At 46.2% G+C, this 144179-nt stretch overlaps 1 protein-coding gene across 3 annotated transcripts; it reads left to right on the top strand.

Moving 5' to 3' along the window:
* Positions 1 to 52826: 52826 nt before the first annotated feature.
* On the top strand, positions 52827 to 119980 carry NTF3 (neurotrophin 3). Of its 3 annotated transcripts, none has more exons than XM_035028421.1 (2): positions 52827 to 53031; positions 118882 to 119980. In XM_035028421.1, exons 1-2 carry the CDS (start codon positions 53014 to 53016, stop codon positions 119674 to 119676), a joined length of 813 nt encoding a protein of 270 aa, XP_034884312.1. In that variant the 5' UTR covers positions 52827 to 53013; the 3' UTR covers positions 119677 to 119980. The 3 variants fall into 3 exon arrangements, with proteins under 3 accessions (XP_034884312.1, XP_034884313.1, XP_034884311.1); XM_035028422.1 differs by lacking the exon at positions 52827 to 53031 and adding an exon at positions 54040 to 54087; XM_035028420.1 differs by lacking the exon at positions 52827 to 53031 and adding an exon at positions 71134 to 71630.
* Positions 119981 to 144179: the final 24199 nt, after the last annotated feature.

Here is a 144179-nt window from a genome sequence, read left to right as displayed (position 1 = left end):
ATAGAATCATGAAACATTGACGCATTTGTTCCATCGGTATGCATATTGCACCTACTGAGTGCCAGGCAGCCCTCTATGTCTTGGAGATATGGTCCCTGTCGTAGGAGCTAGAGGTCAACCTTTCCAAAACCCTAACTTACAGAGGAGGAAACCAAAGCCCAGAGCAGAGAAGGAACATAACTAAGGTCATAAAACTGACAGGGGCAGACTTAGAACAAGAATGACTATCCCTTGAGTGTCTACACTCTGGAGCTGTGAAAAGAATATGAACTTAGGGTTCCATAGACCTAGGTTCCAATCCTGGCTCTGTCACCAACTAGCTGCAAGAAGCCCACCCACCTCCACCTTCTCCAGATCACATGTTTTATGGTTGCCTCAAGGAATGAATCGGGTGAGCCGTGCTGCCTCTGTAGAAATCTGCTTTGTGAGCCCAGGAATATTTCATGGAGATGTTTCTCCAGACAGGTTTATGTCTGGTCTTGGCTCAGTGCCTTGAAAACACTCATCATGTGATGAAACAAGAATGTCATCCAGCCGACTATCAATAAACCAACATCGGCATTCCCACCCCCACCTCAACACCACCCCCCACACAATCTCCCTCCCCTCCAGCCTACTCTCTCTCTCCCCACAACCCAAACATATCCAAATCATCTCATTAGAAAGTGACATCCAACAGAAATCATTGCTCCTGATCGGAAGAGTGGCCAGAGCTTGTCCTTATAGACACTTACATGTTTTGTGTTAAAAGCTGGAGTTTGGAAATGAGCAAGAGCCATGTCTAAAGGAAAAACAGGGAGCATGTTTGAGTTCAGGCCAGAACACCCAGGAAGTAGCCATCAGAGGATTATAACCAGTACCTAGAACAACAAGATCTCCAAAGTTCTTGCCTGAAAAAGCAGAGAAAAAAACTTGAAACAGCCTGCCGTCTGGATTCCAGCCCAGGTGACTCATGCTGGGCTTTTCCTACCTGGAGGAAGTGCGGGTTTCCCTAAAGACATTGCGTGTAGGTCTGAATTTCTAGGATGTAGGGTAAAGTGGATGCCACTGTGCTTACCTCTAACCATTGTCCTGAGGGACACTGGGGAGGTACAAAGTGCTTGCTGAGGCTTCATAGTACTTTCCCATCTCCTCTGTAAAAATCACACCAACCCTTTCCCACCATCTTGCCCATCCCCTGTCCAGGACACAGGCCTTCAGGGATGGAGAAAAATATAATTCCCAAAGAAGCAGGGAAAGATATAAAGAGGATAAAGCAGGAAATGGGTGAAGGGAGTCAAAGGCATAAACTTCCAGTTACAAAATAAATAAGTGCTAGGATGTCATGAACAGCATGGTGACTATAGTTAACAACACTGTACTGTGTATTTGAAAGTTGCTAAGAGAGTAGCTTTTCAAAGTCCTCACCACAAGAAAAGAAAATCGTAACTACGTGTGGTTATGGATGTTAACTATACTTATCGTGGTGATCATTTAATGATATATATAAATATCAAATCATTATGTTATACACCTGAAACTAACATAATGTTATGCATCAATTATACCTCAATTAAAAATAAAATAGGAGCTCCTGGGTGGCTCAGTCGGTCAAGTATCCAACTCTTGATTTCGGCTCGGGTTGTGATCTCAGGGTCGTGAGATCGAGCCCTGCGTCAGGCTCTGCACTGGGTGTGGAGCTTGCTTGGGATTCTCTCTCTTCCTCTCCCTCTGCCCCTCCCTCCTGCTTTAAAAAAATAAATAAAATAAAATAAAATAAAATAAAAATAAGTAAGCATGGAGAGCTCTTAGAAAATCATCACATACAAATATTGCTATTAAACTCCATGTTGTTAAACATGATAATCACTGGTGATTTCTATCTTCTTACTGGGTAATAATAAAGAATATTACAGTACATCTATATCTATCTGTCTATATCTTTTCTATATCTATATTTATTAAATAGAATAATCAAATGTATTCTTACCTTGTCTTTTCTATTAGTAGAGACACTGAAAACATAAAAGCAACAAAACTACATTTCTTCAAAAAAAGCATTCATGCCCACGAGGGAAAAAATGCATTTCTTAGGAGACCCAGTGAAATGTTAAGTAGGCAACAGAGGCAGAGGGAATGATGAAGCAGGAGATGCTGAGATCATTAAGTTACCAATACTGTTATGAACCAAGACTCCTAAACCACACTATCTCCTAACCAAGCAAACGGGTATCGCGTCCTTCACAGCCCATCCTCCCCAAAAAGCTCACATAAGGGCAGAGTGGTGTGAAATAGATTCTGAATTGGGAACTGAGGGAGGAAGCCTGGACTCCAGCTGATCTGTAACTTTGGGATGATAATACAACTTGCATGGTTACTGTTTGAACCAAATAACATGACAGATTTGAGAGAAGGCTTTCTTCATTGAGAAACACTGTCCAAGTTTTGGCCATTTTTATTTTGCATCTACTTGCCATCTGCTTGCATCCTGTCGATTGTGTCTATCCTCCATTCGGATTGTGTGCTCTTGGAGGGAAGGGCTTGTCTTTGTGTAACTGGTGTTCAGTGAAAGTTGAGGGATCAAGGGGAAAAGGAATGATGGGCAGTCATAGCTCCTGGTCTCTGTCTGCCATTCCCAGGACCTGGGAGCCCTGTTGCGTGTATATGTCCATGTCAGCACAGACCTGGACAGTCTGGCTCAGCCCTAGGCTAATCCGTTGGACAGGGCCATGCCGGGCTAGAGTTGAGCAGAATGTCTTTGTTCTGACTGCCCATCTGTTCCGCCACGGAAGCCAGCACTAAACTTAGCTGTAGTGACTCATGAACACAGGGCTGTCCCAGGCCTCACGAGTCATCCCAACAAGCTGCAGTCAATATGTCCCTCCTCCTCTCCCTATATTCCCAACATCTCTGGAGAAATGTGGCCTCATCAGCTCTCACCAAGCTTGCCGGGCCTGTCCCTGGGATGCAAGGCTGGGATACAGAGCTGACAAGAGTAGTAATCCCATGTGGACATTCTCCTTTCCCAATTCGTGGTACCAAAAGCAGAGGTTCTCTCAGAAGTCATTAAGCAAATGCTCAGTGGTTCCCTGGGGAATCATTTCTTATGGGAATGGCCATGTTGATTCTGTCATAAGGAGACGAGTGGGAGGGCCAGCATCTGGAGCATGATGTCAATAGTGAGAGCTGTTCATTTGTTTGTTCTGCATTCGGTACCTCTTTTCAGTGCTCCTCAGCATCCGCAGGGTTTCAAGGCAAAATCTCAATAGGGACCGTGACTGCTTACATCGGCAGCAGAGACGTATGGTCACGGACTCTGCTTTGGCTCACTGTGTGGTGAACTGGCATTTTCACCACTTTGTGCATTCATGTGAGGCATACCAAAAAGGAGTGGTCCGTCCTGGGTGCAAGCACCAAGGGCACACATTGTGAGTGGAGGATTTAAAACAATATTAAAATAGATTAAAAGTCAATCTGCTTTTTATTATCACCAAGAGCTAAAAAACCTAAATATGTCAATGATACAATAATCCTTCCTGCTGGGCTGACCAGCTTCCTCCACTTGCCTCCTCACCTGGAAATGCCACTGAGGAACACTTCCATCAATTCACCCTTTCATTGGTACATTCAACCAGTCAGGTATTAACACAAGGAACCATTCTGGAGCATCTACCATGAGAAAGATGTTGTGCTTGATGCTGGGGAAATAGAAAGGCTAGGACACAGCCCAGGCTCACATTGGGCTCACACGCTGGGGAGAAGAGCAAGGGCACCAACCATGACCTCAGGAAACACGAATGTCCCTGAGCCTGCCAACCCTGGGAGGGGGAGTCCCCTTTCGATTACATATTTAACTCCCATATTCCATCAATTCTGAGAACACATTTATTCACATTTAACATGTCTGAAATTAGGATCCATCTCACCATTGCTGGGGCCTCACCAATATAACTGGCAGCCTTTTTTCTTTCCTAGTGGTGAGCAAACCTAGGATGTGTCTCCAGTCAGTTGGTGTTATAGATCCACTGTCACAGGGGAACCCAGCCAAGCCCGCGATGTGTGTGTCTGCTGGAATCCGGACTTTGTCAGGTCTTCTTCCTGAGGGTTTCTGGGACGCCTTGGGAATCGCAAGGCCAGCACGTCCGCCCTGCTTTTCACCTCCATCCTGGTGTCTCCGGCCATCCATCAGCCACTCGGGCTCAGTTGCCCAGGCTGCTACCCCTTCCTCTCACTGTGTTGTCCTTAATTCCCCAGGAATTGGCGATGGGCTGCATCCACTGCGTGTGAAGGGTGGAGGAGAGCACAGAAGAACTATAGCGCAGGAAAGGAAAACCCAACGTCTGTGGTCATGACCGAAACTGGTTTCAGCATGGCAGCCACGCCCCTTCCGGGCTGTGACTCCCCACGTGGGACGCCCCCCAACTCCGGCGCCCACCTTCCCCTCCACGACACCCCGGGACGTGGACCCAAACACCCAGGGGAGGCGAGAAGCCTTCACAATATGGTAATTTCTGCTTCACTGGATAGCCCCTGCTGACCAATTCAGCTCCTCCTTGTCACCACCTTCTATTCTGGAATAGGATCTGAGCTTTATCTTTTTTATAGCCAAAGATGTATTAGAGTTTTTTTCAATGGACTCACTGTCTCTCCAGGACTTTCTCAGATCCCTGCTCTAGGAGATCTGCCATGACCCAGAGAATAGGGGTTCCTAAAACTTATCTGTGCCATGAACCCCTTTAGCAGTCTGATGACCCTAGGACTCAGAAAAAAAAATTAAGTGTAAAAAATAAAATACATGAGATTAAAAAAGATACCAGCTTTATTGAGATACAGTTGTCAAAAATAATACAAATCTGTGATATAATGATGTGCTTTTTTACAAACACATTAAATAATATCATCTATAAGCAAGTCTAATAATCACTGCAATTTTGAAGTGGTGAACAATGTAAAGCCTATTTCTAGATACCTATCAAATTTGTACTGTACATAAAAAATATCGTATTGATGACAATATCACAGTTACCGCTGATTCTACAGTGGCTTTTTACCTATTTCATAACTGAAGGAAACGCTAAGTTTCAGTCAGAGTTGAGTGAGAACAAACATGACATTTTAACCAACCCAAGTTCATGGATCCCCTGACTGATGTCAGAGAAGGTTATGACCTTCTACCCCAGAGCAGCAGGCACTGAACTTTGGCAGCTTTTAGGATGCCCGTTTTAGGGGAACCGGCTACTAGTGTAAGCACAGGGATGCAGACCCACATGGGGTGCCAGGTGAGGTGAGGGCCCTCTATTTGCCCCTCTAGAGCCACATTCTGCTCTTCTCTGCCACATCCCCCAGACTCTCTTGCCACCCAGCTTCCTATGGGGTTCTGGTAATGGGGGTCCTTTGCTGGAGACTAGAGCACAAGTAGAGAAATATTGGAGTATTCCTTCCCCAGTAGCTGAGTCTCTCCAGGGTTGGGTGGACTCCCTGGACCCTTGTAAGACCATCTACCAGAATCAACCAATGGATTTGGAAGACTCAGGGGGAGTTCTAGCTCCAATGTAGTAGCTCTATAAACTGGGTAGGTCACCCCAACACTGAGTCTCAGGTTCCTTGTAAATAAAATGGATAAAACAACCTCTCTCCCACCTCCTTGGAGGGCAGGATTTCCACACAAACGCAGATGTGATTTTAAGTAAGTCTGGCAAGTGCCGGTGGCAAAGGCCAAGGGGAATGCTAGCCCTTGTGCTGTAGAGGAGCCAAGAAGCCCTGAGAGGGGGGACAGCCCTCTCGGCTCCCCTCCTTGTCTCTCGTAGAGCTGCATGTGCACTTGAGAAACTGATTTCCATGACAAACTACCGTCCATCCTCCACATTGATGTCGGCAGCCTGCTTCTGCAGAATGCACTTAACTGGCTCTTTGAGAACCAACAGGGAAGATAGCAGATCCACCACCTCTGAGACCCACCCTGCACCTATCCAGGAGGAGAGGTTATGCTGAACTCTTTGGGGGACTGATGGACCAGCAAGTCACACTTAGCAAGGCCTTGAACTTCTGAGCAGTGCAAAGAGGACACAACAGAAGTGGTGGCAGAGATACAATGTCTGTTGCTTCTAGTGCAGGGGTCAGGGGCCCAGGTGCCAAACAGGAAGCAGCCTGGCATAGTGGAATAACTTCTTGGGCAAATTCCCTGCATCCAATACTTCCTCCATGCCATCCATTCTACAGTCCTGATTAATCTTCCCCAACAAACCTTCCAACACGCCACTGAACTGGTCTAAGTGCCTCCTCTTTATCACCTGTCACAAGAGGCTTCTAACCCAACCCAATTCGTTTTACAGAAGAAGAAACGGAGGTCCCCAGGAGGGACCTGATTAAGGTCGGGTGGCTGGTTAGGACGCATGAAGTCCAGACTCTTTAGCCTATGGTACAAAATCCTTCCACTCTCTCTGTCTTACCCACACAGGGTTCACTCTCTATTCCAGGCAGGCTATCCTCTTTACTGTCCCAGGAGCAAACATAATTTTGTCACCCTGCAGGCCTTATTTTTCATCCCCTTATAAGATAGTGAGTTGGATCACAGTACAGCTCCCAGGGTAGACATTTGTACAGTAGGAATAGAAGAAGCAGCGGAGATTGCCACTCCTGAGAGTGGTCTGCCCAGCCCCTCAGTGTCATGGGAATGTCTCACTATGTTTTGTGGATGAACAGTGTCTGGGAGAAATTCATGTCTTAGGGAAGAAAATGTCAAAATAAGGGGGAATAAATGCATCTGACCAAAGACCATAGGCAATCACTTGGTAACAGCCAACACGTATAGGAACAAATATTTTCTTTCTGGAGTCAAAGACAACTTTTATAGGGTACCTGGGTTCAATAACAATAATGTGTTACAGCATGATGGGGTTGGGTTTTTTCTTTCTTAATGTTCTCCAGATGTGGTGTGTGCACACACCCACACACACACATACACACATGCATGGGCACATGCATGCACACACACATACACACACACCTACCCAAAACTATGGTTACAGTTGAGGGTTGACCCCTGGATACTACTGTGGGTCTGCACACTAGAGTAAGCATGCAACAGCAGAAGGCTCTGAATACTCAAGACTTTGCTACCTGTGAGGTCATAGGCTGCAGCAGCCAAGAACTATCATCATTTGAGGTTTACTGGGCCCATTGATTGGCAGTAAGAGAGAGGAAAGGTTTCTGTAATATAGAAACAAATTTGCCCCTACCCTTGTGAAACTTCAATTTAGAACAGAAGCCAACTGAAAGAGTGAAATCCTGGATCCTTTCTCTCCCAGGAAGAATTGACCTTGTGCCCCTTGCAGGCTTGCACCCATGTCTACCACTGTAACTGTCAATGGCATGTGTCTCTCCCACCCATCTCCCCTCTTTAGAGAGTGTACATGCACTCCTCGAGAGCAGACACTGATCTGACTTGTCTTTGTATCCCATGCTCAGTACCCAACCTGATGTGCAAAGCATTTTAAAAATGTTGCTTAAATGAATGGATGAATGAGTGAATGGGAATAGACATCAATAACTTTCTGGCTGATCATCTGGTAAGAAGACTATCTGGAATGATGATCTTTCCTACCTTAATTTTTAACAGTCTTTGGGATCATTTGACTATTTATTTGTCTCTTTGTAGGGGAAATATGAACTAAGAAAAACGGAAATCAGTCTATTTCTATCTGTTCACAGCTCTTTTTAGAAGTTACAAGGGGGAAGTAAATGCCCATGATTATATCACCTGACAGTTATAAGATCATTTAATGTGCCTCATCTCTTCCTCAATGAGTAGCAGATAGTTGTGTGTTTTCTATTGGGACAGTGCCTCACTCTGTACACGTGACCAGATATTCAAAGAAGTTGGGGAGTCATTTACGTCAAAACTCTATCTAAAAATTCAGATAGGGGCACCTGGGTGTCTCAGTTGGATAAGCGTCTGCCTTTGGCTAAGGTCATGATCCCAGGATCCTGGGATCGAGCCCCACATCAGGCTCCCTGCTCAGCGGAGAGCCTGCTTTTCCCTCTCCTTCTGTGTCTCCCCCTGCTTGTCCCCTCTCTCTCTTCTCTCTCTCACTCTGTCAAATAAATTAATAAAAATCTAAAAATTGAAATAAATAGAATGGTTATATAATCAGATTTTTGCTTAATCCTGTAAAATAAAAAGCAATATTCAAAAGAATTTCAATGGGTTATAGGAAGACCTTTTAAAATCATCAAAGAAACATTTAATCATTTTAGTGTAATTTTTATTATTATTATTTGTTCATATGGTCCCTTAACTAAACCATCGGTTAAATGATATAATATAAATGGAGGGACCTAATACTCTGCCTGACACATGATAATCGAAGCAAACAGTTTGAGATAAATGGCAGCATTAAACCTATTAATTGGTGGCTCTCAAATTTTAGGGAGCATCAGAATCACCAGGAGGGCTTGTTAAAACATGGATTGCTGGGTCCCACCCCCAAAATTTCTGGTTCAGTAGGTCAAAGGTAGGGCCCAAGGTCCTGCATTTCTAACAAGTTCTCAAGTGATGTTGAAGCAGCTGGTTTGGTGACCACACTTTTAAAACCAGTGCTATTGGCTCTTCTTTCCTACATGAAACATTCTCCTCCTTTGGCTTCTACGGTAGAGATTCCTTCTAATTGCTTATCCAATACCTATTTCCCTTTTTTCTTAGGAATAGACCCTCCTTTTATTCTGAGCAGCTGTGCAAATAGCACATTTCCCAGCCTCACTGCTGTTAAATGCAGCCAATAATAGGGATGCAGAAGTTGCCTGGTAGGATTTATAGGAGAGGATCTAAAACGTAGTGCAAAAAAGGTGGTACAAGCATTTTTGTCTTTTCCCTCTTCTTCCAATTATTACAGTGTGGATGTCATAGCTATAGTTCCAGCAGCCATTTGGACCATGAGGAACACTTTAGGAAGGAAAACATGTATAAAAGGTCATGGAGCAGAAGCATAGAATGCCAGCGTTCTTGAAGACATCATGGAGCAGTCATGCCACCTATCAATTACTTCAGATTTATTCTATGTGGAAAAAACACCCCAAATCTCTAAAATTTTAAACCACTGTTATTTTGGTTATTGTTATTTTGGTTTTCCAGCAAACCTAATGTTGTCTGATTCTGCTTCCAATGCACTGTAGTGCTCTTTTTGTCCACCAGCTTCGCAGATTACTCCTCTTGATCACGCTTCCTCTTCCTCCTCCTCCTCCTCCTGTTATCTCTCCAATGTCTTTTTTTAAACCTTTTTTCTTTTTCGTGCCTTTTAAACCACAGCTTATCCAAAGATTTGACCTTACCTCTACTCTTCTCTCTTCTCTAGCCCATTCTTCTCCTCAACTAGATGTGTTTATGACAATGTCAGCTAGCCTCTTTGCTCTAATTTTAGCCTTTCTTCTGAAAACTCCCAACTTTGAAACTGCAACCTTGCATTTGCAGAAAAAAAGCTGATACACATCTCCACCTATGTATCCCCGTGGAGTGACTCATTCAGTGTTTCCAAAACTGAATTTCTCACCTTCCCTCATGAATCAGCTACTTTTCTTTTATTGCCCAATCTTTTTAATAGATTGCCCTGATTTGGACTTCATAATCTGGAAATCTTCAAGCCATCTTGAACTTTGCCTCCTCCTTCGGCTTGATAAATGATCAGTTATAAATCCCATCAATTCAACCTCTGTGATTGAACAGCCTCTCCATCCCAGCCCATCATTATAGTTCAGAGCTTCATTGCCCTTCTCCTGAGCCACTGCAATAGCCTCATAACTGCTCTTCCTGCCTCAGCTTCATGCACCTGTCTGCGAGTGTGGGAGTGTGGGTGAAGTACCACTCTCATTATATTCCACTCCCATGCAGTCAGCGTAATCCACCAGATATAGTCCACCATCTGATACCAACATATCTTTCCAAACATAGTTTCCACTACTTTTCATCATACACTTTATCTAAACTTCACCCAACCTGTATGACTTACCATCTTCAGCGTTTAGCCCATAATTCTGTGTTGCCATCTTGTTCTTTAGGCAGTAGGAACTCTCTACTACTTGCTTCTACTTCCCACCTGTTCATGCCTCAATCCTATGTATTCTCTGGGTCCAACAAAAATGTCACCTTGGGATTCCACTGAGCCTCCCTGATCTTTCAAGCTGAATGTTTTCTCTCAAACCCTATATTATTTTACATGCATACGTATATCTGAAGGCAATGATTTTTCATACTGCAGTAATCAGCATACATATTTTATCTTGTCAACTAGACCCGCTCATTCATTTTGCTTATTCTTCGTAGTACCAACATGATAGGTGCTCAGTAAACATATTTTGGGTGAATAAAAAATATTTTTGTTTGTTGAGTGCACTCCTAACTACCGTGTTAAATGTTTGACTATTACTTATAGTCTATCCTCTCATTACCATGGTCACCACCTCCTCCACACCCACCTTTCAGCCTGCACTACTTTAAACAAAATTGGCAAGAAGTGAGGGAAAGAAGGAAAGAGAAAAAAAGGGCTATGCCAATATGTTCACTTCTTTAAAAATAAATAAAACAGAAAGAAAGAGGTTAAGTTTTCATTGGCTTTGATGGATAAGGAGAGGATTGTGATTTTTGTGGCATGAAGGATATTTTTGCTCCTTTAAAAATATGAAGGATCTCTCTGGAAGGAGCCCAGCGCACTTGTTCTACCACGCATCAGACAATAGGGACTTTCTATTTGCAGCACATTTTATACACTTTTACTGCTCCATTGCAGCCAAACAGTCCTTCAAGGAGGTCATGAGCCCTCTGAAATGATCAATGCCTTTCAGAGACTCTCCTGAGGTTCTTTTGAGAGCAAAGCCCTCTCACTCCGTTCCACTGCCGCATGGAAGGGAGAAGTTAAGTGCTATGAATCACACACTGGGATTCACTAACCTCATGTGGTGCACAGATTGGGACATCATGCCCTCCCCTTTGGCTGTGTGGACAGCTGTGTCCCCTGCTTGACACCACTGGCCCCCAGAGGCCATACAGGTGGTCCCTTCTGGCCTCCCAGGGGTATAGAGACAGTTAGACATGAGGAAGAGTACTGTGCTTGGTGTCCTGGGCCTGCAACATGCTATTTTACCCTGATGCTAATAGACCCCTTGGGTTCTCAGTTTTCTTATCTGAATACAACCTGCATAGAGGTCGCTTGTTTACTGTCCCACGGAGATGGATGCTAATGAAGGGGAATTTTATTTATCCTTTTCCAGCTGGGTTACACTCTGAGGGAAAATACTTCCTGCTACCCAGTAATCCATCAAGCAGATGTAGTTTATACCTATTAGATGACTATGAGGGATAGGATGGGCATGAGGATTTTCCTTCTTTCTCTCCCATGCCTTCTTCCACTTGAGCCCATGTAGGGGGCAGCCAATGAAGCAGCTCCTACTGAAAGGATCTGGTCACATTCAGCCTGAGGGAAAGGGGTGGGAAATTGGAATCAGGCATCAGCCCCTAGCCTTACTAACCAGTTCTCTCATTCCTGAGGAAGATGGCCCCCCACATGCATGTCTATGTCTTCTTTTGCTCTTCTCTCAGAACTATAGCGCTCTCTTTCTTTAAGACCTCGGCCTGTGGTGTCTCTTCCCCTCCCCTGGCCCAGGCTGATAGAGCAATAGGACCCCCATCTCTTCAGTCTTCTTATGCCTGAAACCTTCACTTAATCCCAATAAAACAAAGGCGCATGCTCTGATTTCCAAGCAGCAAGAAGGGGTGGAGTTGGGAGGGAGCTCTGGACTACACTTGGAACAGAGAAAAAGAAATGAAGGCAACAGGGGCTTTACTCCAGACTGTCCCTGTTTCTCTCCATTAAGGATCTGGAACTGGCACATTATACTGTCATGAGGATTAATGTCATTCTGAAGACTCTTGTATGGTCTTCATGAGAAATTTGTATTCCTTTTACTTTAATTTTATTTCTTGCAAGATAATAATCCGCATGTTAGTATGCTAAAGGAGTATTTGCCCCTTCCCTGCCTTGTGCTTTATTACAGTTTCAGGGCATTCGCTGACAAGGAGTAGTGCTTTGCCCAAATCAATTCTCTTGAACACCCAAGCTCTTTCTATGATGGTGGTGGGGGAAGGGGAGCCTCGCTTCAACTATGCACATATAAACATGGCTCTGGGCTTCAGGGAGGTGATGGATTTTAAACCTATAACGTAGCTCCCTGCATTCTTAACGAGCTCCACAGATGATGCAGAGGTGGCCCCCCAGATTGTGCCTTGAGAGTAGTGCCGGAATGGGCTTCTCCACCATCTGATCAGGAGCAGCCCCTGAGTCTCGGACAATGAAGCAGAGTGTGGAGGCTCTGCCCCCATTCCACGTTTCAAACAGGATGTACTTTCCCACAGTCACCATTTTAGACTACTAATTGCAGACTCAGGACGGTTCACAGAAAGCTATTAAACTGATCATCATTCAGACATTTTCAAGCATCTATTAAGGACCCACCATATGCGAGACATGTTAAAGTGCTTTCGTGAGCAGTGCAGGCAATGAGAGGCGCTTACAGTGTGGCAGGACAGGGTGGCCAGAGTGTTTAGGGAAGTCTTCCTGACATAGTGGGAATCAGAGTTCTGTTTAGTGGAGGAGTAAACGCGTTCCCTGATATCATCAAGAGCCTCAGCCCCGAAGGCCCAGGTGTGTTTATCTTTCATCTGCTCTTGGTCCTGAGACAGCTTGTTGGATGCTTTCCTGGCATTAGACTATGGAGGAGACACAGCTGGGCCAGGATGGTGACAGCTCTGGACTGAAGTCTGCCCCCAAGTTGTGACCCTGCCTCAGCCACTAGTAGCCATGGTCTGTGGCCCCGATCTCTTTACCTCTCCGAACCTCTCCTCTAACCACGGTGCTTATACTCCCTCCAACATATATCAAGAGTCAAACGCAAGGGCCAATTGATTCCACTCCCAAATTTTTTTTTAATTTTATTATGTTATGTTAATCACCATACATTACATCATTAGTTTTTGATGTAGTGTTCCATGATTCACTGTTTGCGTATAACACCCAGTGCTCCATGTAGAACGTACCCTCTTTAATACCCATCACCAGGCTAGCCCATCCCCCCACCACCCTCCCCTCTAGAACCCTCAGTTTGTTTCTTAGAGTCCAGTCTCTCATGATTCATCTCCCCCACCGATTTCCCCCCTTCATTTCTCCCTTCCTACTATCCTCTTTTTTGTTAACATATAATGTATTATTTGTTTCAGAGGTACAGGTCCGTGATTCAACAGTCTTACACAATTCACAGTGCTCACCATAGCACATACCCTCCCCAATGTCTCTCACCCAGCCACCCCAGCTCTCCCACCCCCCACCACTCCAGCAACCCTTAGTTTGTTTCCTGAGATTAAGAATTCCTCATATCAGTGAGGTCATATGATACATGTCTTTCGCTGATTGACTTATTTCACTCAACATAATATCCTCCAGTTCCATCCACATTGTTGCAAATGGCAAGATTTCATTCCTTTTGTTGGCTGCATAATATTCCATTGTATATATATATACCACATCTTCTTTATTCATTCATCAGTCAATGGACATCTTGGCTCTTTCCATAGTTTGGCTATTGTGGACATCGCTGCTATAAACATTGGAGTGCACGTACCCTTTCAGATCCCTACATTTGTATCTTTGGGGTAAATACCCAGTAATGCAATTGCTGGATCATATATGGTAGCTCTATTTTCAACTTTTTAAGGAACTTCCATACTGTTTTCCAGAGCAGCTGCACCAGCTTGCATTCCCACCAACAGTGTAGGAGGGTTCCCCTTTCTCCACATCCCCGCCAACATCTGTCATTTCCTGACTTGTTAATTTTAGCCATTCTGACTGGTGTGAGGTGGTATCTCATTGAGGTTTTGATTTGGATTTCCCTGATGCTGAGCGATATTGAGCACTTTTTCATGTGTCTGTTGGCCATTTGGATGTCTTCTTTGCAAAAATGTCTGTTCATGTCTTCTGCCCATTTCTTGATTGGATCATTTGTTCTTTGGGTGTTGAGTTTAAGAAGTTCTTTATAGATTTTGGATACTAGCCCTTTATCTGATATGTCATTTGCAAATATCTTCTCCCATTCTGTCGGTTGTCTTTTGGTTTTGTTGACCGTTTCTTTTGCTGGGCAAAAGCTTTTTATCTTGATGAGGTCCCAATAGTTCATTTTTGCCCTTGCTTCCCTTGCCTTTGGCGATGTTTCTAGGAAGAAGTTGCTGTGGCTGAGGTCGAAGAGGTTGCTGCCTGTATTCTCCTTTAGGATTTTGATGGACTCCTGTCTCACATTGAAGTCTTTCATCCATTTTGAGTCTATTTTTGTGTGTGGTATAAGGAAATGGTCCAGTTTCATTCTTCTGCATGTGGCTGTCCAATTTCCCAACACCATTTGTTGAAAAGACTGTCTTTTTTCCATTGGACATTCTTTCCTGCTTTGTCGAAAATTAGTTGACCATAGAGTTGAGGGTCCATTTCTGGGCTCTCTATTCTGTTCCATTGATTGATGTGTCTGTTTTTGTGCCAGGACCATACTGTCTTGTTGAATACAGCTTTGTAATAGAGCTTGAAGTCCGGAATTGTGATGCCACCAGCTTTGCTTTGCTTTTTCAACATTCCTCTGGCTATTCGGGGTCTTTTCTGGTTCCATACAAATTTTAGGATTATTTGTTCCATTTCTTTGAAAAAAGTGGATGGCATTTTGATGGGGATTGCTTTGAATGTGTAGATTGCTCTAGGTAGCATTGACATCTTCACAATATTTGCTCTTCCAATCCATGAGCATGGAACATTTTTCCATTTCTTTGTGTCTTCCTCAATTTCTTTCATGAGTATTTTAAAGTTTCTGAGTACAGATCCTTTGCCTCTTTGGTTAGATAATACTCTAGGTATCTTACAGTTTGGGGTGCAATTGTAAATGGGATTGACTCCTTAATTTCTCTTTCTTCTGTCTTGTTGTTGGTGTATAGGAATGCCACTGATATCTGTACATGGATTTTATATCCTGCCACTTTACTGAATTCCTGTATGAATTCTAGCATTTTGGGGTGGAGTCTTTTGGGTTTTCCACATAAAGTATCATATCATCTGCAAAGAGTGAGAGTTTGACTTCTTCTTTGCTGATTCAGATGCCTTTTATTTCTTTTTGTTGTCTGATTGCTGTGGCTAGGACTTCTAATACTCTGTTGAATTCCACTCCCAAGACTTTAACTTAAGGTATGTTTTCCCAATCTCATCACTGTTGACATTTTAGACTGGGTAGTATTTGTTGTGAAATTCTATCTTGTGCATTGTAGGATGCTTACCAGCATCCCTGGCCTCTGCCCACTGGATGCCAGCAGCAACTCTCACCAACAACTTGTGCCAAACAAAGTCTCCGGACATGGCTGAATGTCTCTAGGGAGACTTCACCCCAGCTGAGAAGCACTGTCACAGGATATCAAGAGAAAGATGGCTGTATGAGAACTCAGTTCTGCAGCAGCATTATGTATAATAGTAAAAACCACGAAAACGATTTGCATCAACAGAGAGGGGTCAGGTAATTATGACACACTCATTTGTTGGCATATAGCCATTACAGATAAAAATATGAAATTATATACAAACAAAATTCATATAAAATTATATTGAATATAAAAGCAGAACATTAAATTATAAGGACACAATGCAGTTGAGTAAAAATGCTCTGAATCATAAAATCTGAGGATTAGATAAAAATCCCCTGGCCAACAACCTGATTTTCTGATCCTCAGATGCCTTGGGAGACATCTTTACTCAGGGAACATACATCCCCTTTGCCCCTATGTATTGGTTTCCTGTGGCTGCCACAAGAAATCACCACAAAATGGATAGCTTAAACCAACAGGGGTTTATTGTTTCATGGCTCTAGAAGCCAGGAGTCTGAAATCGAAGAATCTGCAGGCAAGTCCATTCTCCCTCTAAAGACTCAAAGAGAATTCTTCCTTGACTCTCCCAGCTTATAGTGGCTTCCAGTCTTCCCTGGCTTATGGCAACACCACTGAAGTCTCTGCTTTGATCTGCATGTGGGTCTCAAATCTTCCTCTCCTTCCTCTTCTTTGGACACCACTCACTGGATCTAAGACCTTCTCTAAATCCAGGTTGACCTCATCTCAAGATCCTTAACTTCATTTCATCTAAAGACCCTATTTCCAAATAAGGCACATTCACAAGTCCTGGGGGTTAGGAGGTGGACATATGTTTAACTGGGTGGATAGGGGCACAGTTGGGATCACAATATCCTCTACTGAAGAGCTACTCACTTCTTCCTGATCCAGGGCCTTTCATTCTTGGACAACTTCAAAGTAGAACGTTCTTCCTCGTGTTACATAAGCATCCTTACATATGTATAATTATCAGCACCCTGGAGAAAAACGTAAGGAGCTGGAAGAGTTGGATTTGTCTTCTTTTAACTGTACGTTTTCCCAATGAAAAATAAAAACCTGTTTTCTTTCTTTCCTCATAGGATCCAGTCACACAGTATATGTGAAAAAGCTTTGTACATTTTGAACTACCAAACAAATATAAAAGACTCTCCCAATGATGTCACTTCATTTTTTAGATGCTTGTCTGTTTGGTGTGCTCTACCTGATAAGCATAGCCTTAAGCCTATGCTTGGGACATTAGCAAAGGAAGGTCATCAAAAAAAAAAAATACTTTTTGGAATAAGATAATATTTGCTATTTTAAAATATCAGGACAACAGATTTGTGATTTTTAAAAAGTTATCGTGAAAAAAATCAGAATTTAGATGAACTTTCTTCTTCTCTTTCTCCTTCTTCTTGGAATGACATGGCTGGAAGCATCCAATATTTTCAAGTGCTCAAGGCTTCAAAGAGCATCCTGGCAGTGGCATGTGAGGATCAAAGGCTATCCATTCTTTTGAACAAATCAGTCAATACCTCAGTTTCCCTTTACACAACAGCCAGTAAGTTTTGTCTCCTTAAAATCTCCTTTCTCTTCCTTTTATTTATCTTTCTCTTTTTCCAGTCCTTACTCCTCTACCAATCTCTCTTCCATTCTCTCCCTTCCCCTCTTCTCCCTCTTCTCCCTCTTTCTCTCCCACCACCCCTTCCCAGGAAACACATGTCAGACATCTGGGTCCCAGCACAGGGAAGCAGTTCATACAAGCTGAGAGGAGCACGGTTGGGTCGACACCTGACTTGGATACTGAAGGGCTTCTGAAATACTCCTGGAATCCCTCTCCTGATGCATAAAACACATTCATGTTAAAACATATGCCTTGTTTGATCCCCCAGGCCCATTCAGTGACCACTGCCCAGGGCTTTGACAACACCTCTTCCCCTGCAGCCATGTGGAGGGCAGCACCAGAACCCAGGGCTCAGGTCCTACATAGGTCATTCATAAATGTAACCATGGCCACCTTTAGGGATTGGTGGTGAGCCCCAAAGGTGGCCAGCAATAAGCAGCTCCAGACATCCATTAACCATTGCACCCGCTAACCAAGGAACACCTGAAATGGGGGAAAGGTGTCCTTAGCTCTCTGAAAGCCAATGACCAGTTTTCTTATTGGCCCAAGTCATTAAAACTTTACTTTGAGTCATTGCTAAGGGTCTTTTTAGCTAAGAGTCTCTACTTAGCACAGGGCACAGGCCCAAATTGTGGTGACAAGAAATGGTCTGGACCAGCAGGAGATGAGATGTCACTACTATTTCAGATGGTCTGGAACCAGGAGCTGTTTCTGTTGGTAAAGAAATCGCCCCCCTCCCTTGCCCCACTGCCAGCTGGGAGTCTACTTCCAGCCTGACTATGGACCTACAGAGCAGCTTTTCAGAGTTTGAATCTCATTTCCCCATCTACGTAGAGGACAAGTGCCATCTCTTCTTTCTCCTTTCTTTGCATCAGTGATGGTAAAACTAGAGGAAGCCATACCCACACCACTATTAATTCTGGGGCTGAAAGGGAAAAAGCATATCCCAGAGCCCTGGTGTCCATAGTCCTCATCACACTCATGCAGTGGATTGAGTAGTGGCCCCCAGAAGACACATCCACCCAGAACCTATGAGTGAGTGACCTTCTTTGGAAAAAGGATCTTCACAGATGTAATCAGGTGGACGATCTGAGAATAAGATCATCCTGGATTAAGATGGACCCTCATTCCAATGACAAGTGTCCTCATAAGAGACGAGAAGGAGCAGAGATACATAGGTGTGGCTGTGTGAAGACAGAAGCAGAGACAGGAGAGGAGTAGCCCCACACCAAGAAAGGCCTGGAGCCACCAGAAGCTGAAGGAGGCAAGGAATGATTCTCCTCTGCAGCCTTCACAGGAAAGCTTGATTTCACACTTCTGGCCTCCAGAACTGAAAGAGAATAAATTTCTGTTGTCATAAGCCTCTGAGTCTGTGGTCATTCATTTTGGCAGCCCTAGAACTAATACACTCACTAAGAAAACATGACAAATTGGCAGAAAATTTCATTCCACTTGTCATGGAAAGGCACAGACCTGGGAGTCAGACAGACCTGGATTTGAATCTCAGCTCTGCTGCTTTTCGGGGCAAGGTTCTTAGGCAAGTTGTATAGCCTGTTGGGTCCCAAGGACCTCATCCACAGAAAGCAGAGGTGTTATGAAGAGAAGGTCAGGGTGCTGGTTTTGTTCCCTCACAACTTCCTCTTTCCTTCTCCATGCTCAGAGACCTCTGGGGGGTTCTTACTGGTGATCTATAAAATCAAGTCCAAGCTCCATCGTGTATGTTTAAGATCTTTCACATTTTGCCTGCCACCTACCCACAGTCCTTCCAAAAACTCTTTTCCATCAGCTTCTCCTTAAGAGCCTCTGCTTTGGGCACTTACTTATACCTGAAACAGGTTTCTATCTATGCCCTCCCAATATTTACACATGCTCCCTGCTGTCCTCCTTACCCTGAGCCAGCTCCACCTGTTCTCCACCTCCCTGTCACCCCTCCTGTGTCACTTCCTCAGTGTTTCTGCAGCAGGGCCCTGAGTCATCCAGATTCAGCCGTGGAGCACTAGGATTCAGGTGATAGGTATGTCTGCATCCTGGGTCCCATCCACTGCTCGTCACGCCTCCTCTCCTATCCCTCACTTGTTTTCTCCCCACACCAGGTGTTAACTTGCTCCTAAAACTGCCTCCCCCCACCCAGGCTCATTCACACTGTGGTGTAAAATAATGACAACAGCTTAAAATATTGCCTCCCACAGGGAACTCAAAACCCTAAAGCTAAATAATGAATTCCATGCATCATCAAACATGGAGATACGAGGTGCAAAAGGGAGACAAGAAGGCCTCTCTCAAATCACACCCAGCCTCGTTCCCCCTCTGGTGGGCCTGCTGTTGGATATGAGGCAGCCACTGGCTCCACCCTCCCTCCCCATCCCCACCTTGGTTGCCTGGTTTATCTGCCTTATTCTGAGATTTAGATACCACAGGGCCTTGTCTCTCTGTGACTTTTTCTCATTCCCCACCCAGCATTTTCCTTCTGTTTTCTTCCTGCTACTTCTTTTCTAATTGCTCCCTCCGGGGTAGGGGGGTTGGGGTCACCCATCTTGTGCACTAGGTATTTAATTATAGCAGACCTCCTCCACCCATCTCCTCCCTTCTCACTCCCTCCCTTCCTCCCGCCCTGCCTGCCCCCAGATGTCACCCTTCCGCCCCCAGATGTCACCTTTCAGGAAGAAATATATAACATTTTCCATCCGTAGCAGTCTATTGGCCACCTGCCATTCCCAACCTGAGTCCCCATTAGCTACGCCAAACTAAGTGAATAAATAAATCTCTAAGGGGAGAAAGAAAGAGGAGGAAGTGCAGGTTCAGAGCTAACGAAGGTCACATCCCAGGCAGGCCTCCCAGTCCCACTTCTGTGAAATGAGCCCAGGACTGGGGAGGTACTTCTGTTTGTCTGTGGTGTGTGCTCTGGGTCAGTTCCAGAAGTACAGCATATTATCATAGTTCTGCTGTTACTGCTCAGCTTAATTGGGTCTTCACATACCAGACAGCTAAGAAGCAGAAAGGCACAGCACCTCTTGTCAGGACGGACAATGCCTACTCCAATGATCAGTAAAATGACATGCCAGGTGTATGTGGCACTTTGGAGCCTGTTGACCATGGAAGGCTGGGTAGATGGACAATATTATCATCATTTCAGGGATGGGAAAACCATCTCGCCCAAGACTGAAGATGATCCTGGAGTCAGATCTACTAATTTCTCTTCTAGTTTTCATTCATTGACAATCATATTCCTCAAAAAGGGGGCACATACTCTTTGAGAATGCCGGACTTGATGCAAGGAGGTATAGGAAATCATGGTGTAAATGAGATGCTTCTTCCTGGATGGTCAGTGTCACTTGCTTATAAGTAATCTGAGATATAATTTAATACTAATATCATCACACCGTATGTACATAGATACTTACAAGATATATATGTATCAATATATTAAAAATATTCTAAGATAATATCTGTACACATTATGCATATATATTATATATACAAGCATATATATTATGGAATAGAAAATTTTTTTCACGCAAGCTTTTATGATAAAGCAGAAGACAAAGTAATTCGAAGCTGTTTTCTCTATAGCGTTGGATCCCTGGGTTACAGTATCATTCCCCCCATGATTTCGGAATTGCCCTTGAAGGCACAGTTTAAGAAGCTCTGCCCACAGCACCCCAGACTGATCTGGTGAACTGACTCCAACCCCCACAGAGCCCCTCATTTATGAATTATCAACATGCATGTATGACATACATGTAGATCATTCACCCAGAACAGGCTGAACCTAATTTTGTAGTCCCTTAGCCACTACACTTGTTCCAAAATCTGTACTTAGCCCACCTTGCTTATCACCAGTTCATCACCTTAAACTGGCCCCTCTCTCCTTCTTTGCCATCTACCAAGTCCCTCAACCAGAAACCCGGGGGAGACCATCTTTCTTAACTTCACTTAGGGCCACACCCCTCCACTATATTCAATCCAATCCATCACTCAACCCAAAACAGACCCCCAGCACACATGATCCTCTCCACCTCTGCTATCCAATCCCTGGCCTAAGCCCCCATCATAGCTTACCTGAACTGTTGTAATAGCTTCTGAATCTTTCTCCCTTTCCCACTGCTGCTTCTCCCCCTTCCATCCTCCATACATGAACAAGAAGGATCTTAGTACAATATAAATCAATGCTTTCACCCCTGAGAACATCTCATTGGTGCGAGATAAAAATACAACTCCTTAGCACAGCCCTGAGTGGCCTGCCCTGAGCCTTCTGGAACATCCTCATCTCCTACTGGCTCTTCCCCACTCACTAAGCTCCAGCTAAGCTGGTCTCCTGCCCAGGCCTTAAACAGACCAAGTTCCCTCCTGCCTGAAGGTCTTTGCATGGCTGGCCCCTCTCCCTGGAGACATCCCGCTTACTCCTGTCCTGCCTCCAGTCCATATTTCATAACACAGCTGAGATGTTACTTCTTTTAAGCCTTCCAGGTCACTCAGTCTAGAGTAAGCACTTCCTCCCACTGTTTTCTCTCATGGCATTTTCTTCATAGCACCTCCCACAACTTGTAGTTGTGGAATTTTTAGTTGCTGTTCTTACATAGTTAATGTCCATCCCCTTCTTTAGTTTATAAACTCCTTGCAGACAGACATCATATCTGCTTTACTCAGCATCAGATAAGCAATGATAAGCCTAGAACCTGCTACCTAGAAAGTGCTCAATACTTTATGAATGAATGAATAAACTGCCTGCAAATGCCGCCTTGGATTGCTTTTACAGTAAACATAATTAACAGTTGAAGAACAGTGGTGAGTGCGTATTTTCCTAGTAGGTGCAGGGTTATTCTGGACATTAAATAAGACAACATACATAAACTACTTAGCCTAGTCTTTGGCCTTCAGTATGTACTCTATAAAGATGTGCTATTCTTATTTTTCTTATTATCAGTAAGTCTCAGAAAGGTACCTGATTTTTCAGCCACTATCCTAGAGACTAGTAACTGTCCCTGGTATCTACTTTTCCTTCTGTCTTCTAGTAATAGAACCACACCCCAACACACACACACACACACACACACAAAACTAGCTGGACACATACCCACTCATTTACAAATTATATTTCTCAGGATTTTACAGATGGAAGTAGCCTCATGACATAAGTTCTTACCAATAAGAAAAATGGCATGAGCAAATTCCATGTCACTTGCTTAAAGGCAAATGCTTGTCCACACTTCTTTTCATTCCCTTTCCCATAGCCTGAAAGAGAGACTTGGTTAAGACCCGGTTTCTATCATGCAAAGGAGGACAACATCCTAGGCAATCACACAGTCATATTACAAGGAAACCCAAATCCTTGTACAACCTCAAGGAGCAAAGCTTCCCTGCCAGTCTGAGCCACTCACCTCATACTATTATAAAATAGAGGAAAATTTCTTATTTAATGAGACTGTATTTTCCAGTTGCCTTGTTATAGCAAATGGCCTAGTTCACACAGTTTTCATTGGACATCTTAGGGAGAAAACTGAGAACTTCTGTACTGAGACTCACAATTCTCTCAATCTAATTCTCTTTCTTGAACTGTGGTGCCACCAAATGTGATGTGGAAGGTTATGGTTGTTCTCCCTGAGGTCAGCCTTGGAGACTAAGGAATATCCACTCACTTCAATATCTCATCCTGAATCTGTCACCAGGTACCAAAGTCCTCACCCGGTTGTAGTAATTACAAGACCTTGGGCAAATCACTCTAGTTTCTGAGTCTCCATGTCCAAGTCTATAAGGATGGGTATTATATTACTCCTACCAACCTCAAAGATCTGTAAGCATCATATGAGAGAAGAATAAACTAGAGTGTGCCATGGTGAGGAATGTTGAAGATGCTTATCAACCCCTTCCTTGGCCTCAGCCCTCAGAGAGACTAGGGGAGCACCACATTCACAAATCGGTCTCAGCTGAGCTGGACTAGTCCTTCCAGTTAGAGGGAAAGTAAATGTTTATCTTTCAGTACAGGGGATTAGCTATGCTTTGCACACTTGCCATTATTCCAACAATGTGGGCTCTTTCTTAATGAGAATACTGCCCTGGAACAGATCATACCATGAGCTTTTAAGGTGGCTCTTGGAACACATTTTCCAGGTTAAGAGCCAAGGTATGGGATGTTCTGGGAGAGGACATGAGAAGGAATAGAGTGATAAGAAAAATTTAGCTCCTAGACCAGGAGTCACAAAAGCTGGAATCCAGTCTCAGTCCTGACACACAGTCACTTTGTGAGCCTTGCCCAAGAACTTACTCTCTCCAAACTCCATTCTGAAAAATGAGTGGGTTGGATCTGGTAATTTAGACTTACCATTCCAGTTCTAAAAATCTGCCATTCTAGGCACTGCAGAAAAAAGAATGAGGACTCCAGGGAGTAAGGTAGAAAGAGTGGAACTCCAACAGATGGAATCCAATTCATTCACTTACTCATTGATCCATTCTTTCTTTTTTGGCAAGATGTCACTGAGCCCCTACTATACAGAAGGCACTGTGAGGATGAGAAAGAAGGGACTGCCTGCTTTCCTAGGTTCTGGGAGAAGGAACACTATCTGCCTGGCACCAGATGAAGCCAATAACTCTCCACTGTATAGTTCATTTAGTGTAAGTAGCCAGACAGCAGGCTGAGAGCAGCATTCACTAACTGTTCACTCGTCCTGATTTTTCAATGTGTCCTTCCTTCAAGCAGTAGTAGCTGAAATAAGAGTAATAAGGAGAATCCCCAGTGTTTAAAAATAAACGATGAATACAAACCTCTGCATATTGGATTCCAAAGACCACAGAATTGTTATGCCAGAATGAAACAGATAAGGCAGCAACATGACCCAGAAACCCAGGTTGTTGCTTGAGATCTGTCACCAACTGCAGTATCTATGTCACTTGAGCAAGGCACTGTCCCACTCTGAGCCTTGTTTTCCTGTTCTTTAAAGTCTGGGGTTGAACTGGATTGTCTCCAATGACTCTTCTAGGTCTGATGTTACATGAGCTTCTCCCTGATATTATTCCATAAGGTAGTATTCCCTTCTAATAATACAGCATAATGAAAATTCCCCAGAGCCAAATGTAACCCCTCTGTTTCCTTTGCATGGCTTATTAAATTAGTGAAAACCAAGAACGCCCTCACTGGAGAGCCTGGGAAATTGCTGGATATTGGGGGGAGATTTCTGAGTTTAGTACACAGTTACCCTTGGCTGGATTATGCAGTCCTCTCTCCAGAGTTTTCTCTGAGTTGTGATTAAGCATGAAGCAGAGAAGTTCAGCAACGTAAAGAACAGGACTGGGCCTCTTCTTCATAGAGAATGCTTCTCAGCTAAGGGCTCTGGTACCATTTGATGCAAGGAAGTGCACTGATTCTTTGTTTCATTTTTTATATCTCCACAACCATATTTTTTTGGAGAGAGAGAGTGACAGAGGGTTGGGGGGGCAGCGAAGGGGCCGAGGGAGAGAAAAAGAGAGAATCTTAAGCAGACTCAACACTCAGTGCAGAGCCTGACGTGGGGCTCAATCTCATAACCCCAAGGTCATGACCTGAGCCAAAATCAAGAGTTGGATGCTCAACCAACTGAGCCACCCAGGTGCCCCTCCACAGCCATATTTTAATTACATAAGGCTATGGAAGTGAATCTGAAACAAACCTTGAGGTTCAGCTGACCCTGATCAGTTATTCAGAGCATACTAGAGACTGCATAGGAGCATTTGAAAAGGCCTTTGTGAACCCATCCCAGGGTAAGTGTGTGTGTGTGTGTGTGTGTGTGTGTGGAGAGAGAGAGAGAGAAGGAATTGAGACAGGTATCTCTTCTATGGATTCTATGGAGCCCTCTGAGGTGCCAAGGGTGCCAAGTGGGGCACAGGATGGGCACTGGGGAATCCCATAATTCTGACTAAACCACCCTTCAGGTCCATGAGGAAGAAAGAAGCTTCAGAGCTGAAAAGGCAGGCTTGATGCAAAGAAGTGAATGTAGCTTCATTCAATTCTCAGGATTGAAACTTGGAAGACACAGGGGTTAATAGTTATTGAAAACTGCTATGTTCCACATACTGTGATGAGCACTTCATAGGCATCTTCTCTTTTTAACCCAAAACTCATATATGCACACACAACTCTTTGAGGTAGGTATAATTATCCCGACTTCACTGATGAAGAAAGCAGGGCTTAGAGAGGTGAGCTAGCTAATTTGCTCAAACTAGAAAATTGAAACACAGGTCTTTCTTACTAATTCTGAAACATGAGCTTTTTTACAAAATCAATGGTTCCCACATTGCTGGAGTGGGAAGAGCTTCCTTAGCATATCAAATCCTTCCTCCTTGCACTTCTTCATGATGCTAGATTTTTAAAAATCCATTCTATACAAATGCTTGGGATAAATATGAATTTGGAGGTATTGGAGGAATCACTGCATTTGCCATGCTAACAGGCGGGCTAGGGAGTAACAGGGCTTCCTGGGCCCACATAAGAAAGCAATGAGAAGGAGAAGTGGACTATTAATACCTATGTTTTATCACATATGGCATGCTCTGGCTTGGGGACTTCAAACTGGGAGCCTAACTTTTTATTCTTTCTTCTTTAGCCTTTTATTTCTGAAAATAACAGATTTTGACTTTTCTGTACCTCCAAGGAGATGTCAGAGTCTCCTTGAGAAAATCAAAACAAAGCTGTTTTGTGAGTAAATATATGCTGAATGAAGGAATTACCATAAGCCATTTATTCTAGGTGCATTAATTAACACTGCCTCATTCATCAGCTGTACTGTCCAATTTACTTTAGAGGACCAGCTGTCTCCAGCCCTGGAGGGCTTCTGTGGGGTTGAGATCATTAGTCTCCACACCCTGAAGGAGAAGTGGAGACACAGTGTTGCTCCCTTACAGAGTTGCACACTGAGACACTGGAGATCAGAATAGAAATGAGTTACTGACTGAATGTGAAATGATCAGATTGACCCATATTTAAACATTAGAATTGCATAGAGTTATAATAGAACATGTTTTCCAAAGTAGTTGAGATGTTCCCTTTACCATATTAAAGACTGAAGTCTAATCAGGCTACTCTCCAAACGCTTATCAAGGTAGAAATTCTGCAGCAAGCTGTCTATAGCCCCAAGGCATCAAGTAGAGCCAGCTTAAAATTCAGGGAACACTTGTGGTATAATCTAAGGAGGCCCCTTTCCCTTAAAATAATCTCTTCCCCATTGGCCTTCTGGCAATACTTGACATGCCACCATTAATTACGTTGGGCTAATAAATGTTTTTCTGGAATAGGTGCAATTGACATGATAAGAGCTGAGACTAGGCAATTCTAATAGGACTGTTGAAGAATTAGCTGTCCAGGGCAGTAGACCCTGTTTAAAGGCAAATGTGGGGCAAGACACCCTGTTAGGCAAGTGAAAGTCTGACAGCTCATTGAGGCTGGTGGGCTACCAAGGAAAGGGTGTAGAATGGAGAACTACTTGTGTACATGCATGCATATATGTGTGTGTGTGTGCCTATGTGTGTGCAGACAGGGAAGGGGGATGTCTATGAGGATCCCCCGCAAGGCTGCCCAACAAAACCAGTTATTGTTGCTATCTTCCTTCTAATCCACTCCACCTCTCTATTTTCTCTCTCCCCAACTGCATGTAGAATTTCTTGAAAGTATATTAGATAGATTTCAGAATCTGTGAGCAAGCATGAAATAGTCTTCCAAACCAGGCAGCCACAAAGGATGTCTGGGCCCAGGACAGAACTAAAAGTCAAGAGGCCTTTCCATTCTGGCTCTGCCAGGATCATGTGAATGTCCTCAGTTTCTCTTTGTCTCCACCATTCAGTGTCTATTCTCTAAGTTCTCTGGGAGCATCTCAATTCACTGTTTTCCCCTATGTCTTGGAGTTACACATTCGGTCAGGTCAGCTCTCTTCAGCAGCAGGCAATAGCCAATCAATCAACACAATGTGTGTGTGTGTGTGTGTGTATGCATTAGGGTGGAGGTAGGGAGACAAGCTTAATCTCATCTGTTGTTTCAGATAGTAAACAAACATTTACAGAGCAAATGGACCACAGACATAAACCCAGCAGTCACACCTTGAAACAAAAGCTTTATGAACTTGATTTAAAAAAAATGCATACTAACAAGTATAAATTAGAGAAGCTCACAAGACTATGCTAGTGAATGGGGTATGCACACAAAGGAAAAGGAACATTGCAACAGGTAGGGCGACACAGGAAAGTTAATCCCAGAAGATAGTCTGGAGATGTAGTTTGAGGAGGAAGAGATGGAAAAGGTCACTCTGGGTATAACTTGGCTCCAATATCAATTTTCCCTCCAGCAGAAGTTGGCTCAGTAAAAAGAGAGTCCTCACTATTCCCCTACAAATGGGCTGAGATCTGTCCCCAAAGCACTATTATGCATTTGGACATTCTCTTGCTATATTTGTATGGGAAAGAAAGAAAGCAATTCACAACCTCCCTAGTTCTTTTTCTTGCTCTCCATTTGTCTATGTTGCTGGCATGTTATTTCACTAAAGAGGAATGTCCTATTTTTAAGAGGTGGAAGGCAGTATGTGGGGTGGAGGTTATACTAATAAATTTTGACATGGAAAAAAAAGGAGACCTTCTCTTATTTCCTTATAATAAATGAAAACTAAGTCAAGAATCTTGAAATTCACTGTCATCCCAAAGTGATGTGAAGGCCTTTAGGAGGGAAGAGATATCTTCAGAGTGTGGCTGAGCACGTGCCTGACTGGTGATGTGGGAATGAACGTTAGTGCCTAAATCTCCTAACATTTTTATTAATGCCCTAAACTCCTGCAAATTCCCCAGATCGCTCTGGGACAGGGTGCATCCTTTCCCTCAGAACGTGGTGCCTATATCCAGTTCCTCTTGGATGATGCCAATCCTAGATTTTTCCTGTCATTTGATATACATTTATTATCTTCTATTTTCCAAGAAGCTCTAAGTATTAAGAATTTAAAAAATTCAAAGATGAATAAGAAAATTTGTCTTGTTACAAGCATGAGTCTGCTAGGGCTGCCATAAGAAAATATCACAGAGTCGATGGCTTAAACAACAAAAATGTATTTTCTCATAGTTCTGGAAGCTACATGTCTAAGCTGCAGGTGTCGGCAGGTTTGATTTTTCCTGAGGCCTCACTTCTTGGCTTGCAGATGGCTACCTTCTCACTGTGTCCTCACATGACCTTTCTCCTATCTGCATGCACCCCTGGTGTCTCTGTGTACATCCAAATTTCCTCTTCTTAGAGGGACACCAGTCAGACTGGACTAGAGCCCACCCTAAGAGCCTCATTGTAACTTAATCACCTCTTAAGGGCCGTATCTCCAAGGACAGTCACATTCTGAGGTACCAGGAGTTGGGGCTTCAAATTATGAAATTAAGGGACATGCAATTCAGCCCACTAATAGCAAGACAACTCCCTATACTCATAATAAATCAGCTATCTTAAGGCTACTTAAAAGAAAAAAAAAAGCTTCCATTTTTGTAAAGGACCAACAGATTGAATGGGTCTTCTGGCCAGAGTAGGTCCTTCATATTAGTTTGCTGGATTGAGTTCCCCTAAGGTGTGGGGAACTCCCCACAACTCCAGACTCTCTTTCTTACTCCAGTAGAGATTGAATATGCAAAGGTAATTCCAGGCAAAGGGAGCAGATGATAAAAAGCCCAATCACTGCAAGTTCCTATTGAAAGAGTTGAATGTATCAGATGGTGTCTCATGGGGAGAGGTTAGGCAATAAGACAGAAAAGATGTAAGACAGAAAAGGCCCAGAAGGTAAAGGTTCAGACATGTATGTATGGATCCCGATTTTATCCTATAGGCTCAACAATAGGGTTGTAACTTGGACAAGGCAGAATATTTTGACATGAATCTCTGCTTTTTTGGAGATATTACTGATGTGGCAGGAGGGAGAATGACCAGAGTGGGGAGAAATGCAGATACGGAGCCCATTTAGGAAGAGACTACAATGCTTTGGGTCATTTTCCATTGTTTCTTCTGTGAGGAAGTCACAGAAGTGGGGGTTGCAAAGGAATGTAATGTCTCCCCAAAAGATTCTGGAAAATGTTCCTTTAATCTCTCAGAAGAGGCAAATGCCAGTGAGGTCAGATTTGGGGGAAGGTCACTGGCCAGAGAAGGTAAGAACATTCTTTGTAAAGACTCCAGGCACAGCGCCATTGGTTTACGTTGTACTTGAACCAAAGCCATGCTGAAGGAAGAAAGGAATTAGATCAGAGTCTCCCAAAAGCTATGTGGGGAGTCTCCATGGTCATGTTAACTGTTGGATAATTAAATTACTTCTTAGAAAAGTAAGATATATTTCCTCTTTCCCAGTATAGTATTTTTGGAAGAGAAATGTGTGCCTTCTGCTGGCTGCCTGGTGTGTCCAATTCTAAATGTCAAGGCCAAGTCCTGAAAATAGTGCTGGAGACATTTTGTCTGAGAGGTGAGTCAAGGTGGGTCTCTCCCCCTGGATCAGATGAGGATTTACCACCACGGGGAATGAAAACCTGCCTTCTGCAGGTACGAGAGTAGCACAATTTCCTGTTTCAAGAGGGCCATATGATTTGGCTTTTTTCTTTTAGCTTTTTGTTCCTGCACTCAACATTTGTCAAGCACCTTCTATATGTCAAACTAATGATAGACACTGGTGGTACAAAGGTGACTATGACCCACTCCAGAGAAGTTTCTTGCTGTCTGATAGGGACCAGGCAGATACAAGTAGATGAATTAAAAAGCCATATAACATACACTTTATTGAAACTATGGACTAAGGGGACCACAGAGGAAGAGCTGTCCTCAGGTAAAGCATGTCCTCAGATAAAGCACGCCATGACGTACATGGTGTGATGATTCACCAAGATGCTGGGTCCAAATATGTAGTTCACTGGCGTATATGGGCACCTGGAATTCCTGCACTAATTATTCCTTGGGTTAAGGCCTATTTAAATATGAGAATGTTTTATTCTAATCATATCCTAATATCTCAGCTCAATCACTTAAAATAACCATTCACCCAAACAATATGAAAAGACATAGAACTGGCAGGTGATCCATTAATCACCCAAACATTTATTAATTATCTCTTATCTACAGTATACTGGACTTGGACACTATGGGGAGGCAAAATGTCACATAAGGAGGAGAAAGGGAAATAAGGAAGGCAGTTAGCAACTGCTTAGTGTCAGCCATGATGTTGGGAATGTGACATATATTATATTACTTATTTTTGAAAGGAAGGCAATAGTAAAATCTCAATTGTATAGGTCAAGAAGCAGGTGATATGAATTGCAGACAGCAAGGGGCAGGTCACTGCCATGCCAAAATCCATGACCAATTAATCACTCCCTGGTAGTCTGGCAAGAGTGCTGGGGGGACATTTTGTAAGGAAAGGGAGAGGAGAGGGAAAATCCCTGATGCGAAATGAAGCAGTGGCATGAGTATCCAAGGGGGAGGGGTCACCCAGGGCAGAGCCCACCGTGGCCTGAATTTTCCAGAGCTGCAGCAGTAGATACACCCCCAGCTGCATCTAAGCACACATGGAAGTATGTCCACACATTGCTGCATTTGCAGTCTTCCCGGGTCAGTAGTATGTGCTGCTGTAAGACACATGTATTTTGTACATACATGTGCTACCAGTTTTCAGGTGGATGTACATGCTATGATTACCAAAATAAACATCAATTTAAAAGAACTGTTGAATTTGTATCCCTCTGTCATTGTGAATATTCTCAGTTAGTGGATACCAGAAGGGCACTCACTATTCTGTATAGGGCATGATGACATTTTTGTTCCTTGACAACAGACCAGGGTCCTCATTTTGGAATAGGTTATGTGTCAAAGGACTAGAGAAATTGTACTCCCTCTGGTTAATATCTGTTAAGGTTATCACCCCCACCAGGGGACAGACACTATGAAAAGAACATTGTACATAGTCTTACTTGAGTTTCATGGCTGTGAGTAATAGTCATGGTAAGTGGGTAATATTATCATCCTCACTTAAAAGCTGAGAAACATCAAGCAACTTGCCCAAGGTCACATAGCCATTTCCAAGCTCTTTAACATAGTAGCTCATTGAATACTCATTGCACCCCTATTAAGTATGTACTATTATCATCATCCTCCCCATTTTTCAGACAAGAAAAGAGAAGCATGGAAAAGCTAAGCAACTTACCCAAAGTCAACAGTGGTAAGTCCTTGAGCTGGTATTTGGCCCTGTACCTGGATTTGACCTGCACAGCTCAGCTCCTAACCATCAGCTTCTCTCACTTATTTGATAAACTGTGATTCTGCCTTCTTGATGCGATCAGACTCCAGCCCAAAACTTCCAGCAGAAACACAGCTTCATCTTGTGGGCATGAAAAAGACCCTTGCACATACTCTCTGAGTGATCAAGCACCTTGCCTCCAAAAGCTCTTTTTGAGCTGCTGCTAGAATGTTTTTAAAAGGAACTATTCAATAAATTGGGGAGATTTCAGTAGAGTTTGTCAACCTAATGGGCTGGTGCTCTAGACATAATCATGCACAAGATAAACTATCCAGTGGAGAGAAAAGGAAATTCCTTGCACTCAGAGCTAGAAGACACCAAGATGAAACTGCACTGGGACTCAGAAGGACAATCAACTAAGTCGGTTATAAGGGACTTTGGGTCCCAAGGGCCTGTGACAGTCCAACTTCCTACACCTCCAAATGTCTGACCAGCATCCCTGTGATTAGGTCCTTTGAGGAATCTAAAGTCATTAGGTGCATCTTGATTCTGTCCATATAGAACACAGTCTACTATGTGTCCTATGGGACACAGTCTACTATTTCCAATAGACTGAACCTCCTGCTCTCTTCCACGTGAACTACTCAGTGTCAAGCCAGATCACACAACTCCTGACCTGGCAGAACTGCCTTTGCATCTAAATGCAGGTCTTGAATTTTTTGTCCTTTTCTTTCATTTTTAATTTCATATTGCTAGTTTTTACCCAGTATTTTAAGTTTCAAAATTCTTTTGAATGTTATTTCTGCCATTCATCTAACAAATATTCCCAAGATTGAAGTAACCCATATATTTGGAAAGTTGGAAATCTTTTTGTGTGTGTGTGTGGTTTCAGGAGTAGAATTTAGTGATTCATCTCTTACATATAACACCACTGTTCTTCATAACAAGTGTCCTCCTTAATACCCATCACTCATCTAGCCCATCCCTCACCCATCTCCCTCCATCAACCCTCAGTTTGTTCCCTATGATGAAGAGTCTCGGATGGTTTGCCTCCCCCTCTCTCCTTCTCTTTTTTTCCCCTTCCCACACATTCATCTGTTTGTTTCCTAAATTCACATATGAGTGAAATCATATGGCATTTGTCTTTCTCTGGCTGACTTATTTCACTTAGCATAATACACTCTAGCTCCATCCACAGCCTTACAAATGGCAAGATTTCATTCTTTTTGATGGCTGAGTGATATTTCAATATATATATATATAACATCTTCTTTATTCATTCATCAGTCAATGGCATTGGGCTCTTTCCATAGTTTGGCTATTATAGATAATACTGCTATAAACATTGGGGTGCATGTACCCCTTCAAATCTGTGTTTTTGTATCCTTTGTGTAAATACCTACTCGTATTATTGCTGGATCATAGAGTAGTTCTATTTTTATGCAAAGTTTGAACTCTTATCTTCTTCCAAGTCATTGATGAAAAGTATGGAACATGGACACAGCTCTCTGTTCATCCCTCACCATCTCACACCAGTCAGAATGGCTAAAATTAACAAGATAGGATTCAGGAAATGTTTGTGAGGATGCAGAGAAAGGGGAACCCTCTTACACTGTTGGTGGGAATGCAAGCTGGTACAGCCCTCTGGAAAACAGTATGGATGTTCCTCAAAAAGTTGAAAATAGAGCTACCCTATGACCCAACAATTGCACTACTAGGTATTTACCCCAAAGATATAAATATAGTGATACAAAGGGGCACCTGCACCCCAATGTTTATAGCAGCAATGTCCACAATAGCCAAATTGTGGAAAGAGCCAAGATGTCCATTGACAGATGAATGGATAAAGAAGATGTGGTTCATATATACAATGGAATATTACTCAGCCATCAGAAAGGATGAATACTTACATTAACATCAACATGGATGGAACTGGAGAGTATTACGCTGAGCGAAATAAGTCAATCAGAAAGACAATTATCTTATGATTTCACTCATACACGGAATATAAGAGACAAAAGGATCACAGGGGAAGGGAGGGAAAACTGAATGGGAAGTCATCAGAGAGGGAGAAAAACCATGAGAGACTCTTAACTATAGCAAACAAACTGAGGGTTGCTGGAGGGGAGGTGGGTGGGGGATGGGGTAATTGGGTGATGGGCATTAAGGAAGGCACATGATGTAATGAGCACTGGATGTTATATGCAAGTGATGAATTACTGAACTCTACATCTGAAACTAATGATGTACTACTATATGTTGGCTAATTGAATTTAAATTTAAAAAAAGACATAGGGTGTCAGAATGTATAAAAAAACAAGAACCATCTACATGCTGCCTACACAAGACTCATTTCAGAATGTTCAATTTTTAATCTATAGTCTCCCGAAGTCATCTTTGTCTCCTGTTTTGAAAACAATAATATCTGCCTGTTTTCAGTATCTGATCCATTTTCATGATATCTCAAATATTATAAACAATTGTTAAATATTATAAATGCTAATTCATTTCATATGTTAATGTGTAGTTTAGGGAAGCCAGAACTATGAATTTAAGAATTTACTGGGTAATCACTTTTTGTCTCTTTGCCTTTTTCTCCCATAGAGGCAGCAAATAGATTTGAAATCTGTTTATTACCCCATATCCAGGCACTCAGAAACTTTCCCCATTATCTACGAAGGAGAATAGAAAACTCTAGTTATTCACCCAAGATCACAGGATGAGGAATGGGAAAGACATCTCATAAAGTCACCTGGCAATATCACCTGGTCACAGCATGTCCCAAACACTTCCATCAGCTCAGAGCCTGCAACAGATTGAAAAGGACTATAAAATGTTATATCTGGGAGCAAACTTAGAAATTGTCTAGTGCAGCCCCTCATCTTGCAGATAAAAGTGAATCTCTCAGGGGGAAAGTGGCTTAAGTAGTATTATGTGGTATATCCATGATGTAGGCATGTTTAAAACATTCCTAATCCAGTTTGCTTTCTATTATGCTGGATCATTTTCTAAAACCTAACTGGCATATCAGAATGAGGAAACAGTTATTAATGGTGCAACTCATTTTGGCAAAACAGTAACAAGACTTTACGTAATTTTATGAAGAGCCACTGTAAGTAAGGAGCCTGAAATAGAAGCAAATGACTCATAAAAAGAAGAAGAAGAAGGTAGCAGGAGGGGAAGAATGAAGCGGGGGAAATCGGAGGGGTAGACGAACCACGAGAGACGATGGACTCTGAAAAACAAACTGAGGGTTTAGAGGGGAGGGGGGTGGGAGGATGGGTTAGCCTGGTGGTGGGTATTGAGGAGAGCACGTTCTGCATGGAGCACTGGGTGTTATGCACAAGCAATGAATCATGGAACACTACATCTAAAACTAATGATGTAATGTATGGGGATTAACATAAGAATAAAAAAAAAGAAAATGAGAAGCTAATGACTCATAGACATTCCTTTGAATGGTCCTCATACTCTGCTCCCCGTCATTCCTTCCACTCAGCCATCATCTCCATTTTAGAGTTGTGAAAACTGAGGCACAGAAAAATTTGGTAATTTTTCTAAATTTAGAGGTACTAAGGGATTTGAATCTAAACAGAGTGGCTCCAGAATTTGTGTTTTTGGCCATAAACAAAACTCTCTCTCCCACTCACTTATGGCTTCTAGGGGTACATCAACCAGGCTGCCCCCACTAATAGGGCTAATTGCTTCTTTCCAACAGAATGTACCTTCTTTACCTGATCAAGCTGATCTGATAAACTGATATGTGCTAACGAGCACAAATGAGCTGTGCTTCTCAATTTACCCTTTTTGACAGAGGCCTTCTGGAGACCATGAGTTTGCATGAGTTTAGATCAACCAAATTCTTCAAGTACAAGCCCCATGAGGGATCTATTACAGATATTCTCAGGAGAGTTAACCTTGCCCTTCCTCTCACATGTTAAAGTAGTCTGCCTGATGTGTGATAAATAACACCCTGTGTCTGACATGCACAATACCTTGAAATCACTTCCTCCCTTTTGATCTCTCTCCCAAAGCAGTTGAATGCTGAGGCAATGCAGACCCCATAACTTTGTGGGGTCTCTATTTTAGGTGTAGTACCAAGGGCCTCCCATATGTTATCCTATTTAATTGTCACAACAATTCATTTTACAGATGAGGAAACATTGGCTCAGAGAAGCAACCTCATGTTAATGATCTTGCTCAAGTTCTCCAGCCAGAAAGTGACTAAAATGTTGGGACTCAAAACAAGTTTGGTTCTACAGCCCTTGATTTCCTGTTCATCTTCTTTTTCTTCCTTTCTTTTTTTCTTTTCTTTTCCCTTTTTAATCATCCTATGCTCTCTCACATATATTAGCCCATTTTTAAGATGAAGGTCATCCAAGGGGGACTGGTGAAGGGATTTCACAGAAGTAGGATGGAGGTATACGCTAAATTCACCAAGCTTTATTGGAATTTAAGTGGAATGAAGGCTACACGTGGAGACTGAGACATGCTACATCATTTGAAACTTCCCCTGTTGCTTGGTATCTTTGTAAAGTTCAAGAGATCAAACAAGATGCTCTCTAAAGTGTGATACTGCCCTACAGACAGCAGAAGGGTGAAGGATAGGAAATACCTAGAGTCAAGACAGACTGCCTCTTTGTCCCCAGCCTAAGTAGAAACAAAAAGATACTCCAAGAATGAGAAATGGAGAGCATAAGTTGCTGCAAGTTCGATATTTCCCAAACTTCTATCTTTTGCTAAACACATAATGTTTTTCCCATATAGGCATATCAATAAAACAGTTATAAACTTAATATTTTTCTTTAAATTGTTTAATTTGTTTTACTTAGAGGGATTTTTTTTACAAAAAATATTGAAGTATAAATTCATGTAGAGAAGTTCCCCAATCATAATACAATACTTGATAAATTTTTGAAAAGTAAATACTCTGTATAACCATCATCCAAATCAAGAAATGATCACCGGTACTCTGGAAGCCCTCGTACTGCCTCTTTCTTAAGCACTACACTTTTATCCTCAAAGGTAATCACTATCCTAACTTCAAAAACCACAACTTAGTTTTGCTTCTTTTAGTAACTTATTAAAAATGAAATTAGGATATTATGTAAGGCTTTTTTGTCTGTCTTTTTTCTTCAATATATTGGAAGTCAGATTTCTCTATATTTGTTGCATGCAGGAATAATTCATAATTTTCATTTCCTGTAGAGTATTCCATTGTATGAATACACTGCAATTTATTTATTCATTCCACAGGTGAGGGGCATTTCTATTGTCTCTAAAATATTGCAACTACAAACATTTTGCACATGTTTTTTGGTGCAGAAGCATGACATATTTCTATTGAGTATATATTTTGTAGTGGAATTCCTGGGCCAAAAATAAGTGTATGTAAATAGTGATAAAACAGTTTTCTAAAATAATTGTACCAATTTATATTCACACCAGCAGTATATGACAGTTCTGGTTGCTCTACATCTTTACCAACATTTGCTATTGTCAGAGGTTTTTTTAAATTATTTTTAGCCATTCTGGTGTGGATGCAGTGGTATTGCATTGTGGTTTTAATTTGTGTTCCCATTTTGACTAATGAGGTTGTACACCTTTGCATTTAGATATTCTATTTAATGAAGCATTTTCAAGTTCAAGCTTTCACCCATTTTTCTATCATATTGTCTTACTTTTTCTAATTTATTTGTAGTAGTTATTTATATGCTCTGCACACAAGTCCTTTGTTCCTAATATATATTGTAAATTTCTTCTCTAACTCTGACTTGCCCTTTTACTTTTAATGGTATCTTTAGAGAAACATTCTTAAGTTTAATATAGTCCAATTTTTCCATCTCTTCCTTTATGATTAGTGCTTTCTTTATGTCTTAAGAAATATTTTCCTATCGTAGGGCTATGAAAAATTTTTCATGGTATATCCTATATACTTTATTATTTTACCTTCCACATTTAGGTTTATAATCTAACTGTAGTTGATTTTTGTATCTAGTATGAAATAGAGGCAAGATTCTTATTTTTCCATGTGAATATCTCATTGATCTAACACAATTTATTTGTTTTTTAATTATGTCTTTCAGTGCCATAAGTGCCCATTTACTTTGGGTCTGCTTCTGCATTCCTTATACTGATCCATTAACATATTAGTATATCCTTATGCAAATGCCACATAGTTTTGATTGATGTAGCTTCGTAATGACTCAGGTTATTAGGTAGTATAAATCACTAACTTGGCTTCAAGACTGACTTGACTCAACTTGGTGGTTTTCAGAAAAACAAAATATAAATTTGAGAATCAGCTCATCAATTTACACACATACACACACACACACTTTTCTGTTACTTTATTTGGGATTATATCAAATGAATAAACCAGTTTGAGAAGAACTGACATCTTTATAATATTGAGTCTTCCAATCTATGAACATGGTATATCATTTCATGTAAACCTTCTTTAATTTCTCTCAATAGTATTTATACTTTTGTATGTAAAGATGTTATACATCTTTTTCTAGACTTACTCTCAGTACATATGTTTTTATTCTATTGAAATCGTATTTTTTTAGATTTCATCTTATAATCATTTGTTGCTAATAAATTAAAAGATTTTTTTGCAAATAACATGTATTTAGGTTCAATTCTCTACTACTTTACTATTAGTTCTGTCTCACCTGTAGCATGTTCTTTCTCTGTTTTCTGGCCTTCTTTGGAACTTGTATTTTCCCCCACCCCCACATTAACATCTTAAATAAACCTTCCTTTATTACTCATTTTGTGACTATCATAGAGACTACAATATGTAACCTTGAATTATTAAAGTTTAATATACATTAGTACTATCACTTCCCAAAGAATGCAAGGATCTTGGAATATTTTTCTCATTTACAACTTACTGCTCTTTATGCTTTGGTTGTCATGAATTTAATTCTGTAAGATATTTTATGGTTTCAAACAGTTAGTATCCATTCACACTTGCCATATATTTAACCATTTCATTGTTTTCTGTTATTTTCTTTCCTATATTTCCTTACTTTTATATGAAATCATTTTCCTTATGTAGGAATAACTCCCTTTAAAATTTCCCTTCCATACAGATCTTTCAGTAACAAATTATCTCAGTTTAATTATCTGAAAATAACTTTACTTCATATATCTTAAAGGATATTTTATTGGATGAAGAATTCAAGATTAACAGTTATTTTCTTCTATACTTTGATATTTTCTTGTCTTCTTACTCCCATGGTTTCTGTTGAATAGTCCTTGGTAAGTCTTACTGCAGTTGAAGGTAATGTATCTTTTTTTCTCTGGTACACACTTTCACGTTTTTATTTTTGTCTTTGTTTTCAGCAGATTTATTGTGATGTGCAGTGAAGTTTTCTATCTTGTTTCAGGTATGCCAAACTTCTTGAATATGTGGCTTGGTGTCTTTAATCAACTTTTGAAAAGTCTTGACCATTATGTTTTCTGATATCACTCCTATGCCATTCTCTTTTCCACTCCTTACTCAGGCACCAATTACATGTATATTTTATCTCTCCTCTGTGTATCATATGTTCTTACATTCTTTTATGTATTTCTTAATATTTTTGTCTCTCCACTCTTCTAACTGGATATTTTCTACTCATCTCTTTTTTGGTACACTAATCTCCTCTTCAGTTGTATTTAACCTGCATTCTTAATTTTCTATTGTAGTCTTTCAGTTCTAGAGTTTACATTTGATTTTTTATATAGATTCATGATATTTCCCATCTTGCTATTAATTTTTTAACATAATAATCACAACTGTTTTAAAGTTTATGTCTATTAACTTCAATATATTGATATCCTTGGGTTTTCTTCCTATTGTCTGATTTTTATCTCTTGTTTCTTAATAATTTGGACAGCTTACCTGGTCTGCGTAAGGACAGTTATGCAAATAACTGAAGCATGGTGTACTCCAGTAAGGATTTTCTTTTGTTTCTGTTAGGCACTTAGGCTAAGGAAAGATTATCTTAATCCTATTTTGAGCTGACTGAAACTTGGGTTTCTGTCATTGCAAAAGTGGTTCTATTTTTGGTTCCTCCTTATCCTAAGAAGTAGCCTTTCAACAATCAAAATTGAAAGCAATTCTCAGTGATTCTTGAATTCCAATTGTTATCTCTGAAGTCTGGAGAGATTACTGAAAGTTCACCTCAGTTTTTCATTCTCTCAGCTGCCACTTACAAATCAGCAACTGCTTCAAGAGAAAAATGCAGCTAAAGATCAGTGTCACTTCTCTATGCTTCCCTTTTCTCTGAGATCTTGTCCCCTCGTGTTCATGCTGCTGTGGTACCTTTCCAATTACTTCAAACATATTTTTTTCCTATTTTTTCTCCAATATTTTAGTTTGGGAATTTTCAGACATAAAGAAAACATTAAAGTATTTTACAGTGAACAGCCATGTACCCATAGACCAGAGTCTATAATTTACATTTTTCACGATTGGCTTATTTTATATCTCTCCATCTATCTTTCCTTCTGTCCATCCATCAATTCATCTTTTCTTAAAAGCATTTTAAAATATATTAAAACCATCAGGACACTTCCCTTGAAATATGTCAGGACACGTTTCATTAACTAGAGTTCAATATTGTTTTACAGGCAATTTTCTTTAGACACGAAATTTACATTAAGTGAATTTTGTAAATTTTAAGTAAACACAGACTGGGTTTTGAGAAATGTATGTACTGTATAACCCAAACCTCTATCACTCATGCCTCTTTCTAGTTATTTCCCACTCCCACCACCCCATAGGCAACAGTTACTATAATTTTTTTGCACAACAGATTATTTTGGCCTGCTGTAAAACTTCATAAATATGGAATCACATACAATATATGATTTTGTGTAAGGCTTAATTCAATATAATATTTTTGTAATTCATCCATATTGTTGCATGTATTCATAATTTGTCCTTATTTTATTGCTGAAGAGTATTCCATTATATGAATATACAACAATTTGCTTATCCATTCTCCTATTGAAAGATACCTAAGATATTTGTATCCTTTGCCTTGCTCTTGATCTTAGGGAAAATGTGTTCAAAAGTTCACCATTAAGTATTATGTCAGTTTTTGGTATTTTGTAGATTTCTTTTATCAGGTTAAGCTCCCTTTTGTTGTTAGTTTGCTCTGTGTGTTCATGTGTGTGTTTATCACAGATAAGTACTGAGTTTAATATTGTCATATGCTTTTCCTGAATCTACTGAAAATACACAATGATTTTTCTTCTTTATTATATTAATAGAGTGAATTATATTGATTGGTTTTCTGACCTTGCATTACTAGAATAAGTCCTACTTTGTGAAAATATATATTGCTGGAATATATGTGTTTTGTTAAGAATTTTTGCATTTATGTTCATAAGACACATTGGTCTATAATTTTTTCTTTATTTCTTTCACTTTTTTCCTTTCTCCTCTTTCTTTCTTTCTCCTCTTTCTTTCTTCTCCCTTTCTCTCTTTCTTTCCTCTCTTAATAATGTCCTTGTCAAACTTTGATATTAGCATGATACTGGCCACATATAACAACTTACGAAGTATTTTAAGTATGATACTATTCTTCCCTAAATCTTGATAGAATTTATCACTGAAACCATCTTTTTCTGTTGTTTTATTGGTGGGAAGATTTACGATAACAAATTCAATTATTCTAATAGATAAAAAGTTATCCAGCTATCCTATTTGACCATGTGTTAGCTCAAATATTTTGTCCATTTCATCTAAGTTGTCAAATTTATTGCATGAAATTTTTCATGATAGTCTCCTATTTTCCTTTTAACACTGGTGAGATCTGAGGGACAGTCCCTCTTCATTCCCAATATTGGTAATTTTTTTCTCTTTCATTTCCAATCTAACTAGGAAGTAACCAATTTTGTTGATCTTTTCAAATTTTGGGTCTGTTAATTTCTATTTCATTGCTTTTTTCTTATCTTTATGATTTCCTTCTTCCTATTTGTTTTGGCTTACTTTGCTCTTCTCTTTCTAGATATCTAAGGTGAAACACTTGGTCATTGATTTTCAGAACTTTCTTCTTTTTACTATAAACCCTTAAAGCTGTAACCTTCCCTCTAAGCACTGTTTTATCCACATCCCACAGATTTTGATATGTTGTATTTTCATTATCGTAGAGGTCAGAATATCTTCTAATTTCCCATGTGATTTCCTCTTTAACCTATAGAAGAGCTAAAAAATTTCTAATTATTTAGAGGTTTCTACACATTTTATTTTTATTGATTTTTAGTTTTACTCCATTGTAGTTAGAGAATATGCTCTACATGATTTTTATTCTTTAAATCTAATGAGGCTTGTTTTATTACCCAGCATACAGACTATCTTTGTAAACATACCATGTGTACTTGATAAGAATGTGTATTCTGCATTTATTGGGTGTAGTGTTCTGTAAATAGTAATTAAGTAAAGGTGATTGATTGTATCATCTTTGCCTTTACTGGTATTTAGATTATTATAAGTTCTACTAATTGCATAGACAGGGGTATTAAAATCTCAAGCTATCACTGGGAATTGTCTGTTTCTCCCTGTAAGCTTTTGCTGCTTCATGTGATACCAACTGAGGACTGCCCTCAAGCTAAAAATTATAAAAGACAGAAAACTCACCCTATCTTGTTCTCTTCTTGAAATGTCAACTCCCCTTGAAAATCTGCCTACTTTTCCATTCTCTTGTCCCCAGAGCATATATATCTATTATCTGTAGAAGGATTTACACAACCATATCATAAGTAGAATCTTCAGATGGCTTTTAAATATATTTTCTCCAGCTTTTTTAGCTTTTTTTGGTGGAAAGATTGCTATATTACAATTTAGTCTGCTATAATCAGAAGTGAAAGTCCCAAATAAATGTATTTTTAAAGGAATGTTTGAATTGATACATTAAAACAAAGTAAATATAACTATTATAATTTAAAATATTTATCATGTACCATCAAAAAAACCTGTTAATATATCAAATATAATCTTAATATATACAGCATGTTTTGGGAAACTACATACTTGCTAAAATGACCAGATCACTGAGATGTGATAGTTCAATCACCCATCCAAATCTGAAACCCCTCCACAACATTGTTTGAAGGTGGTCCTATGCCTGAGCTTGTCCAGTGACAGGAAAACAACTCATTAGCTATGAAGCAATTGCTTCTATTTTTGGAAATTCTCTATGTCAGAACCATCACCCTGTCTTGACTTGAAATTTGCACCCCTGTAAATTCCACTCATCAATCCTAGTTCTACCCCTTGACCTCTTGCAGAACAGTCACATTTTCATTTACATAATAACCCTGTAGATATCTGACTCTTTTCAAGTCCTATTTATTTGGATGCTCCTAGGCTCCTGACATCCATAATGCCAAGGACAGAGATTAGTGTCAGTTCCTTTACAAGGAAGGAATGAGGAGGCAAATAGGAGAGTAAATAATTTGACTCTAGGTTTTATTGATTGCTTTATTGCAAGAAAAAAAATTAATCTACCAAAGAAACATTTCCCTAGCAAAACTGATCCTTTGCCATCTTTAACACAAAGGAAAGAAGATTAAAAAAAGCAAGAACAATCTGGGAAAAAAGATTCACGTCAGTGCATGTCTTGAAAGGTTATCTATAACATTATTGGAAAAATACAGTTCATCTAATTAATCCTCTCTCTTCAGAAAGGACCAACCTATAGGAAAGTACCCACTTCACTTTTAAGGTTGTCCTTTGACCTCTCCTGTGATTAAAACTCTTTTCCAGTTCCTACTGAAACCTTGCCTTCTGCACGTGAAGTTAATTTTCTCTTGTTTTGCCAGTGGTGTACAGTGGAACAAAATAAAGGAAATGAAATAAACTAAGTTGAAACAAGTAATGAAATAAAGGGAAGAAAAGGTAGGGAAAGAATCAGAGGAAACTAGAAAACATTTCCACAAAGTAAGCATGAGATATGTCTATTTCCTGGGGGTTACATGAAAGGAGGAGAGGAAGCAGTACTCAGGAAATCAGGAGTTTGAGTTACATGCTTTCACTGAAGAGCCTCTTAATAACTTCCTCTGTAAAATGAGGAATTTGACTAGGGGAATCTCAGGCGCCTTCCCATCTGAAAGAACGTAAGTCATTCATTCATTGATTCCATATTGCAGCCAGTCTCTGTTTTCCAATTTGAGATATGGAGTGTGGACCAGTGATTCATACTTTGAATCTCCTGCCAATTATGAGTCTGTCCTTATCTTAACCATGGATTCCCTGTTAACCCTGGGGGGGAAAAAGACATAGTTTTTGGTTTTTATTAATTTCTATCTACAGAAGGCTATTTCCAACTATGCTGTGTACCTTTCATTCACTTCATTTTTAAGATGTCCATAGAGTCAGTTGGAGGAGATCAATACAAGTAGAAAGATAATCACTATCATCATTTGCAATGTTATTCTTTCTATCCATGCCAGAGGAGCTGATTTCTAACTTCTGGGCTCATTGTTGAAAACCTTTGGCATTCTTTTAAGCCATGGGAGAAGAACCAGTGGAACTCTCTTATCCTCATGTGGACATGGTGAAGTGGTGAAATACAAATCTGATGCCTCATGCTTACTATCTTGGCAGCCGCTCCAGATTTGAATTTCATTCATAGGCAGGTTCTGAACACTGGTTTCCCTGCTCAGACTGAGCTCCAGGTGGCATTTAAGTCTACATCTATGCTAGAGGGAGAGACATTTGCATGACTATACATTTGTGACTGTACAGGAATCAAATGAAACATTTGTAGCAAAACATCAAGAGCCATAATGTTCTACTCCAGGGCTCTATAGTTTCTGAGTGTGCATTTACAGACTTATTAGTTGTGAGGGACTTAAGACTCAACTTCTTTCTTGTGTAGCTCGATGTTGCAAACACTAGCTGTTTTTTGCTTGTGTTTTTTTTAAGATTTTATTTATGTATTTGACAGAGAGAGACACAGCGAGAGAGGGAACACGAGCAGGGGGGAGTGGGAGAGGGAGAAGCAGGCTTCCCCACTGAGCAGGGAGCCCGATGCAGGGCTCGATCCCAGGACCCTGGGACCACAACCCGAGTTAAAGGCAGATGCTTAATGACTGAGCCACCCAGGCGCCCCAACATTAACAGTTTTGATTAGCTTTTTAATCATTGGAGCCAAGGCAATGGCCTGCCCACTTTGAAGAATTTCTTAGTAACCTGGCACCGTGTGGCTTTGTCCTGCCACTTGTGGAAGCTCTCTGACCCAAGGCTGTCGTGTGATTATACAGGTGTTTCCTGACAAAGGAACCTTCTGAAGAGATGAGTAAGTGCTGAAACCAGTCCTCCTTTTTCCATGTACCAAGTCACTGTTCCAGTGTGAGTTACTGTCACCTAGAAAGGCACACAAAGGGCCCACAGATGAACCTGATCCTACTCGAATTCATCGTCCATTTCCTTGCTTCCCTCCCCACCCGGGGACAACCTTGAGCCCAGAGGAATTGCCTCTATGCATACCGCAGCCCTGCTGCTGCTGCCGGTCTCGGCCGTGGACTACAGACAGGAGAGCGGATTGCATGGGAGCTCCTCCGAGTATGCTTAGGCAAGTTGCTCGTCCCTCCTACACCTCAGTTTCCTCATCTGTTAAAACACCACCCTCTCAAGGTCGGATGGTGTAGAGGTAATAAGCAGTTGCAGTTCAAACCTCTGTTTGGACCCTCATTTACTACTTATGTATACTTGGGCAAGTTATATAAACTCTTTACGGCTCAACTTTTTAAATCTATAAAGTGAAGATAATAATAGTACCTACCAGGGTGTCTGGATGGTTCAGTCAGTTAAGCGTCCAACTCTTGATTTCAGCTCAGTTCATGATCGCAGGATCATGAGATGGAGCCCTGTGATGGGCTCCCCACTCAGCGGGCAGTCCGCTTGGGATTCTCTCTCTCTCCTCTCCCTCTGCTCCCCACCTTGCCCCCCCGCTCACGCGCACACTTTCTCTCTCTTTCTCAAATAAATAAAATCTTAAAAAAAAATAGTACCTACTTATATACCATTTAATCCTTAGAAAAACCCTACAAAGTAGGCACTATTATTATCTCTACCTTACAGATTTAAAAAAATGAGATCTAGAAGGGGACAGATAGCTTGCCTAAGATCACACAGGAGCTCAGCCATGAACACTGTCTCTAGTGCAGTACTAAGACCCATATACACACGCACGTGCACACGCACACACACACACATGCACACACGTGTATTCATATATACAGCACCTGAAACAGTGCCTGCCATATTATGCTAATATTAACAACAGTACCTAGCATTCAGTAAACACTCGATAAATGCTCCCTGTTGTGATCATGATGATGATGGTGATCTGGAAAGAAGTTCCCACCTGTTAACATTCCTTCCTGCGCTGGGCATTTATGTTTCTACAAGACCCCAGCTTGGGTGCTCTTTGCCGCTTGAGCATCATTTGCATTCTGAACAGAGGCCTGAGGACAGCCTGCTCCAAGGGTGAGAACAGAAGCAGAACTGTCAGTGAACTGACTGGTAAATATAGAAAACCATCAGATGGATTGGCTACATGGGTATATCAGTCTGTCTATGTGTGTGTGTTGGGGAAAGTAGGGGTGTGTAAGCTTATTTTACCTTGAACTCAGCTTTCTTTGGCCCCCAAGAACTGTTAACACCTCTTTTTGGTGTTTCGTGGGAACTCTGGGCGTAAGATCTTTAAAGTAAAAGACTGTGATTAATTCTCCTTCCTAAGTTTTCCTAGACCAACTGGAGTGGAGAGAATGTTTTCGAGGATACATGAATAATAGACTGAAACTTCCTTGCCCCCCTACCCCATACAAATTGTACCTATCTTGTCAGTGGTAAGTGAGGACTGGTCTTGGGGTCAGGAGGATGGGTGAAGTGACTTTGCCAGCTACCCCCAGCCTTGAATTCTGGGGAGAGATGTATAGGAAAAGAGTATTCACAGGACACGTTATTATATGTTGTCATACACATGGCTAGACTGGACAGGGGTAAGGAGTCCTAGGTCCCCATCCTATTTAGCTTTTAGTCCTTGGGAAAGTTGCACCTTTGGATTGCTAGATGTTTGCTCCCCAGACTTTCCCCACCCCTTAGTACCCACTAAAGGTAGTAAATGGAGGGTGTGGCCAGAGATTTTTCTAATCTTCAATCCCACCCCAAGTGCCCAACCGGAGTAAATCCCAAAAATGACTTCAATCCCCAATGGAAGTCATTGTGTGATGCAAACAGTGCTGGTTTTCCCATCAACTTTCCAGCCATGAACCTGCATCTTGTGTCCTTTCTCCAGCAGGACATGGAACATGCAAAAGACAGGCTGCACTCAACACTGACTGTCCCGGGAGTAATGGACAGGAACACTTCCGCTATGGGAATCACCAGGGAAACTCACCATACCTGGCACAGAGAAATCACCTGGCTGTGGTTTGTAACCAGATAGAGTTTCCACCCACAGACATCACTCTGGGGTTACTGTAGGTAGAAAACAGATAATACAAAACTCCCAACTGTATTCAAATTAGTGTGTCTCTTTGTCTTCTTATTTGTATTCCTAGTTATACAAGAAAATGAGGTCAAGTCCCTTTTCCACATGGTAAAACCGAGACACTGAAAAGTTCAGTGATTTCCCCTAGCTCACAGAGCAGTGCCAAAGCTAGCTCACATTCTCATTCTTCCAGTCTCCAGCTCATAGATCTTCTCTGAATTGCATGGTCGTTCAGAATTGCTCAAAATTCTTACAGCATAAATTAAAGCCTATGCTCCACCTATAATCTTCCATTTCCTCCTAAGCATTCAAGGGTTCTTTAGCATCCAGACCCTTCCCCAGAAGAAGGAAGCCTCGGTGACAAGACCACAGGCGGGAGTAGGGTGGTTGGAAACAGGACCTGGAACCTGTCAGTTCAACCCTGGGGTGCCAGCCTTCTCCTGAGGCTAACAGACTTGCTCCAAGGTTTTCAGAGTCTATAAGATCAAAAGTATCTGCATATTTTGAAACATCCAGATCAATCCTGTTTTTCACGTTCATCTCAACATTTGGTTATGTCTAAATACAACCATGGAGGGCTCGAGAAACAGCGGGCTGGTGAGTGGACACAGCTTAGCAGATGACTGTAAGGGACTGATTACTCCCACCATTTGTTAATCTGAACCTCAAATAGGAGATACTGGCATCCCTAATGAGAGGGTTAGCCTATTGAGTATTTTACTGTCCGAGGATGGAATTAATGGAAGTGCCCATATCTGTGTCCAACCCAGGCAATAAAACTTTATGAGTTCTTCCCCATGAAATATTTTGTTTACGCCACATGCGTCTAAGCTAATGTTTTTTGTTTGTTTGTTTTTTGTTTTTGCCTTTTCTTCACTTCCCCACCCTCATCCTTTCCCTGCCCTCTTTGTCTCCTGTGGCCTATTCCCTTTGGAAGTGCATTAGTTACCTAGGAAACCTTAATGTCATTTTTTTTTTAATGAGTGGAGTTAGGTACAGCATAAAGTTAATTTATAGGGTGGTGAGGAATTCATGTCATGACTGGTGAAATAGGAGACTTTATTATGATTTCTATATCCACCTGTGTGGTAGGAATACATACCTTACCTCTATCATTATGGGTAATTTCTTGAAACATAATTATGAATATGTATGCTATTTCACAAAATGAGTTGATCCATTGTTATTCAATGTAATTCATCATATTGTTCAATGTAAGCCCTAGAACATAATTAGCAATAACAACAAACCAATAATATACCAGGCAATCTATTACAAATTGAAGGACATGGTGGAATTTCCTCTTACACGATGAGGTGGTTCTGCCTTAGAGACAAAGAATGACTAAGATGAGATTCTGAAATCTTTCAACTATGCCTTTCATGCTCTCTGAGGGCCGAGTTCTGAAACTATATAAATTCTAAATATGTCCACCACTTCAGTCTGCTAATTTCTTCCTTTGTCCAAGGGAAAAATATATAACCCTGAAGCTACATTGAAGAAATATTTCAAGATGGCTTTCAAGTAACAAAGAGGACATTCCAGAGTGAAGCTGAGATCCCCTACCAGCGTGGTTGGCCGTGTTTTGATAGAAGGACTATCAGACTGGGAGTTGGTGCTTCCATTGTGCCTGGCACTGTGCTGGGTGTTTTAAATCAATTAGTTCATGTGGTCTCCATAATACTCCTATGAGGTTGGCATTGTTTCTGCCAATTACAGACAGCTTCTGAGAAGTTCAGGAACCTGTCAAAAACACACAGCGACCAATGAAGGAGGGAGCATGGAACCCAGGTTTGTACAATTCCAAGATCCACTCCTTCAATGAGTTCTACTTCCTGATCTGTTACTATGGTTTTTTGTTGTTGTTGTTGTTGTTGTTGTTTCCCTGGGGAAATTCATGGAAAAGCCAGAGCCTCGGTTTTCTTAACTACTAAATGTGGGGCAGGGACACGGAAGCTGATAGAATTTGATCCATCTCGTTGCTCTGTTTAGAGATCAATGTTGATAGCAGCAAAGCTGGGCTTTCTCAAGATGATGAACATTTTAGGGAAGACCTGGGCTCACTGAATAAACAAAAAGTCACTCAGTTTCTGCAGACATCTGTACCCACTTTGAAAAAAAAAGAAGAAGAATGGCTCCCATGTCTCTTCAGGGCATTTGGGTGGAGTGGCTAATTGGCAGGATAGCTCATGTGGCTATTGGTTAATAATGCTGTAGTTACAGTGTGTGTAGTAATGGGTGGGCAGCCAGGAATCTTTTGAGTGCCAGGAGCCAAGGTAACACACAGTCTTCCTGGGCCCTTAAATTCCCAGTCCCTATGCAAACACCTTTTGCAGGCACTTTGTTTCAGAAACATAGACTTTCGGGCTCCAGGAGCTCAAGCAGCTGTCTAAGTGAGTGGGGGTGCGGGTGGATGGAGTAGAGCAAAAGGAAGTAGGTGTAAGCTTTCTGCAAACCTCTCCACAGTGCCCTCCAGCAGCCGAAGGGGCAACTTGCAAACACTTTAGGATCAGCTAAGGTGTGGAATATAGTTTAGCAATCTAAGGCAGGAAAAAAAAAAAAAACAAACCCCAGTGGTAGAGGACAAACATTCAAGGCTAGCTCTGTGGTGCTGGGGAAAAGAACCGAGCTTGTCTTTGCCACGTGTGGTCACGGAAGAAAGGGTCCTTGGAGGCCATTAGGCCCAACTCTCTCATTTCCTGGGTCACCATGTCATAATGAATTAACCACATGCAGCCTACTGCACAAGACCCCCCTCCCCGCAGCAACAGACAGTCCATTTAACTGAAACATCCAGTAGATCAATAGTGTTTTTCACAAGGTAAAGGCATAATTCATTCCAACATTACCATTTTGTTTCTGTTCAGTGTTTCAACCACAGAGTGGTGCTATTGCAAAAGATAAGGGTGGGCAGAAGGCAGGCTCTAGAAATCTGCTTTAGGAGAGATTTTGAAAGGGGGCTTTCAATCACTGGATCTAATTCCTGCCCTCACAAACAACTTTCAGGAGTCAGGGCCTTACACTCAGATGCAGCAGGGAGAAAAAGTTTAGCAACCTAAAAATACAGTCAGCAGATGGACAGCCAAGGCCATGACCGAGGAGCCAACTTGGAGAGAGGCAATTACCTGGCGAATCAGAAAAGACCTAGTCCTGGATGGACTTCCACACGCAGCACTGTCTGTGGGGCATGAACTCATCAGCTTACTTCCTATACCATTAAGATCTTCCTCTATTTAGAAAAACGGATTTGCCAATAAGTCCCAATGTTCTGCAGTTCCAAAATGAATTACATTATATACAATAACCTTTTACTCTTTTAAAAATATATATACGTTTTCTACTCCTTTTTCTGGCCACCTTCTTCTTTGATCACCTTGCTATTCTCTTGGAAGTCAAGAGAGAGACCTGGGCATCTGTCCCTAGTCTTCTTTAGAGAGAAGAGAATCTTTTGTTCTGAAGTAGAAAGGAAAACAGTGAAGGAAAAGGCAGCTTGCTTGCTGGGGGGAGATTGTCTGAAAAAGGTCTTTCACAAAGGAAAGGACCAGTACCTCTCGGTTTGGAAAAAGTGAGGAAAATGCATCTTTTACCCTCTGTTTCTGTCTGGTTCTCTCTCTCTTCCTCTCCCCTTCCCCCCCCCCCCCCCCCCCCCCCCCCCCCCCCCCAAAGGCACCACACATATTTGGCAAGATTAAGGTGTCACCTCTCATATTACAAGGCCTGTTGATTGCACGCAAAGACAGACCCACCAGCGCAGGACAACCCTCCCCCCGCCCCCCACCCCAGTTGGAAAACAATACAAACTCTTCCTGTGATTGCCTAGGTCCTGGCAAACTGGCGGCCAGTCCGTGCACGGCATCTGCAGAACAAATCGGTCTTAAACAAATTGGGTCTTAAACTCACTGCAGGCTTTTCTTCTTCTTTTTTTTTCTTCTGATTTTTCAAATTTAAGTTTGCCCCCTCCTTCCCCTCCTCCCTCCAGACTGCCAGTGACCCAGGAGCGGCCGGCTGATCGGCCCGCACATGTTTTTAACCCCTTCCTCACTGCAGCAGGAGCCAACCACCTTTTTCCCTGCAACCCTCGGGTTACCGGTGGACCTGGAGCTCCAGAAAAGAGCCCTTAGACCTTGGCCAGTGGAGCTGTCACTGGGCCTGAATCCCTCCTTTGACAGTGGAGGCGGGGGGTGAAGTGCGGGAAGTCGGGGAGGGCAGGGAGGCGGGCCAGAGCAGAGGGAGAAAACCAGAACCCAGCAGATCACGCCCAATCCAAACCTTCATGGTGCTGTGTGCCAAGTGGAGGGAACAACCCGGCAGCTTAATCTGATCCGGAGGAGGACCTCGACATTTTGGCACGAGGGAGGCACTGAAGGAGGACCCCACTCTTCCCAGGGACTGCGGGAGCGCCGTCCCTGGGCCTCAGTGGGCGCTTCTGGCCATTTCGATGTGGCAGCCTCCATCTGCCAGGATAATGATGAGGCAGGTACAATCTTTCTAGTAGTACTCAGCCCCCAGACTCCCTATCCCTTCCTACCTCCGCTCGGACCCCGCAGCCTCTCTCTGCATCCCCTTGGCCTGATCTGGTAGGCACAGCGCTGATGCTTCTCCGTGTTTGACCAAATTCTCAAACAAGTCAAAGAAATTTGGATTTTTTGAACCTGGACCCCGGCTGAAACATAAAGTAGGTTGCTTCTTAGACACCTGGAGTGGCAGGGCAGGGAGGAGACTCGACACTTACTTGCTCCCCTCCCCCAATAGCGCGTGAGTCAAAAGGTCCTGGTGAGAGATGGGGCGAAGGGTGACAGAGGCTACAGGGAGGAAGTGGTGGGGGGCGCGGAGATGGACTCCGCCACGCCACTGCCGGGAGAGCTGCCCCGGAGGGGGTCAGGAGCGCAAAACTCCGCTCAGAGGCTCTACATTTCTCCTTGACCCCTAAGCGACACCCCCCACCCCTCCGCCCCGCGCCACTTCTCTCGATAGCAAATGGACGAAAGAAAGATGACTTAACTCGGTAAATTTAGAGAGAACGATCTCAGAACAAGTGGGGTCTAATGGGCAGCTAAAATTATCACGAAATAAGAGATTTTGCCCCCTCCCTCCCATCCTTTCCTTGAATAATCTACGGGTGGGGGAGTGAGCGTCACTACTTTCGGAGCGCTACTAAGAGGTTTGTTTGTGGCTTGCCTTTTCTGCTTCCCCGCTCGGTCCCCGCGTGCAGGCTGGTGGGGGCTGGATGGGTGCTCAGCTGCAGGGCCCCATCCTAGTTTGGAAGGAAGGGGCTTAGAAGTCGGTGTCTGGGTCAAATGGGAGTCTCCGATCCTTCCCTCTCTCCCTTCCACGTTCGCGTTCACTCTCACGCAAACACACACACACACACACACACACACGGCCGCCCCTTCCTAGGTCCCCTTGACCCCCGCCCCCCTACCTCTCTGACTTGCTGTCCTTGACCGCCTGCACAGCGTCCTGGGTACTGGTCCCTGAGAGCAGCGAGTTCGCTGGGGAACGATTGTCCTTGGGCGTGTTCGTGTTGTGGGGTGGGGGAAGGAGTGACGGGTGGGCTTGATAGGAGGTGGGGAGAGATCTAGAGCTGGAAGGGTCTAAGGTTTGGAGGAGGAGTTTGCACATTAGACCCAAGCCGCCGGGGGGAAGGGGCAAGAAAGGCCCTTCTGCCTAGAGAGGAAAATCTTAAATAAAAAGAAAAGAATAAGAAGATCAAAAAGAAATTTTTCAAGAAAAAGAACAAATAAGACAGGCTAAAGACATGAACATGTAAAATGTAGTGAAAAGTTGAATATTTCGTTTTTTTCCTGGATCTCTAAAAGGGGGATACTGAAGTATATTATTAATTTGGAAGTTTTTGATGTTTTTCTTTAAGACAGGCTAGGAGAAATGACCCCGTAGCCCCACTGGTCCCCCAGCCCCAAGCCGCAGGGGCGCAGGGGCGCGGGCGGGCGAGACGCGCGGCGGCCGGGAGCGGGGGCGGACGGCGCGGCGCTGAAGGGGTTAAGGCGTTGAGCGCGGAGCCATCTGGCCGGGTTGGCTGGTTATAACCGCGCAGATTATGTTCACGGGACTCAGAGTTGAAGGCTCCTCTCCCTACCGAGCAGCTCCGCGCGCGGCCCCGCGAGAGAGCCCGGCGCAACTACTTTCTTCCCTTTCCTTTCTTTCTTTCTTCTTCTCTTTTTTTTTCCCCTGCTGGGTAGTGGCGGCGGCGGGGTGGGGGAGACTTTGAATGACCGAGCTCGCGTCCACCTTTCTCTTCATGTCGACGTCCCTGGAAACAGTCACACGGATGCCATGGTTACTTCTGCCACGGTAAGAGGAGGCGGGCACGTTGGGTGGGCAGGTTCCATGGTGGGGGGCTGAGTGGGGAGATTTTCCTGTGGACTAGCGCGGGGTCCCCCAACTCTGCACCCCGCCCCCACCCCCGTAGCGCCGCACTCACTCACTTTCCCGGGCTTGTGCCTTCCCCGAAGTTTGCGCTGGGATCTGCCCAGGCCGAGGCGCTACCGCAGCCACCCCCTCCCCACCACAAACACACACACAGACACTCCTCCCCACCTCTTCTCCCGTCCCTTGGCTACCCGAAAAACCGCCCAATATCTGGGAAGTGATCAGGTTTAAGGGACCTGGATTGGAAATGGGGGCGGAGGCGAGGGGAAATAGGAACGACGGAAGGGCAGCAAAGGGATTCAGCAGAACCGCCCCCCAACCCCCAACCAACACACGCGTCTGCTCCTGCAAGAGAGGGCTCCCCGCGCATCCTGTAACAAAAGGGGGTGGCAGACAGATCCCGCGCGGGGAAGATGGGAGCGTGCCGCCGCTGTTCCCCGGCACGCGCTCGGCGCCCCGCTCCCCACACCGCGGGGTTCCCCGCACGCGTCCCCCTCCCCCGGCCCGGGAGTGGGCCGGGGGAGGGGACTCGGAGCTGCGGACCTGGACGCTGGCTTCCCAGTTTGGGGAGTTGCAACTCCTCGCCTTGCGCGGCGTACTTGTCCTGGAGTACCCTGCCTCTTCCGAAAGCTTTTCTCCGCAACGGCCACGCACCCCGGGCTTGTGGTGGCCAGCGCCCACCCCGTGGCTACCCCACCCTGGGTCTCTGCGCAGATGTTGGAGCTCCGCGCGCAGCCCGCGCATCTGGGACCCCGCGGGGGAGCGGCAGGCACGCTGGCCCGGCCGTCCCTGGGGAATTCCTCGCGGTTTCTCCAGGCCAGCTCTAGGAATTTGAGGCAGAGGTGCGGGAAGGCTGGGAGACCAGGGACCGGCAGAGCTAGGTTGGAGTCAGAAAGACCCTGAGTGGGCCAAATTACCCCAGTGCCCCAAAGCGCTGCTCACACTCCAAATGAAATCTGGGACGCTTGGGAGTTGAAGGTTCGGGAAAGGAGGGGTTAGGGTGGGGGAGGGGACTCTGTTGCTTTCGGGCACAAGTGGGTGCCGGGAGAGGAGGCGCTGCTGTTTTGCGGGGTGGGGGGTGGCGGGGAGTTTGGCTGCTGTGTTCCTCAGCTGCGCTTCAAATGCATGGCGCTGAGACCCTCGCGCCGAACCGGGTGGGGGCTGCCAACTGGTAAGGAGCACCCCCTCCCCCGCCCCCGCCGTGTCTGGGGGCACTCCAGGTGGAGGAAAACACCGACCTAGACCGCCTCCTTCCGACCTCTGACGGCGGTTGGCAGGTTCAGAGTCAGAGGGGAGGCGCAGCCTGGCCACAGCCTGAGCGGCGGGCTCACAGCAGGAGACGTGGGACACCGCGCTCAGGGGGACTTGTTTATGTGTGAGAAGAGATGAGGGCGGGAGCTGGGAGCGGTGGCCTAAACGGAGGTGGGTGTCCCTCCTGGAGCCTCTTGTTTGTAACTCACCGATTAGAGAATATGCTGGACGACTTGCTTTTTCATAAAGAGATGCCCTCTCCCACCCTCCAGAACAGAGAGCAAGAAAAATATCTAAGCCCTCTGCCCTAAACGTCAGGAGGGGAGAAAGTTGTAACATAGAGGGAACTTTGCAATCCGTTCTGTTTTCCCTACACTCAGAAATTCTCCAGTATATTCAGCTTGCTCCCCTCCAGCCCCCAATTCCTTCCTGACATGTCGCACAAAGGAAGTTGAGGGGTAGAATTCAGGGGACAAAATCCAACCGCCTCTGCCTTGGGCTCAGACACTTAGACCTGGGTATGGTGTTGGGAGTTGGGGGAGATGAAAAGAAAGGCTCTGTGAACAATGTTGGAGGAAAATAGGGAGTCTGTGGGCCTGCAGCAAGGAGAGTGTGAGATTTTGCGTTGGTAAGGACTGGATTGGAGGTGGAAGTAAAGGATCTGGTTCTGTGTGAATGGGGTCTGCTTTCCTATGGAGGGAGATCCAGGCCCCTTGGGTGCTCTGTGTGGTCAGGGAAGGAGTCTCCAAACCAGGGTGCGTGTACTGCGGGTGGCCAGAGAGCTGGAGCTCCACCCTGCTCTGTGTGCAGTGGAGGTGCTTGTTTCTGAGGAGTCTGTTGGATGGGCATATGTGTGACTGGCAGGAGATGAGAGCATGTGGGAACATAGGTGTAGCTAATGAGAAATCTGTGCCTGTGAAGGGTGTCTGAGCAGGAGGAGAGGTACAGTGTGTTGAAGACAGATGGCTTGTGCATGCCTGCACAGATACATGGAGTGGGCGTGGCGTGGGAGGGTGGCTGTGTGTAGGAGCCAAAGGTGGACGTGTCTGGAAGGTTGGGCTCCTGAGGATACCAAAGGGATATGTGGGGTGGGGGGACTATCTGTGGAGAGCAGAGTGTGAACTTTAAGAGTGTGCTTTGGGAAATTTGGCTGGGATGGCATTGGGGTATGCAGGGGATAGGAAAGTGGGCTCAGACACTCATTATGGAGAAACAAGGCATTTGCAAAGAAGGATGCTGGGTTGGTTTATGCCTTCTCCCTCTCCCTACCTCCTCAGAGAGGAAGGAATTGGAGAAGGCTTAGAATGAGGGGTGTACATTTAAGGGGAAAAGTCCCATGCATTGGCACTAGGTGAGGATCGGGGAGAAGGTCTACTTAAGATTGGAGCCAGTGGAGGAATATATTTTGCATGCCTGGTGGCAGAGACGCGTGTTATATTATGTTGGATGATGGGTTGCTTATTTAATAAAGGAATTCATTGTCACCAGTTAATATTGATTATTAATTAAAATTTATGGAATGCCTACGGGATGCTGAGTCCATTGCTGGGTACTGGAGCATGGCACAGTGCCCTGGAAAAATTCCTTCTCGGACTCAGCTGACTGCTGCAGTTTTGCCAAGAGGAACGAAGAGAGCTGGATGCTAGTTGAGGTTTCTTCAAGAACTATAATTCAGTTTCTAGAGATGTTTATGGATCTTGGGGACCAAAGGGAAGCTGACTTGAAATGTATCTGTGGTTATGTAAAAAGGGGACATAAAGAGAGGGACGATGTATGGTTTTGTGTGTTGGAGAGGCAGCTGAAGGGTGTTACTGTTTCTTGTAGGGGGTGTGGGCTGGCGATTCGGGGCAGGTGCTGCAATTCAGATCAGAATGCAGGTCCTGATACATTGGAGAATTGAGTTTCTGGGAATGTGCAGGACTCACTAGCAGGAATGAGACTTGATATGTGGAGCTGGTGAGGGAGAAGCTGGGATCAGGGAGCGTGCAGGTTGGGAGTGTTTGTTCACCTTTGATGTTTTCTGGGCTGTGAGCGTACAGCTAACCCAGTGTGCGTGTATGTGCTAAGCACACGCACGCATGCGCACACTGTGAGGCTGAGGTTAAGTAACTGAGAGAAAGCTAGCCTGAGGGTAGGAGGCATATATGTTCTGGCCCTCGTGAGGGGGTAGGGCGTATGTTTTTGCAGGAATTCTGTGTGCCTGAGGAAAGATGAAAATGGTCTTGGATGCTCAGTTGTGTATTTTAAGTATAAAAGGTATACATAGAACAAGAGCTGTAGGCTTCCGGGAGCATCTGGGGAATGAAGGAAAGGTGGAGTTGGTGGTGTTCTTACCTTAAGACAGCTAGTGAGGTCAGTGCATCAGAGCAGGAGGAGGGTGTGCTTTTGGCTACACATACCTGCTTACCTGGACCAGGTGATAGGGAACCTCATTAATTAGGTTCTAATCATGCAAGGGCATATCTTTGGGGAGACTTTATTTGACTCCTGACATTTTTAATTTTATGACATCGGAGCTGTGTCATTTTGAGGTCCCATCTCATTTTTAGGTGAAATTCATCCACGTAAGAGAAAGTTGATAAAGGCTTGGACTATTGGTCAGCAGATCCAGTGGCACATATTTCTGAAGATGGTGGGAATGCCTTGATTCTAGTTCAGCTGTGCCCCTCCGGGGCAGTGTGACTTTGGGAGAATGTCCGAATCTCAGTAATGGCTCAATGAAGAGAAAAGTTCACTCTTCTTTTTCCCCAAAACTTTGTGTGCTTAGGGATACAAAAGTTTTACTCAGAGATGAAATCTTGTTGAATATAGGCGCTGTCATGTCTGTGAACCACAGTAAAAATGGGATCTGTACCCCTTCCCAAGTTGGCAAAATAGTCTTAACACCCACTGCATGTCTACTGTTCACACACTGTGCAAAAAGAACTTCTATAACTGCCTCAGTTTACTCACCCAATAAACAAAGGCAACCTACCCTAGATTGCAGTTGATGGGAATCTGTATTCATAAAAGGTCCTTGAACTATTCCGAAGAAAGGTGACCCCCAAATCAATGTTCTTAATTATCAGAGACATTTGCCTGTTCCTTAACATGAGCTATGTAGACCACGACACTAAAAGAAACGTGACTTAGGAAACAGAGGAAATGGTGATGGCCCTTGGCATATTTGAATAAAAGAGGAGCAAAGTCCAGGCATCCTGGGTTGCTGTGAAGGTCTGTTTTTCTCTAGATCGTGGGTCCTTGGAGGCAAGAGCCTGCCTGGTTAGAGGCTTTGGGTTTGCGGAGTGCCATGCGCCCGACGCAGCACGTTGTTCCAGCGCCTTCCCCCAGAGACAGAAATGGAGGCTCAGAGACGCACGGGAATCCACTGAAGCCTCCAAGTCCTCCCAGCAGTCAGCACGCGCTGTCAACTCCTGGCTCAGAGTCAGGCTCCCATCCTTGAGTTCAGTGGCCATAAATAGTCAGGAGCTAAGCTATTTCCATGAGGCACTAAACCAATTCTGTTGCTTTTCTTGGCGAGATTGGGCCAATTAAGTTGATTGGAAGAGGTCACTGCTGATGGGTCTCACATTCCCCAGGCGGGACAGGCCAGCAGAGTTTAATTACATAACATTTCCCATCCCTGCAATTCCACTCCCAGATGGATCAGATGTTCAGGCCTCTCCACTTCCCCTCCATTCAAGACGACTAACGGAGTGGCGGCTTCTGCTCCAGGCTTCTCCAGACCTTTTCCTGAGCAGTTCCAGTGCTCTGGCCCCAACCAGTGGGAATGTAAATCCACAAGTTGGCTGAAGGGAGAGAGGGGAGTCAGGCTGACACAGAAGATCTTTAAAACCTACCACCCTGCCTGGAGACCTTACCAGCTGCTGTTTTACTCTTTAATGAGGCAGGCAGTTTCTGGTGGTGGAGATGTTGAACTAATGACCGTTGCTAGGGTTTTAGGTTTAGTTGTATTTAAAATCGAGGCTGTTGGAGAGGGACCAAATCTTCTGCTGGAGACAAGCGTAAGCCCCGTGTGGTGCTGCTGATAAGATCTGTGGATGTACTTTGTGCATGGCCAGACGTGTGCAGAGCGAGAGAGGAGCACGGGATATGTGTGTGCGTGCTGGGGGACACGTGAGCTCCGGAGTGGCCCTGGGTGGGCAGAAGGCATTTGCAGAGCTTATGTCATGGGTGGGAGGTATATGGCTGCCTGGCTCAGATTAGACAATCATCGTATTGCTTCTTGCAGAAGGACCAGCTTGTGGGAAAAGTTGGTAGCAGCTTCTTTAAGATCATTCGTATATAAAGATGTGTGAACTTTTAAGAAGTATGAGGCCAGCATAGATGGTATCTTGCTCTTGCCTGGACAGATTTCTATTAAGACAAAGGCTGGGCAAAGGTACACCTTACAGATAACTCACTTTAGAATGTGTGAAAGCCCATGTAGATAGCCCAAGATCTTTAAAGCATTTTTTGTTGTTCATAGTTTTCTGTAACTCAGCCTTTCATTCTACCTTAAAAAGCCAAGGAGCTAGAGAGTGCATGCACCCCTGGATAATCAGAATGCATTGGCTGTTTCATGTCCTCATCTATGCCGTGGTCCTTCTTAAGCAGTCTTAACTGGGAACTGCCAGAGGCTGGCTATGGCTCTAGGCATCCTCATAGGACAAACCTCTCTGAGTATAAGTGTGATTTAGCTGGAGAAAGGACAGATATTGAAGTGAAATTTGGTGTGGTCTGTTGTGATTGCTCACTTTTTTGACAGCATTTTTTAGAAAAGACCCAGTTCTTTTATGGATTTGTTCAGTCAGGGATTTTTGAAAATCTTAAGGTTCCTGTTCATTTAAGGCCAGAGCTGTAGGAGTAAACAGTAGCTTACTGATCTCAAAAGATCTCAGTCCAGTGAGGTAATGGCAGGCAGCACAAGGCAGCAGAAAGCCTGCTGACTTGGAGGTAGGGGATCACTCTTGAGACTGAGCTCTGTCACTAACTCTGTCACCGTTGTTATGTGCCTCGTGGCGTTCTCGCTAGGCCTTGATTTACCCATCTGTAAATGAGGAGGTTGATTCAGAAGATCTCAAAGTCCCATTCCAGTTCCACCATCCTGGGATTCTACAGTGGCCCCATCCTCCTACACAATCCGTGCCTTGCTTAGAGTGCATCTTGGCACACCCTAAATGAACTCCCGCTTTTTATCTTTGGGGAATGGCTTAGTCAAAGGCAGAAAGGCATGCAAAGAATTTGCCATAGTGTTTTGTTTTGGCCAAGAATGCTCGTGAAGTTGGCTTACCCTGCACAGTGCATACAGAGTTGAGAGGGGTTGGGTTTGGCTTTCGGTTAGGCCTGATGCTAATCATCAGTTTCTACACGAGTGCCTTTTAGTGTCAGTGTTTCTGACTAGGACAAGTACCCACCTTTAAGATGATTGATGATGATAATGATGCTGATGATAGTTAATATTTGAGTACTTACTGGGTACCAGGCATTATTACAAATATTGCATGGCATTATCTCAATGGCCAGGATAATCTCATTTCCAGATGGGAAGACTGAGGTTACCTGACATTGAGGGATATGTTTACAGTTACAAAACTAGATGTTGATGTGCTGACTTTCTATCCTGAAGCCTGTGGCCATCCCAAGTCCATCCATCAACTGCCAGTCAGATTGTGTTTTCTGCCTTCTGTGATGTCATCCAGATGAGAGATTGTTTGGTAGGCCTCTGCAAAGTTTGTCACCCCACAGGGTGACCTGCTCCACTGGAAGGTTCATTTTCATGTGCAAGACAAATGTTGAGGCTTTTTAGCCACCTGCTGGCAAGCATGTGTCAGATCTGTCTTAGCTCCCATCGGCCCTCCCCCTTCACTTCCCGTTCTGTTGACAAGGGAATCTGCCCTTCCAGAATGGGGGTATTTATTTAAGCCACAATTGCTTCCTTGTAAACTCTATAATATTGGAGCTGGACATCTGTTTTTGATCCACACGCCCACGAGAGGTGGTAGGTCCCAGCATTCTTGAGTCCTACGATGAGGGTTGCATAGAATCAAAGTAAAAGAGAATCTGCATGGAGAACACGAGGGTCCTTTAGAATTTGGAAAATGGTCTTCCCTAATAGGCTCGGGAACTCCCTCCATTTACACCAGGGCCAAAGTGGATGTAGATTTCTTGCTGAAAGTTTGGGGGAAGGGTTGCTGCTAAGGACTGGGATCCCCAGGCTCTGTTTGATGCAGAGCAGTTGGAGACCCCCAGCCCTGGCACTTGCCTGCCTCATGCCCCTCTCTGAGCAGTACCGGAAGTAGGGAAACGAGAGGGGTGCTTGGAGTGCATGTTGCCATCTCTGAAGGCTGTGACTGGAGGTTCTTATTCTTCTTTCTCCCTCCGCTGATTTCCCCATCACCACTCTCACTACATCTTCAAGGCAACTAATGAGAATGACTTTGTTCTGTTGCTGAAAGATATTTACAATGTGCAGATAACTATAGAACACTAACCTAAGGCCTGTGAGATTGTGGGTGCTCAAAAATATATGTTTATTTTATTTAAAATACCTTTTCACATGGGGTGGTGCTTTTTTTTCTGTATAAAAGGACATAGCCCTTTTATTATTTATTTATTTATGGAGCCAGGTCTGCAATGTATTGCCCCCTTCCTTCTCTTTCTAGGTCTCAGACCCTAGAATTAAAAAATATCCTCCCCCACAGGCTCTAAATTATCCCTTAGGGAATATGTATCACGTTTGTAGTCTGCGATTATTTTCATACTGTGTCTAGCAGACTTGCTACTCTGGGTGGTTCATAGGGCATGTCCCTTGCTTCCACTGGGTCCTGGAGGAGAATGCAGCTCTGGGAATCACCTGCATGCCAACAAGCATGTCCCACAATTGGGGAGGAGCCAAGCTCTCCTGACACCTAGCTTCTACCTGAAACAGCTTGCACCATCTCTCCTGGCAAAGAACTCAAACTAGCTGCGTGACCTTGAGCAAATCACTCTCCTTCCTTGGGCCTCTGTTTCCCCTTGTGGAAAAGGAGTGGACTGGACTCGCTAGAAGGTCAAAAGACCCCACCAGTTGTGACAGTTCACATATTCTGTGATTCTGCCGCTCCCTAAGCCTCACTGCGGCCCATGCCTGAGATTTCCAGGTATCCCTGCTGGCCTGCAGGACTTATGTGCAGAAACGTGGAGGGGGTGGAGGAGGGAATTAAGTTATGTGATGCCAGATAAGTTATTGAACATATGGATGAGTGTATGTTTATAAAGTGCTGAAGAAGCAACCTTGCCAGATTTGTGGCAGATCTTGGATTGGAAGTTGGGAGCATAGGGAGAGGTTTATATGGGCTAAAACTGTCTGTGGGTAGCAGAATTCAGTAAGCTCAATCAGAAGGATCCTGAGCTCGGAGCAAGAAGACCAGACTCCACCCTTAACTCCAGCAGAGATGAACTGTGCAATTTTCAGGGTTCCCTAAGCCACACCAGGTTTCACTTTGTTCAGGTGTTAAGTGAGAGAGTTGAGGACTACTAGTTTTGGTGATCCCTGAAGTCTTTCCTGCCTCATCCTTTATTGTGGGAATTGGGGATTAGTAGAAGAACCTGGATGGCTGGATCCATAAGGGGATATGGCTTAAATGTAAAGGGAAATGTCCTCTGGTTACAAGATGTCATGAGTGGCAGAAATATATATCTGTTCTTGAATTTGAGATCGCCCTGGAGGATATGTTCTGTCTTTAGAATGCCCTCCCCTCCCTCCTCACCAAGGATATGGAAGTCATCCTTCACATCTTTGCTCCACCATTACCTTCTCTGGGAAGCCTCCCTGCATTCCCCCCGAGAGCCCGTGCCTCCCTCCCCAGCCTCCCTGGGTTATAGCACTTAGCAGCCTGAGTTTCATTTGCATTTCTACTTTTCACTAGAATGCAAGTTCTGCGTAGAAAGGATCTAGACTTTTCATCTTTGTGTCCCCCAACACCTTGAGCAGTGTTTGCTACAGAAGTGTGTCGGTGAATGAGTGCATGACAGGTCATCTGTGAGGCAAGACCGTGCAACGCTAAGAGCCAGGCTCAGAGAGGTGACGCGCCTGGCTGAGGGTCCAGAGCTGTGTTCTCTGTGTCTCCTTTTGGCCTGTCCCAAGGCTGAGGTCATGATGCTCACTGCCTGCTCACTGGGAAAGGCTGTTCCTGCTCCCCTCACAGACTCCCCACCCCATGTTTTAGTCTGCCAAGCTCTTCTGCAAATTTGGGCTCTTGGTCACAGGTGAGTTGGGTGTCACTGCATACGAATTAGGACAATACATCTCTAGACGCTTGGAAAATACATGTGTAACGGTTATTCGATAAACATCGTGTTGGTTGCTGCTAAGTATCAGGCCCTGTGCTAGATGTTGGAAAAGATGCAGGTCAGTGCCTCACCCCTGACCTTGAGGATACAGGAGCTGGTGAGGGAGACAGGGGTTCCATCATTATGCTCCAGGGAGGAGCAGTGTGAGCATGGAAGGTCAAGTGCAGGGCTCCTGACCAGAGTGTTGTTTTTTAGTGTGAATGATGATTGGGAATCCTCTTGGTCAAAACACTCTTCCCTCCTGCAGGGCAGTGGCTTTCTCATCCTCGAGTTCCCGATGCTCCACCAAAGCTCTGGCGGTGGATGCCCAGAGCGCACTGGGAGGTGTGTTCCCCATGGTTCTTCATGGGGAGAGTTTGGGGCAGGTGCCTGTTGTCCAGGTGTTGGGGCTTGGTAGATGTGTAAGGGTGTGTGCTCACAGGTGTGCTTTTCAGAAGTTTCCCTGCTCCTGGCTTCAGTCCGCACAGACAGGGGAGGTGCATCTGTGTGAAGCTCACCGCTTCTCCCTGTAGCCTCCATGCATAGCTACTGTCTCTGTGACCACTTCTGACACAGGGACAGACTGCCATCTACTGTCCACTTCTGTCCTCCGAGTCCCTCCTGCTCAGTGAGAGCCTCAGCATTTTTTTTTCCACATCTTGTTTTTAATTGGTCCAGATACCAGGAGAAATAAAACAGACAGCAGATCCTTAGTAATACTTTCTTTGGAATTTATAAGGGGCCTTTAAAAAAAAATAACACATTTGTTAGATGTTTCTCTTGGCCACTAAACAGAAGTGTTGCTTTAAGAGGGCCTCCTGCCTTGCCTGATGCATCTTGGCCACCATGCTGGGCACCATGGGGAGCACCAAAAGGGTGAAAGGAAGGGGCCCTACTTTCAAGAACCTTGAAGTCTGGGAGTCCGGGGCAGAGGCAGACAAATAGACCAGTGGGAGTGGGGACGGGGGGCAGGATATGATTGGTAAGTGGCACATAAGTGGCAGGGACCACGGGGGCTTTGAGAGTCTGGAGGAAGGAGGAGTCCTTGTGGGCTGGGCTGATTAGCAAGACACGTGGAGCAGCACGACCGACCGAGTCTACTTCTAGCAACTCCCGGGGTCAGCGAGAGCCTCCTGAGGGAGCCATCTGGTGTCGTGGCACAGTCTCTGAACTGAGACTTCTGGGACCTACAGGGCCACCTGTGCCCTGAGGCTGTTGGGCTTGCTGTCCCTGACCCTGCCTTACATGCCACGCTTGCACACGGTGGGGGGTGGCTCCTGGGTCCAGCCTGTCAGGAAGCAGCAGCAGCAGAGCCCCACTTGGATCTTGTGCCGCGAGGGGCACCTCAAGACGAGCCTGCCTGTCCTGTGGCCCCACACACAGTGGGAGAGACCCAATTCCCCAGAGGAGTCGTGGGGGCGGCGCGAACACAACGCGAGGGGGTGAATGGTTTTGTGAGGTGTCTGTCACATCCCTCCCCTCCGTCCCTCTCCTGGACCTTCCTTCTGAAGATCCATCCGCTGGTGGTGCGTGAGTCAAAGATAGCACCCCCCGCCCTAAAAAACCTGTGTCAGTCCCCTCGCATTGGTCACAGCTCCCTTGTGGGATTCCCTTGCACTAGAATTCAGCTTTTGCTTTTATGAAGTTGTCATTGTTGTTTCTAACTATCGGCGAGTTTTCGATGGCTATGGATTAAAATGGGAAAAAGTTGTTTTCATCACTCACCCTCATACTCTTCTCTCTCTTCCTTAGCATTTAAATCATCACCAAGGAAACGTTCAGTTCATTTCATGTTCTTGTGTCTTGGGGGTGTGTGTGTGTGTGTGTGTGTGTGTGTGTGGCGGGGGAATAAGAGAGAAAGATATTTTAGATTGTGGTCTATTAGCAAGTCTAGGAAATCAAGTTAAATGTGGTTGGGTTACTGGCAGAGAGACCTCAGCTTGTCACTCTAATCCTCTGACATTCCCCTTTTACTTTTTGGCTCTTGTATGAATCGGGAATATGTCTTCCCAGCGCCCCCTTTGGTGTTTACATCTCCTTTTGGGGGCTGCCGTATAAAGTTACCGTCTGTCTGCTGCAAGTCTCCTGAGTCATTTGAGGGACCACTCCACAGAGGCACCGTCCAGGATAGAGCCATTCGAGAAGGTCCGATTTTTTACTAAAATGAAAAATGTGAGGGGTTTGGAAAAGGATTCCGGTTGTTTTTCATGTGTTTTCCTGGGGCACAGGGATGTCTGAGACTCTTGTCCAAAGAGAAGCAGTAAGCAGGGGCTACAATAGAGATAGAAAAGAAATTTCCTCTGAGATCAGCGAGTGTGGAGGGAGATCATCAGTACAAGCCAAACAACTCCAGGAAATAGCGGGGAGGCTTTCTGAAGGCCTGTGATGTGATTTGTAAGCATCCGTGAAAGCAGGAGGGGATGAGGGGGAAGGGAGTTCCAGGTGAGGAAGCAGGTGGGAAAAGGCCGCAAGGTGAGAAGAACTACAGTCAGAAGAACTGAAAGAAGCTTGGGTAGGTGGTACACAGAGCAGCCTGGGATGATGGGTACACAGAGGTGTGGAGTAGGCAGGAGCCAAAGACAGGGGGCTCCCTCTTTACCCCAAGGGTGATGGGGCACTACTGAAGACTTGGGGTCAGCCCTGGAGAACACCCAGTCAGGCTTTGGCTTCAAAAAAGATCACTCTGGCTGCAACATGGAGGCCAGCTCTTAATTTATAGCTGTGCAATGAAAGAATGACCATTGGTTGGATTGATGGAAGAATGAATGAGTGAGGGGACAAATGAATGAAATGCAGAGCAGGAGCATCAGGCCTGATGTGGGCTCTGGCTACTCTGACTCATGCTGGCTGGGGGAGATGATGCCAGCCCGGGAAGACGGGAAGACAGGGGGCCGTGTGCTGATCGGAGTGGCTTTGACTGCAGGGAAACAAGAACTAGACTAGGAATTCGTAATGCTCAGAGTTTAGGGTGGTTGGCAGGTTTTCTTTCTCTATGCATTTCCAACCGATTTTGATTTCATTTACCTTCAAGAAAGAAGGTGGCCTTCGGAGTGGCACCCCGGAAAATGTGGAACTGTGACTCCACAGAGGGGCCCGCTTGCACGGACCTTTTCACAGGTGCGAAGTGGAATGTGAACAGATGCTAAGGTTTCTGGGTCCCAGATTCCTGAACATCAGATCCACCTATAGATGATTCTTACGGGTGTGTGTGTGCGTGTGTGTTTCAAAGTCTCCTGAAAATACCCAAATCTACAGAACCTCTTTGCCAGTACTGGATCTGTACAGAGTTACTTGCAAGGTCACACTGTTTTTAGGATATTGTAAGGAGAGTGTGTGTGACAGTGACCCAGACGGACACGTGGCACATCACCCAGCAACTTGGGATGTGGGAATGCCAGAACTCCACTAGGTAAAGCCAGAGGAAGCCCAGGGGAACCTCAGGTGTCCTCTCAAAGGGCTTTGCTCAACAGAGACACCCCATCCCATGTTCTTGTTGTTGTGATCTCACTTTGCACTTGAAGATCTTTTAGCTTTGGCTCAGTGGTTGCTCTGGATGATACTCAGGCCAACTGAAGTTGTATATCTAGGGTTGGGACAGAGGCATCTGTACTTTTTAGTGTTCACCAGGTGACTCCAACAGGCAGCCAAGTTTGAGAACCACTGGCTCACTGTACCGGCTGGCGCTGCCCCGTCTGTGCCCCTCCTCACCCTCGGTGTCCTTGCGAGAATTCCTCACCTAGTTAAGGAGGGTTAGCAAATTTGGGCTGAGCTCTCCTACTCCCCAACTACCTCGCATCTGCTTTAGAAACGGGATGCCAGGAGGGCAGATCACGGGTCATCAGCAGATTGTGAAGCACCCCACCACCCCCATCTACTGGAGGGGGTTTTGAGGATGAATGGCGCAGAGTAGGAGAAAGCAGAGACCAGCATTCCCAAGACATGAATGCTGTGCAGGCACTTTTGTAAATGTCATCTCATTAGTTTCACCAACAGCCCTCAGAGGCAGATATTATACCAGGTTTCCACCGTTCCTTTAAGATGCAGAATGGTTTGTGGTCTCTGAATGATCAGATTTCTTGTACCGGTTCTTCCTGGGAATGTGCATACCAGTCAGAGACCCTCCTCCAGGCTTAGCTGGGGATCAGGGCTGCTGATTTCTGCAGTGATGGCTCAGGGGGAAAGGAAGCGCCTCTCTCCCCTCTCACTCTGCGATCCAGCCCAAGTGCCAGTCTTGGGATGGGGCTTCCAGGAGGTGCAGCCTGAGGCCATACCTTAACCAGCGGCTCTCTGCATCCAAGAAAGTAGTTGTTCTCTCCCTTGACATGTTCTTGTTGGGAAGCCAGGGCTCACAGAAGAGCCAGGGAGCAGAGGGTCAGAGAAGGAAGCTAAAAACCAAGGTTTGAAAACATGAATAAGGTCTGAAAAAGTTATGTTTCCAACCACATATTCCTGAATTGTAAAGTGGACCATCTGGAATCATCAGTCTCTGGGTTTCTCATTTACAAAAAGATATTACTGGGTACGCTGTCAGGCAGGCTGGGGCTGGACGTCTAACACCCATTGCTAAGTGCATGCTTCCGTGAGCGTTTTGGACCTGGGGTTCTCTGGATGGTGGAGAGCAGCCTGAAGGGGGTTTAGGAACTATGATGCAGTGGAGTGAGCCACATCGACCAGATGTGAAGACTGGGAAGGGGGTTCACGGGAGGAGGGCAGACGTTGGTGTGACCGTGGTCTGCAGCCCTGGGCCGTGAGGTGGGTACAGGCCTCATCCTGCACAGGGGACTGCCGAAGGATTGCACTGTCACAGCCAGAGACGAGCCCTGCAAAGAGCAGTGGAGGCAGGAAGCCCAGGGCTGTCTCTCTCTGGGTATCAAGTGGATGGAACTGAAGTCATTCTTGGCAGTGTGTAGCTGTCACCATCCCCTTTCAACCCAGCAATCACCTTCAACAGTGGCTTTTTTTTTTTTTAAGTCAAGGGACAGGAATGTTTCAAAGGAGAGAGATGAGCTGAAGCTTTTATTTCTGGACTCGAGGCAATTTATTTTGTTTTTCAAAATCCAGTCTAGACCATGTTCATAAGGGAACATGATCTGAGTAGAAAGTTGACACTAGAGTTGAAGAATATGCAGTACATTTGGCAGTAAGAGCAGATAAAAGTGGTCCTCTGAAGTCCCCCCTCCCTGTAGGATTATGCACAGGAGCTTCAGGAGAAAATGCTCCTCAGGCTATTTCTGCCTTAGAGGGAATGGCGAAGGAATGTAAACCTCATTATGGGGAACTATATTGAGAACTAACATTTAAGCGAGAGGACCCAGTTCTATTTCCACTTCTGTCAATCACTAATGGTCACAACCTCTTGGAGCCTTAATTTCCTCTTTTGTGAACTGGGATAATAAACCCTACCTACTTAAGGTAATTAATGCAGAGTTGCAAATGAGATAATGCATAGGAAAGTGTTCTGCAAGCTGTAAATTACTTTACAAATATACCTTACGGTTTAAACTGGTCTATTCTTATGCTAATAGCACATTGTTCTGTTTGAAAGATGGCTCTCCTCCAAGTCAGGCTGGGGAACTTCCAGAAGAAGACCCTGCAGCCCCTGGGAGTTCCTGCAAACCTTGGGAGTCTGGGAGGTAGCCTTCAGGGGGCACCAGGAGAAATGGGAAGGAATATCCCAGGTGCGGCTTGAAAGAATCGAGGTATTACTTTACGTCTTTCTGATGCTGTCACCTGGGGTATAAGCTCAGGGTCCTGCCATTTGTGAGGGGCAGCTGGTGGGACAGAATGTTGAGTGTGGACACGCGTAAGGCAGTCAAAATGTTGTCCAGGAAATTTGAGTTTATTTCAGTAGGCTGCCTACCCCTTCCTCAAGGCCAGTCACCCAGTTTGTGTCCAGCTGCTTGCTCGGTGTGATATTCCCTCCGCAAGGACACGTGTTTATCTGCCAGACAGAACTTCCTTTCCAGCACCATCGTGGATCTGGCTGCAGAGCTCATGGCTGACCTGCCCTTCTGGTGTATCTTCTTATCACTGTGAAAATCTCCTTGAAACGTCCTATTCTCATTTTGTGGATGAAGGACCTTATATTTTTGAGATTATGAAATATTCATGGTCCCCTTCTGATTGCTTTTTTTTTGCCCATAATTCATTTTCTTGATTGATTGTATATACATAAAATAGAAAAATAGAAAAATGATATTCCAAAGAATTCTGCCTCTCGCTCAATTTTTTTATTCTTCTTTTAACGGCTTCCTTGGGTTTGAGTTTTTCTGGTACCAGTTTGCTCTTTTCCTGGTTATGACTTTCAGGGCTCGATCCCAGGAACCCCGAGATCATGACCTGAGCCGAAGGCAGACGCTTAACTGACTGAGCCACCCAGGTACCCCTATGTGTATAGATTTGATACAGGAGGAGGAGATCTGCAGGGGGTACTCGGTCTGCCATCTTGAAAGGGATACCCTTCAAAGTTCTCAGAATGCTTCTGCCAGCAGAAACATCAAAGCCCATCACTGCAGCGGAGGTGATGGGGTAACAGCTAGACCACTTAGCTCAGTGCTTGCCCCACAGCAGGGGGGTTGGTGCGCAGGCAGAACTGTTCTCTTAGCTATATATTATTGTCCTTAAAAGTAGACCATCAGCCCGGTTTTAAATCCCGGCTTCACTTCTTAGCTATGTGGTCTTGACAATATCGCTAAGATTCAATCGCTTTTCTTCAGTGTGAAAGGACATCATCACATTGTTGGAAGGACTAAGTGAGACAGTATGTGGCACTCTGAGTCTGGAACATGGTCAAGGTTCAATAAATGTTAATTATGACTATCATGATTTTATCTTGAATGCTACTAATTAACCCGAAGGAAAAAAACAACTAGACACAGTGCCATCTTGGGGACCCAAGAGCAGGCACCGCAAACGGGTTTCCTAAGACGTTAACCAAGGATCCTGGAGGCCATTCTCTGTCTGCAGGATCATGTGGCTTCGCTCTCTATGCATCTGTACCCCCCACTATTCTAGGCCCAGCAACTGGCTGTCCCAGGGCCCCAATCTCAGATTCCTTAGAGAGAGATCCTGATGGGCCCAATTCGAGTCAGAGGTTCATGCTAGTTCATTAGCTGCGACCCGGGGAGTGGGGTCATGTCATGTAGTCCATAAATAACCTCAGAAGCCCAGCCTTTCAACAAGGGGCAGCTGTTCTCAGAGCATAGGCTTGTGGACCGAGCATTTACCCGCCAAGTTATCCTTTAAAATGGTCAATAAATCACGGCAGAACTGAAAACAGCAGTGAGGTCTGTGAGGATTCTCAGGTGAGGATAGATGGGGACAGTCGGAAGAGACCTGTCTCTTCTGGGCTGCTCGCGGTGCCTGTGCTGAACTGTAGGCAGAGTCTCTCCTTAGGAGCATCCGCACCAGGAAGGAGAGAAGCAGTTAACAAAATGCAGACTAATATGACAAATGAGCAGATCACACAGAGCATCCTGTTAGGAAAAGGACCGCTGGACGTGTTCCTGCAAGACTCTTGCTGAGCCTCAGGCCACGCTCAGGACCATCCCTGGTCTTTATCTTTGGGTAACAATTCAATCAGGGCGTTTACCTGAGTTGACAAGCATGAAACAAATTCTGCTTGTAGTTTAGGAAGGCTTGGTGAGGTTTGGTTAGGCGGGTTCTCCCCCTCTCCCTCACACGTGCTGTGCAGCCCCGGGAGCCTGGGGCTTGCCTTCTCGATGCTCAGCTTCCCTTCCCAAATACAGATCTCAGCTTTTCCCTCTGAAGATCCCTAGGGCTCTCCTCATAAAGAAAATGCAGCGCCTCACTGTATACAGGGAACTCCCAATTGTGTGAGCCCTTTACTTTTAATTCCCTGCATTTTCTAAGCTGAACACGGGATCAAACAATGAAGGCCTTAAGAATATCCAAGATAGCAAAGATTCAGATTCTTAAACCCTAGGCAATTAAGATAACCAGTTTCTGATCCCCAAGGAGAGTTTTTAATGGGATAATTTTGTTCAGGATTGATTAGCATATGGGGTTAGCGTTCCCTGCACAATCCCAATCCCCATGGCAACTCGACAAGACGCCTAGACATAATTACCCCCATTTTACAGATGGAGAAACTGAGACTCAGAGAAGTAAAGTGGCTTGCCCAATGGAGCCTTGATCAGAGGCAAGATCTGACTCCCAGCCTCACGGGCTGCCCATCGACCCTGCATCTCTTCCATTCAGGATTATGGTGGTTGTCTGGCTTCCTTCCATTCGTCCATCCTTTCAATAAAGCAACATACCTTTCTGTAAGAAATACACAATTTGGTTGAATTTCAAGTGAAATTCTTCTTTTATTGTAGCCTCTTATCTAATTGTAAGACTAACTTTTGAGCAGGCTTCAAAAGTCTCAGCCATTGTCTTCCTTCTCACTCTTCTCTCCGTTTTCTACATTAGTTGGGATTTTTGGTGATGAACAATTTTGTTGATTATGGAAGAAAAGAGTGGACATACTCCATACCACCCAACACTTGTATGTTTGAATAAATAAGGTGCAGTAGAAGACTCTCTCCATCACGTACCAGATACAGTTGAGGCTCCTGGAATGTGACTTGCTTGTCCCTCCGTGACACACACTGCCCAACTCTGTGGGGTTTCTCATGGGCATACTTTCGTTATGTTTCTCCCAAAGTTTAGGGTTCCTTTCCACCTTTGTTTGCCTGACTGACTGTAGGGGTGCTCATGCAGGAAACCTTCCCTGAGACCCCAAACAGATCTCCGGTTTACCATGTACTGCTTTACTAGCCCGGGCCCCTCTGCAAATATGGTGCTCGTGTTTCTGTCTCCCCTGTGCATCTTTAGGCTCTTTGCTGGTAAGAGCCCTATGCTAATCATCTTCATATTCACTAGGACCTAATTCCAGTGTTCAAGAAATGTCGGTTACACCGAACTGGACCCCAGGCAAACAAACTTACAACAGCACGATGGGTAAACAGAATTTGGTAAGACTCTTTTCAGCCTTGTGAGATCTATCTTTGTCGAGCACATTCTTGTGGGAAGGTTTGTGATCATTTTTTAAAAGGCTTCTGTTCTTTCCATGAGAAATTTCAACTAGGTAACTTTAAGAAAGGCTATAAAATCGTGGCTTTTGATTTCTGATCTCTAGGAATGTCTTTTGGCATTAATATTGACATTAGAAAGAGCTCTGTTGGCAAGTAATTCTTATATCAGTATCCCAAAAGATTTTTCTATCTAGAAACATTTAGTAAGCACCTGCTATGTGCTAGGCACTGTTTCAGGTGCAGTAGATAGAGCGGTGAATGGGAAAGATTAACCCTCTGCCCTCATGGAACTTACATTCCAGTGGAGACAATCCATAAATGCAGAAACAAACAAGCATATAAATAGATGAAAAAATGACATTTTCCTATGGGGGTCGGGACCATGGTAGACAATAAAACATAGTGATGTGAGGCAGGGGGAAAGGGAATTTTGGATTGGTATATTCAAGACACAGCGGGAAGGCTTGCGTGGCTGGGACAGAAAGCAGCAAGAGAGGCCAGCCAGATCATGTAAGGCCTCATGGGCCATTTACAGAGTTTATTTGTGTGATGAGCTGAAGCATGTAATGAGAAGCCAGGACCTCCCGGTGCCCCCCTCAAATATGTTGGGAAGCCAAAATTTTTTCCCCTCTCAGGTGTAATGGAAAGCCACTGGAGGGTTTGGAGCAGGGAATAATGTCATCTGGTTAACCTTTTTAGAAGGTTCCTCCGCCTACCTTGTTGGGGGGGGTGGGCAGGCTGTGGAGACAGCAAGGCCATCAGATGGCAACACGATGGGCAAGAGAGAATGATGGCCTGGACTTGAGTGGTCATGAATGAGGTCGAAGGAGCCAGAAGATGGGGATCTGTTTGGAAGCAGGGCTGGAAGGATTTGCTGATGGACAAGCAGCAAAGGGTGAGGGAAAGAAAGCTGTGATGGAAGAAGGGGCAGTCAGAGCCCCAACACCATGGTTCTTGTTGGCTCCTGGAGGCCTCCCAGGAAGAACTTGCTTTCCATTCCTGAGACCATGTGTGCCCCTAGCAGGAGCACAGGAGAAAGAAAAGCAGTCAGAATGTTCAGTATGCTTCATTTCTCTCCTCTGAAAAATGAACTCTGCTCAGTGACCTAATAGGCATAAATTCTGGTTCTAAAAAAACCACTCATTTGGCTGCGAGCTACTGAGTGCCTGATATGGTAAGGTATTGTGTCCTGTGCTGTGGAGAATACAAAAATGCATGGTTCCTCACCTCTAGGAACATTGAGTACATCTCAGGAAATAAGACATCCCCAACTAAACAAAACCCAAAAGAAAGGATTAGGGCAATGGGCATGTTGCACATGGAGGGCAGTTAGAGCTCCAAAGACGTTTGGTAGGTGGTTGAGGAGACCCCTGGATCAGGCAAGAGAGTTCTAAGGGGTGGATCTGGATGGCACAGTCAGAGGTACAGAGGTGGGGAAAAGCACGCAGTGTTTGGGGCTTGGCTGATGTGCCTGAAAGAGAGAGCTCGTGCACAGCAATAAGAGAGGCTGTGTCTCAGGGTAGCTTCCTCCACTGCCTGGGCATTGTGGTTTGGGCGAAAGGGCCGACTGCATCCCCTCATGGCCCCTCTCTTCCCCTTTTCTGTTTTTGGTTTGCATTATTTCCCCCTCAGAGTGTTCTTTGAACTTTCTAGAAACTCCTCTTGGGGTCTTCTCATCTGTTCCTACTTTAACACAATGCTCCATCTCACAGGGTCCCGCTTTGGAGGTTGTAGTGTTTAGAGATTCGGCTTTCCCGTAGTGCTGTGTTGTTTTCAGCCCTGTGCTGTCCTCCCAGTCTCAGGGAAGGAAGGATGTAAGTGTAGCAGTGGGCTTCACAGAAAATCCTAACACTTCTGAGTTCTGAGTTAGGGCCAGAGATCTGCCAAACCTGGCTTTACAGAGAGAAGAGCAAAAGCACTAACAAGCTACCCTCTTTGATGTCAAGTGCAAACAAATCATTTAGCTCCTCAGAGGGCCACCAAAAATAAGCTACTGGTCTGTGAAACCCTGGGATAATCCATCAGATTCAAGCTCTGTGTTTAGTTACTGAAAACATTCTTGCACACTCATATGCTGACGCACGTACATACAAACACACACATCTTTCTTCTTTGTGCCTTTTGCGAACTTCTGATGACTTCTCTCCTCTCCCGGAGGCTAGAATCCAAGGCTTATAAAAGAGACTTCTGGAAGGCTTTTCCTTCTGACTAGCCAGGGCACCATTTCTTTCCTTCTTTCCCCTGGAGAATCCTTGGCCATTGGCCCAGTGGTTGGGGCATGGGTCAGAAGAACCCTTGTATTCTGGGGGCTCATTCCTAAAGTCCGTGTGGAAATTTGCACTGTGATCTATAATCTGGCTGTGCCAGGCTTTGGGAGAACTCCATTTGAATCTTTGACCAATTTTGTGACTTCCAAATGGTCCTGGAAACGTGGGGACTTAGACTAGCAACAGACCTCCTTTCCTCTTGGCCTCTGCCATCCTTAGAGAGACACAGGGGAGGAAATGATGGCAGAGCTGCAGGGACACAGGTGAAGTTCACTGGATCATGTACCTTTTGTTAAATCCTGAAGTGGGAGAAACCAACGAGCAGATATTAGCTTTATTCAATGATAATAGAAGTGATCAGGGAGGGCGCCTGGGTGGCTCAGTTGGTTAAGCGACTGCCTTCGGCTCAGGTCATGATCCTGGAGTCCCAGGATCGAGTCCCGCATCGGGCTCCCTGCTCAGCAGGGAGTCTGCTTCTCCCTCTGACCCTCTCCCTTCTCATGCTCTCTCTCCCATTCTCTCTCTCAAATGAATAAATAAAATCTTTAAAAAAAAAAAAAGTGATCAGGGATTCCTCCGACTTCTCCTGGGGTTGGATACACTCAAGTGAGAAAAATTCTGCTCTTTGTCTTAGTCGGTAGGAAGCTCAGTACGCGACTACAATGCTGATGTTTCCTCATTGCTGGGGATGAAGCCCCGTTGCCTCTGCAATTTCTGAATGGTTGCAACCATTTCTTACAATTCTTTGTGTTATCACTCAGACAAGAGTAGATTTGGCTCCTTTAATCTCAACATAATGGTAATTGGTAGTATCTATTGAAGTGGGAATCGTGCTCAGTGCCTTATGTGTGACCTCACAAAACCTCACAAGTACTTGATGAAATAGCTATTTTATCATCCCCATTCCATTTTGCAGACAAGGCAGCTGAGGCTTGGACAGATTTTTCTCCATTGCTCCTAAGATCATCTGAGAAACTACATATTTTACTTGTTTTTCTAAAGTACTATCTTTTTCTCCCTATTTTTTAAAAAATTTATTTGTTTGAGGCAGAGAGAGAGAGAATAAGCACGAACAGTGGGGGCAGAGGGAGAAGCAGACTCCCTTCTGAGTGCAGAGTCTGACATGGGGCTTGATCCCAGGACGCTGGGATCATGACCTGAGCTGAAGGCAGACGCTTAACCAACTGAGCCACCCAGGCGCCCCTCCTTTTCTCCCTTGTATATAAGTAAATTCCATGGGGACAGCACATTTTTGTATCCTGACTTCACTGCTCTATCTCCAGGACCTGGAGTAAAACAAGGCACATAGTAGTTGCTCAGTAAATATTTGTAGAATGACCACATAACTCGCCCGAGGTTAAATGGCTAAGAAGTGGTGGCACCAAGCTTGGAATCACTCTTCTGATTCCAGAGTCTGTGCTCCTAACCACTACTTCACACTGCCTTCTTGCTTATTTATAGTTAATTTCCCTTCTTCTCTTCTGCCCACCTTTCTAGGGCCTTTCACCATTGTTGCCATAGCTGCGTAAACTGCACAGCTGTCATTTACTGGATGCAGTAAGCGACAATACCCGGCCACTCAGTACCCTCAGCCCACCTGACCTCCTGAGCAGGATCCTTCCTTGAGTCCCCATTCAATCAGCAGCTATCATTAATATATCTATAGTTCTTCCATCTAATTGGAAACACAAAACAGTTGTCTCCTTAATTCAGAAGTTTTGGGTTTTCCTAAATTAAGATCAGGGCCAAAGAAATACCATAGAGCTGATCGAGGCTGCTTTGAGTGCCCTCTTCTTGCATCTGGTCGGTGGAAAGTAGATGAGACAGACAGCTAAAAATGACAGCTAAAGCTTTGGGACCCTCCCAGAAGTAGTTACAACATACAACACTGTTTTCTGATTATGAAATAGGTACCTGTTCTAATGCATGTTCACTATAGAGAATTAGGAAGATGTTAGGATTAAAAAAGAGGAAGACAATTTCCAGTACGTATCCCTTGCAGTTCTTTCTCTCTGTGTATGTGTTTCCTTTTCTTAGTAAGGGAGCTCGTCATACCTGATATACAGTTTTTAAATGGCATTTCCCACCTCTATGTATCGTATTTTTCTCTCCATATCTTCAAGTATTCTTGTGTAAGATGATTTTCACTGTGTATTAGTCCATCGTACACTGTACTTGAACCATTTCATTGCTGTTGTGTATTTTCATTTTGGCCACTGTTTTTATACTACAGTTAACCATCCTTTTATATAGATTTTTATACACGTATCTGGTGGTTTTCTTAAAATAGATGTCTAGAAGTTACCTTTCTGGGCTTAAAGATGTTAACATTTTTTTTTAAAGGTGGTGATTTTCAAAAGGTGCATCAGTTCCGAGTGCGGAGTCTGAGCTGATGGTTATCATAGGGCAGCGGAAGGGTATCCCGACATCTCTGCCCCTGCCCCCAGGAGAAGCCATAGTGAAGACCACTATGGGTCATGAGAAAGCCTGTCCCCTCCCCTTCGCTCCATTAGCTTGCTCTTTTGGGCATAGGTGAGTTCTTGATCTAATTTTTGGATGGTTCTCCTCTTGTCTTCTCTCCCCACCCCACCCACCACCTTTCCGGTAAGGGCACATCTCTTATCGCGCGGTGGAAAAGAACTGGAATGAGGGAGCCAGGCCGGCTCCATCTCTTACTAGCTGGGTGACTTTACCCATCTGCCAGTCATCCTCGTTTTCCTCTTCTGTAAAATGGGGCTAATAATCAAACTACCTCATCAGATGGGGTGAGGACGAAATGATCGAATCCATGTGAAATGCTTGAAACAGTGCCTGGCCCACTGGAAGCACTTAATAAGTGGCTGTTTATTAAATAAATGGTAAGATGGATAAATCGGTAACAGACTGTCATTCTTAATGTCTGTGTCCATATTGTTTCGACTCGTAAAGTCTGTCGCAAGTGTGTTAGCACCGCTGTGTGTGTGTGACTTGCCCGCGACTCTTTCTCCAGTCCCTAACACCTTTTCAGTTTCTCTCTTTCCTTCTCTCTCCCCTCCCCTTAGACACTGGCTATTTTACAGAGCATGGGCTTCCCCCCGGCTTCCTGATCCACCCACACGTGCATCCCTCTTGGACTCTCCCTCCTTATCAGTTTATTTGTTCCATCGAGGAGCAATCAAAGCCTGGCCAGTAGCTTTTCCAGCTGCCCATGTCTGTGTGCTGCACTGTAGGACCACTCTCCCTATTCCTTAGAAACCTCTTAGATCTGTGTTGAGCCGGCTTTGTTCTCCCGGCAGGTGTGTGGGTAGTTGGAGGATTTTCTCATCCCGTTCACCTAGCCTTGTGCCCCTTCCAGTTCCCCACTAGTTCGGGGTCTTTTCCCCAGCCGACCACAGACCAGGGACATCTGTCCTGAAGCTCTCGTCTGCCCAGCAACATCAGGGGGTGGCGTGGTGACCAGGATTTCCTGGAATGGCTGCTTTTAGGGGAGGAGGGAGGTTGGGGACGTCAGCTGAAGTTTCTTAGACGTGTCCTAGGAGCTCTGTCAATCCACGATACACATAATGCGACTTGTACTCTGTGGCGGGTTGATAAAAACTCAACCTAAATTGTCTGTGTGGACAATTGAGTGAGGCCCTAGGGTAGGGCAGGCTGCTTAGGAAGATTACCCGGGAAGTACTGTTTGAGTTTCCTGGGTGGCTTAAAACAATGAGAATGTATTGCCTCGCTATTCAGGAGGCTAGAGGTCCAAAATCAAGGTGTTGGTGGGGCCATGCTCCATCTAGGGGTGTCAGGGAAGGAGCTTACCATGCCTTTCCCTCAGCTTCTGGTAGCTTGATGTGTCCCTTGATGCTTGATGTGGCTTGTAGATGCATCACTCCAATCCTGAATCTTTACATGGCGTTCTCCCTGTGTGTTTTCCCATTGTCTTCCCACTGGGCATGTCTGGCTGTGTCCAAATTTCCCAATTTTATAGGGACGCCAGTTGTATTAGGATCCACTCCAAAGACCCCATCGTAACTTGATTACCTCCATAAAGACTCTATTTCCAAATAAAGTCATATTCTATGGTGCCGGGGATTTAGGACTTCCCATATCTTTCCAGGCGACACAATTCAACCTATAAGAGGAAGGAAAGATGTTAAGGATTCACACTCCTCCACACATTGACACTGTGCGGGGCGGGTCATGTACAAATACAGCCAGTTCTTTTCAGAATTAGGATGAAGAGGGACAAGACCTTGGAGTAGAGCCTCTGTCTGTCTCAGCGAGAGTTGATAGCCAAGGAGGAAGGTGTCTTGCCTTCCTTGTCTCAATCCAATCATTTTTTATTCTCAACATGACTCCCGCCTTCCTCTTGCAACAATTTGGGAGTTTCTAGGAGACGCGGAGGGAAGGCGCAGCAGGAGTCCAGCTGGTAGGGAACAGCGGGAGCGGGTAGAGGTCTCGGAAAGCAGAGGGTGGAGGGGTGTGCAAGGGGTGGAGAGATCAGGAAAGTACAGTGAGTGAGGCACCAGATTGGCCCAAGAAGGTTGCTTGGCAGCCATGAGTTCTTATCCCGGCCCTGTTGCTAGGCTGTGTGCCTTTGGCCTAAGTATTCAACTTCTCTGAACCTTGGGTTTCTCCATGGGTGAGATTGGGGGGTGGACGGCTGCTCCCTAGGGTCCCTTCCTGGCTCGAACAGAATTCTCAATTAGAGCCTAATGTGTAGAGCAAATGGGAGCTCTCGGCCCCCTGCAGAGAGTCCAGCCCCTTTCCCTGTGGAAACATCTTCCCAACAGGGCTGTCCTGCCCACAGGGTCACCCAGTGTGCATCTGGCGCCTGGCTTGCTCTTTTGTAAACTGCTCCCACTTCTCTCCCCCACCAGCTGCTGTCTCGTTCCACATGTAAGCTGGCTACTCCTTTTCATGATTCCCATTAGTCTTTGACTGTACACATCTATCTTCGATCGTTGTCAGCTCTGGGAGGCTATGCCAAGCTTCTTGCACACAACCTGGGACTGCCTGGGTTCTGTCCCGTGCTTTCGCCTGGAGCTGAGAGGAAGATGCCTGCATGCCGGGGTGGGGCAGAAGTGCCTGGGCCTGGCTCCAGCTCCGACTGCACAGGGGCTGCCTGAATAGTTAAATGAATCTCAGGGCCATGACGGCCCTTTCACCTCTCCTCAGTACACACACACACACACACACACACACACTGCCCTGTATTCCGAGGAGCCAGAGCCCTGCCCATGCCGTCCGATTTAGCCTGCTTGCACCATGGGTAATGTGAGGCCAAGGTCTGCACTCTGTTTATATGGATGCTGGGGAAGGGGAGAATAGGGATGGCTCAGAGAAGTGAATGTCTCACTTGAGGGCACCCAGCAGATAAACTAGAATGAGCTGCTGTCTCCCAGACGCTGATGCAAGAAGCTGGTTCTGCACATCCTTCTGTTGAGGCCCTTTTCATGATTGGCAGGGATGGTGAAGGATAAGCAGGGAGAAGGGTCAGGAATGAAGGTCAGTGGGAAACATTAGATGGCCTACAGAGTCTAGGAAAACAGAACCAACTCTGGGTCATACTTGCCCACACCAGACAGGAGAAGTCTCAGTGCTGGGAATAGAGAAAAAGGAGGGGTGTGGTCCCACCGCAGGGCAGACCAGGTGTTTGTGTGTCAATGAATCCTTCCTTCCAGTGTCCACAGTCAATGGGTGGGCTGGGGGTCTGCAATGGGCATTGAATCTTCTCAGCAGGGATACTGTGGGCAGTTTGCCCAGGACAGTGCTTGGTGGTGCAGGATGCACTGCAAGTATTAAACACCAGTAGCATCTTCCCCTCTTCCAGTCACCATGACAACCAAGACCACCTCCACACATTTCCAAATGATAGATCAACATTGATTAAATGAGTGAAAAACGAATGAATGATCTCCAACTTCCGTGATTTTGCAACATAACTTCCGCTTCCTTTTCTCACTCTAGAAACGTACTGAACACTGGGAGCTTTGGAATCTTCAGCCCCAGGTGGAGCCTTGCCAGCGTTATTTAATCCATCCCCCTGCTGCTGGGGCCAAGTGCACCTAACCGCCTCAGGCAGGGCTGCCGCTTGCTCTGGAGAAAGCTCTCTGTGCAGAGGTGGTCCACATTCTGTTTCTGTCCCCCTGACTGTGAGCCTGGGGAGCCCACCTCCACCCCTCCTCCTTGGAGCCGTGACTCGGGGTCAGAGCTTTGGCATTAGTCTGCTAAGTGTCTGACTGTTGGAGGAGAGGTTTGTGTAAGACTCCCTCTCCACAGCTCAGCCCAGATGCAATGACAAGGACCAGATTCAGTTTCTGAGCTCTGATATTTGCCAAGATTTTTACCAGGCTTCCTGAAATAGACAGGGAAACAGAGCAAGCTCCCTTAGGTCAAGTGATTTGGGCCCAAGTTTATCAGAGCCCTTGAATAACTGCTCTGTTAGTAGCAAGAGCGTGCCAAGCATCCTGCAGCTGCTGGTCCAGGAGAGATGGGGGCGGAGGAAGAAGGGGGCTGCTGAGATGCCTTCCCATCTCAACCCCCCACCCTGATAGGTTTCGGCCTGGGTTTGCTCACCTGCAAAAAGAAGAAAACGATCATCTCGCTGCTTTTGCTACACGTATGGAATGAGAACAAAGAGAACATATTTATGAAGTGTTTTGAATTCCAGAGAGAATAGGAACCGTATAAATTCATGGCATATTAGGATTTGAGGTCCACACGGTCAGAAGTTAGAAATTAATCTAATCCAGTCGTTGGGTGCCATTGCCAGGAAGTGCCGGGGGTCTGTGAACTAGAGGCCCCACTGCGGTCCCTCTCGCCACCGCAGGATGCTCCATTCCAGTTCCTACCTCTTTACAACCTAACTTCTTCAATGGAGTCGCCATTTCTGCAACTTCCGTTCCATGCTCAAACCCACTGGGTGGGGCTGTCACTACCGACATGCCCCAGAGCCTTCTCTCGTTCGTGGCCCTTGTGTCACTAGATGGGTGAAGAAAGCCAAGCTCGTCGTGCATGGCCTCTGAGTACCCTCTTTCACGCTCTCTTCTTTCTTGTAGTTCTGTCTTCCCCTGATCGACCACATTGTCCTGCTTTGCATCTCACCTCTGGGACAGTATCTTTATACTTTTCTTGGCTGACTTTTTCTCCTCTGCCTGACCTGGGCTCTCCTCTCCCCACACGCTCTCCATAGCCAAAGTCAAGCATTCCAGTGGCCTCCCTTATCTGCACAGTGCTGACTCCCAAACATTCAGGTACTTTCTCTTAGTCTCCAGACGCATACATTCAACTGCCCAAGGGATATGCCATCCAGATGTCTTCTGTGTACCTAACACGCAATGCATCCCAAACTCAACCTGGGCTCCTCTGTGCTGCAGACCTGCTCTCCCTCCAGTGAATGTTCTCCATTTTTCCCAGCTTAGTAAATGGAGCCACCTGCTACTGTGCTTGGTCAGGTCAGAAGCCTGGGGGTCATCCCTAGCTTGTCTCACTCTCATTCCCCGTGACCAGGCAACCTCCACGTCATCCTAATTCTAAGCTCCAAAATACCTCTCAAGTTTATCCCAGTATCCTCATTTCCACTGCCACTACCCTAATCAAAACCACCTTCATCTCTTGCTGTTCTCCACACTTTGCAAAGCTAATTGGATCATTTTTTTACTTGAAATTTTGTAATGGTTCTCCATTGCTTCCGGGTCCTTATCATGACTGTCAAGACTGTTCATGATCCCCCTCCTCTTTCTACATCCTTTCTCCCTCTCTTCCCCCCTCTCTCCTCCTTTTCTCTCCTCTCCTCCATCCCTCTTCCTCAGCCATACTGGATTTTGTTGTTTCTCAGAATACACAAATACGCCTTCCTGCCTAGAGCCTCAGTCCTTAGGTAATTGTTCCCACACCTAGAACCATCTCTCTCTGCCCTCAGTGCCTCTTGCCTGATTCTTATCACTCTTCAGGTGTCAGATTAAACATCTCTTCCTTTGGGAGTTTGCCCCTAATCCCACCTTACGTTAGGGTCCCCTGCCACATGCTTTCATAGCACCCTATGTTTTTCCTAGCACCAGCATTTTGTATTCTAACTACTGGTTTAACACTTTTTTTTTTAAAGATTTTATTTATTTATTTATTTATTTGAGAGAGAGAATGAGAGAGAGAGAGCAGGAGAGGGGGGAGGGTCAGAGGGAGAAGCAGACTCCCTGCCGAGCAGGGAGCCTGATGCGGGACTCGATCCTGGGACTCCAGGATCATGACCTGAGCCGAAGACAGTTGCTTAACCAACTGAGCCACCCAGGCGCCCCTGGTTTAACACTTTTTTTACTAGACTCTAGACTTCTTGAGGGCAGGAACCATCCCCACTTGTTCATAGCATCATGCCAAACACACCTAACACAGTGCCTGGCTTAACAGGAGTTGTAGAATAAATAGAGGAGTGAATGGAAGGTGTTTATCCAGCAGAAACCTGGAATCAGATCTGAGATCCGGGCTGGGATTAAGGAACCAACTTTCTGAGGGTGGCATCTTGATTTCCCAGAACAAGTGACTAACCCGCATTCACTTTGGCAAACAGTTACTCCAAGCCACACAGCCAGGTAAAAAGTTGAATGAAATTTAATCCCTCCTCACAAGGAGCTTATTCCTTCTTTGAAAGTCTCTTAGAACAAGCTCTGAAATGATTTTGGCAGGTAGATGAACTGGTCCTTCTTTCTCTGTGAGCAGTGATGTAGAAAAAGGGAGCATGCATGCACACACATGCATACCCACACACATACACACACACACACAGACATCATGCTCACACATGGACACGCCCAAACCCTTCTTCTGTTTTACAAAACGGTAACTCACTTTTCAGTTTGGGCTCTTGGCATGCCATGGAAAATCCCATCAGCCTTTGATCTGGGGAAGCAGGTTTGACTCTAACAGTGAAGTCTGTAGCTTGATCTTTGCTGATTTCCTTCCTGTCCCCATTTCTCATTGGTGAGCACTCTGCTTGCTCCCAAAGCAAACACCTGATTTGGCACCCCCTCTCAAACTGGTTTCCCCTTCCTGTGCTTAGAGTTCATCTTCTCTTCCTTTTCTGGATTCTCATATGGGATGAAGTCAGAGAATGGAGACTGACCACACCCTTCCTCCTTGACCCCCATAAAGTTTCGTGGAAGCTCCCAGGAGGCAGCCAGTTCTTGCTAGTGGAGAAGGAGGAGGCTTTTAGGAGCTCAAGGCTTAGTGCCTGCTCCCAGGCTGCTCAGTTAAGGACATGTCTGTCCCTCACTCTCAAAGATGTCGCTGTTGTTCCCGTGCCAGGGTGACACCCGGCCCTGGCTCCTGCCCTTCACACCCCAGCAAAAGGCTATTTCCCAGGGGTCTTATAAGTGATTCCATCCTCTTCGGAGCTGTTTTCGTATTTCAGTTATCTTCAGGGAGGAACATGTGTATTGGATCTTTGCCTGGCTGTGAAATTTCATTTCCATTTCTTTACACCTGCGGTTGCAATATGAGAAAGGACCAGAGCTCAGCTGATGTCCCTTGATAACCCAGGTTATCAAGGTGTTTGGGGGTTGTTTTCCAGAAGGGACTACAGTCCTAGAGCAGATCCCATCAACAAGGCCTTTGAGGAGACACCCTTCTTAGGCTGCTTCTCTTTGGGGTGTCTGGTTCTTTCTTCTTCACAGGCACATGAGCTCAGTCTGAGCACTTGGTTCATGTCTTTACGACCGACATTGAAAACATACTTGATTAGTCATCCCAGATGCTCATTCCAATTTGCAATTTGTCCTAAGGGGCCAGTTTATCCTCTTGCATTTCCCTTTTTGTGATCCCACTTATCAGTCCCCCCTTGGGACCGCATGGAAGAGGAATTGGTCACCACAAGGCCAACCACCCAAGAGATTTCTCCATCTTTATATGTTCCTACCTATGCCAGACTTGGCATATAATAGATGCACATTTAGTGGTCATTCCCTCTCACAACCTGGGACCCTTCCTAGAGACAACAAAAGAGGTCAGGGTCAATTCCAGTGCCCCCCGCCCCCAGATTTAACCTCATTCTCCCCTCTTTCTGCAATAGACTGGATCAGAACCAGCAGCCCTGTAGGAGTACATTTCTTTGCCTCAAAAACCAGGCCCAAGAGAGCATTTGATTCCTTGGCAGAGAGGTGAAGGCTTAATTAATTTTTCTCTCTTTTCCTTTGAACTTCTTGGAATGCGTGCACATACTCACATTCATGCACAACTGGGTGTATAAGAATTTTAATGGCAGGTGGTGTTAGCAGTTCTTTTCCTCCTGATACAGACCAGGGTTTTTCCATCTGGACTTTTTAGCAGGACCTAAGAATATTGACTTGCTAACCACTTGGATTTGGGTGGAGTGAGCAGAATGGGAATGGAGGAGAAGGTTCAAGGGGGAAATGTGCTTATGTATAAATCACATGTGAAGGGAGTTTTTGAAGTCATTATTGCTTCAGGATGTGTGAACTGTAATTATTTTTTAAGGTCTTGATTTGCCCAATGAGCATTTCCCTGGGTTGCTGCTCCAAGCATGACGTCTTTGCTGTCAGGGGGTCCAGCCTGGTCTGATACGAGCTTAATCGCTTTAAAGGGGGCCCAGGGTAGGATCCGGTTTCTCCAGGCTCTCAGCTGCGGTCAGTCCTGCCTGCAGCACGACGTCCAAATGACTTCGATGATTAAGACAGTGGAGCTAAAATGAAGAAGAGACATTTCCTCTCTTTTCCTTTTTATTTTTTTTCAGTGGTTGGCTCCATGAGGCAGTAAATCACTTTGAGATGGAATGGCTATTGGTCATTAGCCTTGCTCTTTGCTCTCCTCAGCTCCCTGCTCAAGCAGGCAGTGCTGTTTTGCCTGCACTCTGAAAGTGGCTGCCCAGCTGCCCAGCTCTGCCTTTTGACCCCCACGTGCAGTCCTGCCTCCTTGCAGCCCTCCTTCCTTGTCCTCACACCCCTGACTCTCCTGGACACCATTCCTCATGCTCCATCAGCTGCAGCCCTCAGTCGGTAATGGTCGTTCCAGGGAACAATTGTCAAGGGTCACGTAAAACATGCCACCCTCTGTGTTTTGAGAATGTTTTCCATCCCCAAAGGACCTTTCTGGATAATGAGGAAGGTCAAACTGGGGTAGCCTACAGGAAGAAGCCCTTAGAAGGGAAATCTGTGTCCATAAGCCATGCTATTCCAAGACTTGTTTTTTGGGCTAGTGACTTAAAAATGTGGGTAACTTGGAAGACTGGGGAAAAGAAAATCAAGGGAATGTTGAAAATGTTTGAGGGGTATGTGTATGGATAAGTGTTAAAAGGATGTGGTGGAGACTTGTGGTGTGTTCAAACTTTCTAACAGGGTAACCTGTTCGTTTGCTGAAGTATGCTTTGGTGCAAGGGTGACAAATACATTCATCACACGTGCTGACACTGTCCACTTTTACTCAGAGCAGACATCGCTAATCAATCATATCGCTCCTTTCTACTGTCACTCCTTTGCCCATAACAGACATCACTAATCAATCAGAGCGCTTGTTCCCACTGAGTTTCACCAAGTCTTTTAATCCTCTACGCAAACCTCCAGGTTGCCCTATGTTTCAACCAATTGTATTTGGAACTTAGATGGAAACCCATTGAAACCTCTAGTTTAATGGAAAGAATGTTGGGCTTAGATTCAAAATACCTGAATCCTAGTCCCTGACCTACTACTTATTAATAATTAATAGTTAATTGTAATTATCTAACCTCAGCTTCCTCCTCTATGATAAGCAAAACTTGCTTATGACCAAGGTTTGAGGTAAGGATTCAGTAGGATAACATATAAAATACAAGATAACATATGTGGGGGTGCCTAGAACAGTGCCTGGCACATGGTAAGCACTCAGCAAATGATAAGCAAATATAATTTGAAGTGGAACAGGCACAACATGCACCCCCAAACGTGTGGAACAACGAATAGTACTTCTTTTTTTTTTTAAAGATTTTATTTATTTATTTGAGAGAGAGAGAGTGAGAGACAGAGAGCATGAGAGGGAGGAGGGTCAGAGGGAGAAGCAGACTCCCCACCGAGCAGGGAGCCCGATGCAGGACTCGATCCCGGGACTCCAGGATCGTGACCTGAGCTGAAGGCAGTCGCTTAACCAACTGAGCCACCCAGGCGCCCACGAATAGTACTTGGCTGCTTCCTTTAAAGTCCTCCGTGAAGGCAGATGGAGAACAGCTGGGCCCTCTACATCTACCTCACTTCAACTTCACATGCTTTAGACAGCTATGAAATCTCTCTTTCATGAACTAATATAATGCCTCCTTGTTACCCTGGGAGGACACAGTTAACACCCACCTGTCAGGACCTGACACGCGAAGTGTGTAACCACGTGGCAACACCGGGCCTGCATTAGTACTTGGCTCTCCAGATCATCTTTGTATGACTGAAGAAAGCTCCAGAAGAGATCTTGGTAGAGATCTTTGTACAACTGGTTGATACGGAGGTGGTAGGACAGGATTTGTTGGAGGAGGTTTCACTGTAGTTTACCTCATTCCAAGGTCGGAAGACTACAGAGTGGTGTGCACGGCATCCCTGGGAATAAGGCAATATCAGACAGGAATCCAACCCTGATCCAGACTGGGAAGGAGGTATTGGCAGAGCAGGAAGCTCAGGGACCATTCTTTGAGCAAATTGAACCCTTAGTATCATAAATTTATATATCCCAAGATATTCGTGACTTTAAAATACCTTCTGGGGGTGCCTGAGTGGCACACTCGGTTGAACACCCAACTCTTTGTTTCAGTCCAGGTCATGATCTCGGGGTCGTGAGATCAAGCCCTGCGTCGGGCTCTGCACTCAGTGCAGAGTCTGCTTGAGATTCTCTCTCCCTCTCCGTCTGCTCCTCCTGCTTGTGCTCTCACTCTCTCTCTAAAATAAATAAATATTTTTTAAAGAAATACCTTCTCAAGTTTACATACATATATATATCCTGTGTAATGCATGCATTTCATTTCCTATCCTAGTGGTCTGCACTGAAGAAGGCAAGCTGAATAGACCTCTTTCCTGTGGCTTCCAATTCTCTCTGGACTTTACCTTGTTTATCTTTCCATTCAAGTGTGGGCACTCCATACCAAAGGTTGGTCAAGAGCATTCTGCGCTTTCTTCTGGATGAGAGAGGCAGGACCCAGGCCGTTGCATCAGGTCAAGACTCCGTTTAATTGAACAAATACATATTGATCAACGAAGTATGTGTTAGACAATATAGGGATTTTTGAAAGGCATAAAAATGTAGTCCCTGTCCTTACACAGCTTAAAAACTGTCATGAGGGGTAAAGAAATATACAAAGGACAAGGCAAAATGGAAGATCTACCAAAGAGATCATCAAAATGCCTTGGGAGGCAGATTCCAAAATCTTCGTGGAGGAGGTAAACGATGGTAGCCTTTGAGACCAGTCTGGCCATAGGGCTCTAAATGGATGGGCAGGGATGGTGGGGGTGGGGCAGTAGGACCGACAAGCAGAAGGGGCCCCCCAGAGTGAGGCTGTGGAGATAAAGGGCCCGGAGGGGTACAGGTTGTTATGAGGATGGATTCATGTAAAGGGCATGGCCTGAGAGGCACGATGCCTTCTTTTGCTGAGGTTGGATTTCAGAGACTGAAGTCTGATATGTATCGGTACTTGAACAGATCCAGTGTGGGACCTCAGCAGGTCTGCAGAATGCTTGGATAACTGGACAGCTGGCTTGGTTCTCTTCCCATTACCCCACACCACAGGGGCCCTCACTTGCTGGGAGAACTTGGTCAAGCTACTGCCTCCCTCTTTGGGCCTCAGTTTCCACACCTGTAGAATCAGGAGGTTGAATTAGGTTGTTCTGGTCCGACACTTACGATTTTGTGAGGATGATGAAAGGTGATGGGAACGTTTATTTATGTATTTACCATGCCTCTTTGAGAGGAGAGTGGAACAAGGTGAGATCTGTCTCCACATAGCAGTAGAAACCAGGGCTCCAGTTCGGGGCTTGGCCTAAGCCACACTCTGTCCGTTTTCTGCCCCGGCACTGGTAGACAGTTCAGCTCGCCCTTGTCCTCTGGGAGGTTCCAAAGGGCTCTGTTTTCCCAGGCCACCACCTTGGAATTTCAGCTCGGTTCAGTAAGTGCTTTTGGACCAGTTCCTGTGAGGGGTGTGGTGCTGGGCTTGTGTGGGGTGGAAATTCCTGCCAATGGTGAGGCCGACGGGGAGACACGGAAGGAGTAGCAGTTCCCAGACCTGAGGCTTATTAGAGTCATTGTAGAGGTTTTATTTGAAATGTGGTTTCCTGGTCCCCTTTCTTTGGTGCTGTTGATTCAGTAAGCCCGGGGTGGGGCCTGAGAATCTGTAATATTAACCTCTCCCCAGATAATCCTGATGCCAGGCCAGGATTAAGGAGCTCCAAACCAAGGAGGATTCTCAATTATCACGACTCAGAAAGACCATGTTCTACCTCACTTGGGTTTATCTGAATTCAGTATTTGTCTCTTTTCTCCTGTGTGCTCGATGTAGGCGTCTATATCCCAGGGTGGGGGCTGGGGATGGAAGATGTAAGCAAGAATATGGTAAGACCTACACTTCTGAATGCCTGCACAGCTTACAACCTCCAGAAAGCCAGTCACTCCCATGGGAAATGTTTTCATTAGCATCTGCGCCATCTCGTGAACCCTTCGTTATATCTAGTGAGACTGGAAAGAACCCCCTACAGTGGACAGGTCAGGTGCCCTTACCTCTTTTTTCCCCGATGTGGAGACTAAGGCTCAGAGAGGGGAATCAGTACGCCCAACCCCCAGAAGTAGCGAGTGTAAGGCCCACCACTCGGAGCCCAACTCCTGCCCTCAGTTCAGTGCCACTCCCCACTCCATGCTAAGTGAGAAGCATTCCCTTCCCCCTCAGAGCACTGGATTCCGGAGCTCGAGAGGCCACTGTGAGCTGGGGTCCTTGGGGGCAGTTGCTGGGAGAGCCAGACTCCAGGTGGCAGAGAACTGGCTCGAGCCTGTCGCCCAGAGCAGGGCAGCTGACACAGCTCTGATCTAGGATGACCCCTGCTGCTGAGAATGACAGCTTTTCCCATCGGCCTTCTAAGGGGATAGGTAGCACCATGACGACATGTGCTAGGGTATTTCCCCTGCACAGAATTCACACGAGGCGGAGAGAAGGAGGACTTTATTACCCAGGAGCTTGCCAGTGGGAATATTCAGGTCAAAGGGAGTACTTGTCCTAAATGAATAGACCTGGCATTTATTGAGTGCCTACTATGTGCCAGGCAATGTGCACCCTGGGTATAAACCATAAAATGCCTCGTTTATTCTTCTTCCCTGCTCTGCGAGGTCGGCAGTGTTTGCCTGATTTTACAGCAGGGACAACTGAGGCTCAGAGAAAGTATGTGGTAAAAGCACAGAAGCACAGAAGGCTAAGAGATGGCAGAGCAGGCATTTCTGGGTCTTTCGGACTTTGCAGCCCATCCTCTTGCATCAGAGCCCCCTACCGCATGGCTCACCTGGTGGCTCTGCATCTCCCGAGTTCCAGGCCGGGGACCCTCCTAAGCTGGTCCCTCGAGGGCACCATAGCAGTAGCATCTCCAGGAAGGGCTGGCCTTTCATCTCATACCAGCACCCATGCTTATCTAAGAGGCTTGCACCAGCAGGGGCTACTTAGGAAGCATTGCCACAAAAAACTTGTCGAGGCTCAGAGAGATGACAAGGGTCCCTCAGGGCTGCCCAACTTCTAAGCGGCAGAGCTAGGACTGAGAGGCAGGTCCTCCAACTCGGCCGTCCTCGTACCATTCGTAGCTCGGCCTCTCTGGAGAATCCTGGGCGTTCTAAGGTGCCACCAGGCCAAGAAAGGTAGAAGCAGGGCCTGGGGTTAGAAGTTAGGCCCTTGCCAGGGGCACAGGTTGATACTTGAGCTTCTCACGTCTTTGAAGCCAGCTCTGGTATCTCTCAGTGTCACCTTGAGTGAGTCCCTCCTGAAAGGCCAGCCCTGTTCCACTGCAGCCAGGGGTGAGATGCACCGTGGTGAGGGCAGCTCCTGGTCTGGGACAGGGCTGCCCCCCGCGTGTCAGCAGAATGGGGCTGTCCCTTCTTCTGCGGCTGTTCTAAAACCAGTCTGCAAGGATAAGGCCGGAAGAATGTTCTCCCAGCCCCTGGGGTGTCTTTTACGACGACTTGTTCCCTCATAATTCTTCTGACAAATTCTCCTTTTGATCCGGACTTTCCTAGGCATCCAGTCATTCCAGAAATGACACGCGTGTGCACACATACATGCTTGAGGGGAGTCCAGGGAAGAGGAGAAGAGGGGAAATGAGAAGTTTGGATCTGCTCATATGTAGCAGAGAACTATATCCTGAAAGTACTGCCTACTCACTGAAATGTTATTTGCCGTTTTGGTTTTTTTTTCTTTTTTTTCCCCCTGGGTAGAGTCTCCTGTTTGAACTTGAAAATAAAAATTCCTCCACTTTAGAATGAACAGGCGGGAAATGCTGTAGGTTGGGATTTCCCAGGAGGACTGGCAGCCGTCTGCCCTGGGACCAACCAGGGAACTTGAACTCCCTGTACTTGTTAGTTCTGTTTAGGGAAGGGAGGTGGGGAAAGGGAGTAGCAGGAACGTACTGCCCCTACAAGTATTCTTCTATGCCCTTGAAGTGTGGGGACTTACCAGACTCCCCTTGGGGAGCATTGGAACGAAATTAGGAAGAGCTGGTCCTGGGATCTGGGTTCTGTGATCTTCACCAGCCCTTCTCTGTCCTTCCCATTATTCCAGTGACTGCATTCAAAGGAGCAGAATTTTGTTCTCCCAAATGTTCACATCCTAGTGCCTGGGAGGAAGAAGGGCTTTAGTGTGGTGCTTATTTCTGTTCTGTATTTAACGTACTTATTCTTAGGCCAGATTCCCTTGAGGGTCTTCTATGATTTAAATGATCTAATGAAGGTTACGATGTTGTCATAAAAGCAGCACAAAATTTAAAAGAGAAAAAACAACTAAAAAAGAATAGGTAGAAACTGACATTTAATTGGGTGCACAAAACCCGGTGCCGGCTGGACCGTTAGCTGGCTGTGACCTTGGGCAGCTCACCTTGGCTCCTTGGGGCTTGGTTTCTTCAGCTGTAAAATAAAGGCTGAGTTAGCTGACCTCCATGTTCCCCCGAGTGCTAAAATCCTCCTCTCCCATGATGACTGTTTTTTAAATGCCGCTGTCATTTCAAAGCATGTATTTGGGGAGATCCCCCAGGGGAGCGTGACCTTGTGTTGGCACAAATGACACCTCAAGGTTGTCATTCGGTCAGGCTGCGGTCACCTGCAACTGTGAGTGGCTTTGACTGGCCTAGAAGGTAGGAATTCTGAATTTGCCATTTTTTTCTCCAAGGGATTGGCCAAAGGCCAGATTCTTGCACTGCCTGCCTCTCACCCCTCCTCAAATGGTTGCGCCTAAAAAGATTCTTTTGATTCATCTTGCTAGACCTGTCCATTAATCTTGCTTCCTTCAAACCTAAACATGATGAACGTTCATCCCTGAATTCCGACAATTAGAGATGAGGTATGTTTCACTGTTAAATCACCAAATCGGAGTGAATTTATTTCCCAGCACGTAGCAGCAGAGGGATAGACAGGTCCGTTCTTACTGGCTGACTTTCCTGCTCTCCTCCCTGCCCCCCTGTCCAGGTTCCCCTTTGTCCTAACATCCTCTCCCCTGGATTTTTCCTGCTGTATATCTCCTACACCCTTGCAAATGGACAGATTCCTTTTACTTTCCCAAACTCAGCCACTGCGCCCGCTCCGCCCCCTGCCTCTCCACGCCCCCCCACCCCTCTGCCTGCTCCCCACCCCCATGGTTCTCCTCTGATGAGATTTCCTCTCTGAGAGAATATTTTGGTCCTGTTCGCTGTTCCCAAACAAATTCCCCTGGTCCTTTAAACCTGGTTTCAATCAACATAATCACAGTCTGTTCAGTGATACCAACTCTGCCTTGATTTGTTCGTATAATTCACGTCATGTCCTCCACCTCTCGGGCTGTTTTATATATACACACTTAAATACATATATATGTGTATATATTACATGTAATGTATGTATATTACAGATTGAAAGAGAGATGCATTTTCCATCATGCCTGTAATTTCTTTTCATCTTTCTCCAAATCAGTGTCTTAATGCATATCACCTAAACTGGATTCATTTTGAGAACTGTACGGGCTCTTTTTATTTTTTTAAGAAGAGCTCTCTAAACCTGGGCCAAAAACAAATTATCAGCGGAAGGCAGACTTCTTTTCTCCCCAGTCCTAAATCTCATCCACGTAGTGGGGTGGTGAAGAGTGAGGTGGGTGATTTGCTTCTCCATGCTCCCCACTTTGGGGGTGCTTTCTCAGTCTTCATTCATCCTATTACAGGTCCTTTCATTTGTCTGGAAGAAAGGATATGAGGTGGCGCCTGGGATGCTCAGACTCAGGGAGGGCCCAGAAGACAGAGCGGAGATGAACTTGGAAATGGCAGTTTAGTGGTAGAATCCTGGTACACGCCCCACATGCTGAATTCTACTGGCCCCGTAATTACAGTGCCTGGTTATGCGATATAGCGGAGCAGGACAGTATCCTGAGTGACGGTGAAGCGCCCCCGCCCCCTGCAGGGTCATTAACACTCATCACCTCATCGTGGAGGGTGGGTGCCATCTAGAACAGGAAAGTCAGTTAAATTGCAGAATCGATTCTGGCAAGTCATGGCTTAATTTCCAGAGCCAGGCACTTAAGAGAGAAAAGTGTTTTGCGAATTATGAAAATTTAACTTTTACAACATTCAGAGCTAGAGTCTGGAGGAGTCAGAATATAGTGACGACAGAACCACTTTCCCAAACAACAGGCGAGGAGAAGAGAGTTCTGGGGGGAAGGGACAAAGCTCAGCCATGCTCTTTGGAGGGAGGCGGGGAGGGGCTGGGATGTGTAGAGTCCTGGAGACAGGCGGAGAACTGCACAGGGGACACCACCACAGACATTCCCCAGGGGGTGCAGTGACCATCTCAAGTGAGCAGCATAAGGGGGAAGCTCCACATCTTCGCTTAACTACAAGCTATGGATGAGCATGGAATTGGGTGGGATTTTATCATTAATCCAGAACTAACCCTGACCAGTAAGGCAAAATGTGGGAACACTGGCCAAGCCTTCCTTGAAGATCTTCACAGATCTTGGTGAACGTGTGTCTCTTTCACATTCCATAATAATATAAAAATAATTTTGAATCATACATTTTTTAAGGCTGTATTTATTTATTTAAGAGAGAGCAAGCACGAGCCGGGGTTGGGACAGAGGGAGAGGGACAAACAGTCACCCCATTGGGTGGGGAGCCCGACACGGGGCTCGATCCCAGGACCCCGAGATCATGACCTGATCCGAAGTCAGACACTTAACCTACTGAGCCACCCAGGTGTCCCTGAACCATGTATTTTTTAACATCTATTTTTTTTTTTTATGATTTATTTATTTAAGAGAGGGGGGTGTGGAGGGGCAGAGAGAGAGAGAGTTTTAAGCAGACTGCACTGAGCATGGAATCCAACACAGGGCTGGATCTCACAATCCTGAGATCACGAGCTGAAGCTCAACCGACTGTGCCATCCAGGTACCTCAACATTTAATTTTTATGAGATAATTTTTGACTCATGATCTCCATTGTTTTTTTATTTACCCATATCTTTGATTTAGTGAGACACCCTATATTAAAAAGAAAAAAAAGAGGGGCACCTGGGTGGCTCAGTCAGTTAAGTGTCTGACTCTTGATTTCAGCTGAGGTTGTGATCTCAGGGTCATGAGATCGAGTCCCACATCAGGCACCACACTAAGCATGGAACCTGCTTAAGATTCTCTCCCTCTCTCTCTGCCCCTCCCAACCCCCTGCTCATGTGCTCTCTCTTTCTTAAAAAAAAAAAAAAAAAAAAAAGAACCGAATGAAAGGAATTGCATTTCCCTTTTGCATTGTTAGTTGTTCATGAGTCCATTTTAAGAGGGCCTTCTGGTGAAGAAGGTTTTCATGGGGAAGAATTATATGGTTGGGATTCTTCCCCTCCTCTGATATGGAGACAAGACCCCTTTCTTATGGTCCACTGAGATCAGAAAGCTGGATGAACTACCACTGGCTCCAAGAGGGAGTATCTAGCACGTCCAAGTTTTGTAGCAGGAAAACACCCCCTCGCCCCGAAGTCTATTCCTGAATCTTGTATCACAGTCTGGATGCCAAAGTGGAAGGAACATCCGTGTTCCTGGGGGCATTGCGCTTGGTCTGCTGTAACCTGAGTGAAGCGTTTGTGCAGTTCCTGTTGATAAATCTCTTCCACCACCCATCCTCCCTTGGCTAGAGGGCAGACGCTGTGCCCTCTTCTTTACTTCTTGTCCTGGACAAGTGTGCCCCTGCCTTTTCCAGGGTCCTGGGGCTGTGGTTGAAGAGAGGGAGACTAGGGGGCCATAAATGGGTTCCTCTGCCTTTACCCATCTGTACCAGCCAGCATTGCTATGAGACCCAAAGACCTGGTATTTCCCTCACCTATAGAGCCCAAATGCATCCTCAGGGCAAGCCACCCAGCCCTGAGGCTTTTCTTCAATAAAACACATACTGATTGTAAAATGAGTATGCTCCCCAGATGACATCTGATAAAGGCAGTTATTTTGAAATACAAAATGTGTGTGTCTCTCAACTGCTGGTATTCACAGAAGCTGGGCATGCTGTCAACACCTGCTTTGAGCTCTTTCCTTTTCCCACCCTTCCTTTTGGCAACTAAGTTGCAATTCATTTCCTCCAGGACCCTCTCCTCTCTCCGGCCCTGTTACTGGGTCTTGCAATAGACACGTTAAATAGTTTATTCTTCCACAGTATAATTTGTGTTGAGAAACATGGGCTCACTGACTTTAAGGTCTTTTTTAGCACTAAAAATTCCTCTGGCTTTTATAGACTGTTTCATGGGCTATTAATGTGGAGCAGACTGCCTTTGGAAACAGCAATTCACGAGGGGTCAGCACACCTGGATTCATGCTTCGCCTTGTGTCATCAGCCAGGGAGTAACTTTAAATACATCACTTTCCTCATTTGGCCTTAGTTTCCTCGTCTGTCACACAGAAGCCCTATGTGGGTTAGGGAAACTCTAATGCAAGAGTATATTGAAATTATAAAGTAATGCTAAAGTATAGAAGCAGGATCATGCTGATACTCCCGTTCCCACCAAGAGCATACCCAAAGCAAAGGGACTGGCTTTGCAGTAAGAAGCTTTTGGGTAGACAGCAGGGGCATAGACACTGAGAGGAGCCATGGCCTCTCCCAGAGGCCTCTTAGAAGGGTCAGCTTCAGCGTGGGCTGTTTATTAGGCACATCCTTTGCTGTGTGGCCACACTCTTAGGGAGCTCTTGTTGGAGACAGGGGGTCTGGGTGGGGTTGGGGAAGAATGGTCAGAAATCTACATGAGCAGGCATTGGAGGTAGAGGTGGGCCTCTGGACAGATTTGAATTTGTTCACTGGGGAGAGATTTCCGGATCTCTGCAGAATTCAAGGACAGACAGATGTCTTTTGGCAGAGACGTCTCTGTTTCCTAGTGGAAGTTGGAAAGTTGGGTTTGGCATCCTGGAGGTTTTGTCTTGATGGCTGGTTAGAGCACAAGGAGACAGGGAATGAGCTCCCCACTGCCTTGCATAATCCCTAGAAGTCTGATGCAGGAATGCATTATGTACAAGGCAGAAAACCAACCTGGGGGCCCTGAGACCTTTGTCTGCCTACTGTCAATTTTCACCTGGTTTCATTTTGATAAATGTGATACCTGAGACCCTGTCAGTAAAGCATCACCTGGCAAGAAGTATGTTACTTAGCTAACAGTAAGGTTGTCATCTATCCATACACAGGCTCTACAGAAGTTTTGAGTTTCTATTTGTTTTCTAATGGGAATACTTTGAAAAATCTATACCCAGACTTTACCTTCGTGGGATGGGCAAGAATCCTAGGGCTGTGTCGGTGAAAGGGGGTTGGGGGTCTGTGTAGTGGGGAGGGAGAGCATGATGGGGCATATAGTGTACATGAGTATGTAGGGGTTGGGGGTTCTAGTCCTGGCTATCTCCCTTACTGGCTCTTTGCCATTGGGCGATTCATTTAACCTTCTTACGATTCAGTTGGCTTAGATTTAAGATGAAAAGACTATTGGTCCTCATATCTCATTGAACTACTGTAATGATCGATTTGAAAGTATACAGAACGGTATATGTGTTAGGAATTATTATGACATTTGGAACCCACCACTGCCACCATCCTTGCTTTTTTTCCCTTCAGTGATTACTTACTCTGTCCCTCTTTCTGGTCAGTTTTTTATTGCTATGATTTGAACCTGCCTGGGGGTGGGGGTGGGGAGGCGCTGATCTCCCATGATGCTGAGCGACTGGGCAGTTTTTCAAGACTGGCATTACCACCTTTGCTGTCTCTTCCCATCTGCACCTGTTCCCTCCCACCGCCCCCCCCAACCCCCGCCGGGGCCAGGGTTTCCGAGAGGGTGATGCTAAGGGAAGTGGCAGGGTCAGAGACCTCTACTGCCAGGAGCTAGTCTCAGAGTTAGCCTTTTGCTTTCTACTCTAGAGAATCAGTGCCCTCAGATTACTATATTGATGACTGTATTAATTTACCCCAAGAGCTGTTGTTATTCAGTGAACTTCTTAAAGGCAAAAAAAAATTCTCGAGCTTTATTTTTCTTTGGGCCAGAAAAGCACCTCTCTGAGGTTTACTTGTAAGATATGCATATATTTTGGGGAGATTCTAGCCCAGTTCCTGTCTTACTCATTTCAAAAACAGCTTTCTCTCCCCTAAGTGGTCTTGCTAAAGACATGAGCCTGAACCTTCTTTTTGCCACCATGAAAGATTTCAGACTTCTTTTTCTTTTTTTTTTTTTAAGTTTTTTTATTTGTTATTTGAGAGAGAGCGAGCAGGGGGAGAGGCAAAGGGAGAGGAAGAGAACCTCAAGCAGACTTCTCACTGAGAGCAGAGCCCAACATGGGGCTCAATCCCATGATCCTGAGCTGACATCAGGAGTCAGACACCTCACTGACTGAGCCACCCAGGCACCCCACAGCCTCTTTTTCTTTACCTTTTGCCTACCCAGCTCTTCCCACATCCTTGTACAGCTCCTGGGAGTAAATGCTTTCTGATCCATACACGGAATTGTGCAGCTCACGTTGTGCCAGGCGCTGTGTTTAGGCACTGAGGTCTCCAAGGTGAATGTTATGTGGGCCCTGCCCTCAGGGACAATGAAGCCCAGTGGTCTCCTAGAGCTGCAGGAGCCCCTGATCTGGTAGGAAGCCCTCCTGGGGCCTTGCTCCAGCCCAGACTAGACCATCACAGCAGTGGCTAAGGGGGCATTTTGGCCCAGCCCTAATCTCACATTTGCAGGTCCTATTGGACTTGCTTTTATTTGCAGGTTCTCTGGTCTTGTGTGTTCTCTCCCATCACTAGGCATCCCCAGTCTGATGCTGATGCTGTTCCAGGGCTGGAAGGAAGGGACCAGGACCAGGAAGCCTCTCTTGGAGGCATCATGGTCTACTAGTAGGTAGAGAGTGAGGGAGAGGAGCAGGCTCAAGTCCAGAGGGCCTTTGGACCTCTGAGCCAGTTCCTTCCCACCTTAGTGCAGATGTCTTTCTCTATACACCTGCCTTCCTCCTTGCTTCTCCTTCCTGAAGAGAGGCAATTGTGCTGCTTCTGGGCAGTGGGCTGGGGCTGCTAGAATTGAAATTTTTATTTTCCCTTTTTGGCAGCTGAATCCTTTCTTGGCAGTTGCTGACACAGAGTTTAGTAGGAGAGATCCATCACCCACATCAGTCACCATCTCCCAGGACGTCCAGAAACCCCTTCTCCCAACCCTCACATAAGCATCCTCAACTGATTCACCTGGTCACTTTCTTGCTCTTGACTCTGAACAGGTATCTTTCCAGGGTGCAGGTAGCCCATATCAACAGCCTTTGGAGAAGAGCGAGCATGAAAGTGAGAACCTAATAATAACTCTACCAAGGAAAAAGTCTAAATGGTCATACTTCTTAAGAGGTTCATCCTTTTGCCCCAGGGATTTTGTTTCTAGAAGTTTTTATACAGTACCTACCATGAGCTCGACACTCTTGTAGGTGCTGGGGACATCAAACATGGAAAGAGAGCTTGCAGTCTGCTTGGGGAGATGGACAATGAACGCAAGGTTATAAAAGAATGGGGAAGTCCTGCGGGAAGTCATCAGGGGGGTAGAATAAGAGCGGGGCCAGACAAACTAATAGGAATCAGCCAGGAAAGGGGGGGGGGTCTCTGCAGAGGTGAGAAGGTACTGGGTGCATTTGCAGAACTGAAGCCCCTCCCTGGGGCTGGCGTGTGGAGGGTAAGGGGAGAACAAGGAAGAAGGCACCTGGGAGCCAGGCTGGGAAGAGCCTCCTGCCTGGCCAAGGGATTTGGGCTTTATCCTGAAGGGTTTAGAAAAGGACCCAATAAGGCTCAACTTAAGAAGGCTCATTCCATTCCATTGTGGAGAAGAAATGCCAGGGCATCTGTGGGAGGACAAAAGTGGGTTCTCAGAGACCACTCAGAATGTGTTGACATCACCTAAGCAAGAGAAGTCTCACAGGCCATAGAGGTGTGGGCTACACAGGGAAAGGGGGCAGGCCAGAAACGGAGGAGACAGAATCGCCTGGAATTAAAGATCAGTGTGCTGTAGGGGGCAGGGAAGGGCAAAGACTCAAGCACCGTACATGGTGCCCTTGCCTGTGAGCAAGCACAGGAGGCCAGAGAAGCAGCAGGGCTTGGGGGAAGGTGGTGACGTTGGCTGGGGACATACCACCCTCGAGATGCCTCTGAAATATTCAAGTGGAGATGCCCAGCGGGCAGTTGCATCCACAGACGTGGAGTCTAGGGCTGAGGTCCGGCTGGAGGCAGGGTTGTGGGAGTTAGCCACACGTGGATGTTGCACGTGGTTGTGCAATCGTAGGTACAGATGAGAAAACAGAGGATTGGGGGAAACCGCACTGATGCATTCACAGCAGCTGAGGGAAGGCCTGCAGGCGTCCGCCTGATTGAAACAAGGTGCTCAGGGGTGTCCTGGTAGTGCTGCTTCCTGAGCCGCCTGGCGCCCTGGTGATGGAAGGTGGGGATCCTGTCTGTTGCCAGGGGCTGAGGAACTGGATGGAAAGGCAGGTGCTCATGTATGAAGCTGGGCCGGGACAGGTAGTCGTCCTTAGAGGAGGACAGCTATTTTCTTTTTTAAGGTTGGCAACAGGTGGACACTATGTACCGAGGGGAGGAAGTCCATGGGGGGGGGGGGCAGGCTGAGGATAGAGCCAGGATGGAGGCCCAGATGGAATGAATCATCCGAGCAAACAGGGGAGTGGGACCAGCGTGTCACCATGTAGGACCTTTTAGAGAGGGCTGTGACAAGGACAACTGGCCACTCGGAGGAAATGATGGCTGACCCACAGCAGGCCGGCAGTGCAGCCCTTCCCCCGACCACATGATCAATAGCACCCCTTTCTCTTTCGGGAGTGCGCGGGTTTGGCGGGTGCAGGATCCGTCCCTTCAACCAGGCGCATTCAGGTGGATTCCGACGGGTAAGGAGTTAAGGAGTTCTTATGTGAGGGGCTCTGTGAAGTAGGAGGCAAGGTCTTCTGTGTTCTAAGAGACCTCAGGAGACAAGTGTCCTCCTAGGAGCTGGAAATACCAGCAGCACGTTGTTGATCCACAGCAGGGGCTGAGCTGAACCTGAGAACATGAATTTGCTGGGCAGCAAACAGCACATCTGTGCTCTTCCTGCCTCTGAGCAGCCTGACAGTCAGCAGGGAGGACGGAGGCTCCAGTCCACCTGACACCCGAGGTGGCCGCAGGGCAGATGTGCCCACGGCTGGCAGATCGGCTGAGCCCACACTCCGGGCAATAACTCATACCAACAGTCAGCTCTGTGCACGAAGACTTTTACTGCAGCTTTATTTATGAGAGCAGAGAATTGGAAATAATAAATTTCCTACAAAGGGGTGTAATCCAGTAAATTACAACACATTCCTATGATGGAATATTATGTAGCCATCAAAATTTTGTTTGTGTAGAATTTTAATATGATAGGAGAATGCTTCAATTATAGATTAAGTAAGAATGCCACAGAATGCCATATATCAAACATTCTCAACTGTGGAATGCAGAGAAGAACTTTGCATGTGTTTAAAAAAGGCTTGACACAAATATTCCATAATGATACTTGTCGGAGCTGATAGATTTCTTTATATACTTGTACATTTTTAGAATATTCTTCAATATGCTCTTATTTTATAAAGAAAAAGTCTCTCTCTAGAGAAATTTATTTAAGGAAAAAATTCTTTAAACATAAGAAAGGGTATATGCAATCATAGTTTAAATTTGTCTCCTCAGAAAACCATTGTAGGGAGTTTTAATTCCCTCAGGACTCACCCAAGGAACACCATCAGCCTGGCCTAGTGTCTGAGAACATGGATTTTGGTGTTAGACAGGCCTGGGTTTGAATCCCAGCTCTGCTACTAATCCTCACTACCTACTTAGCTGTGTGGGATGGCCATGGTGTGATCTCAGGCTAGTTACTTTCTCTTGGGTGTCGTTTCTTTATTTATGAAAGATGCACAACTATAAATGCCCCCAGTCTCATCTTTATAATTCCCAAACCCCCAAAACTCAAAAACCCGGTGTCATTTCTTAAGGTTACAGCAGATCCATTTGGCTACAAAATATGACCTGAATCAACACAATCTCCCTCCCTTCTGTGAATGTTGATAATTTTTCAGCAGAAATATGAGGTCGTTTCCTCATGGGGTACTGCCCCAGGCCCATTGACAGTATGAGGTAATATACAGGGTTTCAGATAAGAGACTATGAACTGGGGGACCTTCCTGGGAGGGTTACTGTAGAATTAAATCCGTTATGACCGTAGAGTTCCTAGCACGGTTCCTGGCATGGAGTCATGCTCAGTAAGGTTAGCTATCATCATTATTGACCTTCTAATTATTCTTGAACCTTCTCTAAGTGGACTGTATGATTTCTGCTTGCCCTCTTTTCCTTCTGTTCCTTTCCTTATTGGGACCTTCGAGAAGACTGAAGTGTGGTTTACTCTGGGAACGTAGGCTGACATGGTTTAAGACACAAGAGTGGGAAAAATAAGAATTTGCCCCAGGTGTTTCTCCTGCCTCTTTTCTTCTTCTGGATTTCTAGTTTCCTGGAGAATAAGCCATAAAGAATAATGCACATTCATAGAGCACCCAGATAGTTGAATAACACATCAAAGGATAAATAAGTCTGATTGCCTTGGTGAAGAATTGAATCTCAAATCATATGTGTTCACTGTGGGATTGTCATATAGTTATAGCGTAGTTGCTCTCCATTTTGCTTTCAGCTAAAATTAGTCTAATATATAATATTTTTTAATTTAAGAATGATCTTTTATTGCTTTCCATATGAATCCACAATCAGATATTTTGTTTTAAGCCCTTCTAGTATTCTTTAAAATACAATTCAGTTCACAAAACTTTGCTTTGCACTCAACCTTTTCAGAAGCGTGAGTAGGGTACAAACTGAGGTCATCACTTCATTTTCCTGGATGAGTGGCACTTCATCAATTCTGTTAGTGTGGCATTAGCCAACTACATTATTAACATCACCAAGGGGAATTAAAATATATCATGTTCAGGAGGGGAAGAATGAAGCGGGGGAAATCGGAGGGGTGGACGAACCATGAGAGATGATGGACTCTGAAAAACAAACTGAGGGTTCTAGAGGGGAGGGGGGTGGGAGGATGGGTTGGCCTGGTGGTGGGTATTGAGGAGGGCACGTTCTGCATGGAGCACTGGGTGTTATGCACAAACAATGAATCATGGAACACTTCATCTAGAACTAATGATGTAATGTATGGGGATTAACATAAGAATAAAAAAAATTAAAATAAAATAAAATATATCATGTTCATAGGATCAAAAGTTCCACATTCTGAATCAATGCCAGTATATTTCCAGACCCTTCCGTTTGACCATAGTCTGCAGTGATCCCCTCCCTCCAACCACATGACTCACCCACACTGGGGTGGAAGTCACTCACGGCTCCCACACATCTCTGTGGCCCCATCTGCTTCCCTGTGGTGGAGTTTTTGCCTTCACAACATCAACATAGAGTCACAGAGCGTCGGGTCTGGAAGGAACTTTTTTGCAGTCGGCTCTATTAAATCCAGTTAATCTGGTCATTTACACTGCATGCCTGGAAACTCACTACTGCATGCTTTCTAGTAAGCAGAAATAGATCTCCCTGAAATAGATGGCTCTATTTGTGAGTCGGTCCATTGGCGGAAGAGCTAGTCGGTTGGCCAGAAATGACAGCCCTGCCATGAGCCTACAAGCTTTTACACCTCAATCCGTCAGGTCCTTGTTGGCCCCACCATGGCATGCCCAGCAAGGCGTCAGTACACATTCCTGCACATTCCTGGGTTCCAGCTTCTCCTCCGGATTAATCCATTCATTAGCACCAAATTGCAGTGTGCCTTGCCAAGCCCATCAAGTGTAATTGGAGCTCCTGAAGTCGGATCCCCCAGTTACATTAGTTCAGCTGTCTCATTAGCCACCACGCATCATCCAAACCCATCGTCAGATATGTTTTCCTTCATGATTGTTGTCATTTTCTTAATGCAGGTATTGTGGAGAAAGATTGTTTTTAACACACACTTTTGCTTAAGCTATTTGATCTCCAGAATGCAGTAAATCTTTACACTAAAAGGAGGCAGGTTGGGGAAGGTGGGAGTAGGGGTGGCTTATAAAGGAGTAGGTGCTGAACTTGGGCCAATGGCAGGCCCCATCCATCTGCTGGGACAGGCGGTCGCTCTTGCAGCCAGAGGTAGTCCCGCTTCAGAAATGACCCACTTTGTATAAGCTGGCACATCAAAGATCCGGTGAGCCTAGAGAAAAGTGCAGTGTGCATTTTGTACTGTGGGGGCTCTCCCAGAGTTCACAGACAGCTGAAGGAGCTCGCTTCCTGGAGGATCACAGCCATGGTGTCTGCCCTCTGGACTCTTTAGGACTTTGAGAGTAGAGCAGTTGTCTTTTGGGAAGACTGTAGGACCAGAAGTGAGGGAGCAGGGATTCTGGTTCTAGTTTTACCTCTAGCTGTGACAACTTTGAGCCTATTACTTACCACCTCTATGCCCTAAATTTCCCAGCCTTAAAATAGAAATACCCTCTTTTATATTTTTAAAGATTTTATTTATTTATTTATTTATTTATTTATTTATTTATTTATTTGAGAGAGAGAGAGTGAGAGAAGGAGTTGGGGAGGGCAGAGGCAGTGGGAGAGGGAGAAGCAGACTCCCCACTGAGCAGGGAGCCCAATGCGGGGCTAATTCCAGGACCCTAGGATCATGACCTGAGCTGAAGGCAGACGCTTAACCAACTGAACCACCCAGGTGCCCTTAGAAATACCGTCTTTTAATTTTCCTAATTCCATCCATCTAGACCAAAAAACCTAAAGACTGTAGGATATAAGTTTTAAATTGCAGTCCTTGGCAAATAGCAGGTGCTCGGTGTATCACCCTTCCTTCCTATAAGAGAGTTGATGACTCTGCCATGTCCCCAGATGTGTTTCTCTGCCTGGGACCCACGTGTCTGTTCTGGAAGGCCCTGAGCCCTCGATCTAGCCCCTGGGACCTCATGTTTTCTCCACTTGCCCCTGGCTGCACCTATTAGGTTAAGGGGATGCCTCACTGCCTCTCTCAAGGTCCTCTAACTGCCTCTCCAGAACCCTGTAGGGATGAAGCCATTAAATACAATTATGCTTTTGAGGAAGAGGGGGTACACACAGTCCTCAGGCTCCCTTGACCAATTTGAGGTCTTCAGCCCTTCCAGCGCAACCCCTCCAAAGCAGTGGAAACCCACCTTCTGTCTTTTGGGAAACCCACAAAAACTAGTGTGAGAGCCATGCATTGTATTTTTCAAGAGTCGGGCCCAGTCATCCAAAGATGCATCAGAAAGTCACCAGAAAGGGGTGGTGGGGCAAGGGGGTGGGGTGCATGGGGTAGGGGTGGGTGAGCAGGCACGGAAGGTCTGTTTGTATCCCCATGAGGAGTATTGGAAGTTATGTTGGAAAAATCTCTTCAGCCTTTATTTACCATGGTGGCTAGCCACGGGAGGAGGGGGAGCCGGTCTGGGAAAAGGAAGACAATAGAATGCTGTGTTGCCTTTGCTATAAAAGCACGCTCTTAAGCAAATAATGTGGCAAGCTCGGTCAGAGCACTGCTCAGTCAGCCCCAGTGCTTAAAGGAGGGTCTTCCGGCAGCTGGTGGTGGCAGCGGGCGCGGCGGGCTGGGATGGAGGCCCGCCGGAGGCAAACCTGCAAGACTCCTAAGTGGGGATTGGCCTGGGCCTGAAAGCACAGAGCCCTCCAGCCTGACCCAAACCCACGCTGCTTGAACAGAGGGCCTGAGAGGGGCTGGATGGGCTGTTCTAGGGAGAGGTGGTGTGGGGAGCCCACGGATGATGTGACCAGAAAAGTGAGTGCAAACGTTTCACGCAGAGGGTGACCGACATATGGAACGTGTTATGGGGAAGGGTTACAGGCTGTAGGAGCTCCTAGAGCTTTTCAGGGGTGGGATGGGGGAGGGGGAAGCCTTCAGAAACTCAAGGAGGTTTCTAAACAAAAGGAATTTGAGAAGGGCTGGAGAAATAATGAGAAATGCAAACTTGACCCAGTGTTTCTCTATCTCCCGGGCTTCTCCCCTGCCTGTCCTTACATGTTTCCAATGCACAGGGACCCAAGAAGGCCGCTGGAGCCATGTGCCTTACTCTTTAGATGAGCAGAGCCAGCGTAGTGTGCGTGCGTGCGTGTGTGCATGTGTGTGGTGAGGGCGCGGGTTAAGGAAAACCCCCAGAGCCATCTCTCAGTCCTCTGTGTGCAGGGGGGCCAGAAAGAGCATCAGCCCAGAGCCTTGCCTTAGACCCCCTTTGGGGGGCACACGGATAGCACTGGAATGATCTGAGGATGATTTATTCTGATCCCCTCACTCTAGAAGAGCAAACTGATGCCTGGAAGGGGGGGGAAGGCTTATCCAGGGTGTCACCGTGACTACAAGCTGGGAGGGGGACCCCCGTCTTTGGAGTCCTCTTAATGCTTGGGTTTTCTCCCCTTGTCAGCATCCCTCTCCCAGCATACTGCGTGCACATACACACACACACACACACACACACGTGCATACAGTCACACACTCCACACGATCACATGCAGACACACACCACACACACACGCGTTCACACAAGTATTCACACACACACACAGCTATCCACACAGACGTGCACACCACACACCTGCACAGACACACACACATTCACACAAACACGTACATAACACACACACAAATATTCACACAGACACACCACACACACCGACATACACACACATGTTCACAAAGACACACACATACGTACACATTACACACTCATATGCAGATGTGCACAACCCACACAGATATTCACATGGACACACACACAGAGGTATATACACAGACTCACACTCAGACATACACACCCCCCTTTGCCACTTCGCAGGCAGGCCCACCGGGACTGCGGCACCCCAGCAGAAGCACGCCCTCAGGTGATTGGCGGCTCCAGGGGACCCCTCCCCTTCACAGTTCCAGCCTCCAGTCATCAGCAGTGCGCTGGCAGTGGTCCTAGAGGTCCATTTTAGGTCTGTCCTCCAGGAATTTACTCAGACGCTTCTGGGCAGATTTCATGAAATGTCATCCTTGACACTAACAAATGACACATTTAATCTATATAATTTTTCCAGCTCCGGGTGTTTGCTTATTTTCACTATATAGCAAACCACCCCAAACTTAGTGGCATAAAATGCAACCATTTTTGCATTTCTCGTCATTTTGTGGGTCAGGAACTTGGAGACTGCTGCGCCGGCTGATTTTTCTGTGCCATGTGGCCTTAACAGAGGTTACTTGGTGGTATTCAGTTAGCCGATGGGCTGGTCTGGATTATTTAGGTCAGTTTTACCTGCAAGACTCGCGCCTTGGCAGGGCCAGCTAGAAGACCATCAAGGGGAGCCTCTCCAGCATGCTGGCCTTGGGACTGTCCGGTGACTCACGCAGTAGCTCAGGGCTCCCACAACAGGTGGAAGCTTCATGGCCGCTTAGGGCCTAGCCTTGGAAGTCATCTAGCAGGACTTCACTATCCTGTACTGGTCAAACTGCCACAAACACCCACATACAAGGGGAGGGCACGTAGACAGCACCTCTAGACAGGAGTGTCAGAAATGAGCAGCTGTTTTTCAACTAACAACATGCTTCTGTGTGATATCTGGTCCCAGTGTATTTTCTAGCTAGACCTTCTTGCAGATTGACCCATTTTCAATACCTGATATATCAAGAGAGCCTCTATTTATGCTTAAAGCTCTCTCAAGCTTCCGGGGTTCTGTGACCAGCTTTTCCTCCGAGAGCATGTGCTCTCAGAGCATGTGCTGTTCAGCATCCTTAGAATCATAAGGACAGTCGGTTGGAATGCAGAGAAGCTCTTCAGAAACAATGAGGTTTTCCAACATAATGGTCTTGGGGGCGTTGAGGAACAGGGAGACCAAAGGGATGGAAAAGCCGTCAGGATGGACGTGAGGCCATCCAGCATGATGGCAGGATCAGACATGGAAAGGAAAATGCATAAAATCCCAAAGCCCTTGAGGAGTGTGGGTATCACGTGAGGGATGGTGCTGATGCAACACGGGTATTTGTGAAAGGAAGAAGAAAGGAAGGATTCTGCTTCCGTGGGCTACCTCTCTGGCTGGGTCAGGTTATGAACGCTCCAGCCCTCTCACACTGTAGTGTTGAAGGTGCCATGTTGGTCAGGCTCACATGGGGCCCCTCTGCCTCCTCGAGGAAGCTCTGCAGCCAGTGAGCCTTGTGGACAGGTTTCCCTCTTGGTGTTCTTAAATATAGTGTCCTGTGTTGGTTCCAAATGAGCAGCACAGGGTTGGTCCTCTGGAGAGCTGGCTTCTATTTCTGGCTCTTTTACTAATTTGTTGTTTCATTTGGGGCAGGTCACTTTCCTGCCATAACTTTCCCATGCTACGAGAATCTGAGTGGATTAGGATGTGGGTACCTGGCTCCACAGCTTCAAAGTGACACAGAGAAATGGGGTGGACCCAAAAATGAGACCAGTGATGAGGATCATTTGGTCTGGCGAAGAAATGGCTCAGGGTCGGCAGAGGGTAGTAGAAAAATAAGAGTATTCCCGCTAGAAAGAACCTTTAAAACTCTTCAGTTTGAGGGGCGCCTGGGTAGCTCCGTCGGTTAAAGCATCCGACTCTTGGTTTGGGCCCAGTCATGATCTCATGGGTCTTGAGATCAAGCCCTGCGTTGGGCTCCATGCTCAGCGGGAGTCTGCTTGAGGTTCTCTCCCTCTGCCCTTGCCCCCACTCGCTCTCTCAAAGGAATAAATAAACGTGAAAAGAATATTCTTTAGTTCGAGAATTCTTCACCTAGGATCTTTGGGCCTCTGGATGAGATTTCGGGGAGTCTGAATTGCCTTGAAAATTTTCTGAGAGGTTGTTCTTTTATGCGCACATGTATGCTTCTTAGGGGAAAGACGCTTTAGCTTCTATCACATTCTGGAAAGGGTCAATGATCCAAAAATGGTTTAGAACCACTGCTTTAGTCCACCAACATTATATCATGTGATTCCTAACCAGGAGGGATAAAGCCTCCCCAGATGAGATGGCATTCCAAGAGTGTGAGTGCATTTTTCCTGTTGTCACCATGACTGGGGGGGACATGGCTGGCATTCCGTAGATGGGGGCCAAAGCTTTGTGTGTGAGGTACAAGACTGAGCAATGAAGAACTACCCTGCCCAAAGACCGGCAGCACCCTCTGGAGAAATATCATCAGGAATTGAGACCCTAAGACGAGCAATGATTCTCCCTTTGCCACAAAGCTCATTAGTGGCTGAGTTGGGTTTTATTCATAAATCAGAGCAGGAAATGTGCCAGGAGTCCACATTATTTTGTTTCCCCTTGCCAACTGCAAATATACTACAAAGAAAACCAAAGAATCAGAAATCTATCTCACCTTCAAAAAATCCAGCAATTTATAAAAAGAATCCCTGGGTTCTTGGTCTTCTTCACCATCAAATAAGAAGGGAGGAAAGAAGCATTTTACCTACTGGGAAGCTAGGGGTTATATAAATGAGCCCTATAGCCCTAAGTGGTGTCGGTATATTTTTCAGCCACTATGAATTGGTGACACCAAGCTTAGACTGTGAAACGTACTCTTCACATTTCAGCGGCCCTGTCTTGGATGTCCCTTTCTCTAAAAAGGAAAGAAGCATTAATATACCAGCATGGCACTCACTGCCTAGTTCACTGCAAGCAAGTGGCAGGTTCTTAGACTCTCTGGAATGAACTAGGAGGTGTTAGGCAGTATTACCCACGGGGTCACCCAGACAGAGTTCTTAGACTCTCTGGAATGAACTAGGAGGTGTTAGGCAGTATTACCCACGGGGTCACCCAGACAGGGTTTCACACCCTGGCTCTGCCTCTCAGTTGATGTGTGATCTCTGACAACATGCCTTAATCCCTCTGAGCCTCAGTTTCCTCAACTGAAAAGTGGGGATAATAATCGTATCTGTGAGGATTAATTGAGATAATCCATGTAAAGTGTCCCACAAAGTCCCTAGCATATGGCACGGCTCAGTAGATGCTAGCTATTATTACAAGCGATTATTATGACTGTGTCTGTGATTAAAGACAGCTTTGGGTTCAGAGTGTTGGTGCCAAAATTGCTTTCAGAGGACAAGCTCTGGGTTGGTTTTCAGTCTCACCCAGCTGCCCAGAAAGAGAGCCGTAGACTGTTTGGGATTGGAGTCATAATGTTTATGAAGTGCCTACTGCACACTCCGGTTTGGGTGGGAGATTGATTTTCTTCCTGTGTGCACATCCCACCATCACTTTACAAGTGGGCGAGAAGAGGCTCAGGAAGTCACATAGATGTCTCTCGGGCCTTGGTTTCCTGGTCTGTCAGGGTGTTCAGGCGAATGATGGTGGCCAGGCTGAGCAGAGAGGAGAGACGCCCAGAAGAGTAGGAGGAAGCCGTGGCATGGGAAGTCTTCAGACTTCACAGTTTCCTGGAGTGGGGCTCCAGGCCAAAGATAGCCCCAGACCATTTGCCAATCCCTCATCCTCATGAAAGGAGGTTGGCTGCGGGGCCAGTGGGGAGCCTAAGAGGGGGACAGAGGCTATATTTGACGCAGGCCTGATCGCCAAACCTGGAGGAGAAAGGCTGCCATCTGACCACACTGCAGCCAAGTCCTCATGGGGCCAAACCATTATGGTTTGGGTTGATCCCGTTCTCACTGCTGCTACTCTGGTTGATGCACAAAGGTTTGGGCATTGCCAAGTCAGCTGCGGTCTTGGTTTGGAAGAGGCATCCAGAGTGTGAATGGAAGTTGTGCTTCGGGATTTCCCTCGGCTTCCAGCTCTCAAGATGAAGCCAACTTCTTTTTCTGCCATTTTGAGACCCATCCTTGGCTGGGTGGACTAGATAAATAATTTATCATCATCATCATCATTTATTATATTTATTAAAGATCATGGGGCGCCTGGGTGGCTCAAGTGTTAAGCGTCTTCCTTCAGTTCAGGTCATGATCCCAGGGTCCTGGGATCGAGCCCTGCGTCAGGCTCTCTGCTCCGCGGGAAGCCTGCTTCTCCCTCTCCCACTCCCCCTGCTTGTGTTCCCTCTCTCGCTGTGTCTCTCTCTGTCAAATAAATAAATAAAATCTTAAAAAAATATATCAGTTACTCAGCAGCCCCTACCTTGTAATAATATTAATTTACAGCTGTATAGCATTTTGCAGGTAATGCAGATTTCTGACACATAAACCCAACTCCAACATTAAGCACAAATCTAAAGCAGAAGGTTGACTTGGACAGTTATTCTCTGATGCTAAGAGTTGAATTCCAGCTGTACCCCCAACTATCCGTATAACTGAAGCGACCTTCTCATGTGTGTTTTCACACTCGGAAAATGGGGTTTCTCCTGATGCAGAAAACAAAACCAAAATCAAAATGTCTTAGGATATTAAATGACACAATAATTTAGAAGGAGCCTGGCTGTAATGCATCCTCATCTTGGGGACTACGGGGTGTGTGTGTGTGTGTGTGTGTGTGTGTGTGTGTGTTGGTGCCCATGCACGCACACACAGAAGCCCATGCATGCACACTTTTATGCACAGTGATGGATCGGTGTTAGTGCCCAGAACAAAGAAACTAAATGTATAAATACATGCCATTATGGCCAGTAGCTGGGTTGACTCAGATTTTCTCTGCAGATCCTTCCTTGTCCACCCTCTGGCCATGAGATGAGAGTATGTAGTATGCAAAGGATAAAGTAAATCTGGATTTCCTGGGGCTTGTGTTGGCATACCAAGCTCCTTTCAGATCTCTTTGCCAAGACAGGGCCACGCCCGAGGCTTCCATGGCCTGGAGAATAGCTGTACTACCTTGCTCTTGGAGGGCTGAAGCACATTGTTTTGACATATGCCATACCTTCCATCTTTCGCTGCCTTGGGGCCAGAGAGGAGGGTATGCTTTGAACAATATAGAATTCCTCTTCCAACAGCTGTGCAAAGCAAACTCACAGCTTTCAACTTCCATCTCAGGGCATCGAGCTTGGCTTTTGGATATGGGCTCCTTGTCCATTCTGGAATCTGTCTTCCTCATTTTCAGGCTTCCAAGGGGGACCAGTTTCAGAAATTTCTTTTCTTTTGAGGCCCTCTATTTTGTTTCGTTTTGTTCTAGAATAGGCCTTCCCTGTTGACTGTGTGCCTTGTTCCCCCTGGGAAGCCAGCAGCCCCTGGAAGTTGAGGACCTTGTCCTATCCCAGATCTCAGGCCAAGTGTTGTCCGTGTCAGACAATTTCTGACCTGGAGTTAAGTATTTTAACCAGAGGAACAGGAGAGCAGTCCCATCTCCCTGCCTCTGCTCTCGCCGGTTTTGACTGTATGGGTGTGGGTTCTACCCAGGGAGCAGGGCTCTTAAATGAGATGTCACCAAGTGAAGCACAGAGAGGAGCTCTTCCTTCCTCCGGTCACGGTTCACCTCCGGTTTGGGGGAATGCAGAGCATGCTGACCGGCATCTTTTGGTGACAGCCATCCACTTGCTCTCCAATCTTGGCTCTATTTCTTGCCCTCTCTGAAGCTCGACTTATGTACTATTGTGCTTCATAAGACAGGGAACATAAGAGTGGCCACCACTCCAGAGTCGTGCTCAGAGTGAATGAGGTGGGATTTAGGAAAGACCCACAGGGCTATAGGGGAAGAAGGCGGGGCCGTGGAAACCCACACAGCCCTAGTCACGTGAGTTCATTTCTCATTTACTCCTTGTAGCCATTCCAAGTCGCTCCTTCCCTTCATCCCTTTACGAGCATTTCCCTCCCTTGTTGGTTTTGGATTCATCCTGCCCCCAGTGAGTTAACCTACGTGTTTCCCGTCTGAATCTCATCGTGCTATTTCCAGGCTGCCAACCCCCACGGGTGCTGGGGAATAATTGGTCTGTCCTCACGAGTGTTTGTAGCACCTTCCCTTTGAGCGTCATCTGTGCATTTTAATTAATCTGCCACTTTTTCCTCTCTCCTGCTTCCGGATCATTAATAAAGAGATCAACCAAGACCAGACCAATCCCCAGCGGAGGCTCCACCAGGATCTCTCTCTCCCGGCAACCAGCCTTGTCATGGGTCAGAACATCTTCATATGGCCCCCCTGACTAATTTTCAGGCCTCGGGACCCGGGTTCCGAACAAAGCCAATTTGAATTAATTAAGATACGGGGAGCGAGCTTAGCCAGTATTCTCTATGGCCTTAGTTTAATATTTCCACCACATTCCTTTCCTTTTTGTCATTTTATTTTAAATCTATCGCTTTCCCACCTCTCCCCCTTTCCAGTCCCTGAACAAGATACTAGGGTTATCTGGCAGGATGTAGTCTTTGGGGCCCTTAGCATTAGTCAGAGACCATGTCATAGCTGCAGGAATTCTCCAAAGATTTAGGCCCTCTGGATACAGCTGGACAGAGTCCTTGTTAATCCAGCCAGAGAAATGCATTTGCCTCCAGAGGAGGTGGCCGTATCAGAAATAATGAAATCTCTTGAATTTGCATATTAAAAACTTGGCACATTAAAAAGTGGTTCCACCTTGATCTCATGCCTCTTCCCTGAGGACAGCTAGAGCACAACCTCTATGCCTTATTTGTAAGTCACCCTCATTTCCAGTCCTGGCACCAACACCAAGCCTTGAGATAGTGCATCTGGTGTTCCGTCCACTACAACACATGGCCTCTGCAGGGATGGCGGACCTGCAGAGGAACTGGCCGACCCACAGAGGGACAGGTCTTGGAGGACATCGGGCCTAAGGGGGACAACAGTTTGTTTACTTTCACAGGGAATACGCAGAGGAAGAAACAGGAGTGATGGCCTCAAACACCTAGAAATTCTGCCCAGAGCTGAGGATTCCCAGGGAGGTGCTCGACCTGCAGCTGCCTTGGTTCCAGCCTTGGAACTTGAGCTTCCTCTGGAAATAAACTCTCTGGAATGTTCGAGAGCAGGGACAGACAGACCCCATAGCTTAATCCGTAAGGGCATCAATTCCAGAGCCAGACTGCGATCAAATCCTGACTCTTCTGCTTGTTAGCTGGTTATTAACCGTCTTGTGCCTCAGCCTCCCCATCTGAAATGGTGAATGTTGGTACCTACCTCACAGGAGCTGTTACCGAGATTAAAGAGTTAATGTATGTCGGTCCCTGGCACATCGCATTTTTGTTCCTGATGCCCCCACTCCAACCAGGCTAAACCGTCACTCCACACACGGGCAGCAAACAAGATCTCTAGGTCCATGGTCCGGAGGAGGCACGTGTGCTGGGAAGCTAGTCATGGAGAGGTAAATTGGAACTCAAAGGAGAGTGCCCCAGGTGTTTATGTGTGACGGGGACAGACACGGGTGGCTATGGGTTCAGGTCCTGTCCCACCCCACTCTCCATCCAGCTTTCTTTTCCATTTCAGCCGCTTTGCCCAAAAACCCTCTGTGTGTGTGTTGTAAACTGAGCCAGAAAGGAGAAATCAGAAATTGCTCTCTTTTGAGTATTTTGAGGGATGGTGAAACCTTATAGGAATGTTGCTCCAGGGACTGAGAAAACACCATATGTGGGAAAGCATTTCTAAGTGAGGAAAATAGCATCTGCTAGTTGGTCAGGATCTTGGAAAACTCCGAGCAGGGGATATGGGCACTGGGGAGAGTGTAGGAAGGGGGTTTTACTGAGGTCTTTAACAGGTCTTTTTCCAATTATAGCCAAGAAGAGCCTGGGGACCGTGGCCTACTTCAGAGCCAGGCCTTGTATTTTCTCTGGGAAAAGAAGGCAGAGTTGAGTGGCTTCCAGACCAGGCTTGGCAGAAGCCCATCCAGGATCTCAGGCCAGTGAGCAGTGTCTTGGGCAGGTCTCGATTGTGGTAGGCACTCATTCACTAAGTAGACATTGAGACTCTGCAATGGACCAGCCCCATGATAGGCAGCAGGCACGTGTGGATGAAGAAGGCATGGCCCCTCAGCCAAGAGAAGACATACAGCCAATGATAACACAACAGGATGCTTGGATGGGGGTCGCTATTAACAGTGACCAAAAGAGAATGAGCATAGAGGTCTTTCTAAATTGAAAAATTCACTGACATGTCTTGCCTGGGTCAAGCCAGGACAGCCTTCCTTTCTTCACTCCCCACTCCAGGGAACTAGCCTTCTGGGGAAAGCCCAGGGGTGGAAGATGCAGGTTCTGGTGACCAGAAGGAGCCAGAGATCAGCTCTAGGCTCTTCTTGCCCCCAGTTTATTCAGAAACAACACTTCACACGTTCCCGTGCTTGTTTGCTTTTGAGATTTTCCTCTTCTCTGTGCTTCCAGTTTGCAATAATCTTTTCTTCTCCCACAACTCGTGTGGCTGGTCTGAGATCCAAGCACTTGCTAGCAGTGGCATTTGGGAGAAAGCTCTGTGTTGGTGCAGATTGCTGTGGGCTGTATGCGGAAAAGGAATTCCTGACTTCAGCCGCTTGGTACCTCGTATGTGTGCGTGGACAGGCGTGCAGCAACTCTGATGCTCAGGGAACTCAAATTCACGTTCAACGAACATTCCCAGGGTACCGCTACATGCCAGATACTGTGCTAAGAGCTCTCGTGTAGATTTCATTATTAACCCCTCACAATAATGTTGCTGGTGCACAAGCCCCATTTATTTATTGAGCTTTAGAACAGGGTGTCCTCTGTCACTTTCTGCTATTACTAAGGAGTCTAATCTTAGATGACTCCCTCCGTCCCCACACCGGGCCTCAGTTGCCTTACTTGTAAAAATGAGGGGTTTACACAGGGTCCTTTCCAGCTTCAAACATCTGTGTTTTGGAGAGGTCTAGTAGCAACATTCTTGGACTTGCTCACCATGAGAAAGCTACAAGCAGATTATCAAGGTGGTGGCCACAGGCTCCCCTGCTGGGTTTTCATGCAGCCCTACAAGTGGGTTAGAAACCCTTACCAGTCTACAGATGATTTATTCCCACAGCTTGTTCTCAAGTATCATGGTAAGGTTTTGGATTTGATGGTAAAAACAGCGGAGCTCCAGAAATGGGTAGGACCAATGCTAAGAGGCATTTGGAAACTTTCTTACATTATTAATTTTTCATGTGTGTCTCACCCCCACCTCCACCCATGTGGCCTGATTTCTTTGTGATGAGTTGTTGTTGTTGTTGTTGTTTTAAGATTTTATTTATTTATTTGACAGAGAGAGACACAGTGAGAGAGGGAACACAAGCAGGGGGAGTGGGAGAGGGAGAAGCAGGCTTCCCGCTAAGCAGGGAGCCTGATGCGGGGCTCGATCCCAGGACTCTGGGATCATGACCTGAGCCGAAGGCAGACGCTTAAAGACTAAGCCCCCCAGGCGTCCCTCTGTGTTGAGTTTCTGTGCTTGGGACCCGAGAGGAGCAGAGTTGTCTAAAAGAGTCAGGAGACCTGGGTTCTAACCCACTCGATGCCTTCGGCTCCCAGCGGAAGTGCACAGATAGGTGGGGTGGTAGGAGCAGTCCACCTAGGTGCAGCAATGAGTATTGTCTGGACAGAAACTAAAAATAGTAATAAAATCAACTACACGTTATTCTGCTTTTTATAATCAGCATGCTCTGGCAATTCTGAGCCGTATCCATGATAATAATGTTCCATCCTGACGATCCTGACTTCTCCCACTGCCCCATTTAGTTTCCACATTTCTTTCTTTTTTTTCAAGAATTTTTATTTATTTATTTGAGAGAGATAAAGAGAGAGAGCATGAGTGGGGTGAGGGGCAGAGGGAGAAGCAGACTGCCCGCTGAATAGGGATCCTGATGCGGGGCTCCATCCCAGGATCCTGAGATCATGACCTGAACCGAAGGCAGACGCTTAACTGACTCAGCCACCCAGGCGCCCTTGGTTCCCACATTTCTTGGTTGCCACTGCCCAGAGGAGGAAAGCAGGTCGTCATGAGAACCTTTTCATTTTGCGCATCCCCAGGCTCTCCCCACCAGACTGCAGCTGAAGTTATGGCTCCTGCCCACGGCTCTGAACGTGCCCCCCCTCCCATGCAGCACTCAGTGGGCTTTGCCCGTTCCTCTTGACCAAAAATGGTTTTCTACTCTTACCTTCATACAATTTCACCAAAATGGAACATTCTAGCTCCTGCAGCCAGGGCTGGCTTCATGGGTGTGCTGCCAGTGCCCATCGTCCCAGGCCCTGCACTCAAGAAGGGGACCCCACACTCGGGGAAGGGGGGTTAACGCTTTGTGGTTGTCATTTTGAAATTCTTAAGAATTTTATCTTCAAATATGTGTTCTGTAAGTGAGGTCTGATGGGACAATGGAGCATGCACCCAGGGAGCTTGGGGTGTTGGCTCAAATGCAGTCACCCCTCCTGCCACCACCTTGCCTCTAAATTATTTCCACATGAGGCCCTCCAAATTAGGTCACTCTTCTGACTTCAACTTCCGTCCCTGCCTCCCTGCACCCAGACCTTAACCTCCACCGTGTATTCACCGTGGCCTGGACGCAGTGGGGAGGCACAGGCGGGAAGGGGCTCCTGGCCTTGGAGGAGAGGGAACCTAGTGAGTAAAGCACGGAGAGCCCTGAGGCTTGTCATACCTGCCGCCACAGCCAATTGGAAACATGCCACAGGAATGCAAAGGAAGTGGTGGTTGCTGCTTTTGGCGGGCCTGCTTTTGGGGGCCTTGCTTTCCAACTGGGCACTGAAGAATGAGTGTAATTTCAACAGGAGAGGTGAGGAAAGTGTGCCAGCGGAAGGGAACATGCACACGGCTCCTAAAGCTTGTTCAGGCAGCTTTGGAAGAGCAAATGGGCTGGGGCCGGGGTTTGCTCGCCCAGCTGTAATCTGACGAAAAGGGCAGCTGGGCAGGGAGTGCAGAGGATCCCTCTACCCTGTGCGTTTCTCTTCCTCCTTCAACTGCAGTTAGGTTTTCCTCATCTATACAATGAAGGAGCTGGATTCAATGCTTCCTTTATATGGCTCTTCTACCCCTTAAACCCTTTGGTTCCTGTTCAGGCCCCAGCCATAAAGACGCTTCCCTCTGTAGCCCCAGTCCACTGGCACCATCCATCTTTCTTCCTGTCCATGCACCCTTGTCATTCCTGGCTAATCTGTGCATCAATTCTCATTCCCTCTGGGACCTCCCCTCGCTGACCATCCTTGATCTATTTCCCCATGAGCAGGTACCCTGTGTATTCTTAGCTTAGTGGCCGGGCTTTGGGAGGATTTAATAAATTGTTTTCTGATAGACTCTTAGTCCCAAATTGCTTTATTGCAGCTGTATTCCATTTGGAGGGGGGAGAAAGGGCATGCAGTTCTAGTTGCATGCATGCCATACATTGTGTGTTCAAGATTCATTTTGTTGGGCCTGCAACATGGAAGGAATTGTCAGTTATATGCAGAGTGGGAGGAAGAGTAGTTATCCTGTGGGAACCACTTTCTTAGGGTAATAGGATTCTTAGAGCAGTCTCTAGGGGTGGGCAGCGAAGCTAGAATCCTTCTCTCGGCTTTGACCTTGAAGGAGTCAGTTGTCCACAAAAGTGCTTCCCATGGAAGGAAGATGATCCCCTTATCAAAGAGGTGGGCCAAGAGCCAGGAAGAGGAAGTTGGAGCAAAGTGCCTGCAGCATTGCTGGCCTTTGGGGACAAGAGAGCAGTACTTCAGACAAGACGGGGAAAGAGGCTGCATCTGGAAGTCCCGGGAGCAAGTTAGCGTGGGCAAGCTCAGACATGGGTACTTGGTAAGCAGGGCCGCTTCTCTGATTCCTGTGTCTCTCTTGTTTATTTCCCTTCTGTTTTCCCCCTGGATTTACTAAAGTCTCTCTACAAATACCAAAGGTGAACCGAGGGAATGGCTTTTATTTTCCATGCTTAGAGCCTTAAGGAGGAAACCGTGAGCCCCTGGGGGCCAGTGAGGTGGTAGTAATGGTAACTAAGGTTTGGCTACCCCACGGGGGTGGTGTAGATCACAGAGTGCAAGTGGAGATCGCTCCTGCTGCCAGCCCTCCCTGCCTGAAGAGTCCCCATCCAGTGCCAACCTTCAGAAAAGCTGGGCTTTGCTCTAGTGAGGGAGAGACCAGCCAGAAAGGTATCTGGAGATCAGCCCTATAATCCCATAAGGACCCAACAGAAACCCCGTGTCGAGGTTCTGCTCTGGCAACAGAAGGAGAGTGTGGATGGGTTCAAGTACCATTTAAATGAAGAGATAGCAAAATGAAAATGCAGCCCCCAAAAGAAACATTGTGTACTAGAAACTTCGCATTAAAAGGCCAAACAAGAAAAAACAAAAAAAGGAATCCACAAGGAATCTTGCTGTTCAGGGCAAGTCCAGCCCATTACCTTGAGCCAGTTATTGCTGTGCCTCCAACTTCTGCAGGTAGTGCTCTGGCGGGGAGAAGTCTCTGGGAAGCAGTTGGGTGCCCTGGTGAGGCATGTCCATTAGAGAGCTCGGCCAGGCCCCCTCACAGAGTGGGGAGCAGCCCCCGTGCTCATTACAAGGGCGGAGAACAGCTCCACCAGACGGGGCCTGGCCAGGGATGAGCCCACTCTGATGCTGCAGTGTGCAGGCAGCTGACCCATCCCCAGCCTAGGGGTATTCCTTCCAGTGACCCAGAAGTTGCATTAGGTGTGGGGGAGGGTGGTAGGGCTATGTTCTTTAAGACCATTGCAAGTCTGCTCCTGTTGCTAAAAGAATGCCAATATGCCTTTATAATTTTCAGGTGCAACTTCATAATTTGCCAAGGTGGAGTGGACTGTGGTCTTCTCAGACTCAAGTGATATCTAAAGAAGTGGCAGGACGTCATCCACACACAACAGAAGTCTGCAGATTAGCGCAGACCTCAAATGCAGATGCCCTGGGGGATTTCTGTCTAGGAAAGTCCTAAGTGCGAGTTTCCTCCTCCCTCTGCCTTGGAGGCTCTTGGGGGCCCGGTCCCGGGGACAGCCTTAGCTCTTCTATACCGAAGACCTTGCCACTCATGTTTTTGGTTTATTTAGTTTAAAAAAAAAATTATTTTGCCCTCTCTGTCATTCACGAGCACAAGATACACAAACGTGCGTGCGCATGCACACACAGACACATGCACACACATGCACTCCCCATTTCCTAGCACACAGCCACCATGCTAGGGGAAAGATTATTGAGGGAGAGGCACGTGGAAGTCTAGGAGGAAAAGGCACTTTAGAGATTCAAAGGACTCGTACGGAGGCAGTATTTCCCGAGGAAAGAGATGGACAACCCTGGTCTCTGGACATCAGAGAGGAGCTGGGTGTTCTTGCTGCCTCTCACAGGGTTACTCAACCCACAATGACATGGATTCAGCTGCCACAGCCTGCCATTAACCCCTGTGTTTCCTTTTCAGATCTTACAGGTGAACAAGGTGATGTCCATCTTGTTTTATGTGATATTTCTCGCGTATCTCCGTGGCATCCAAGGTAACAACATGGATCAAAGGAGTCTGCCTGAAGACTCGCTAAATTCCCTGATTATTAAGCTGATCCAGGCAGATATCTTGAAAAACAAGCTCTCCAAGCAGATGGTGGACGTTAAGGAGAACTACCAGAGCACCCTGCCCAAAGCAGGGGCCCCCCCCAGGCCGGAGCAGGGCAAGCTGGCCAAGTCGGAATTCCAGCCCGTGACTGCGATGGACACAGAGCTGTTACGGCAGCAGAGACGTTACAGCTCGCCCCGGGTCCTGCTGAGTGACAGCACCCCCCTGGAGCCCCCTCCCTTGTATCTCATGGAGGATTACGTGGGCAGCCCTGTGGCCGCCAACAGAACGTCACGGAGGAAGAGGTACGCCGAGCACAAGAGTCACCGGGGGGAGTACTCCGTATGCGACAGCGAGAGTCTGTGGGTAACCGACAAGTCATCGGCCATCGACATTCGGGGACACCAGGTCACGGTGCTGGGGGAGATCAAAACCGGCAACTCTCCCGTCAAACAATATTTTTATGAGACACGATGTAAAGAAGCCAGGCCTGTCAAGAACGGTTGCAGGGGGATTGACGATAAACACTGGAACTCTCAGTGCAAAACGTCCCAGACCTACGTCCGAGCACTGACGTCAGAAAACAATAAACTTGTGGGCTGGCGATGGATACGGATAGACACCTCCTGCGTGTGTGCCTTGTCGAGAAAAATTGGAAGAACATAAATTGGCATCTCTCCCCATATATAAATTATTACTTTAAATTATATGATATGCATGTAGCATATAAATGTTTATATTGTTTTTATATATTATAAGTTGACCTTTATTTATTAAACTTCAGCAACCCTACAGTATATAAGCTTTTTTCTCAATAAAATCCGTGTGCTTGCCTTCCCTCAGGCCTCTCCCATCTGTTAAACCTTATCTTGTGACCCGGCTCTCGGGAGACGCTCTGTAAAATCTATGTACACCAGTATTCTGCATTCAGTATTTGTCAAGGCCATGGCTGTCGTTTTAGTAAACTTGTTAAAATCGGATGCTGTCAGAGTTGTGTGTAGACACAGTGATGCCCCTCCCCCTTCTGGTATACTTCATGTTTGATTAGTTCATTAAATGCGCTGTTGGCACGTCCGCTGGAAGGACACACGGTAGCTTTGGGCACCGCACTTGATTCTGGCCAGCAAGTTCACTGTCAGGGACTTGCTCGCTTTTCTCTACTGTCACTTCTGCCAATTAGAACTCTGATTTGCTCCAAGGTCACGGCCCCGGAACAGTAACAACAAACCTGGCAATTTTAGTTTGGGAAGTCTCTTTTCAGCACATTTGTTGTTTTGGGGTTTGGGGTTAAGGGTTGGATTTATTTTATTATTTTTTTTTTTTTTTTGGCTATGGTTTTTGTTTTGCTTTCTGTAAGTGGTTTTCATCCTTTTAGGCATATAGGAAAAAATGTTTTAACTATTTGTAACAGAATAATTGTATGGTTACCCAGAAGCCAGCTGAAATGGATCATGAATAATCTACAGACAGAAGAGAACTTCCTCACTAGAGATCCTCTGGGCGCATGGCCTCCTCCCTTCTCTGGGGGCCCCTCCCAGAGCTGCATGAGGAATTGGAAAATGCTCGCGCTTCGGAGTCAGACCTGGGTTGAAATCCTATGTCCTCCCTTCCTTGTGACTGGGGACCAGGCTTTGAAGGCTCTCCGGAGCCTGGGGTTCCTAGGGTCAGAAAGTCACGTGGGGATTCTTGCTAACTCACAGGGCTATCATGAGGACTCAGCTAAATAACCACTGTGGATTTCCTAGCATAGGGCAAGCATTCGAGATAGTTCCTTCTTCCTTCCCTTCCTCTCCTTTCTTAGCTATCGTATTCCTCTGTATCATTTTCGGTGGGTTCGTCGTTCTGAGAGGTAAAAGCTCAAGTGGAAGGAAGGTGCTCCCGAGTCCCAGGGATCCCTGTGGTGATGGCCACACCCACCCACAGAGGCCGGCCTGAGGAAGACAGAGTGGCTCCCCCAAGCCCTTCTCCACTGGGAAGCAGACTCTCCCCCTGGTGCTAGAGCCCAAGGACTCTCATCTCCCATCTTGTCGAAGGCACAGTACCCACTGTTGTTCTGCTCTGGAGCCCTGTCCTGGGCCTTCCCTGCATTGCCCTGCCTTCAAGGCCCGAGTGTGTTCTCCAGCTAGAGCAGCCCATGCCCCCAAGATCTAACACATGCCTAACAAAACATGCGATCTTTATGAACCTCTTGGAACAGCCTCCCCAAATCGCAGTGGGTTTGGTTGAGAGCACCATCATACTGCACTCGATTCCGGACACCTAAAATACGAAGGAAGGCACGACATGAGGAATTGGCCTCGTGCCCACCTTCTGCTGGGCACTTGCAAACATGGCCACCCTTCCTTGTCACAAGTCTGTTGAGGTAGGCGTTATCACCTCCAGTTTACAGGTGAGGAAACGTGGCTAAGGATTTAACTTGCCCATGGTCATCGAGCAAACAGGTGGCAGAGTGAAGAGTTAAATCCGCGGCTGCCATGAGGATGCAGTCTGTTTCCTGTTCACTAGGCCCCCTCCGCCCCGCTCCGTGCAACACTTTGCATTTCAGAATGAGCATTACTGTCCTAGGGACGTGGAAACCTTTTGTGGCCCTGTTTCGTGACCAAGAACATAATGAACCCGCTGATAGAGTAATGGCTGTCTTACGGTTGAGCCCTCTTCTCAGACTGGAACTAAAGTTCCTCTTCTGGACTTGCTATTCCAAGTAGGTCTGGAGGGTCCGGCTGCCTGGGGAGATGCGCTTGGGTGACAGAGCCCCCAGCCCGGGAAGACACCATTCCTAAACAACAGGGCCCGAGCGAAGGAGTTTGTCTGCCCGAGGAGAGCGAGTCTGGAGCAGCCTGCTTCTGGGCTGAGTGCAGCTCTGGCGACAAAGTGAGCCTGGGGATGGGATGAAAACCTTCCAGAAAGGAACTCCAGCCTTCAGGCCTTTGGGACGGCTCAGCCTCCCCCATGCTGGGTGGCAGAGCAGCAACGCATTACCCGGTTCCATGTGAGTAACTTTATCGGCATAAGAGGGCATTCAAGTGCTGCCAAAGTCAACATGTCAGGCTTGTGGGCCCAGGGCAGAGCCTTCCTCAAGATTCACAGGAGGCCTCTTTCTATCTAGTGCACATACTTGCCATTGCCATAGCTCCCTAATGAAGCTCTTCTCTGCCCCAGAGGCGACTTGGCGGGCTGGTGCCTGGCTCCGGGAGAACGCCACACTGGCCTCCATCTTTCCGTACGGGCTGCTGTCCTGTTGGAGCTCCAGGACACAGGCAGGGGTGCTGCAGTGTGAAGAACTTCACCGGACAGGAGGAGACCGGCTCTGGCCCAGCTTTGTTGCCACCAGCAGCCACAGGTCCTCGGAAAACGCACCTGTCCTGATGGGGGCTTCCAGCATCGTGAGATTCTACTGCGCAAAGGGGCAAGGACCAGACTGGACAGTCCTCACTTCCTTAAGGGCGGCTACCGTGAGGAGCTCTGTTGGCCATTGGGGGGGATTCTGCATGCCCTCCCATAAGTCTCTTGGGGGCCTCCCTCTACAAGCTGTGTGAACTCACACACATTGCTTAACCTCTCTGAGCCTTTCTTTCCTGGTCTGTAAAATGAGGGTAGTACCTACATCATAAGATTGTTTTGCAATGTAATGAAATCATCCAGTTCTTGGCTCGTAAGTCTCTTTGAGTGTTACTGATGATGATGATGATGATGATGATGATGATGATGATTAGCTATCGGGGGATTTGCACGGGTTCTCATTCTGGAATTCTGATAGAAACTTCCGAACTTTGAGGTGGAGTATTAGCCCTGATTAAAGTATATCAATCACCAACCCCACAAGACATAGTCCCCAAGGGAGAATTTGCCCCATTCCCCTGGCCCAGTCTCACCGACAGGCCTTGAACCCTCAGCTGACACACCAGGAAAGGTATTTCTAACCCTCCTTAGCAGAAATACTAGCTGTGATTTTCTGATGTGTGTGCATGTGTGTTTTGTTCCTTCCTGCAAATGCGTGAGACAGCCTTGTTCTTGCTACCTCTCCCTCTCGTCTGTGTCTAACAAGGCTTTCTCCAGGGTGATCTTTGGTTCATTTGGTTCTTTGGGTTGGCATTTTTGAGGATTTCTTTGCTGTTCCCTTTCCTGTATGTGTGTTCATGTGTGCTTAGTTAGTCCATGTAAAAACCCTCCACTGAAGCTTGGAAAAACCATCTGCGTTTATTTTATCACCTTTGAACATGTGTTCAGAAATGAAATCTGTGTAGTCAGTTTATGGCTACCTAGAGATTTGTTTGGCTTCACCAGGAAGACGCATCCCCCAGACTTTAAGCTTGAATAGCCTTGGGTGTGCAAACCCAATATCAGGTCCTCGGTTACGCCTGACTTTGCCTCCCAGAGCTCCAGCTCTGCTCAGCCTCACGGAGGGTAGCCAATAGCCTACAGCAGCCCCTCCTCCCACTCCAACCTCCCCCCCACCTCTGTCCGCCCACTCCACCACACTCCTTATCCCTGGCCCAAGGTCCTTGAATGTGCTCAGTTCCACAGACCCAGGAAGAGCCACAGCCACTGAAGGCTGATTCTCTCAACTAGAACCTTCTTCAACCTAACCCCCACATCTAAGGAGACCCGAACTCCTTACACATGCCTTCTCAGGTTACACTGGGCGAGTGGATGTCTCAGAAGGCACACATGTTCACGACGAGCTGCAATGGAAGCTCTGTCTGACTGGAACCCCTGGGTCCTTGTTTGGTTCCAGATGGAGGCTGGCCCAGCTGGGAAGAGCAGAACCATAGAGGTCAAAAGTGCTCTGATGGGCAGTGGATTTGTTTCCTTCACGGCTGGCCTATACTTGGTTACAGCATACAGAAGGCCAATGAAACAAGCACAGATGTGCCTGTGGTGGGGGCCGGGGCTCCGGAGAAGCAAAGAGGTGGAAGGCAATGGCCCAGAGATCGCAGAAGCCTTTTCTAGAAGCTGCCTACCGCTGATGCATTTGGCTCAGTTGTTACAGAGTTCAGTTAATGACATAGCCTGTCAATTACAGAAGTCTCTGTGGCAAGAAAACATAAAAGTTTATTGGAAAATTGTGAAACATTCTTTAGAGTTAGATGATTTCTCACATGGACATGTATGGAGGTGGGTGTACGTGTCTGTGTTTGCACATGTGTGTGTGTGTGTGTGTGTGTGTGTGTGTGTGGCTGCTTTGATTTCCTAACCACTGATGTATTGCATTTTTTTAAGAAAAGGTAATGCTCAAAAAGAATGCTCCAGAACACAAGTTTAACCTTTAGGAGACAGAACTGGTAGCCAGCTGGCGAGCATATGGAAAATGCACGTTCTTGGGACAAGAAAACAGGTTGATCAGGGTTGAGGATTTACAGACAGAAAAGGCATGAGGCAGACTCCACCAGCCAAAACAGAAGGAGCCAGATTTGTGGGCTTTCTGATTTGGTAGAAAAGCACTGGAAGCTGATGCTGGGCTTTAGGGGTAGAAGATAAGGCTAGACCAAAGAGTAAATAATAGTAATGGTGATCATTTACTGGTTGATCCCTCCATGTAAAGCCCTGTGTGCATCTGGTAGTTTTAACTCCTTTCTGCAGTTGAGAACACTGGTTTAGTATTTTTTTTCGAGGTTTAATAAAATACATAGTTTTTATTACTTCATCAAAGACACACTAAAGTAAAACTGGCTTTTTATTTTGTCTTGTTTTTTTTTTATGATTATGTTATGTTAATCACCATACATTACATCATTAGTCTTTGATGTACTGTTTCATGATTCATTATTTGAGTATAACACCCAGCGCTCCATGCAGAACGTGCCCTCCTTAATACCCATCACCAGGCTTTTGTTTTTTTAACCGTGAGTGTGTTGGTGAAGAATATAAGGACTCAGCACAGAGAACACTGGTTTAAAATAAAAAGTTGTCACTTGCCCAAGGCTGAGCAGCTGGTAAGGGCAAGGGTCCAGATCGGAGCCCCGGACGTCTGTGTGGTTTGGAGGCATGATACTCTTAACTGGGTGATTGACGCAGTAATGGAGAAGATGCCTAGTGCTTCGGGGGACCCTGATGGCTGGATCGCGATGGGGTGAAGGGAGCCAGGAGGGTGGCGGGCCCTTGGCACACAGGGGAGATTGAAGGGTCAGGACAAGCAGAGATGCCCAATGATCATCCCACCGGAGGGAGCTGCCAGGCTCAGTGCAGGGGGTTGGCGAACACAAGCGGCCCTTCCAGCCCACACCTTCCATCCCCCAACCCAGTGGCTGGACAATCATTGTGCCGGGGGAGGGTGGCTCTGTCTTGTCCCTGAAGTGTAAAGACCAGCATTGCTGTATTATCTCTCTGGGGCTTTTGCAAGGAGGTAGAAGACGGGGATTTCAAATTTGGATAGAAACTTTCATCCTCCCGGGTAGATGAACCATGAGAGACGATGGACTCTGAAAAACAAACTGAGGGTTCTAGAGGGGAGGGGGTGGGAGGATGGGTTAGCCTGGTGGTGGGTATTGAGGAGGGCACGTTCTGCATGGAGCACTGGGTGTTATGCACAAACAATGAATCATGGAACACTACATCTAAAACAAATGATGTAATGTATGGGGATTAACATAAGAATAAAAAAAACGAAAAAAAAAAAGAAACTTTCATTCTCCCTTACAAGGCAGAAATCTCTCTTTTATTCATTCCATCCTTTCTTTTTTTTAATTTGTGGAATGCCTATGAGATGCCGTACACTCTGTTCAAGGATACAGATTCAGCACAAGAGATGTCATCCCTCCCAGAAGAGCAGTGTAGAAAGGATGGGACCTTAATGTATAGCAGCTTAAAGTGGCCTTCATAATTTCCACATCTTCTCTATAAACACCTCCTTACGGGGAGCTGGCTCTATCTTAAAATGGCTCTAATTATCCAATAGAAATCCATTCCCCATGTTGAAACCACATCTACAGATAAAACATCGATAACTAAATTGTCAACAGAAGGGCTATAGGAACCTAGAAAATAAGCAACTAAGTGCGGCTTGGGACAATTGAGGAAGGCTTCATGGAGGAGGTGACCTCTGAGCTGGTTCTTAACGATGAGTAGTAGTTTGACAGGGAAGAATGAGAGGAAGGGTATCCCAGACAGAAGAAGAGCCTACAAAAGTGTGTAAGGGTGAAAGGGTCTGACATACACAGAGAAAAGTTCAAGGTTCAGGATAACAAGAATTTCATGACTATAGGAAGCTGGAGAGAGAAGCCAGGACCAACGACTTCAAAGCCATATGTGAAAGGCTATGACATTTGTATTTGATTATTCCGGTACTCCCAACCTTAGGATCAGAATAATCACTGAGAAGACTCGTTAAAACTGATTGTCGGGCGCCATCACCGGAGTTTCTGATTCCTTACGTCTGGGGTGGAGCCTGAGAATTGGCATTTCTAACAAGTTCCCAGGTGATGGTGCTGTACCCTTTGAGAATTACTGGTCTACTAAGCAGTGAGGAGTCAATAAGGGTTTTTTCAGGTTTTTTTTAAGAAGATGATTTTGGTGGCAGTATAACTGACAGACAGACTGGAGATAGGTTGACAGCTGGAAGATCAACAGTACATAACACAAGAAAGGGGACAGGTTAAGGAGAAGGCAGTGGGGGTGGGAGACACATCAGGTTGGAGAAGCGTTTTTGAAATGTTAGTAAGATCTGCTCACAGCTGGTTGTGGAAGGTGAGAGAGCAAGGTGTTAAGGAAGATGATCACAACATTCTCCGTGCATACTGGTTCTAAACCAAATTTAAGAGGACAGAGAGACAAGTGGGTTTGAAGGCAGGAATGACAGACGATGAGTTTGAGGGGGCCATGGGACATCAAGGTAGAGAGACCCAACAGACTGTTAGTTATCAAGATGGCTTTATGCTTGGCATTATGAAAGAACAGTTCTTACTTAGTTAAGAATAGTGCAGCATAGATAAGCTATTTGCAAATGGGTCTAGTCAGAGCTCAGTGGATGGGTGGAAGCTCATCCGCAAATCAGGGTGAGGCATCTGGACTCCTCTGGGATCTGTGGTCAGGCCTCCACTGCCTGTGATCCCTTCCACCCTCTTTCTTTATCACTTTGAAGCTGGACAGACAGCTTGGAGATGACCGAGGAGAAGCAAATGACTATTCTGAGGCCCAGGGCAGTGCCATTCCCTGGAGATATGCCTCGGTAGCTGGCTTGAGGCTACTACTATTAAGAACAATTCAGGTTAAATTTTAAAGGGAAAAGTCAAATGTTGGGGAGCTGAAATCTAAAGATTCTGGCAAAAAAGGACTGACTGTGGTTCTATTTTCTGGGCTAGGACCTTTACCAATTGCTAACGTGCCTCCTTGAAAGCCCCTTGGTCAATCAGGAAAATAAAAGATTCCTCTCTCTATTAGGAAAATCCTAGAAGGAGCCAACACCCTCTGCTCCAGAGGAGCAGGAGGAGTCCAGATGCCTCACCCTGATTTGCGGATGAACTTCGACCCATCCACTGAGCTCTGACTAGACCCATTTGCAAATAGCTTATCTATGCTGCACTATTCTTAACGAAGTAAGAACTGTTTTTTCATAACGCCAAGCATAAAGCCATCTTGATAACTAACTGTCTGTTGGGTCTCTCTACCTTGATGTCCCATGGCCCCCTCAAACTCATCGTCTGTCATTCCTGCCTTCAAACCCACTTGTCTCTCTGTCCTCTTAAAAACGCCATGACCCTCCACCTTGAATGCTCTTCCTCTGTCCTCCACTCCCCTGGTTGGACTCACTCCTGCTCAGTCTTCAGATCTCAGTTTGTAAATTCTGTTTCTGTGGGGGGACCTCTCCTGAAACCTCCTCCTGAGTTCATTACCCAGCCTTCCTCACCACCGTGTGTTCCCATAGCACCCAGAATTTCACCTGCTGCCACAGAACATGCCCCAAGTCACTTCTGTGGGTATTTGTGTGATCACTTGTTGGACATGTTGCCCCACTTGGCTGTAATCTCTGTAAGTAGCTACCAAACGGGTTTGAGAACCGTACCCTGAATGCTGGGCACCATGCTCTCAGGAAGCGTTCAGTCAGTATTTATAGCACAAACGAATGAATGAGACCCCTTAGTAAACTGGGATTACAATAGGAAGGATTTGGGTCCAAACTAAAGGAGAATGGATTAGTGTAGAAGAACAATCTTCTCTTTAGTCATTTAGATGTCGATGAGGAGTTAGGGGAATATGTTTTGGAGGCAAAAAGTCCCCAAATCTGTAATATCCAATATTCTACAATCCTAATATCCTTCTCAGTCCTCAGCTTTGAGCCTCCATTATTCCATTGGTGGAAATGTGGGGACGAGAACCCAAGTTGGAAGGAAACAACTTTTAAATCTAAGTTAAGGGAAACACAACATGAGGCTGTGAACCAGAGCTATGTTTATACTTCTTCAATAAAACCCTTCGCGGACAGGTGGAGCGGTCGTTCAACCATTCGAGTGCGTTCCATAGAGACGTGCCTGCTCTCCTCCGGGGCATTGATTAGTATAATGACAAACAGGCAAAAGATGACACCCATACCTTAGTGGAGCTTCCTGTCTAGAGCATGCGACAGGGAAAAAAGATAAAGGAAGAAGCAAATGGGGGCGCCTGGATGGCTCAGTCGTTAAGCGTCTGCCTTCTGCTCAGGTCATGATCCCAGGGTCCTGGGATCGAGCCCCAGGTCAGGCTCTCTGCTCAGCGGGAAGCCTGCTTCTCCCTCTCCCACTCCCCCTGCTTGTGTTCCCTCTCTCGCTGTGTCTCTGTCAAATAAATAAATAAATAAAATCTTTAAAAAAATAACAATAAGTAAATAAAAATAAAAATAAAATACACAGGCGCCTGGGTGGCTTGGTCGTTGGGCGTCTGCCTTCGGCTCAGGTCCTGATCCCAGGGTCCTGGGATCGAGCCCCAGGTCAGGCTCTCTGCTCAGCAGGGGAGCCTGCTTCTCCCTCTCCCTCCCGCTCTCCCGACTTGTACTCTCTCTCTCTGTGTCAAATGAATAAACAAAATCTTTTTTTAAAAAAGGAAGAGGCAAATGTGTATATAAAATCGTTTCAGGCACTGGTAACCGATAAGAAGAAATCCGAAACAGGCAAAGGATAAGAATAAGCAGGGAGCGGGTGGGGGCGGGGGGGTGCTGTTACAGGCCGTGTATTGTCGTGATTAAAATGCTTGCCCCTGTCAAATTCAAGCCTGACACGTCGGTATACCCAAGGGAAGCCAAACACACTTCACGTACTCTGAGCAATTAATGGCCTTAATTGAAGCACAGGATCTGTAACCAAAAGTCAAAAGTCAGGCTTTGGCAATGGGAAGTGCAAACAGGGCCCAATGAATGAACCATCTCTGGGCAAAGCTTTTTATCAGAGACCTTAGGCACCCCATTTCCCCCTTTTGCATAGTGTTGCTTTTCGCCAGAGGGTCTTCTCCTGCTTTGCCTTTCCCTCCCTCTGAGGGACTTTTTATACTGTCAAACTTGTTCCATTCCAGAGAGACAAGACTCGGTCACTCCCTCCTGCCATCAGGGAAGGCCCTCTGGTCCCCCATCCAGATGCTCAAAGCCCTGGGGTGAGGGGAACAGGTGGTGGGCAGGGCCACTCCCTCTGAAATTCTGTACCTCTGGCTGCTGGGAGCAGCTCCCCAACCAGGATAGGTGGAGAGGTTTGCCCCACCCAAGGCTAGGTTTCTGGCTCGGGTACCCTGAGGGAACGTTCTTTTCATCTAAGTCATATGTCAAGAAAACTAGGCCTGTGGCCCCATCACAGTGACTTCTCTTGAGACTGTAGTGGAGTGGTTTGTATTCTGCAGCCCTCAGTTTTCATTCCTGAAAAGTGGGTATAAAAACATTTCTCCTTCAATTACAAAGTGTTGTGGGCACTCTACCAGCCTACCTAAGTGAGTGGCTGGGGTAAGAGATTTGAGACTGCATGAAGGAGAGGCAAGGAGGGTGGCTTCTGAGAAGCTCCAGAAAGGCCATGAGAACTCCTTCCCACCCCAACCTACTAAGCCAGCTGGACTCCAAAGAGTTCAGGCAACCCAGGCAAGGTCACACAGCCAATATGCAGGGCAGAGCTAGGATGAGAACTGGATCTTCTGTCCAGAACACCCTCCACACTGTGTCAATAGGCTCCTTCATGACCAAGCTACAGGGTGAGGGACAGGAGACATCTAGATGCTTCTAAGAGGCCAGTGGAAGCTCTTTCGCAAGGGCCTTGCAGATGTCTCCCCAGCATTTGCCCTGCCAGCAAATATGTCTGCAGTTTCCAGGGACTTCCCAGAGACCAGATTTTTCCACTTGGAATCTTCCATCTGTGGCTCTCAGACCCTCCAGACACTGCCCCTCAGGTTTGTGGTGTGATGTGGGGACCCAAGTCCAACTGACCTACTCTTGACCCCTGACCCCGCCGTTCATACCCACAGGATCTTGGGCAAGTTCCCTCATTTCATCCAGTCTCCTTAAATGGAGATGATGTAGGACCTGCCTCTCGGGGGAGAGTGAAGATGTCGACAGCTGGAACAGGCAGTGTGGGCCAGTGAAGGGCTGTAGGCTGGAGCCGGATCCTGGGTGCCTCACCAGACCCTCTCAGAGTGTTGGATTATAAGGAATTCCTGAGGAGCCCAGAGGAAAGGTAGCAGGAGCTCACTTGGGGGACCTGCACAGAGGCACACACTCTCTTGCTGCCCACTGCCTCCCTCACTTCTAAGGAGGCATCTCTTTCCTTGCCCAGATCCCTCATGCTCGAGCTCAAGCCACTTCCAGTGCTTTTGATATTTTAGTCCCGACCAAATCTGAAAGCTTTCTGAGGTCCTCATAAAAGTATCTTTAGGTTCCAAAAGCCCAGTACCAATTGGGTGGGAGGAAGGTCGTAGAGTAGAGGATTCCTGATTTCTCCCAATTTCTTCTGCAACATCTACCTTTTATTGTCCTCGTGTTCTAGTGGCCGGTGGCTCCAGCAGGACTCAGGTCCTGCCCCTGCTGCTGGGTGAGACACTGCCCCGTCCTGGTCCTTTCCGCTTAGCAAGAGGTGGCAGAAACGCCAACGGGCAAGAGCTCGTGCACGCATCAGGAACTACAGATGTGAGCCCCACCACGCCAGTCCCCCCGCAAGACCTCAGAGGAGACAAGGGTCTCTAGGCCGCATCCATGCCCTCTTCCCTCAGTACTGGCTCTGTGTCAGGATCCCACTCTCCTGGAGACATAGACACAGATAGCAATGCCATCAGGGTCTCAATAGTTACATGACAGATTATCATTAGGGCAAAAATAAGGGGGCTTTTTGCCTCAGGCCCACCAATAGGTTTGTGCTGTTGGAACGCAGGGAGTGAGAACAGCAAGGGCCATATCATGGAGGCTAACTGTACCGTGCTAAGGAACTTGGACTAGTCCTGCAGAAAATGGGGAGTCTGCGTCCTGTGGCAGCTAAGCAGAAGAATGGCTTTCAGTAGAGAGGTCACCATGGGTCCAAGGGTCTCATCTGTCAAGAAGGGCTCTGAGCCTCGTCTGTCTACCCTCTGGTGCTCGGTACCCCCTGGACCACCTGCTCCAGCTTCTTCCCTGGATCTGTGTAGATGCAGACAGAGTGGGAGGAGCCGATATGGCAGCACTGTGGCCGTTTGATGGATGTGCTATTCCATCCTCTCTGGAGGAAGGACATGCTTGAAGTCAGGTGGAAGGGAAAGTGCTGGGAAGCATCCTGGTGGGTCAAAAGCCAGGTTTGGAGAAAGGGGAGGCGGGACTCAGCGTAGGCAGGGCGACTTCATTGCTCATGCCGTCATCCGGTTTTGACCCATCACTCGGCATCCCCCTGTGCATTCCCTGGTCCCCTTGGCCTGGTGGGAGGACCAGCTCTGGTTCCTGCCTTTTCTGGTCTGCTGCAGCTGGAAGGCCAGATGCTGGGTTTCGATCCCAGGACAATCCCACTGTCCACACGGCTTCCTCTCCCTCTTATCCTGTCATGCTTCCTCCTGAACTTTTGACATGAACCCTGCTTCATGTCAGCCTGTCAGCCAGCCCAGTGGAGTCAGCCTCCTCAGCGTGTGTCTTGCAGCCTCGCTTTGCCTTTGTTCCAGGCTAGCGACCCTCACTTCCCTTTTCCACCCATGGGCAGCAAGGCTGCAGTTCTTTAAGAGGGTAGGAAGACGGGGAGAGTGCAGTCCTGGTGGTCCTCAGAGCACGAGGCTTCTGGCAGCCCCCTGGATTCCTTTGCATTGTATGTCCCTGTGCTGCTGATGGAAAGAGGCAGGGTCTCACCCCCTTCAGCAGGAGCCTTGCAGCAGTGCTGGCTTTCCTCCCTCCTTGTAAAGGACCTGAATGAGAGTCTTCCCAGACATGAATTTTCATCAAATGTCACTTTCCTCAAGTCCCACCCAGATGCTTCCAGGACATCCCCGTTGCTAGAGTCCAAGCTTCCTGGCTGGGCACTGGAGGTCATTGACAGTGCAGTCCAGCCTCTTTTCTGGCCATTTCTCTCTCTCACAGACCCTGAGATCAGCCCCCCGATTGTCGCCATATTTCCCACACCTGCCGTGTGCGTGCCCAGCCTTGGCGTAGCCACCCCCATTCCCAGCCTCCCCAGATCCTTCCCTGACCACAACCTTCATCACACACGGTGGTCCCTGCCCCCAGCCCGCTCTGACTTGAAAGCCATGCCAGGAAAGGAGAGGTAGCACAGGTATGAAGTCCTGACTCTTGAATGTAGGACTCTCTGCCCTGCAATGGATGAGGGTGCTGAGTGCCAAGGAGGGTCAGTACCTTGCCCACAGGTGCAGCAGGTGAAGGGGAGTACTGGCACTCAGTCTTGAATCTTCCATCTCCAGAGCTCAAGCCTCAAACTACTCCCCATACAAAGCTCATTCCCGCCAACTCACGAGGAGGGAGAGAGTTCTGGAGTGCACACTCAGTGCTCCCACGTGTCTTGCACACACTGGTCCCCCTCTGGGGGCTCATCCTCCACTTTTTCTGAATGGAAAACCCCAGCCAGTCATCAGCACTAACTCGGCCATCACCAGGAGCTGCTGCAATTTCCCTCCTTGGGACTGGGAACAGAATCTGCAGGGCCTGATGCCCATGGCAAACACGGGGTCTCTTATTCATAAATGATAAATAACTTCAAAGTGGTGACAGGAAAATACTAACCCTGAGCACAGAGCCCTTCTATAGGCAGGACCCTGGGTGACTTCCCCGGGTGATGCCCTCATGAGGCCCACCTGCCCCTGCTCTGGGCTCCAGACACTGGGCGCTTCCCTCCCAGCACTCACCACCCCTGGGGACTGGGCAAGCCGGGCCCGTGGCCATCCTCGCTGGACCCCCAGTTTGAGTAGTACCCACACGTAGTAGGTCCTCAGTAAACATTACTGAATTGGAAAGACTTCTTCTATGCAAGGGATTATAAACTTCAGAACAGGTGATTCTAAAAATAAAAGAGATACCCACATGTCCAGGTTTCCTGGTGCTTGAAACTTGAAAAAAAAAAAACCTGACATCCTCTTCAAAATCAATAAAAGATTGAGTAGGATTATAGGTGTAATTGTGAACACCTCCCTCACCCCCCAAATTCAAGTGTTGAAATCGTACCCCCAGTACCTCAGAATGTGAATGTATTTGGAGAGAGGGTCTTTAAAGAGGTAATGAAGTTAAAAGGAAGTCATTAGGGTGAGCCTTAATCCAATCTGACGGATGTTCTTAAAAGAAGAGGAGGTTAGGACACACACACACACACACACACACAGAGGGAAGACCGACTGTGTGAAGACACAGACAACACAAGACCTCCATCTACGAGCCAACAAATCCCTTCCTCATGGCCCTCAGAAGAAACCAAACCTGCCAACACCTTGATCTTGGACTTCCAGAACTCCGAGACAATCCATTCCCACGGCATGAGCCCCAGTCTGTAGTTCTCTGCTATGGCAGCCCTAACAAACCAGCATAGGTACTTAAAGAAGAAAAATAAACCACAACAAATTATAAATGTTAAAGGTCGACAGGTCCTATTAAAGAATCAGAAAATATGAAAAGCCTAATACTAATAATTTCATTAATTGCCCGGCATATGCCTATGACACTTTCTTTCCCATATTTTTTGTCTGCGTATTCTTCACATCTGACAATAGTTTCATCGTGTTGTTTCCTATAGAGAGAAGAGAAAGAGAACTTAGCTTCTCTTGTCACATGGGTGATCGCGTTGTGCTTTTTTTAATATTGATTTTTTTTTTTTTTGAGCAAAGTTTCTGCCAGGCTCACAACTTATCCTTGGTAATGTCATGTGCATTTTCAGAATTGTCACTAAATTTAGGAAAACCTCTATTAAAGTTCTTTCACATATCAGCTGAAAAATGTCAGGACATTTCCTTTTTCTTTTCTTTTTCTTCTTTTTTTTTTTAATGCAGTGATTAATCTCACCTGCTCCCTGAATTGCCAATATTCATTAACCAGTCTGTCATCATCACTCCCACTGTGGGGTTATGTTATGTATTTGTCAATGATAGCAGTTTTTATTGCATCAGCAAAAGAAAATAAATCTTTTTTCCATATGAACATATAACTCATTCCTTTCCTTTAACTGGATTATGTAACAATCCAAGACCCACTCATTACTTCTATTGGAAATGTATCATTTCTATTGGAAATTTATGTCTTTCCCTTAATGAATTAATACGGTAGTGTGATCTGAGATTGTTTTTGGTTATCATTTGTTTCTAGATGTCAGAATAATCTTAATCTTACTTCCACAAGATTTTAAAAACCATGTCACATATGAAGAAATTGCAAGGGCTCCTCCCAGCCTTTGGAAGGGGCTGGAGCCAATGAGGGAACCTGAAGCTTCGTAACTTCCTGGTACATCAGCCCTGGTCAAGGTTGGAGGCTGGAGCTCAGAAGAACTGAACCAACACATACTTCCAGCGCCCTGCCCCCAGCCGGTCACCATCATTTGCCCCATCCAGCGACACCCATGTCCAGACCCACAGTCCCAGGCTGCGGTGAATTTCTGTGAGGTTAGGAGGAAATGATGCACACTTTCTGTGTTTGTGTTTAGAAAAAGAGAAACAATTCCCTGAACCCAAAACGAAGGTGACTCAGAGGTCATTGTCTACTCTATTCATCTGGTCAACCCAAATAAGATTTTCTCTGGTTTCATGTGTAAGGTTTTTCTGTTTGTCTTTTTCAGCAGCACGAAAGGGTTTGGCTTTTGTTATCCATTCCACAGAGAACCTCCGCATTCCCTCCAGGTGAGGGACTTGTGGGAGGTGGGTGAGAGGAGTCCCATCAGTTCCCCAGTGTGTCCCCCTCTCTCTGTGGCCCTCAAGGGGTTAACAGTGTGGGCTCTGGGGCCAGGCAGCTGAAGCTCTGACATGAACTTCATCCTATACTCGCTGTGCAACGGGGGGCAGACGAGCGCCTCTGATCCTGCCTTTCCTCATCTGGAAAATGGAGGGAAAGGAACCGGAGAACACAGGATAGTTGTCACAGTGAGAAGATAGTGAGTTATTGCTGCCCATAAAGCACTTAGTACAGGACCAGATACTTCACAAGTGCTTACTACAGGATAGCTGATGTTTTTATTAAGGGTGTGATCGGGAGAATCACGGGAAACTGGTAGTGGGGACTAACGCTGTCCTTGCTCCAGGGGATCTACCCAGCCCCTTCCCTCAGGCCTCATTGGAACCTGCACTCTCCGCTCCTCCGCCTTGGGGAAGAGCCACATGTTTTGTCCCCGTTTCCTATCCGGCGGAGTGGTCGAAGTGGCTATATCCACCAGCAAACACCGAATGAGTATTCCAGACAGGCCCAGGCTCTAGTCCCCAGCCCATCCCTGATTGGCAAGAGCCCGCTGCAAAACCTGACCCACCTGGGCGCCTGGGTGGCTCAGATGGTTAAGCGTCTGCCTTCGGCTCAGGTCATGATCTCAGGGTCCTGGGATCGAGTCCCGCATCGGGCTCCCTGCTCCTTGGGAGCCTGCTTCTCCCTCTGCCTCTCTCTCTCTGTCTCTCATGAATAAATAAATAAAATCTTTAAAAAAAAAAAAAAGATTTATTTGAAAAAAAAAAAAAAAAAAAAACCTGACCCACCGTGTGCCAAACATCAACCACCAGAAAGGCATTTCCCACCGCTTCTTCCAAGAAGTCTTTCTGGGTTTCACGATCCTTCCTTGCACTCTGCTCATAACCTATATCTGCTCTAACTCTGAGCTCAGCTTGTTTAAGAGCCATCCCTACTGTTAATGTATAGTGTTTCTGAAGCTGTGCACTACAATATAATATCTGAAAACAGAATCACAGACTTACACAGCAAACGTGTGTATTTTCCCAGGGACCTAAAAGAAATTGTAACATCGTGAATACACCTCACCTTGTTTTGTGCATTTTTTGCAATAGGCTACCCATAGTTTGAACATTTTGCTAATTTATTTCCTTTACAATCCAACATTGATAATGAAATGTCAGTATGAATGAAATGTCAAATGTATTGGGTACCAGACCCCAGCCAAGGTATTTGGGATCCATCTTTCATGGAAGGAGACAGACAATAAAAAGGACACATAATAAATAAGTCAGTCGGTGAGATGGTGAGATGGTGATTAAGTGCTGGGAGGTGGGGGGGTTAGAAAGCAGAACAGAGTAAAGAGGTCCCAGAAGGCAGGGGAGGGTAGATAGGAGAGTCAGGAAGACTCATCGTTTTGCTGAGCTCTGAGCAAGGACTTGGAAGGCTGGTGAGTGAAAGCACTGTGCAAGCCCCAGGGGAAGAGCATTCTGGGTAGAGGTCCTACAAGCGGAATGCATCTGGCATCCACTGGAACACAATCCATCGGCTTCATTCTGGTGAGCGCTTGCTTGTGGCTTCTTTGCTCTTCCTGGAGCATGCCTAATGACACCTCTGTTCGTCTCATTTATGTTCTGCTTATGAGACCTATGCCTCCTACCCCTGCTCGCCATGGTTCTGTTTTTATAAAGCAGGAAGGACAAAATTAAATTAAGTGTCTAACAGAACTGCACAAACCCTGAGCCTGAGGCAGAGGGTGCGGGCCGACGCGGAGTGGTGGGCTGGCACGCTGCGCCCCCACGTGGAAGCTTGCAAGGTTTGGCCCCTGGGCGTGGAAGTTCCAGGCTGGCGCTGGGAAGCAGGTCCGAGGGGCTCAGTGCACAGTGTTCACATGTGCCTGCAGAGCACAGGAGAAATTTATGGAAGTCAAGGACCTCTTGCTCCATTAAAGAAGAGTGCAGGGCAGAGGCAGGGAGTGGGGGAGGGGTGTGCGATGCTGGCCGAATGTGGGCCACACCTGCTTTCCTGGAGCCAGGGAGGGCTTTCCTGTCCTTGAACCAGAGAGCAGTCTCCCCGAGGGTGGGCGTGGGGCAGGGTGGTGGGGTTCTGGGGTGTGGGGTGTGGTGCCAAGGACCGTGCCCTGCTGGATGGGCCAGGCTGCAAAAGTGCACTTGGTACTTCTTGGCAAAGGTCCTTCTGTTTCCTGGCGATGTGTGTCTCTCTTCTCCACCAGTGTGCTCTGGGCCAGGACCTTCTGGGGCACCCATGTGCAGTTCCCAGAGGCTTAAGGACAGGCTGTAGGACATGTGGACGTCTGGGCTGGCGAGCCTGGGAATCGGGGAGGGGGTGTCTGTGCAGGGAATCTGGCCCACCCCAGTCATAAATGCCATCCTCTTAGGGACACCCAGGAGTATTTTATTGTTTCATTGAAAACTGAGCCCCCAGTGCAGCTGTTCTGTCCAGGAATTCCAGGGGGCAGGGATGGTGCGGGAAGTGGGGAGAGGGCCTGCTTGTCTAGTACATGAGATCTTGTTACTGGGTTGGGGGAAATTGGATGCGGTTCCAGGGCTCAAATCTTTCTTGCCCGACACACCAGGGCTCTGGCTCCACCAAAAGCAATCAAGGCACCGGGGCCGTGTGTTTATTCCCCCATCGGGCGAGCAAATGGTTCCTGAGCCGACGCTGACAGCCTGTTTTCAAATAGAAAAAAGCTTAAAAGAGAAACAAAAACAACTCTTTGTTTGGAGAGCACAAGCCGCTCCGTGTTAGAGGTGACCAGTTAGGTTGTGCTGCAGCCAGGACCCTTCCCTTCTGGTGCACCCACGGGGGTTCTTGCGCTGGCTCTTCTGTCCACCCCAAATGCTCTTTCCTCACATTTCCACTTGCCATCTCCTTCTTGTCTTTCAAATGGGAACTTTAAAGGTCACCTCCCTGAGGATGCCTTCCCTGCACTCCATCTTTGTCCTGCCATATCCGGTCCTGGCATTTACCCTCTGCCTGATGTAAAAAAAAAAAAAAGAATACAAGCACCTTGAGAACAGGGACTGTCTCTTCTTTCTGCTGTGGCATTATCAGCACCTGTAAGAACACCCAGCACATGGCAGGCATTCTGTAAATATATTTTATTATGTTAAGTATGTGTTTAAGGGGCACCTGGGTGGCTTAGTCGGCTAAGCAACTGACTCTCGCTTTCGGCTCAGGTCATGATCTCAGGGTTCTGGGATCAATCCCCGCATTGGGCTCCCTGCTCAATGCGGAGTCTGCTTCAGACCCTCTCTCTCTTCCTCTCTCCTCTCTCTCTCTCTTGCCCTCTGCCCCTCCCTCTCATGCTCTCTCTCTTTCAAATAAATCTTCAAAAAAATAAGTGTTTAAGACCTAGACTGTGCTTTTTTTTGATGAAGAGATGGAGAAAATATAACATGTAGAGCAAAGAAGATAAGGAGAGGGGCCTGAATCAGGAAAGAAAAATAATGCTGATTATTTTTCTTCAAAGATGACCTGCTCCTTGAGATCAGATGCCATTTTGGTTCCTGTGAGGCTGCTCACAGTCACTGGATGGTCTCCTGACAGTGACACCTCAGTTTTCTCTTCCTTTGTCCATCACATCCCTATCCTATAAGGTCCTGAAATCCCTTCCTCATTTCTCAAAATGCTTTCCTACAACCTAATGAGTTTGACTCCCGCCCTCACTTTGGAATGGGTTGTCATTTTACATTATGAAAGTTAAAAAAAAAAAAAAGAAAGAAAGAAACAAAACAAAAAAAAAACCCACTTCCTGTCCCTCCATATACATCTGGATTCTCCTGGAGCCAAAAGTAGCTGTGTGACCTTGATCAAATCACTTCCCTCTCTGGGCCTCAGTTTTCAGTAAGGGAAGGAGAAGCTAGAAGGGGGTGAGCTTCTGATGCCCACCCCCAAATAACATTCACAAAGGGCGCTGCTCCTTTGATGAAAAGCCTCACAACCTAGCATCTCTGGGAATTATAGGAAACAGAGGACCTCCTTCCTGGTGCCGAGGCCTCTGCCTACTACCCCCTGGAGCTGTCCTTCCTTTGGAATATGCGATGTATCATAAGGACCCTATTTGACAAAAATGAAAAGCAGAATGCCCTCCCCCCTGCACAAATGTTCCCCGTTCTCCACTCCACCCTGTATCCAAGTCCTTTGCAATGTGAGTTCACACTTTTCTCATCTGGAGGTGGAGCTTATGTCCCCATTCCTTAAATTTGGACTGGCTTTGTGGCCGCTTTGGCCAAAAGAATGGACTAAAAGTATTGATGGGTAAATTTGGAAGCCAGGTTTCAAGAGGCCTTGGACAATTCCTTTCTCCTTCTTGGATTCTTGGAACTGTCATGTGCCAGGCTAGCTTCCGGAGGGTGGGACACATGAATGACCCCCCAGCCACCACCAGAAGAATTGCCCAGCCAAGCCCAGCCAACATCAGCTGAGATGAGCCAAGCCCAATTCCAATCAGCGGAACTGTGCAACTGATCCTTGGACGTGTGAATGATGATGAACGGCTATTGCAGGTGGTTCATTATACAGCAATAGCTTAGAGATGATACACCCAGAATCTTCCCCCATAGCATCTCAGCCCTCCCTTATGTTGCTCCCTTGACCATCCATGCATGTGGTCTGCTTTTTCTGCCTCTCCACTAATTTCTTTCTTTTTTTTTTGTTTTAAGATTTTATTTATTTATTTGACAGAGAGAGACACAACTAGAGAGGGATCACAAGCAAGGGGAGTGGGAGAAGGAGAAGCAGGCTTCCCGCTGAGCAGGGAGCCCGATGAGGGACTCAATCCCGGGACCCTGGGATCATGACCTGAGCCCAAGGCAGACGCTTAACGATTGAGCCAACCAGGTGCCCCTCCACTAATTTATATCTTAAAACTATAGTTTCCCACCCAAAGTCCAGCTTTATGTATAAAGATATACAGACAACTGTCTATGTGATATAATATTATTTTTCACAGTCTCTTAAAAACTGGGTGGCATAAAGTATCAGCCACTTGGGCCAGCCATGGCATCTGAAATTGTGGTCTGAAGAATCAGTCTTTTGAATTACAATAGAGATGATACATATCATGTAGACGAACACACACCCCACCTCAGTCTCAGCGGCATGACTTACCAGGTAAAATGGGAATCAGATAGGAATGGCTAGTTTTATGGTGGGGTAGGCCCCCTGTGAGGGATGCAGATTTGGCTGAGTGTCCCAGTAGAGGCCTCCCTGAGGTCATGGGAGTAAGCAGGCTGAAAAAGCAAGAGCGCTCAGGCACATCAACACTCAGAGGTTTTCTGAGGATTGACCCTCTTTTGGTACAAGCATTCCATTTCCCTCCTGGGTTCAATGAGCATTTGTTAGAAGTCTATCCTAAAGCAGGCAGACACTGGAAATGACAAAAAAAAAAAAAAAAAAAAAAAGGCCTAGTCCTTGCCCTCAAGGAATTTACTAGTTCATCATCGGAAAAACCCCAGAGCATATGACAATATATCACTAGGTTCAGATTGGTTATTTCTTCTCAAAGTCTGGCCATAAAGCCAGATTCATGAATGGTCAGCAATTAGAAAGCTCAATTAGCAAGGTATTTATATGACTTAGGAATTTATAGTTCTTCAAATTTTACTCGAATTGCATCTCTCTGTGCCACTACTATTAATACTCAGAGGCAAAGTCTTGATTTCCAGCCCCTTCCCAAAACCAGTCTCCCAGTGTTAGCCCCTCTCTGTGAGTCCTCTGCTCACCTAGCAGCTCAGGCCAAAAATAGAGAGGGGCATCATGTACAAACAAAGCAAAACCATATATATTTATGTAAAAAATCTATTATCTTTTTCTCTTTTGTACTGTGTCTTACTCACTATACATGTTATAACTCTCCCCTCACAATGTCCACAGAAGCCAACCATCTCCTATTGCCTCCATCACCACCCTGGCACGAGCCATCAACACCTGTCCCCCAGACTTCTGCACGAATCTAACTGGTCTTCCCACTTCCATCCTTCTCCCCTACATACTCTTGTAACCAGTGGGCAAAAAGATCCCATTCAAACAGAAGTGTGATCATGTTCATTCTCAGCTCAAAACCCTCCAGTGACTTCCTACCACACTTACAATAAAATCCAAACTTATTAGAGCCTACCAGACCACAGAAGATGCGGCCCAGACTACCTCTCTCACCGTATTTCCCATCACTCTCCCCCTTGCCAACCTTGCTCTAGTCATACGGGCAGTATTGTTTTTCCTTAAATCCGCCGAACATTCCTGCCTCAGGGCCTTTGCACTACCTGTTCCTTCTGCCTCTGATCCTACTGACCCAGATCTCTTCACGGACTATTTTTTATGACATATCAATCTCTACTCAATCCGTATCTCTTCAGAAAACTTCCTTGACCACCAGAGCTAAAATACCCACTATCACCACTACCCCACTCGTCTTCTGCAACGCCCTTCACTCTCTATCCCTTTGAATAGTGCTTACCACCACCTTATGTTGTATTATGTACTTGTTTATTTACTGATTGGATGCTGCATGTGGGCCACCTGGCGCCATGGTCCCAGCTGTCTTGTGTTCCACCGTATACCTAGCACAGTGACCAGTATCTTGTCTTTCCCAGCTGCAGGATAGGTATTTATGGAATAGACGCCTATGTGTTCACATTAATTCTCCTAATATTTCTAAATGTTTTGTTTTGTAAAATAATCAAGTGAAGGGGCAAGTCTACAGCATAGCACAAACATTACTCTTGAAATTCAGAAGGCGTGAATTAAATCCCATTGCTTCTCTGTTAAAAAAAGAGAAAGAGAGAGAGAGAGAGAGAGAGAGAGAAACATTTGCTTTTCTTTCTTCAAATCATGCCTTCCTCCCTCCCAACCGAAGAGGTACTGTAGTTCCTTCCATTTCAGCGAGGAGGAAATAGGCTCAGAGAAGGTAAGCCGGCCTTAGTCTTTGCTTTCTCAACAAGAGGGTCCACCTCGAGAAGGCAAATTCTGTCCCAAAACTGTGTGCCAAAGAAAGTCACTCGGTGGCTCCCTTCTAAGGCACTGCACTTGGTGTTCTCAACGCCTGCAACACAGGGAGAAGGTCCCCCGACCCAGGCACCTCCTCTGTCCAGCTGCCCCCGCCCCTCGCAGGGCAGGCTGGGACTCGCTTGTGTCTGCGAACAGGCACCATGCGTGTGGCTCTCTGGTTTCTAGGAGCACTGCCAGGCTTCAGGAGCCCCAAGGCTGTGCTCTCCAGCGCCTTCTGTCAGGGGCAAATAACCAGTTGTTAATGTCTTCCTGGGCGTATGCGTTTGATGTCATTACAACAAGGAACTCGGCAATTGGCCCAGGCTGGGGTGCAGACACCCAAGGCCTCCAGGCTGACAGCTGCATGGGGTCATTTTCAATTAGAGGCTGAGTTGGAAAAGAAGAAAAAGTCTAGCATGGAATCCTCTCTTGCCCGAGGCCTGGGGACTCCCAGGCAGAGGACGAACAGTCCCAGCCGCAGTGTGCCCTGGGAAAGAGTTGGTGGGGGTGGGGGAAGCAGCTTGTGCGATCCTGCCCTTCCAGACAGGAAAAGAGAGCACAGGTGCCTCAGTAGGTTAGCTGTCTCCAGGACAGCCTAATTTTTCCAAGTCCTTGTTCCCATGAGGGAGGCCCCACAGCATGGGGCGTGGGTGAGAACTCTGGAGTCATACAGAATTGAATTTGAACCCTGGTTTTGCTACCTGCTAGTTCTGCCACCTTGGGCAATTTCCTTGACCTTGTTGTCTTAGTGGGGACTCCAGCACGAAGCAGAGGTAGAGTCAAATTGGGTAATTTGAAGAGATTTGTAGTAATGGACTGTTTACAAAAATGCAGGCATGGGGGCAGGTGCAGCACCCCAGGGCTAGGAACAGCATGGCGCCATGACCCAGGGAGGGCCAGAGGAGGGTGAGCTAGTGAAGGGCCGCCCAACAACTCAGCAGTCAAGATAAAGAGTATCTTGAAGCAGTATTTTTTCAAATTAAAATCAATATAAAAAACCCAGGGCACCTGGGTGGCTCAGTGGGTTAAACATCTGCCTTTGCGGGCGTCTGGGTGGCTCAGTTGGTTAAGCGACTGCCTTCGGCTCAGGTCATGATCCTGGAGTCTCCGGATCGAGTCCCGCATCGGGCTCCCTGCTCAGTGGGGAGTCTGCTTCTCCCTCTGACCCTCCCCCCTCTCATATGCTCTCTCTCTCTCATTCTCTCTCTCATAAATAAATAAAATCTTTAAAAAAATAAAAAATAAATAAAATAAATAAATAAACATCTGCCTTTGGCTCAGGTCATGATCTCAGGGTCCTGGGATCAAGCCCCATTATCAAGATCCCTGCTCAGCGGGAAGCCTGCTTTTCCCTCTTTCTCTGCCTGCCGATCCCCCTGCTTGTGCACGCACTCTCTCTCTCTCTCGAATAAATAAGTAAAATCTTAAAAAAATTTTTAAAAATAATACCTACTTAAGCATAGAACATTTAAAGAAAACAATGTCAAAAACCCATAGAGAACAAAATATCAAAATCCAGCTCTAGCAGTGCCATGCTGAACCATGTTGGAGCCCAAGGCAAAAGGAAAACTGTGCATCCCTATAGATACATATTTCTGTATATTTTTAATGGTTAATTTTTCTCCAGAACATATAGTTTTTAAAATACTGAAAATTAAAAGTAAGTAGCTTTAACTCAGCATTATTTGAAACTTAAATATTTTATTTACATCAAAACAAGATTGTATCATAATTTTCCTTTCCTAGCTTAAAATAAAAGCAACTTCAGCAATAGTGTTTTCAGAATCTACTTGTTGATTTTTTTAAAATTTATTTATTTATTTGAGAGAGAGAGTGTGTGAGCGGTCAGGAGTGGGGAGAGGGAGAGGGAGAGAATCTTAAGCAGACTCCCTGCTGAGCATGGAGCCCAATG

Source organism: Mirounga leonina, unplaced genomic scaffold, assembly GCF_011800145.1.
Source record: "Mirounga leonina isolate KUSES-001 unplaced genomic scaffold, KU_Mleo_1.0 Mir_201, whole genome shotgun sequence".
Classification (NCBI taxonomy): domain Eukaryota; kingdom Metazoa; phylum Chordata; class Mammalia; order Carnivora; family Phocidae; genus Mirounga; species Mirounga leonina.
Note: the sequence above shows the minus strand (reverse complement) of the source record. Positions and strands in the feature narration are given on the sequence as shown.

Bases quoted from the DNA above. Each gene is read 5' to 3' on its own strand.
- NTF3 (XM_035028420.1), top strand. From the start codon at position 71,562: ATGTCGGTTACACCGAACTGGACCCCAGGCAAACAAACTTACAACAGC. The intron at 71,631-118,881 runs GTAAGACTCTTT...TTTCCTTTTCAG, and splicing joins CGATGGGTAAACAGAATTTG to ATCTTACAGGTGAACAAGGT.